Below are 142,909 nucleotides of genomic sequence, written 5' to 3' on the forward strand. Positions count from 1 at the left end.
GAATAGGAATAAGTCGGTCGACCTTCCACTGCCCTTGTGTCCAAGGCAAGCCATTGTGTGCACAAAGGCAAGAGACACAAACATGAACTTGGACTCAGGTACATTGAAACTTTGTAAGCATACGTGGACGCTAATGCTGGCTACGAAAACACAGACTCAGCACTGTACAGATGTAAAAGCACAAAGGCAGGCCCTGCTACACCCACTCGACCAACCAAAGGACCAAAATTCTGACTCGCCGAATTTGCCGCTTCCGAGACATTCACCCCCGGGGCGGGGCAGCAGGGGTGGGGCCTCACGGGTCGAGGCGGGGTCAAGGGTCAGAAGGCGGAGGCGCGCCCAAGATGGCGGCCTCCATGGGCGACGTGTTCTCCTTCTGCGTGGGCGTGGCGGGCCGGTCCCGGGTTGCCGTGGAAGTCCGTTTTGTGAGCAGCGCTAAGGTGAGGTCTGAGAGGGCCCCGCCTGGAGCCCCAACCCCTCTTGTCTTGGAGACAGCTGTGAGGACCCATGCCCACAGCCTAGAGGCTCTTACGATGCGTGGACGCTGCAACCCGGCCCTAGCTCGCGGCCCGGGGCTCTCTGTTTATTCCAGTGCCCAAGCTCGCGGATTGGTCACGCGGTGGACCCCGGCCTTCGGAGTCCCAGTGCGCGCCCTCCGCCTAGCGGGACCCGGCTCTCCAGCCCGCGGCCCTGCTGGCAGGGCCGGAGGACGGGGAGTGGGCTCTGGGACTCCTAGCTCAGGCAGGAAGCATTGCCGCTGGGCCCCGGGAGCGGAGGGCAGGGACGGGCTGGCTAGAGGCAACTGAGGAATCTAAAAGCCTGGGTCCTCCGGATCTTTCTGAGTGAGATATGAGTGGGAGAATGAGGAGAGAGGCCAGGACTCTTTACAGAGGTTCTTGGAGTACTGGGAAACTTGGACCAGAACCCAAAGGCAGGGGAATTATTTGACGGATTTAAACAAGAGTGACATGATTTCGTCGTTTTGGTTATCATGTTTTAGAAGTTTGTTGTAGAAGAAAATAGAAGACCCGTATAAAGGAAGTAAAGACAAAAATCATTCATAATCCAGTACTTGTGCAAATATGTGTATATTGAATTCACATTTTTAGAGACTGCTTTTTTGATGCAGGAGTTACTCTTTTAACATCAATAAACCTATTTCTACATATTAATTTTTTAAGAGTTGAGTGTGTTCCATGGGAAGGCCACAGTTCACTTGAACCCTAATTTATGGACCCTTTATGTTGTATCTTAATCACCCCTGGGATCAAAGGTCTTGGAGTTAATTTCTGTGCAGACATCCTTTTGTTCTCTCCAACACTATTTTCTTTCTCAGTTACCTTTGCCAGTCGATATGTACAGAATGGTATTGCTTTGTTCTCATTTACATTTCTTTGGGTAATACTGAGGTTGAATAATTAACGTGTAGTGGCTGTATGTATCCTTGGTTCTTGCCCAAGATGTTAGCCCTCTAGTCATCTGTCTCCTGCAGTCAGCATCTTCATATTGATCCAGTTTCCCAGCCCAAGCTTCCCTTGCTTTCTTTCAAAAAGTATGTGGAGCATTCTTCTTGGGAAATCAGCTCCCCTACATCCTTGGTCTTCTTAGCTACTTACATCTTCATCTCCACCTGGACCCTCTAGTGCTACTGGGTGGCCTGAAGTTTGACGGTGTCTTAACGTCTCATTGTATCATTCCTAGTTTGCAGCCATATTCACTCTTTGTGTGTGTGTGTGTGTGTGTGTGTGTGTGTACTCGGGGTTGAGCCCAGTGATGCTTTACTACTGAGCACATCCCTTTTTATTTTTTATGTTGAGACAGAGTCTCTCTAAGTTGCTGAGGCCGGCCTTGAACTTGGAATCCTCCTGACTCAGCCTCCCAAGTTGCTGGAATTATAGGCATGTGCCACCATGCCCTGCCACTGTTATCTTCATTAGCCCTTCCCCCTGTCACTCATCCTCCTTGTTTCTTCACTTCTTCCTTCTCATTTAATCTCTTCAGCCATTTTTCTTGCCCTGTTGTCCAGTCCCCTTTTCAAGACCCCCTGCTGGTTACCCTCTCTAGGCCAATACCTAATCTGCTGCTGGAGAAAATCACATACCTACTTGGATTTGGTAACAAGATGAATTGTCCTGGGCTTGTGCATCTGTAGTCATTAGTAGGATTGGTTTACGATTTTGTTCTTTGTGCCATCTTCCTCAGGTTACCACATGAAGGTTATGCTTGGTTTAGGGTAAGATGGGATTACTTGTTCTTTTGAAAGTTGAGAGAACTGTTTAATGAGACCATGTATGTAGAAGAGGGACCTCTTGTGGGGGTAATTTTCTGTCATTTTATTGCTTCTATAAATATTGGCAGGAGTGATTTTCAAGAATTTACCAACTGTTATGCCAAGGACATGACCAGTTGGGACAGAAGCCTGACCAAGTCCATGCCAACTGGAATGCCATGCTGGTATACACTAGCTAGATCTGAGCACTGCTTGTTTATCTGGGCTTTCTCTCTCTCTGTCTCTCTCTCTCTCTCTCTCTCTTTTTAATTTAGTTTGGGTCATTTGTGTTTTTATGGAAAATAATCATTAAATCAGGATTTTAAAATGTACTCTTTGGTCTTAAGAATTTTGCAGTCTTTTCGTAAAACTTCTTTTTCAAATTATAAATCTGTTTGTATCATTTGTCCCCTTCAGGTTCACTCTTCCTCATGCTTCTTGATATTATGAAGTGGAGCTGTTTTTCTTGAGATACTTTCATCTGTCCTGGGAATAAGTGGCGTTAAAAAGGAACTACTCTGATTCTTTTTCCTTTGTTTTTATTTCTAAATATCTTCTGCTTTTGGTCCTCCAGACAAAGGGAAAGGAAAAGCTTTATCTATCTAATATTGAGAGTTGAAATTGTCAGAGATAATGTAGGTCCCTGTTCTTCTTCTTCATCATCATCATCATCATTATCATTATTAGGCAGTCCTGGGGATCAGATGTAGGAACTCATACTTACTAGGTAAGTGCTCTGTCACTGAGCTACATCCCATAGCCCCTGTTCATGTTGTTTTGTCCAGTAGAGGAATCCAAGTTTTCACTTTGCTAGATTGGGTCTCAGGGGTTATAAGGTATGGGGGTGGGGCTTCCAGGAAGACAGTTAAGGGTGCATTCATGCTTTGTCCCTGGTTGTTTCACCTGTCCCAGTGTACCGTGAGAGCTTTCAGAGGTATTCCCACGGTTGAGACTTGTGGCTTATGCATTGCCCAGGGCCTGGCCTGGTCTATTCATCTTTGCTGCTCTGTCCCTGTCTTACCAGAACACCAGTGCTAAAAGGACACAGGACAAGAGGCCACAGTGACAGGACATTTTACTGCTATATCAAACATTTTTTTCCTTTCCCTTTTTGGTGGCAGCTCCGTGTTGGCAGGAGTACCACCCCTCTTCTCTAATGAACAGGGTAAGAAGATCCAGTATAGCCACTAACTGCCTGAGTTCTGAAGCCACCTCCAGGGACCTTGTGCACACTTGGGAGATAGCAGTTCAGAGGTTGCTTTCTTATCTTCTATCATGATGTACTTAGTGTTGTACACCTGATTTATACAGTGTGACAGACCGGCACTTCTCAGACTTCAACATCCTACGAATCATCTGAGCATCTTGTTAGGATACAGATTCTGATTCAACAGGTCAGGGGTGGGGCCTAGGATTCTGCATTTCTAAGAGCATCCCAGGCAATGCTCATGGTGACAATTAAGCATCTCATATTGAATAGTAAGGAGCCATAGCTCATGAGGGACATTCCCCTGTGCTGTATCATTGCATTGTGGAAACCGTCTTGTAGATATTATTACAATATTTCTCACTTGGGAAACAGATGCAAAGATGTGAAGCAATTGACTCAAAAGTTCACAGCAAATCAGTACGAGGGCTGGTGCTAGGATTAACTCCTTCCTTTCATGTAGCCCCTGAGCATTTGTCAGGTGCCTGGCACTGTGCTAGATACCCTGGGTACCCTGCTGACTAAGGTAAAGGGCAGTTCTCCCTCAAACTAAGCTTCCTTCTCCTAGGATGTAGGGTTTAGGATGTAGGGTTCTCTGTAACCCCAAGCAGCAGCACCACTGCTGGGATCTGGATGGGCACATGGGGGATGAAGAAGCCTGCCTGCCATTACTGGTTCCTAGTATAGGAGGCCTTAACCTGCTACAGCCTTGGCCTTGCTTTGGCAATTCTAAAAATTCTCTTCTGTGTAGCCTGAGATGATGCTGTCATGGCTCCCTCCCAGACCGGGCCTTCTGCTCTGAATGGGCTGAAAGAGGTGTGATTGAAAGTAGGTCAGAGCTGCCTTTCCAGAGGAGGCAGTTGTGGAGGCTGCTGACCACTCTCCCTGAGGCCTCTGCCAAGAGGGGCGTGTGAGGGTAGGGCCCGAAGCGTTCTGGGAGCCCTTGGAGCTATGTCTTTTGTCTCTTCTTACGGCCATCCTGTTTCTTCTCTGCCTTCCTAGGGAAAGGGGCTGTTTGCTACACAGCTGATCCGGAAGGGAGAGACCATCTTCATAGAAAGGCCCCTGGTGGCTGCACAGTTTCTCTGGAATGCACTTTATCGGTACCGAGGTGAGCACTCTTCACCTATTCCTCATGGCTGTTGGGCCTGTTGTGCATGGAAGAGTACTGCCTACATTCATACTGGCTAATGTCTCTGGGACTGTGGGTTGTTGGGAGAAAATACTGTCTTCCTCTGGAGAACTGGATGTGACAAGAACCACACCTCTGTCCACTCTTAGGAGTTTGGGGCTGTGTACCTGTAGTAGCAGGCTCCTCTGAAGTACCCCCTGGGAGAGGGCTGTCACTCAGGCAGAACTCAGTCTGGCCTCATAGTATAAGGGTCTGGATATCATGCTGAAGGGCTCTATGCCAAAGTGGACCCTCCATCAAGATGAGGCTGTGTGACCCTTGTTCACCAGAGGTCAGAGTAAGTAGGATGCCTTAGCTTTGCTGGCCACACACTTTTCTTAAACTGAAGACAGCCATGAAAGGAGGGCCAGTTAGCTCCAGAGTGTGGGAAAAATCCACAGACTGAGTCTGATGGAGAAGTAGGGGAAGTTGGAAATGGGGGCTGGGGGTTCTCAAGAGAGAAAAGTGGATCATCCACCTTTGGATACATATGAAATCTGTTCATTTATTTACTCCACTCATTATTCATTCATTCATTCCCCATACTTGTATGGAGTACCTACTGTATGCCAGGCACTGTTCTAGCCACAGAATACTGCTGTCCAGAGGACAGATGTGTCCCCCCTCCTCTTGGGACACTTAGATTGCTGTATCTGGCTTCACCCCAGCCTGTGACCACTGCCTTCGGGCACTGGAGAAAGCAGAGGAGAATGCCCAGAGGCTGACTGGGAAGCCAGGCCAGGTTCTGCCTCATCCAGAGCTATGCACTGTGCGCAAGGATCTCCACCAGAATTGTCCCCATTGCCAGGTAAGCAACCCTGAGGAGTGTCCCTGAAAGTATCTGAAAGGGGGAGGGAGTGGGAGACCTTAGTTAAAGTCCTCATTGGGAAGACAGAATCCCAGATAGACCTGGTCATGGCCCTTGAGAGCCACAGTGTAGGTTAAGACATTAGAAGGGCTTGGTAATTATTTCAGTTTCATGCTCTGTGTTCCAATTTCATTGCTTAGAAAATTGACTTGGTGGGAGATCGCCTTTTTCTTGGGGTCCTTGCTCTTTCCATTCTGTGGTTTTACAAGCTTATGTTAGGTGCCCTCCCTCATGCCCCCAAAGCACTCTCTATATTTTTTCATCTCGTAACACTCTCTGAGCTCCTGCCCAGGGGCTGTTTGTGGAAGGAATGCCATTGGAGGTGAGTACCCAAGGGGATGTCTGTACCTCCATTCCTCACTCCACGGTCAGATTCTAGGGTGCTGACCTCCACCCCACCTAACAGGCGACATACTGCAGTGTGGAATGTCAGCTGGCAGCTGCGGAACAATACCACCGGGTCTTGTGTCCAGGTCCCTCCCAGGATGACCCCCTGCATCCTCTCAATAAGCTGCAGGAGGCATGGAGGTAGGTTTCTTCCTTCTTTCCTTGATTCCTCTATTCTTGCTTTCCTGCTTAGGTTCAATGGATGTTCCCAGCTTTCTTTAGTTACCATTCCCCAGATTTTTTCCTCCATTCTTAGGGTTAAACAAAAGTCATATCACCCAACTCCCTGCCTTTAATCCTGGCTGTCAGTCCTGCCATCCTCACATTTACATACTCCCAGAAAGAGCCCCATTAATTCCACAGGGCTACATAGTCTGTCTAAGTCCTGCCCATGACTTTCTCTGGTAATTGATGGAATTGATAGGAAGATTTCTCTGTTGCGGTCAGATTGTGCTTCACAGAACTCAGTTACTGTAGAGTAAATTTCATTTTGCTTTCTCTTTTTTAAAATTTAATTTGAGACAGGATCTTGCTGAGTTACCTGGGCTGGCCTTGAACTGCCTCATCATTCCAAGTTGCTGGAATTTTAGGCATGTGCCACTGCACCTGACCTGAGGAGGAAATTTCTAGTCTGAACTTTTTTTTTTTTTTTCCTCAGTACTGGGGACTGAACCCAGGGGTGCTTAACCACTGAGCCACATCCATAGCCCTTATTATTTATTTATTTTTTTATTTATTTATTTATTTATTTTGGTGCTGGGGATGAACTCAGGGCCTTGTGCATGCGAGGTAAGCACTCTACCAACTGAGCTACATCCCTAGCCCCTGACTTATTTATTTTTAAATTTTGTTTTTGTTTTTATTACTGGGGATTGAACCCAGGGGCACTTAACACTGAGCCACATCCCAGCCCTATTTTTAAATTTTGAGACAGGGTCTCACTAAGTTGCTTAGGGCCTTCCTCAGTTGCTGAGGCTGACCTCAAAACTTGCAGTCCTCCTGCCTCAGTCTTCAGAGTTGCTGGGATTACAGGTGTACACCACTACACCCAGCTCTAGCATGAACGTTTTTTTTCTCTTTCTTCAGGAGTGTTCACTACCCCCCTGAGACTGCAAGCATCATGTTGATGGCCCGGATGGTGGCCACAGTGAAGCAGGTGAGCCCCTGACCCTTCCAGGGAAGCTGACTTACCCCGTTCAACTCTGGCCCCCAGCCTCCCCCTCACCTCAGTGTCCTAACTTGACTGTACAGTTACTCCTGACCTCCCAAAGGAGAGCTGCTTGCTGTGTAAAGCTGTATGAGTTTACTAAACATAAATTGGGCTTAGGAAGCTGGGGCTTGTTTTGCCTATTGTCTTTGACCTGTAAGGAGATGTCTTGTGTGGCAGCAATTCATGCATTAATTTATAAAACATCACTTTTTCAGGATTGTGTCTCCCTCATAAAGTGAGAGAAGCCACTCTAATCTCCTTCTGTCGATGTCATCATTTTTCAGCCTCATTCTCCTATTTTCCCGGTGTTTTGCACTGGCTGGCCTGGCTCCTGCTAAGGAGATAGCTGGCTGTGGGCAGTGTGGGGATGAAGTTTCAGGCACAGGCAGGGACCCTAGAAACTCATGTGTGGTGGTCATTCTCTGATGGCAAGTGTTTAGAAATGTTGGCTACCCATTTCACATGGGCAGGAAGGGGGTGGGTGTCCATGACTCTTCTATTTATATTTATAAAATGTAAATATATTTTATACTTACATAAAATACATATTCCAGGCAAATTAAGCCCAGGCAGGAGGATCTCCCATCACCACTCATTTCTTTCTTTAGGGTAGGGGCCCCATCTTCCCCAACAGATCAAGGCCCCCAGGTATATTTATCCACTACAGGCAAAGGACAAGGACCGTTGGATCAGGCTCTTCTCCCAGTTCTGTAACAAAACAGCCAATGAGGAGGAAGAAATTGTCCACAAACTCCTGGGGGACAAATTCAAGGTTGGTCTTCTTCCATGACTTGTCTTCACCCCTCACCCTCCCAATAGCCTGGGAAGGAATGGTGGTTACCTGTGGAGAACTCCAGATTTTGTCTCTTTCCAGCTAGAGGAAGGGGTTGAAACCTGGGCCCAAAAATCTGATTCAGAGGACTTACATTCCTACTGCTCTTTAACTTTGTGACCTAATGTGGACCTAAAATTGAGAAGTGGGCAACTAGGGTGGTGACAGAGGAAAGAGGGATTAGATACACTACCCTGAGAATGATCTGTGTGGAAAAGGGAAAGCGAGACCCCTGCCAGAGGTTAGCAGTGGGAAAGTCCAGTATAGCTGGGGGTCCTCAGGTCAGGGAGAACTATGAAACTACCAGTGTCCTGAGTATCCATTCTCAGAGCAGATTCCTACTGAGGACAGCAGGTGCCCACACAGAGTTGTCAGAGGGCGGAGGCAGCTGTGTGGAAGGGATGTGCCTGGGGTGGCCCTCCTGCATTGAATTCATAGGAAGGAAAGGGAGGACCAAGGTGGCCTGGAGGCCAGATTGGGGGAATCCCAAGGGAGGTGGTAAAGGTAGATGTTCTAAGCCAGGCTGCTTTAGCCTTGCTGGTACAAGTGCTCCAAAACAGTAAGTTTGGTTTCACCACCCTGGGTTGGAACAGGCCAGTGGACTGCCAGAGCTCTTTGGAGATGAAAGTGGACCCTTTTTCCTTCCCTCACCTGATCTTCTGGGCCCTACCTGGGTGCTAAGGGGAAATCCCCAGAGATGCAAGTCTCTCCCTGATTCCCCTAAACCAGGGCCAGCTGGAACTTCTGCGGAAACTCTTCACAGAGGCCCTTTATGAGGACACGCTTAGCCAGGTAAGTGTGGGGAGGATGGGTCCAGTGGCCTCCTGGTTGCTGCAGTTCTCCAAGAGCAACTGGGTCAGCATCTCCTCCTAGAACAACTGAAGCAAAGCCTACTTATTGGGTCTTCTGAAACCAGGATGGGACTGATTTCCAGAAGAAAAGCAAGTGGCTATAACCTGAGTGCTCTTCTCTTCTCTCTCCCACAGTGGTTCACTCCAGATGGATTCCGGTCTCTCTTTGCTCTTGTTGGGACCAATGGCCAAGGAATTGGGACCAGGTTAGGAGAGAATGTTCTAGAGCTATTAGATGATCTCTTGGGGCTTGGGTAGAAGACTGAGTAAGGAAGGTAGCCACAGCTCCTTTCAAGATTGGGGTAGGGTAGGGTGTGACTATGGCTAGAGCACTGAACTGGATGTGGTGGTGGGGAGCGGGGAGAAATGAAGCAGTGGAGTCTGCTCCTGGGGGCCTTGATCTGTTGGGGAAGGTGGGGCCCCTATCCTAGAGAAAGAAGTGGGTGGTGGTGGGAAATCCTTCTGCCTGGGCTTAACTTGCCTGGAGGTGGAGAGCCCTGTGACCTGGGCCTTCTCTTCAACCACGGGCTGCCTGGGACCCTCAGCTCCCTGAGCCAGTGGGTCCATGCCTGTGATGCTCTGGAGCTGAAGCCTCAGGACCGCGAGCAGCTGGACGCCTTCATTGACCAGCTGTACAAGGACATCGAGGCAGGTTGGTGAGATGGGGCTATGGCCTCTCCCAACCTTGGAGACCCCTCAGTCAGATGGCAAACACAGTTGTACCCCAGGGAGCTCTGAGCTAATGGCAAGGGGTGGTCTGTGGGGTGCTTCGGATCTGTCCACAAGACACGCAGGTGAGAAATGGCCCTGAGATCCATCCAGAGGCTCTACTGGGAGGAGGGGGAGTGCCGGACAAATAGGGTGATGTTGAAGACAGAAGAGCAAGGCTTGTGCCTCAGAGAAGCAAGTTTAGGTGAAATGGTAGGGCCTGGGTACATTAGTGTGGTGGGATGGCAGGTCAGTGGAGCCGGTGCCTGTTGTAAGCCTAGTTTTCTTCTCTCTCCTGTAAAGTGGGTAGAACACCATCTGCATATTACTATCTTACAGCAACCGGTGAGTTCCTTAACTGTGAAGGATCTGGCCTCTTTGTGCTTCAGAGCTGCTGTGAGTCATGGCATTGGAAGGGTGGGGGATGTGGATGGGCCCACCCATTTCTTTCTTCCTTCCATCCTTCCTTTTTTTTTTTTTTTTTTTTTTTGGTACCAGGGATTAAACCCAGGAGTGCTCTACCACTGAGCTACATTCCTGGCCCTTTTTATTTTGAGACAGGGCAAGTTGCTGAGGCTGGCCTCAAACTTGCAATCCTCCTGGCTCAGCCTCCCAAGTGGCTGGGATTACAGGTGTGCGCCACAGTGCCCTACAAGCCCACCCATTTCTGCCAGGTGGTCTCATAGCCACAGTTTATCTTTCTTAATTGGTCCTTTCTAGGCTGGTTGGGTTGAGTTTGGGAGTGGGGTTAAAGCTAAGCTTCTTTGGGATTCCCTTGGGCCTTTTCACTTCATTTTATTTTTTCAGTCATTCATTTAACTACTTGTGCTCTTTTTGTGTGGTAACTCAGTGCCTCAGGCATACTAATCAAGCACTTTACCACTGAGCCACATCCCCAGCCCATTGCTTGTGCTGTAATAGATGCTAATATATAAAACCCCTGTCTAAGGCAGGCACAGAGTTATGCTTCTTGCAAGGGGAAGTGTGGGCTTTGTGCCACTCTGCCCTGTGGGATAGGGGAGCTTTGGGAGAGTCCAGGAGGCCCACAGGATGCTAGGCAGAGGGAGCTCAGACTAGAAGGCAAGTCTTCTTAGCATATGTTGGGGAGGACCAGGACCAGCTCCCACAACTGTCTTTCTCTGATCTCAGCTCCCAACTTCCTGGTTTCCTTACTACATGTCCCACCTCCTAGACTTCAGGGCCACTCTGCCTTCCAAATTGGTTATTCAGAGGGCCCAAGTCAGCTGGGACCTGATATCCAATAGCAAACAGAATTGAGTTCAGTGGTCTGGTGCAGGCATCCCTTCAGAGCCCTGTCCCTCCCCTAGTCAGACAGTAGGAACACAATTGAGGTTGAAGTTGATCAGTCTTGGGAAACTGGAGCCAGAGCGATGGCGGAGTGCACTGTGCTGTGCCTGTGCACCATGGTCTTCAGGGAAGAGGAATGAAGGCAGAGGCAGGAAATTTGGGATCTAGTACCTGCATAGCCTGTCAAGGTTCAGAGAACAAGGAAAGGACCCAGTGCTCTGCAGAATTGAGACCTTTTTTTTTTTTTTTCCAATCATTAATCCTCATTACTCTCCTCTTGTGACCCAGGCAACCACAGCTGTGTCCCTAATGCAGAGACCTCCTTCCCAGAAAACAACTTCCTTTTGCATGTCACCGCCCTGGAGGATATTAAGCCAGGAGAGGTGAGAGAGACCAGATCCATGGGGGTCCAGGTGGGCAGTGGGTCTGGTAAGTTATCTCCAGGGATCTGGAATAGCAGTGACTAGAGCCCTCAAAGTTCAGGCTGTTGGACGAGGCCCAACATGCCCCAGGGCCTTACTCTTTTTGCATGTTCTAACCTCACTCCACTTCTTCAAAAAATAACTCCAGAGCAGTGTTTGAGGGATAGCTGTGTGCCCAGGTTCCTGTTCCCAGCCACCTTTTGACGAACATATCTATAGCTCCTAAGAAAGCAGGAGGTAGCTCTTTGCACCTTGAGCCATGGAGGCTAGTGTGGGTTTGGGGTCCTGGCTATGAGCTCAGTGCACAGATCCTGGTTGGAATCATCTTTCAGGTCACGTAGCCTCACACCAAAACAACTTCCAATCCCAAGCACCAATGTTGCCCACTGACTAACTTTCACCATGGTTGGAGACTAACCTCAGTCTACTCTCAACCTCAAACATGGGTTATTGAAACCTCATAGCACCTGCCCACTGAAGGAATGGTGGAATGGATTAGGGCAGCCCATCCCTTCACTGAAGGACAACTCAGTTCTGGCTCCTCAGGATGGGACAGTGGTTGGAGATAGGGCAGTTGTTGGGGAGGCTCTTATCTATCGAATGCAGAGCACAGACCCTCAGATCCCACCTCTCCTCTGCCCCACAGGAAATCTGTATCAGCTACCTAGACTGCTGTCAGCGGGAGCGTAGCCGCCACAGCCGCCACAAGATCCTCAGGTGCCAGCGGAGACATGGTCGGGCAGCTGGGCTCTGGGTTCCTCCATCCCAATGGCTACCTGACTTTTTGCCTTCACCGTTACCCCATCCCTGCAGGGAGAACTATCTGTTTGTCTGTTCCTGCCCCAAATGCCTGGCAGAGGCTGATGAACCCAATGTGACCTCAGAGGAGGAAGAAGAGGAGGAGGAGGAAGGAGAACCAGAAGATGCAGAGCTAGGGGATGAGATGACTGATGTGTGATGTTCTGTCCAGAAGGGGCCCTGCCCCAGTTCCTGCTGGGATAGGAGATCCTTCCCCCAGAGAAGAGGCTTGGAAGGAATCCCCCTACTCCCATTGCCTGCTTTCCCCCTTCCAGTGCTTGCTGCCTGAGGGTAGGACAGAGGCTTGACCCCAGGCCCTATGCCCTCCACCAGACCTCATGCCCTGAACACTGCTGCTGAGTTGGCTCAGGCCTCTTGCTGTCGCTGAGCCTTCCAGAACTGGCCTCCCCCTGAGGTTACTCCACTGTAGGTGTGAGGGGCCCAAACCAGGGTTGGGCCCTAATAGTGTCTTCTCCTTGGCCCCTTGGCCTACACTCACCCACTCACCTGAGGCTTCTTCCCTCTCAATTGGCTATTATTTTGAGGGGGTAAAAAGTGATAAATGAGCACAGACTGATGTCATTGAAATGGAAAAGGGAGGTGGTGTGGTACCCCAACTGTCCTTGCCTACACTTGCCACAGCTATAGTTGATAAGGCAGTGGCTTGCCCACTAGCCCAAAAGGGAGAGGCAAGGAGGAGGAAGGTCTGGACCTCTGGAGCATCTTCCCTGAAGCCCACTGCCAGGGAACACTGGGAATCTACCACCCTGCCCCTCACTCACACATACCCTTCCCACTGGACATCAGGGGAGGTGGAGGTTAACTCCTTTCCAGACTCCAGAATCTCTGTACCTCGTGCCTTTCCTCTCATGCCCTGGCACAGTGCTGGCCCCATGGGGTATGGAAAAAGCCTCTACCTTCCTCCGGTGGGGTTCATGGATGATCATCACCCTTTCCCATACCCTCTTCCTACTGAGGACTCTAGCAGTATGGCTGATAGGCCTATGTTTCTTAATTTAGAATGCTCTAGTCTTCCTTGGGGCCAGTTAAAATGGGTCAGTGAAGGACTCTCCTGGTCTCAATCTCCATCTTTAGGATCTCCATGGAGGAACAATGAAGTCTTCCAGAAATGTAGAGGAGCTAGGTTAGATACTCAAAGATAAGCTGACTGTCCCCTCCTTGTCCCAGATGAGCACTCTCACTTTTGGGTTGGGTGCTGGGGGAATTACAACTATCACTCCCAATTCCTTCCTGCTTACCTTCTGTGAGGTCTGTCCCATCCCCCAGCTGAGGGATCTCAGGGAGGGCAGGTTCCACCACAGGCCATTTACTGGATCATGGAGTCAGGTTGAACCTGCCTGTCTGGCCCCCTCACCTATCAGGTTCTTATTCCTTCACAGCAGCCAGCACCCTTTTCTCACCCTGCCTGCCCACTGTCCTCAATAAAGCATAAGTGGTGACAGGCCTCTGTAGGAATGTTTTGTAGAGAATGGCTGAGCAGGCTGCCCCAGGCTTGCTGCATCCATGCAGATGGGTGCAGAGGGGCTCAGGTTAAACCAGATGATGGTGGCAGATGGGGAGCTCCAGGCCCTCCAGGACTCATCTCTGGTCTCAGCAACACTGTTGTACAAATATTTCTAAAGCCAGAACATGGGTCCTCTAAGGTCCAGTTTAATCCCCAGCACTAGGCTACAAGATGAGTCTTCTTTCCAGGGGGCTGAATTTCACCTCCCTGGGGCTTCCTGAGCTCTTGAACAGAAGGCTGTGTTAGGATCCATGACTAGCAGTCTGAGCGTTGGTCCTAAGGGACCTTGGGCAAGTCCTTGTCTTTTCTGGGTCTTAATTGCATCTCTTCAAAATGACATATGGGTCAGGTGTGGTGGCATGTGCCTGTAATTCCAGCTACTCAGGAGGCTGAGGCAGGAGGATTGCAAGTTCTGGCCTCAGCAATGGTCTCAAGAAAAGAAAAAAAAAAAAAAAAGACTGGGGATGTAGCTCAATGGTAGGGTGCTCCTGAGTTCTATCCCCAATACCACAATGAAAAAAAAAAAAAAATCTGGGACCAGAGGATGAGTCTAGAGGCCCCTCCCACCCATGTGTTTTATTCTAGGACACAGGTGCAACCCTGAGAGGCTTTATTGCTAAAAAGTCAGTGATGGTTTATTGAGTCCCAAACACCAGTTCCTTAAATCACTCCAGCAATTGCTGTAAGGTCACTGTGAGGAGACCCTGGGTCGGGGAGGCTGAACCAGGTGGGATGTGACAGGTCACTGATGGCTCTCAGGCTGCCTGCCTTTATCTTCTTTTGATCCAGATTCTAGCCAGAAGCACTGGGGGCCTGGCTCTTTCCTCCTCCTGTAGCATAAGATGTCCTTGGAGTCCCTGGGGGTGGGAAAGCCAGTGGTGTGGCTTCCCTCTCTCAGCCTATCTATGGCCCAAGCCCTTTTCCTCTGCCTGGCTCCACTTGTCCCCAGATGTTATCCCCAAATTCCAAATAGTACAATTCCTGGGCATCCCCTTCCCAGCTCAGAGTTGCTTAAGGCTGGAATGTGGGACCAACTCTTCTACCAGAAGGTCCAGGGAGGTTGCAGCAGCTCAAAGGTGGGAATGCTGGTGACATTGACTGGGATGGAAATGATGGCCCATGGCAGCCCATGTTGTTCCAGGGAGCGACGGATCATGTAGCTAGGAGGGCACGAAGAGAGGTGGTGATGATCACTTTCTGCGCACACCAATATGTCCCACTTTCCCCAGCACTCTTGGGTTCCAAAGGCCAAGGACTCTTTTTGCCCTCCAACCAGGGGACCAGATCTGTGGGAAGGGGCTGGGAATTACCCTTGACCTCCCAAATCTTGATACCCAGTTGCTGCTGACAGCCAGAGACAAGGACCCCTCACCCATCTCGGCCAAGCAGGAAGAGAGCAGGGATGTCAACTGTGCGCTGGGTACTGTCCTGGATCATCTCCACATAGAAGCTGTCATTGTCAACTGCATTGTCAGAGATGATCACGGCCCGCCCACCGTGTTCCTGTACCACCCTGGTCTTGGAGAGGAAGGAGCAGCCCCTGGAAGAGGTGAGGTCAAAGGAGAAAGAAGGACCATGAAGAACTTATAAAAACTACTAAATACAAAGCCAAAAGTATAAATAACCTTAAGACATTTCTTAAAGAGCCTTTAAAAGAGTTCAAAAACAGCCAGGCACATGCCTGTAATCCCAGTGGCTTGGGAGGCTGAGACAGGAGGATCATGAGTTCAAAGCCAATCTCAGCAATGGCCAGGCACTAAGCAACTCAGTGAGACCCTGTCTCTAAATACAAAATAGAGCTGTGGATGTGGCTTAATGGTTGAGTGCCCCTGAGTTCAATCCCTGGTACCCACACACAAAAAAAGCAAAAACAGCTATTTCAAACACCACAAACAGCCATGATCTCAGAATCTGCCCTGTGCCTGCCCCCTACTTGTGCCATGCCCATCTACTCCTTACCCCCTCTCCACCAGAGCAATTTGGTCCTGGATGAAGAAGCCGTTGCTAAGTTCCCCACAAGCCTCTGGAGGTTCAGCAGGGACGAGGTGAATCTGCTCATACCTTGTGTGCTGAAAAATGTTTAGGCATTTGGACAGGTGAAAGTATAAGAAGACAAGACACATCTGCTTTAGGACTGGGCTGATTTATCCCCTCTAACTGGCCCTCATCATAAAGAATGAAGGAAATGTGGAGTGGTTTCTCTGTTGCTGGGCACTTCAGCCTTGATTCTCACAAAGGTCTATCTGGTTGTCCAACCCTAACCCACCTTTCTGTAAGACAGGCAGGTAAATTTGGTCATAGACCCAGGGAAGTAGGTACAGAGGTAGAGCTGGCAGAGAAGGTTGGTACCCTTGATTTTTCATTATTTCATGACCCCAAGAAGATGGTTTGTCCCTTCATGGTGCCCAGTCTTCCTTTCTGTACTGCTGCTCCTCCAGAGCATAGCTGAACTCCTTCCCTGACTCAGGGTCACCATAGCTCAGTGAGGCAAATGGGGCAGAGCTGAGAATCAGAGATCAGGTGCATCCTTGGACTTACAAAGATACCACCGAAGTCCTTGGCAGGTGTGGCTGTGAAGATATATCGAATATCCCCAGGACTCAGCACTTGGAAGTACAGATAATCATGGATGCGTAAGCCTAAAGGATAAAGAGTACAGGTGAAAAACCGCCCAGGAACAAGCTGGTTCAGGTTCAGATCACAGACCCCCATTTCTTCAACTAAGTTGACTAAGTCTGGGCCCATGGGCCCAGCCTCAGCTGATTGGGTCCTCTGGATGGGAGGGTGGGTCCTCACCCCTGAGGAACAGTTGATGTGGAGTTAGTAACCTCAGAAATTTATATTTTCTGCTGCTGCTTCTATAGGTGAGCCAGGAAGATTGAGCGCTCTAAGGTTAATCCAGTTTTGCTCTAAAATGGAATGGGGAATTTCACAGTGGAGATACAGTGACCTGGACACAAAAATATTCTTAAGTGAAATTTAGAAGTTGACTCCAGTTCCACTGTCATCCCCCTAGTCCAGTTAAGATACCTTTCCTGACAATTCATTCCTTTTTTAAAAAATATTTTTTAGTTACAGATGGACACAATACCTTTATTTTTATGTGGTGCTGAGGATCGAACCTAGTGCCTCACGTGTGAGGCAAGTGCTCCACCTATGAACTACAACCCCAGGCTAGTTTCAGTTTCTTAATGGTCTGCCTGCCTCCATTCTTCTTTCTTTTTTCTTTTCTGAGGTAGGATCTCACTATGTTACCCAGGCTGTTTTCAACTCCTGGGTTCAAGCCATCCTCCTGCCTCAGCATTCCATCTGCTTTCATTCTGGTTTGCCAAGGTTCATCCCCCCAAAAAACACCAGGTTTATTTTGTTGTTGTTGGGGTTTTTTTTGTTTTTTTTTGTTTTGTTTTTGTTTTGATTTGGTTTTTTGTTTGTTTGTTTGTTTGTTTGTTTTTGAGGGTAACTGGAGATTGAACCTAGTGGTGTTTGTCACAAATTACATTTCTATCCCTTTTAAAAATATTTTTTAGTGGTAGATAGACACAATACCTTTATTTTAATAATTTATTTTTATGTGGTGCTGAGGATTGAACCCAGTGCCTCACACATGCTAGGCAAGTGCTGTACTACTGAGCCACAATCCCAGCCCACCTATCCCTTTTTATTTTTTATTTTTTATTTTGAGACAGTCTCTCTAAGTTGCTGAGGCTCTTACTAAATTGTTGAGGCTGGCCTCAAACTTGCCATTCTCCTGCCTCAGGGTCCTAAATCACTGGGATTACAGGCATGCACCACCACTCCCGGTAACACCAGGGATCTTAAAATATCTTAGCAATTATATCACCACTCCCAGGGATTCAGTACCCTTCAGTGATTTCCTTTGCACTTAGTCTGCACTTCACTGTGGCCTGAAAAACCCTGCTTGATCTGACTCTTGGCCACTGTGTCAATCTCCTCTCCTTCCCACAGTCACATTACACTGGCCTCCTTTCAGTTTCTTCACTTCTTTGGGTCTTTCTGCAAGCTGTTCCCTCTACCTGGAATGCTTCCTATTCCCATACCACCCTACTTCTTTACATGACTCACTTCCAGTCATCCTTTAGGATACAGCCTAAATGTCACTTTCTCAGATAATTTTTTTGCTTTATGATTGCCCTCTCCTATTCCAAATGTACTTTTTTCCAGTTGATACATTCAACATAATTCACAGTTTATAGTTTTTGTTTGTTTGTTTGTTTGTTTTTAGTATTCATACTTATTAATGTCTGCTTTCCCCACTGGGACAAGGATTGTTAAGTTTGTCATTTCATTCAGTGATGAAACCCTGTTGCTAACATAGTGGCCAGAATATAGTGGATGCTCAGTAAAGGTTATTGAATGAATGAAAAATAACTATGTCTAGCCCCACTATCCTGAGCAGGAGAGTTGCCAGAACCACAAGAGTTTTCTGAATTTAAGAATTTCTTTTCAGCATCAAAGCCTAATGATTTACCTGGACTTGAGTCCCTGGATTCCTTAGCATGGTGAGACTGATAAATGTTGAAGGAAGGAAGCTGCAGCCATAGGTCTGTTAAACAAACCAAGCTATCACTGTACGCCAGGGTTGGGACTGAATGTGGCTCTAGCTGTCCTTGTCTACTGTCCAAATCATAGCCACCAACCAGGTAGACCTACATGAGCTTGGCACTGGATTATAATAGCCTTTTGTCCTGGGAATGGGGATTCCCCATCAGATACAATGATAGCTGGGGGAAGCCATGCTGGATTAGCATTAAACGATTCCCTCTTGCCCCCCTCCCGCACCCTCCCACACCCTCGCTTGGTATTTGCATATGCTTTTCTGTGTAAATTGTGGGTAGATTTATGTGCTCACATATGTGTATAGTATATATGTTTAAGGGCTGGGGATCTAGCTCAGTTGGTAGAGTGCTTGCCTCACAAGCACAAGGCCCTGGGTTCAATCCCCAGCACTGCCAAAAGAAAGTATCCAATATATAAAGGTGCAGCATATATGTTTATGTGCTTGTGCAGGTGCAAGCGGGTTGTGTAGGCAAGTGCTTAGGCGTGTGAACCCACATGAAGGAATGTGAGATCCTGTGTGTCTATATGTGAATGCTAACATATATCTCTGGCTTGTGCCTCCATCTGTCTCTTGTGCTGCCTCCTCGTTGCACAAGTTCCCGGGGTTGGCTTTAGTGGAGGGGTTTAGAAGAGCAGCTTCGACGTGGGGAACTGAGGATTCAGAACCAGCCTGAGGCTGTGCCCAACTCATTCCTATGGAGCAGCACCCACTCACTTTAAGCCGCCCGTCTCCAGTCCAGACCTGCCCAGCTCAAAACTCGCGGGGTCCCCAAGGTGACCCGTGGCCCCCGGCCCGAGACTCGCGCAAGCTGGACGGCCAGCCCCGCCCCGCAGCCCCGCCCGTTGCAACTTACCATGGGCCGCGACGCACGCGGGGAGCCACAGCACGAGACAATACCAGCCCGCGGCGCCGGGGACCATCTCCAGGGCCCGGCCCGGCGCCGCGTTTCCTCCTGCAGTCCAGCAGCGCGTAGCTTACCGGACTTTAGCCTGACAGCTGCTCCGGCCTCCCGCCCACAGGCCCGCTCTCCTTGCTGGTTGGCGGACAGGAACGAGGTCCAAAGATGATTGGCTCTGACACCTGCTCATGTAGCCGCACTTTCCACCTCTGCGCCCTAGGCCACTTCCTATTGGTGGAGAGAAGTGGAGCTGAAGGGTGATTGGCCTAAACTCTTTAACAGCAACCGCTGGCCCTCACCTCAGCTCCGCCCCCGCGTCTCTTGGTATAGATTCGACTCTCCAGAACCTTGCTGGCAGTGGGTGGCCGAGGAGGTTGGGGAGCTGGTGGGTTGCTCGCAGGGATTTCTTCAGTTGCTGAAAGTCCTAACCGGAGGCTCTTGTCTCGGCCGGATCCTCTCCATGGTTGCTTCGCTCGACGATTTGCCTTTTCCCAGCTATGCTTTCCTCCTCCTCCTCCCCTCTCGGGAAGGCATTTGTCCAGCGCCCCGGTAGTTCGTCCAGTTACACCATCGCTTGCTGCCTTACAGTCAGTAGGCGCAGCAGCCTAGGCTAGCTGATGCATTCCACCCGCGAGGAGGCGCTGGCCAGCGTAGAGCCAGACTCCGGACACGGAGGCCAGTTTCTTATGCCCGCTTCGCTCCCACCTGCTGTGCATTTGTGACTGTGGACACTTTTCTCGACCTCTCCTCAACTGTAAAGTGGGCACAATAATAGTATCAACGCGATACGGTTCTGAGGGTGAAACGAGATCAACTCACGTGATCTCTTCCCTAAGAGATCGGCCTTCAATAAATGTTTGCATTTATTTCATTCCTTGGTCTGGAGTCCGGGAACGGAGGGGAATGTTAGTGGATGACACGGTTCGATCAAGGAAGGATCCTTCATGCTCTAAAAGAAGCATATTCAATAAATAGCGCCTCCAACTAGAGCGACCCAGAGGCTCGATCTTTGGAACTTCTAGCCACGCCGACTCGGTGGTAGCGAACCATAGAGTGGCGGAAGTGGCCCATCCCCTTCCTCTCTCGGCTCAACGGCTTGCCTAAGCTTCTGGGGATTTCTCCGGCGCGAGGCATTGTGGGCTTGCTGGGCGGCCCCAACCGGGAGAACAGAGTGCTGGCGGGTTACTGAACAAGCTTCCAAAATGATGGTGAGTGGCGTCTCGCGCATCCATCGCCATCGGCTGCCATCTGGTCAGTGGCTGTCGCCGCCCAACTGGGGCAGCCTTGTAGGACCTTTTCCAGACTCCTGCCTCGGACCTCGTCTCGACTCCCTGCCTGTGGGCCACCTCGGCTTGCCGCGGCCTGAGTCGACTCGGGCATGGAGCAGAAGCGGTTGGCGTGCGCTCTGTGGGGCTCAGGGTTGTGGTAGGGTCGGGGACTACAGATCCCAGGGTGCTTCGGGATCACGAAGCCACTTTGGGAACCCCTTTTCGAGGCCCTGCACAATCGGGACCTGTGTGAAACGAGTTCGGGTCGAGAGTGCATACGCGGTCCGCACCCAAGCGTGAAAGCCCGGGCTGCGTCGGGAAATTGCTGGATGTGTGAAGCAGTGTGCTTTCAGAACGGACAGAGGCAGCTTTGGGAACCTTTTGTTGGGCTGTGCCCAGTGTCCCGCAGCTCTTCCGCTGCTGCATGTATGAAAACACATTACTCTTCTCGTATTTGAATTCATTCACTTCCTCGCGCATTCACTAAATTGGCATATATAAATGCCTACCGAATTTAGTGTCTACTGAATGTACCAGGCCCAGAGGGTTAGGGGGATGCAGCCTTTCAGCCGGGAATATGGGCAAGGCAGAGGTGGGGGACACAGTTGGACGACCTGCACTCGGTTTCCGGTGACATTAGATGAGATTTTCTAGTTGGCTACCAAACTCAGGGTTTCGGTTTCTTAGAAGTGGGGGTGTGTGCACCTTACCGTCCTGTGAATGTTAGAGTCTCACAAAGGTTTCCCTTTTCTCCCTCTCACTTTCAGATACCTTCCTTGTGTCTCAAGTCTTCGTGGTGTCACCTGGGTTGCTTTTGAGAAGGGATAACTTAGTTTCTGAGGAGGTGTTAGATAGAAAAACCCTGTGCTCTTCCTCGGTTTGTTCATTTTTCAATCTTCATCATTACTATTCTCTTTGTTGATTAAAAAAAAATTTTTCATTACCTGTTCTTGAAGTTGTCTTGCTCTCTGTAGAGAGCACAACCTAGTGCAACATTTGAGAATAAGAGCTCTGGAACTACACCAAAGTACTGTGTGTATAACTTAGCTGTGTTAGCTGTGTGACTTTGAGCATATTTAATTTCTGGCGTTTAATCTCTTAGAGGGAATAGCAATAAAGTATTGGTGCATAGGACTAAATGAAATAATACATGTAAAGCGCCTAGCATGTAGTAAACACTCAGCAAATGTTAACTAGGCAGTTGCTTGATTCCTTTCCTCCCTGTAATACTTCCTGCTGCCAAAGCTATGTAAGAGCTTTGGTTGACTTTTAAAGAATTGGGGATCAGAACCACAGTTCTTCTGTCCTGTGATAAAACCCTTCACCAAAGGGCCCCAGATCACCACTTTGAGTTTTACCTGAATTGATTCTTCCTGCTGTGTCAGATTGACTGTTTCCCTCTTGGATGTCTCTTCTCCTTTTGGAATGTGAAACTTCCACCACCAGGAGTCCTCTATGCTGGCATAAATTGGTCTCTGATATTCTAGATGCCTGTGATGGAAAGAGAGGTAAAAGATTCCCCTGAAACCTTGGTCCCCCCTCCCCCATTGAACCCAGGGGCTTTACCACTGAACTGTAACCTTCACCCCCTCCCCCTTTGTTATTTTGAGACAGTATCTTACTGAGTTGCCCAGGCCCACCTCCAACTTAAGGTCCTTCTGCTTTAGCCTCCTGAGTAGCTGGCATTAAGGTGTGTGCCACCAAGCTCAGCTCCTGAAACCTCAGTTCTGTGACTTTGATATAGTTTGAACAGAGGGTATGACCCTGCCTTTGGGGTGTTGAGCTCTGTGTGCCTTGGTGTATACACACATGGTCTTGTTTTTCTAGAACATCAAGCTTAATGTTTAATACACGTTTTAAAGAGGGTTAAGAGGCAGATCATTAAACTGAAATTCCTAAGCCTTTCATGATTCCCTTCTCAGACTACTGGAGGAAGAAAAATGAGTGGCATTGAAAGTAACTTAGGAACAGAAGCTAGGCTCTCCATAGCAGTGCCTGCTGCTGGGGAACTGATAGAAGAGGACCCATTCTGCTTGGCCTGGCTTGGCTCACTCCAGCTCTGCCACCCTTCACTCCTTGTAGGATCTCTCTCCTCCTCAGCCTACCATTTCTGTATGACCTAAAAAGCATAGGTACTTGGAATCTGTGGTCAGCTGCTTTCTGATCCTCCTTGCTTGTACTTACAAATTCTCAGTAAATTTTTAGTGCCAGTTTATTTCCAAAAAAAAAACGTTAAGCCAGTGCTGTCTTGTTATTTCATGACTTATATCAAGAACTTGCAAGTAACAGTTGAAATTTCAGCATGAGAAGCTGCTGAATGTTATTTCATGTGTGTCCAGATCTTGGCCCTGCAAGGTGAGGATACTTTGTTCCTTACCTTTGGGAAACTCATACTTAATTTAAGATGTATGGTGATATAGAAGTTGTGAGCAGGGGAAATGAAGAGAAAGGAGATTGACCTCTTCCTAGTGTCCCATTTACTGCTCTAGAGAAAACTCATGGAAAAATTGAGACTCTGAGAAATTAATGACCTGGTGGTAGGAAAGTGGTTCTGGTAGGAAATGGTAGGATGGCTCTTGTAGATAAGGATACAAGTTGAACATGGAGTTGAGAAAACATCTACAAAAGCACTGAATAAGGTAGCTTGTCAAAGAGAGAAAGAATCCATTGAAGGTAAAATGGATTTGACTCAAGTTGGTTTTACTTTAAAGCAGAAGAGTCCAGGGCAGAGGTGGACCAGAGAAAGTTTGAGGCCTTCCTAAGGAATGATTTAGCAGAACTGGGAGAAGTTTGTGCCTTTCAGAAGACACAGCTGCCCATTTCTGAAGGTGCCAGGGACAAGGCCTGCTGAAGAGCTAGGAGTATAGAGAAGCCATTTCTTGCTACCAGACCTAGGGTACTCCAGGAAAAGGAAGGAATTTTCCTTTATATCCTCATGCCAAATCCCAAATATAGGGGGTTTTCTGACAAGCATTTTTTTTTAAAGGGAAGACTAAGGGTATTGTTTAGTGGAAGAGCATTGCCTAGCGTGTACCAGCTCCTGAGCTGTATCCTGCATGTGCATACACACCTGTGATGTACGTGTATTTGGCAAATATTCTTTTAAAATTTTTAACGGATGATTATTAAATTACTTCCTTTCTTTTTAAATATTTGTTTAGTTTGTAGATGAACACAATACCTTTATTTTTGTTTAATGTAATGCTGAGAAACCCAGTGTCTCACAAGTGTGAGACAAGTGTTCTACCACTGAGCTACAACCCCAGCTCCAAATTACTCCCATTCTTATTCCTTAGAGACTGTTAGACATCTTTCCATCCCTTTTATGCCTTTACATATTATATCTTGCCTCTTACCTGCTTTCTCTGGTGGTTTTTGTTTTTGTGGTACTGGGGATTGAATCTGGGGCACTTAGCACTATATTACATTTGAACCCTTTTTATTATGAGATAAGAATCACTGGGATTATGGCCTGTCCCTGCTTTGTGGACACCATTCCACTTCTAAAAGCTTTTCCAGGGCTTGCCTTCTCTGTAGGAATAACATCTAAACTTCTTTCCCCAGGCTGTCTTAAGTGTGTGTGGGATCTGCTTCCTGCCTACCTCTTCAACTTTATTCCAATCTTCCTATTGTTCTTCCCTTTTGAGCCAAAGAAGTTGAGCATTTTAAGGAATTGCCTAGTTAATATGGAATGAGACTCATGAATTGCTAGACTGTTTCTGGAATGCCAATTCTTTACTCCTTATTGTAAGGCTGAGGCAGCCTGTTCCTTCCCTTGCTCAGTACCTGAGGTAACTCTAGGGGTGGACAAGGGCAATGGCTTGCAAACATTTTATTGCATATTACAGTAAAAAATAAATTTAAGACTTGGGAGGCTGAGGCAGGAGATTGCATGTTTGAATCTAATCTCAGCAACCTAATGAGATGTTATCTTAAAATAAAGAGGGCTGGCTGGGGGTGTAGGTCAGTGGTAGAGCACCCTGGGTTCAATACTCAGTACTACAGGGGAGAAAGAAAAGAAAGAAATTTAAATCATAGCCTGTTAACATGTGTAAAGAGTGTTGAAATAATGTTTCCCCTTTCTGCTTTGTTTCATCTGCAAAATTGGTCAAACACCCAGAATGCTAAATCTGATTCACAATTATCTCTAAAGGCTCGGGCTTGGATGCAAACTCTGGTTTGCCAGCCACTGTCTTCGCTACTGGTCATTGGAGAAAAGATCTAAGTAGGCCCTTTAAGAAAAAGCAGTATGATAAGATATAGCCTATGCTTGTATAATTTTATCAAAATGGATTCTACTGTCATGTATAACTAAAAAGAACTAATAAAAGTTTAAAAAGAAAGCAGTATGCCAGGCATTGTGGTGCACACCTATAATTCTAGCAATTCAAAAGACTATGGCGGAAGGATCACGAGTTTAAGGCCAGTCTCAGTAACTTGCCAGACCCTGTCTCAAAATAAAATAATAAAGAGCTGGGGGTATAGCTCAAAGGTAGAGATCCCTTAGGTTCAATCCCCAGTACTAGTGGGTCTGTTAGGGGTTGGGGGAGGACCACGCTCCCTGTTTTCCCAGAGTTTCTGAAGCAGGTCCTCAGACGAAGCCCTTAAGTGACCCTTTTATATCACTACTTGCATTGTACTTTAAGTTTTTATTTATTTTTTTATTTTATATTATATTTTATATTTTATTTTATTATTTTTGCGGTGCTGGGGATCAAACCCAGGGCCTTATGCTTGCAAGGCAAGCACTCTACCAACTGAGCTATCTCCCCAGCCCTTTAAATGACCCTTTTGACAGCCAGTATGATAGGGGCATCTGCTTGGAAATTGGTCACATGGAAACTTCATGGAGCCAGCATGAGAGATGGAAACATTACTGTGTGAATTAGATGTGTTGTCATTTTGTGAGGCAAGACAAAGGTGCTATTTTCTGTCTTCCTACATTCACTTAGCTGGTAAAGTAGTGTGCCTCTCTAGGATACACCTCAAGCTGTCTGTACCTTGCATACTGTACCAGTGCCGTATCTGTTTCTCTGTTGAGCTGTAACAGACAAGTGGATGTTTTGCTTGGGATTAAATCCTGAGCAGGGCCTGCATCTTCCTCTTCCTCTTGTTCTGTGACCTAATCCTTAGCACAGGAAAAATAAAGTGAGAAGTTGAAAAGGCCATGCTCATGCAGCTGGGCACTTTGAACAAGTGATCAGTGCTCCTCAAACCATTTTTCTGCCTTACACACCTGGCAGTGCCTCCAGAGGTTGGTGATTGGGGAATGTGGTTTAGAAAGGCCTCCAGATACTTCTGTTATGGAGGAGCTGGGAATATTTTTTCTATCCCTTTCCCTCTTAAGTCTCATAATATATGATTATTAAAAGCAGGTAATTATTTTTTTTTTTCCCTAGCCCACACCAGTTATCCTGTTGAAGGAAGGTACTGATAGCTCCCAAGGCATCCCTCAGCTTGTGAGCAATATCAGTGCCTGCCAGGTGATTGCTGAGGCTGTAAGAACCACCCTGGGTCCTCGTGGCATGGACAAACTTATTGTAGATGGCCGAGGTAAGTTTACAGGGTTATTCAAGGCCTATTTTGCAGGAGAGGGGGTGCTTAGGTGGTATTTTGGACCAGTATGGGTTGGCACCCAAATCCCACTATTTATAAGATCTCTATAAGGATTGCTCAGGTAAAAGTGGTTCCATTTCATACATTGTCCTGAATTCTAAACCCTTGTAGAAATATATGGGAGAACCTGATCTCAGAAGCCCATTGCCTTGTAGGAAGATATGACCTAGAAACCTGAAATAAAACCAGTTGGAGTTCTCTATGATCACTCCCATTATATCATGTCAAGAAAAGGAGAAAATTCTCTTTATGTTTTAGTGTAATAATTGACATGTGAAATGCTAGGATATCTGTGTGGAGTATCTTAAGTAGTTACTCTTGTCATTTAAAATATTTTTCTACATCAAATTGAACTGTACTAATTGCTGTTGAAAGAAAATCAGGAGCCAGTGGTCTATAAAAGTTTATGCACAGAGCTAATGACATAAAAAGATCAGATTGATATCTTTCCCTTTAATTACTACTGTGATCCCCTCTTCCCCATCCCAAGGAAAAATGTCCATGGACCTCAGGTCCACATAGAAGACAGAATTTAGGAAAGGGACTTTAAATTTTTGTGTTTGTTTTTCTTAAGGCAAAGCAACTATTTCTAATGATGGGGCCACTATTCTGAAACTGCTTGATGTTGTCCATCCTGCAGCAAAGACTTTAGTGGACATTGCCAAGTCTCAAGATGCTGAGGTAGGAAAATTAGTCATGTATTTAAGTGGAGGTTGAAACTCATACCTGCTTGCTACCTTACTCTTCTCTATTACAATTTTTTAAAAAATATTTTTAGTTGTCAATGGATTTTACTTAATTTATTTATTTATATGCGGTGCTAAAAATTTAACCTAGTTGCTCACATTGTGAGGCAAGTGCGCTACCATTGAGCTACAACCCCAGCCCTTCTCTCTTATAATTTTAAAATTTTATGTCTAAAATTATGTAAGTAGTACATGCTTACATAATAATTTTAAAAATAAATATATACTGTTTAATTTCTTATTGTAGTGAGATAAATATTTGTGTACCTATATTTTAAATTACATCTAATAAATATTGATAATATATATATATATATATTTTTTTTTTTTTTTTTTTTTTTTTTTTTTGGTGCTGGGGATCGAACCCAGGGCCTTAGTGCTTACAAGGCAAGCTCTCTACCAACTGAGCTATCCCCCCAGCCCCAATAATATTTTTTAAAAAAGAATTTATGCACTTCTAGCCAGGTACAGTGGTGCACACCTGTAATCCCAGCAGCTCAGGAGGCTGAGGCAGGAGGATTGAGAGTTGAAAGCCAGCCTCAGCAATTTAGGGAGGCCCTAAGCAATTCAGTAAGACTTTGTTTCTAAATAAAACATTAAAAAAAGAGCTGGAGATGTGGCTCAGTGGTTAAGCGCCTCTGTGTTCAATCCCTGGTAAACCACCCCCACCACATACACACAAAAAAAGAATTTATACTATTCTATTGCATGTAGCTTTTCATATTCATTAACACATTGTCAATGGCAATGATCTTTAGGTCTAAGTCCTAACAACTAATTCCAAGCTCTTAGGAACAAGCACATATACTGTTGTCATGTGAATTGCTAAGTAAGTAATTTGACTTTTAATCTTTTAATCACCTTATAAAATGGGACTGGAAACTCTTAAGGTTTCTGGTGTGCCTTTTTTTAATGATACTAAACTATAACAAAATTTATCCTTTTAACTATTTTAAAGTATACAATTTAATGGTAGCGTTATCCCATCTTTTCTGAAATCAGTTCTAATCCTAAAGTTTTAATGATATAAATATTGAAAGGTTTACATTTTAGAATACTGTGGAATACATATAGATAAGTCCTGAAGTTACAGTAAAAGTTTGTTAGGACCCAGTAGCTTATAAAACAGTAGAGCTTAAAGTTAAAGAGGAATATTGGATTTGATGTGTTATTGGCAATAAGGAAATTATACCTTTCTGTCCAAAAAAGAACTATCATAGTGCTTTACCTATAATAAATATGTTCTCAGTTGATTCATATATGTGATTTCATATGCTGAGAAAAAATTTTATATGATTTATTTAGTTGTAGATGGACACAATACCTTTATTTCATTTATTTTTATGTGGTGCTGAGTATCGAATCCAGTACCTCACATGTGCTAAGCAAGCACTCCACCTCTGAGCCACAGTCCCAGCCCCACTGAGAAAATTTGATTGTCTAAATCAACCCTCTTTGGAGAATGGGGCTGTCTGGGGATTAGATGGATACCTGACTATTGGCATGTTCATCTTATTGCAAAAACCTGTGTTTCCAGAAAAAAACTTGACACCCATTTAAATAATGTCCAGTTTGAATGGGTAGATTGCCTAAAAATGGAGCTTCAAGATGCTTCCTGAACATCAGAGAATGTGTTTCCTGTTTTTTTTATTCCCAGGTTGGTGATGGCACCACTTCAGTGACCCTGTTGGCTGCAGAGTTTCTGAAGCAGGTTAAACCATATGTGGAGGAAGGTTTGCACCCACAGATCATCATCCGAGCTTTCCGCACAGCCACCCAGTTGGTACGGGAGCACTGGTTCACCTGGCCTTGTACTTGGGCTTCTTCACATTCCTCTTAGGATAATAATTTAACTGGGTAACCTCAAGAACAGGGTTATTTGGGAATTTCCTGACTTCTTTTTAGTAACTTAAATTTTATTCATTAGCTTTTTGATGAAATTGATTAGACCTCAGGTTGGAATTAGCCTACTAGATTATCATATGGAGATAGGCTCTTAGTGACTTTTTTTGTCTCACTGTGATGAGTTGAGTAGTTGTACCACTGAACTACATCCCCAGCTTTATTTCTATCAAGTACTTCTAGCTCATTTTGAGACCGATTTTTCCCCCTCTAACCTTTATTTTGTGACCCAGAACAAGTCACGTAATCTTGCTAGGCTTTTCTTTCTCCCTTTGCTGATGAGAAAGTTTGGTGGTGACATTAAAATGAGATTATATATGAGGATTGCTTTGGGAAAGATAAAGTACATATACACACCTGTGTATACACATTGTATTTTGAGGAGGATACCAGAGATTGAACTCAGGGTTGCTTAACCACTGAGCCATATCCCAAGCCCTTTTTTATTTTTATTATGAGACAGGGTTTCACTAGGTTGCTTAGGGCTACCCAGGCTACAAATTATAATTTTTATGTAACTAATAAAGTGCTAGAAATCAGAGGTGTTTTTAGTAAGCCATAGGTTTTGGCCAAACTTAATGTCATGACTTGTTTTCACTCAGTTGTGGCTTTTTGTTGTCATTTTGTGGTACTGATGATTGAACCCAGGACCTTGCACATGCTAGGCAAGTGCTCTACCACTGAGCTACATCCCTAGACCTTCACTTACTTGTTTTAAATGCATTACCTGATCCAGAGCTGAGTCCTGGGAGTATGCCAACGATTCTTTATGATTCTTGAGAACTATATACTTACTCTACATTTCTAACTTTCAGAGTTTTCTAAACTATAGTTTTACATATTCATAGGCAGCTATAGGACCTAGGAATGTTGTTTCAGCTGTAGCTATAGAATAGTAATGCTTAAGATTTGAAGTAAACAAACGGCATTAACAAGAGAGATTGTCCACTTTACCAGTTTGTCTAAAACATGAGACTGTCACTCAACTTCTGTTCTTGGCAGGCAGTTAACAAGATCAAAGAGATTGCTGTGACCGTGAAGAAGCAAGATAAAGGGTGAGTTTGTAGTGCACTTTGTCAGAACCTTGGCTTCCTGTGGCCACAGTGGATCCAGAGAAGCACTTAGCAAATCCCTTTATGGGCCTGAAGCACTTTGGCTCTTGTTAGAACCTTGGCTGTGCCCCAGTCAGCACGGCACAAAAGAAGCTATAGATTGTAGTTTAAGTTTTCACATGGGAGGTGTTTGACTACAACCACCATCTGTCACTGATGATCTGTCCTAATGATACAAAAGGTGAAATGGAAGAGGGCTGAGACTAGAGACTGGATACTACGTCCACATCACAGTAGAGTCAGGTAAGAAGGATTTGGTTTTCAAGACCTGATACAGATTCTGCCTTTGTGTCTCAGGGAGCAGAGGAAGCTGCTAGAAAAGTGTGCCATGACAGCTCTGAGCTCCAAGTTGATCTCCCAGCAGAAAGCCTTCTTTGCTAAGATGGTGGTTGATGCTGTGATGATGCTGGATGATTTGCTGCAGCTTAAAATGATTGGAATCAAGAAGGTACAGGGTGGAGCCCTAGAGGTAAGCCTGCTGTTACCACTGTAGACGGCTCCTGCTTTCACATTGGCTCTTCTGACAGCTTCACGTGGGAGGAGGGTGCAATCATAACAGAGGAAGAGAGAACACTTATTGATCAGAAGTCAGACTTGGACTATACGTCCCATACTGCCACTATAGGCTATGTCTGTAGATAATACATTTTATAACCTCTGCACATTTGTTTGTCAGCAAAATAGAAAATTGGAGTAGTTGAAATCTTCAGAATCTTGGTTCTCCAGATCATTGGGGGTATGGTAGGACTAATTCAGATATTATCTGAATTAATTAATAAATCTGAGAGATACTTTACATTTTTCACTCAAATGATACGGTCAGGCTCTCCCTTTTATTCATTTATCTTGGATAGACAATATATAATTCAAACTGTATAAAGGGCCTAAGATAGTGCATGTCCTATACATCACTCCTGCCCCATATACAGCCACTATTACCAGTTTTGTGTGTTTGTGTGTGTCCATGTGTGTCCTGGATTTACATGTGTAAATTTAAGCACATTTGTAAGTACTGTTTTTTTAAACACAAATATTTGATTGCTTATAATAGTGAACTGTAAATTGCTTTTGTGTGTGTGGTAGGGTACTTGGGATTGAACCCAGGGGTACTCCACCACTGAGCTACATTCCCACCCTTTTTTATTTTTTATTTTGCAACAGAATCTTGTTGAGTTGCTGAGGCTAGCCTAGAACTTGTGATCCTCCTGCCTCAGCCTCCCAAGTTGCAGGGATTACAGGTGTGCGCCATGCCTAGCAAGATGAATTTTAAATCTAGTTTGTTTTTTTGTTGTCAGTTGATCCTTTATTTTATTTACTTATTTATATGCAGTGCTAATAATTGAAACCAGGGCCTCACACATGCCAAGCAAATGCTCTACCATAACTCCAGCCTGCTAACTTGTTTTAATTTAAATTTAAATTTGTTTTAATTTAATTTAAACTTAATTTAATTTAAATTTAAATGTGGCTGATGCCAACTCTATTAGTATGACTTTTTTTTTTTTTTTTTTTTAATACAGTTGAACCCATGGATGCTTAACCACTGAGCCACATCCACAGCTCTTTTTATTTTTTGAGACAGAGTTTTGCTAAGTTGCTTAGGCTGGCTTTGAACTTGAGATCCTCTGCCTCAGCCTCCCAAGCTGCTGGGATTACAGACAAGTACCACTGGGCCTGGCCATGTAAAACTCTTAAACATAAAACGTAACTTAGAATTCAGGTAGTGATTGTTTGTTTACTCAGGGTTAATAGAGAACCTTTGATTTACATCTTTAGTCCTCATTTCACCCCTGAGCCCCATGTTTCTATATCTATTAATTAACTCATTGTCTGGTCCTCTAAACCAGTAGTATTTTGTATATTTCTTGTCGTAGATGGTTTATTCTGTCACTCAAACTAGAAATCTAGGGGCATCCTTAAAACATTTCTGACTTCCCACTACATATCAGTCACTATTTTACTTACTAATTTACTAATTACGTCTTTTATCTGTCACTTTTATTCTCAGGACCATTGTCACCCTTCTCCAGTCTAGCATCCCCTAAATCCATTCTTCATGTTACAGAATGGAGTTCCCCTGGTTTACTACTTGTGTAAAGCCTTCTGGTCCACATTACCTGTAGCCTAAGAGCTAGGCTTTTGTGGGGCTTGTAAGGTCCTCCTGAATTGGCCCTTGCCCACCTCCCGCTTCTCGCCCTACCTCTGGCTGGAACCTGTCCTCTATTTTACATTCCAGCAGTTCAAAGGGCTTTTCATTACCTGGTTCCACAACACTGTCCCCTCTTGTGAAAACTCTTTTCTTTTTTCTGTTTGAGTAATTTCTGCTCATCCCTCATGATTCAGTTTAGGTATCACTTTCTTTAGGAGTCTGTGGATTTGAATGATGTAGGAATTGGGGACAATTGATTTTTATGATCTTTTGTCTTTGTCTTCTAGAAAGAGGAAGATCTAGACTATAGCATACATGCTGTGGTATTTGTATGTGTGTGTGTGTGTACGTACGTGCATGTGCACAGTGAGTGGGGATTTGGGGGTAGAAGGATGCAGCCTTGCTTAGCTTCTGCCCTAACATAACTCTGGCTCCTTCCTGACACTGTATGTGAATATAGTGTTATCCATTGGCAGGTGTGTTAGAGGACAGTCCAAAAACTTTGTCTCTGCAAACTGAGTGATTTCCCTCATACAAAAGGGACAACTAAAATACGTTTTGTTACTTTTTTGGAAAAATGGGTTTGTTCCAAATTTTGTGATGATTGGAAGGCAGTGAAATAAATAAGTGGTTAACTCTTTCAGATTCACCAGAATGGACAAACACTAGCCCAGCAAAGTACTAACTTGATATTTTATTTATTTATTTATTTATTTGAGAACTGGGAATTGAACCCAGGGGTGCTTAACCACAAGCCACATCCCTAACCCTTTTTATTTTTTATTTAGAAACAGGGTCTTGCTAAGTTGCTGAGACTGGGTTTGAACTTTCCATCCTCCTGTTCCAGTCTCCTGAGTCACTTGATTTTTTATTTCATGCTGGTACCAAACCATTGAACTAACTGCCTGTCTCTAACTAGGAGTCTCAGCTGGTGGCTGGTGTTGCATTCAAGAAGACTTTCTCTTATGCTGGCTTTGAAATGCAACCCAAAAAGTACCATGACCCCGCGATTGCCCTTTTAAATGTTGAGCTTGAGCTGAAAGCTGAGAAAGACAATGCTGAAATCAGAGTCCACACGGTGGAGGTAGGCCTTACCAGTTGGAGGTGGTGTAGGAATGGGCAACTTTCTGGGCCAGGGCCTCAGGTCTTTACTGTCTCAGGTCTAGCACTGCTTCTCGGGCTTTTTGAGTGCCCCTTTTCCTCCCTCACCCACCCCCAAATTCATATTTGAATATCAGACACACTGCTTTTCTCACTCTATGCTCCCTTCCTAAGCGACCTCATCCAGGCATAATTTGGATTCAGAAGAAATATGAAATATGAAATATGAAATATGCTCTGGCCCTGGGGATGGCATTGATGGAGGCTCTCTAGTTATATATCTTGCCTGATATTTTGGTTCCCCTTAATGGCGCTCTTCCCCTTGAACTCCTATCATTGCTGTTACCAAGGCTGCCTCTGGAGGTAGAAGTATCACCCAGTGCAGGGTGGCCTTTTGGTGAGGAGGAGGGGATCTTATCATTGGGAAGTTCATGGTGCAGCACCTCAGTGCAGTTTAGGACTTTCCTAGGCTGAACTATTTTTCACACTTTGGCAGTGCCAACTATGGTGTAGCTCCCTGCCCTGGGGTTATTTTCTGCTTTTGTCTTTGAAAATATTAGGTGGTTCCTGTTATCTTAAAGGGGCCTTATTTGTTTGAACTAAAGAGTAGCTATTCTGATTACCCCTGTTAATTTCCAGATATATCAGTATTCTTTATTTTAGCCTACCCTAAACGCCAAAGTATACTCATCATTTTCTGGGTCTTTTCAGGATTATCAAGCAATTGTTGATGCTGAATGGAACATTCTCTATGACAAGTTAGAGAAAATCCATCGTTCTGGAGCCAAAGTCATCTTGTCCAAACTCCCCATTGGGGATGTGGCCACCCAGTACTTCGCTGATAGGGACATGTTCTGTGCTGGCCGTGTACCTGAAGAGGATCTGAAGAGGACCATGATGGTAACCAAATGTTCACAGGTTGCTTCTTGGCCTTCGCGGCCCCGAGGGGATTTCTTCTACCCCTGTTATACTGTATTTGGTCGGCCCTGTCTTTTTAACTCTGCCAGGAAGTGCTCCATTCCCAGCGTTTATGTGCCTAGTAACTACAAAACAGGTCAGGAAGTAAATATTGTTCATGAAGGAACTAGCGGTAGCATTGTGATTAACTGGACAGGCTCTTTGGGAGTGGGCTTCCTGCCAGATTTTTTTCCTTCCTTGAGCATCTCACATGCCTTTCCAACTAGCATTCTCCCTAGTTCATTTTCTGGACTCAAAACCCTAGTCAGAAGGAGGGAATATAGCCTGAAGTGAAGGGTTCCCATCTATACGTAATTTGGCCCGCTTGCTTTTTGTGTTTTAGTTCTGTTTTGTTTTCTACTGTTAGAGACAGGTAAGGGTTGCCTGGAGGTTAGGGGAAAGGGTAGATTATCTAGCACAGGGCTCTGGGCTACCTTGGCAGAGCCTAGCATGGGAACTATCTTGGAGACTGGGTGACAGGGAGCTGACCGGCCTCATTGGGAGCCTTTGCTGCTAGATGATCTTGCCCTCCTTGCTCTTCAGGCCTGTGGAGGCTCTATCCAGACCAGTGTGAATGCTTTGTCAGCAGATGTGCTGGGCTACTGCCAGGTGTTTGAAGAGACCCAAATTGGAGGCGAGAGGTGAGTGGGTCTGGGTTTTTGGTATCTTCTGGGTGCAGCTTGTACTGTTGTTCCTTTTTTGAGATCTTAACTTTGGGGGCATGAAGAGCTCAGGTAGAGTATTAAGGGAGGCAAGAAGAGCTAGTTGGGTCTTAAATCTGATCCTATAATCTTGATTCCCCAGAGGTTAGTACAGACCTTCCCAAGAAAATCCCCTTAAGGTTGGGATTGGGTGGCCTTGATGAAAACAGAAGAGCAGCTACCAAGTGTTGAGAGGGCTTGGTGGGGAGAACAGATATGGCAAGATGACCTCAGAAAATAGTTTACATGTGTGATTTCATCTTGGGTATAGGTATAATTTCTTCACTGGCTGCCCCAAGGCCAAGACTTGCACCTTTATCCTCCGTGGAGGCGCCGAGCAGTTTATGGAGGAAACAGAGCGGTCCCTGCATGATGCCATCATGATTGTCAGGAGGGCCATCAAGGTAATGGACTGATGATGGCCTCCTGTCTGTCTACACAGCATCCTTTATCTCCGTACATGATCAGACTCTAGATTTGTGCAGTGATCCCTTTCCTTGTGGCATGGTGGGCCCTCTTTTGTCCCAGAAATCATAAACAGCCTTAGTCTCAAAAATAGATCATGCCATCCTAAAGGCTAAGACTAGTTCTTCTTAGCAGAGTATGGAATTGGTGTAGTCAGCTATCCCAGTGATTATGTCACTGCCCTCAAACTACAGTTTTCTTGATGGTTCACTAGGTTGAAATTGGACAGGAACCATGTCCGGGCTTCTGGGGTTTGGATTGGGGTAAGGAATGAAGCACCACTTTTCTGGGCCAGAGGCCCTACCAAGTGACCCAGCTTAGAGCTAAGACTGGGGCCTGCTCTCATTGAGAGATGGTCTGATTTCTACAGAATGATTCAGTGGTGGCTGGTGGTGGCGCCATTGAGATGGAGCTCTCCAAGTACCTTCGGGATTACTCGAGGACTATTCCAGGAAAACAGCAGCTGTTGATTGGGGCATATGCCAAGGCCTTGGAGATTATCCCACGTCAGCTGTGTGACAATGCTGGCTTTGATGCCACAAACATCCTCAACAAGCTGCGGGCTCGGCATGCCCAGGTGGGTTCTTCCTCTTGTCAGAGTCCAGGGATTGGGTGGATGGGGCTAGATCATGAGAGTGTTGTGCTTATTACTCAAGTGCACATACTTGACCCAAGTGATGGACTAGAACTAAACCTAGTATGACTGGGTAACTGCCTCCTCTGCAGGCAAAGGGGAAGCCACATGTGCCTGCCATGGAAACAGCAGCTTCCTGGGAGAGAGCCTAGAGCTGTGTGCAAGAAATTTGGGATCATTGCCATATTGCCTCCCTCTTTTCCTTATTCTTTCAGGGGGGCATGTGGTATGGGGTGGACATCAACAACGAGGACATTGCCGACAACTTTGAGGCCTTCGTGTGGGAGCCAGCTATGGTGCGGATCAATGCCCTGACAGCAGCCTCTGAAGCTGCATGCCTCATCGTATCTGTAGATGAGACCATCAAGAACCCCCGCTCCACTGTGGATGCTCCTCCAACAGCTGGCCGGGGCCGAGGCCGCCTCCAGTAAGAGGCACCCAGCCATCACACATTGACTGGCAGGCTGGCTGCAGGCTGGCTGCAAGTGCACTGCCTTCCCTGGCTGGGTTAACGGATGTTACAAGGAAGTGGTAGTGATTGACCCACTGTTTCCACTAGTGATTATTTAAATAAAACTTCAGACTTGGAATTAACCTTGTAAATTATTTGGGCAGTTTTACTTATATTACAACTCAGAATTTGAGCTGTGCATACACATACCCAGAGATACAAAAGGGAATTCTCTGCTGAACTTGGTTGAGCTCCATTAGACTGGCCCCATCTGGAAGTTTTACTGTGGTTGTGTTCTTGATTCCAGAAGTGGCTAGATTGTGCGGAGTCACTTCCTTTTCTTGACACCTTATTTCACCCTCCCTACCCTGGACCCTGCTCTCAGGGGTTTTCTTGTTTGAGAACATGTTGTATTACCTTGTCTGCCCTTTCCATCTCCATGTTCTCTTGGCTCAGACTTTGTTTCCTCTTATTCAAGATCTTAAAGTTGACTCTGGGAGCATCCTCTCTTAACTCTGGTGACTTAAGTCCATTGAGAAGGTAGCTGAGGTCACCCACTTGGTATTTTCTATTCAGCTACCAGTGTCCTGTTTTCTTATGACTAATGATAGTTTTTCACCTTTTTGTTTTTGTTTTTGTTTGGCGCTGCTGGAGATCAAACCCAGCCTTGCACTTTACCAACTGAGCTATCTCCCCAGTCCCCAGTGGTAGTTTGGCAAGGCTGGAAACCCAGCAGGTCTAACAGTCATCTCAGTTAAACTGATCCTCATAGCTAACCTACAGCCAGTGCTGTACTTTATAATTATTGGAGCTAGAAGTAAATGATTATAACCTTGAGTTACTGGAGCAGCTGCCTGAAACTGGTACGTGATTTTAGAAAAATCTGGGCCGAGCTTTTGTGGTTAAATGAATTCAAAAGTAGAATGGGGTAGCCAGCATCCCTGCTAACCTGGTAGTCTTTAGGTAAGTTATTTTTCTGGCTCACAGAGTTGGATTAAATGCCCATTCTAAATGCATTTGAAGCCTAAACACCTGTTCTTTTTTCTGATTTTTAAAATTCAGGCCTTAGTAATCAAATTCATGAGACAAACCCGTTTTGTAAAATGTGTAATGCAAGCGAGGCCATGGTGGCAGCTTGTTCTCCCCTAGATCAAAACCTGATTGGTCGTCCAGAGCTTCCGAAAGAGGTGGGCACACCAGTGATGGTGGGGGCCAATTCCTGCTATTCCTGCTTAGCTTGTGCTGGGTTTGCCCTTGAAGATAGCCTCTCCCGGCTGACAAGCAGAAGTGACTTGATTCAAGTCTATCTGGGTGCAGACACTGAATGCAGGGTTGAACTGTGATGGGGACAGTAACCTGGATGGCATTCCTCCAACATATTCTGCAGCCCTGGGGTGACTCTTCCTGGTCATTCACCCATTAATGCCAAATGGGTTATCTGCCTCCTCCTACCTTGTGTACTTTAGTTGTATAAGGTTGTGGTGACATACTGACGAATGTGGCCCTGGGGTAGATATACCAGTTTCACCATCTTTTATTGGATACAGAGCCATAAATTCTCTGATGCCCATGAGTCTTTTTAAATACATACACTCAGGTACATTCGGCAAAGGGCATTTATGGGTAACATGGAGCAAAGTGCTAGGATGGCAATGCCTGGATAGGACAGAGAAGTGGGGCCAGAGAAGGCCCCCTGGGGGCTGGAGGTACAGGCACCACTTGAGAAACAAAAGTAAAACCAAATGTTGCTCTCCACCCCTCTGCCTGGTGTGCTTGGGGTGGGGGAAGCTACCCTCTCACAGCTCAGGCCTTGCAGCCTGGCTGTGTGGGGAAGGCGGGGCCTAGAGGCCAGTTATGGAGGCCCCACTAGCATTGCCCTCTAGAGCCAAGCTTACTGGCACCAGCCCGGGTAAAACCTGGGTCACCTCAGGCCTCTGCCCCTAGGTACAAGACCACTGCTGGGACAGAGCTGACGCTGGTGGCCCCCAGTCCAAGCCTCCCTGGGGCTGTGCTGTGGTGGCAGAAGAGGCTTGGCCTTGTGGGGGGCCTGCCTGATTGTCAGGGCAGTTTTGGGACTGGCCAAAGTCCCAAGGAGTTGGGGAGGGAGGCCTGGTAGTCTGATCTTCACCCAACCCTAAGCCTTATCCTCAGGCAAGGGCTGCAGATGAACACACTTGTCCAGGAATCGATACATACACACGATACACAGCAATATGTACAGAAAAAGCTGCCTGGAACAAGGCTGGGTGAGACAGCATAGCCACCAGGGGTCAAGAGAAGTGCCAAGCCCCTGGGGGAGGGAAGTCAACATTCTTCAGGGATTGGCAGGCCAGGACAGATCCCATGGGTGGCAGTTAACTCCTGTGGGCACTTGGACCACTCACCTCTCTCCTGTTTCCACTCCAGATTCACCAGGAACTGGGTCTTTGGCACCAATAGTCTCTCTGGGAAGGTCTCCTTCAACTTAGCGCCTTAGAGGGATTGGGGCCTTGGCAGCTCCCCCACCTGTTTCCAAAGGATTCGAGACCAGGACCAGGGGGACAGGCAGGATCCAAAGGCAAAGGACAGAGCCACATGTTAGAGCAGCAGGCCTTGGGCAGGAGGCTTTTTTTTTTTTTTTTTCCTCTCTCTTGAAGCAATTCCTGAGAGGCTGACTCAACTTCTGCCATCAGGGCTAAGAAAACATGAGAGGTCATGATCTCTGGGTGGTCTCTTGGGCTGCCCACTTTTACCCCTGTAGGGGTGTTTTATGTATTTTTGCTTTTTGCCAGTGAGAGGGGAAGTAGTGAGAAAAAAGCATAAAGTACTCAGGCCAAATGTGCCCAAATTCCAAGGTGCTGGGGTCAGACCATATGGGTTGAAGTGCAAGGGACATCAGGCAGCACCTTGGGATCTCTGTGTTAACCGGGGGCCCTTGGAACAGGGCCTGCCTTGGTTAGCCCTCAAAATGTCATCATTCCTTTTTTGCTTCCTGTTAGGTATAAGATGAAGGACTCCCTTTAAGGGGGTGAAGATGGGATGAAACCCTTCTGGAAGCAAGGCCCTTTGGTTTCCCTCCTTGGCCCCAGCTGTATGGTTACCATGGAAGTGGATAAATGGAGCACCCCAACAAGCAAAAGTTTCCCATCTAGCAGCATGGCTCATCCCCTGAAGGAGATGAATAGCATCAAGGTGAAAGGCCGGAAGCTGCTGGTTCTCAGCAGGTGTAAAGGCCAGGGCATACAAGACTGTCAGGCCAGGGCTGGGTGTGACCTGTAATTTGCATTAACAAGGGCTTGGGCCTGTGCCATATGTACCCCCACACAGTCCTCATTCACATAACCAGAAAATACTGGGTGAGCTTGATGGGCTTCCTGGAAACAGACTTGTGGGAAGGCCAACTTCACCAGGCAGGAGAGGGGCCTATTCACCCTCCTGCCCCTAGTGCTGGTGGTAGGCGGTGCTGTTATGTGAATAACGCAGTGAAGGAGCCTGTGACGAGCATCAGACCTGTCAGCACCCTTCCACCCCCAGCTCAGTGCTTAAGCCACCAGACCTTTCCCAGGGCTGATGCCAGGTACTCCAATGGGTGCCGCCTGGAGATATTGCCCAGAGCCTCGTATTCACTGATGGGTTCCCTGGGGCAGAGAAAACCCCTAAATTGGGCAGGCTTAGACCAAGCAGGGCATCCCTTTGTGCTTTGTCTATAAGACAGGGGGATGGGGGGCACCTCTTTCTTGGAGTCATAGGGAACAGAGGCCACAAGGGTGCAGTTGGTACAAGGCAGACATACCCAGGGAAGCCAGGCCCTGAGTAGACCTTTACTTCCCTCCCAGGCCTTTGGAAGAGAGAAAGTTGTGCTACTCTTTCCTGTGACTCAGGGACAGGACTGGGAAGGTGGGAGCTGATAGAGGCAGCCGCAGGGCCTAGGGATAGCGGTGCTGTGCCACACACAGCCAAGGCTTTGTACAGGACTGGACAGGGAGATGCTGACATGACACCCTTGGTAGCACAGGTCTTCCAAGGGCAAGAACATAGCAGGTCACAGGAGGAAAAGGCAAAGCAATGATATGAAGAGCCAGGACAGAGCTAGGGCTGCTGGCTGCACTTCTGGGCCAGGCATGGGGGTGCAGTTCTAGAGCACTTGTTACAAGGTAACCCAGGGCTGGGCTTGATGTCCAAGCCAGGTAGCAAGAGTTGGGTCCCTGGAGAAGCCTGGGAAATGAGAGGATCCCAGCTCCAGCCAGGACCAGCAGCCTAATAGCGAGGCTGGGAACTGACCTTGTATAGGAGTGCAAGAAATCCTAAAATGGATTTAGGTCAGATGTTTGCAAGAACTGTCGAAATGAAGGTTGGCAAGACCCACAGTCTTTAAAATCACTATGGTAAATCGTGAGAGGAAAAACTGGGGGGCCCTATCTTTGGAGCCTTGTCAGAACCTGATCATCTGGGGACTGTGCAAGGGCCAGTGAAAACCTCCAGTGGCATTCTGTGGCTTCTAAGCCCTGAGGCAGAAGTCCCCAGCTGCAGCCTCAGCCCATGGCTGGTGGAGACTGAGGACAGGGCAAGTCTGTTGAGGACACTCTTCCTCTTCCTCGAGCCTAGAATCTGTCCTTGCCAAAGCCACATCCTCAAGCAAACTAACTAGACAAGGAAGCAAATTTAGCCACCCTCTTCCAGGACCCAGCACAGTGGGCACCCCCTCCCTGACAGCCTAGATAGCCTAGGGGACCCAAAGGCCATCAGATTCCTGCCCAAGCACCTGAATTAAAAGGAAATCCCTTCTCATTACAGGCAGGTCTCCCAGGGCTGGCACCTTGAGCCTCCCTTAGGTCCCTTGGAGAGAATGGTGTAGAAACCTGCACCTTTTAGCTCTGACTTTTGCTCTGGAGTGCGCGCTTTGGGGCAGGAGAGTCTGTCTTACAGCAATAAGTAAGTTCACTCCACCTGGCAGTCCCCTCCCCTGCCCACTTGTGCCCACCTTGGGAGGAGTGGTCTCATCCTAGGGAAAAGTTCTGGGTGATGTTTTGCCTTCCAATCCTGCCCCCAGCTTTTGACTGACTGTGTGCCCGGGTCCCTAGACCTGCCCGGGTTATCCCTGGAGAGTGTAGACCAAGGGCGGGCCTAGGCAAGCTGTCAGAGGGGTGAAACAGGTAGGGGAGAAGAGCCCTCCTTGCCAAGTCTGAGCTGCCTTGTGGGGCCCCTGTGGGCCTGGGGCCTCAGGAAGGAGAGGCCTGCCTGAGCAGCTGAGGAGCCACTGGGTAGGTATTGCAGATCCTCCAGGCGAAGACACCAGTGCTGGTGGTGACAGCTCCTCGCTGACTGTGCCAGAAGTCTGCTCCAGCTGGGGTCGGGGTGGGGGTCAGAGGGCAGCTTCTGTCCAAGCCCCTTCCCTGGGTCAGACCTGTTGCTCTGCTGTTCCAGTAGGACAGGATACTTAACCCCTCCCTGGAAGCTGGGATAACACTAGGCCTCCAAAGGTCTAGTCCAAACCAGGATCCCTCTGGAGGTACAAAGAACACCTTGGTGTGGGGCTGGCAGGTGCCCTGCCGTCCCCCGCCCCCGGGGTTAGCAGCCGCCTTCCACCTTGATGTGCAGGATCTTAGAGAAGCCAGGCCTTCGTCGTAGGGCCTGTGAACCAAGCCCTGAGTTAGTTCTCTTGCAAAGCCGGTGGGGTCCTCCCTCCACACTCACCCAGGCCACCAGCCCCAGCCTAGGGATGTTGCTTGGGGATCTTGGTTGGCCTCAGAGCCAACCTCTCACCTGGAGTTTTGTCACCATATCCTCAAATAGCTTCTGAGCCTCAGGGCTGCTGGGCTCCTTGAAATAATCAGCAATTCCAATTTGGACCACAATGGACTTGAGGTTCCGACAGATGCCTGGGGAAAGGTGGGGAATGAGACTGCCACCTCTCATTTCACTGATTAATGACATAAGATACCCTCTGAGGAACCATCACGTGGCAGTCACAGGAAACATGAAAGAGGACAGCAGGCCCATGCTGGCTGGGGATGCACAAATGGACCAGGGAGAAGGTAGATGAGGCCAAGTGGGCGACAGCCAACTGCTCAGCAGCTCTAGCAACCTCCCTGGCAGAGGGGACAGTTGTACCTTGTCTGGACACTTGGAAGTGATTACAAGGAGCAGTGGCTGAGGGGAGGCTTGAGCACAAAGGCAGAGGACATGGAGACAAACCAGGCAGGCTGCACAGGGTTTACAGGTTGGGAAGTGGCTGCTCACTAAGATCCAGGCCTGAGGAGCCGGAAGAGCATGAATTTGGAGGCTTGAGCAGTTGTCCTGATGGTGAATCTAGGGTATGGCCATGAGGCTGAAGGGGAAGGGAGAGGAGGGTCCTGGAGGTGATAAGGTAAAGGAACCTTCACTCTGGTCACAGGGTCTTCCCAAGGGCCACACGGTCCTGGATGATGGTCTCATTTGGAGGAAGCAGCCCACGCTGGGTACCCCCATCCTCAGTGAAGGCAGAGGAGTGACTGAGAGTGGAGTGGGTGGTGTGAGGTGAAGGGCTAGAGGAGGCATAATTTGGAGTCTAGGGAGAGAAGTTCTCACCTAAGTTCCTGGAGAACTTACACACATTATTGCCTACCCATTCTAAAAAAGTCAGAAAATGGGAATATAAAGCTCAGAAAGGTAGAATAATTTTCCTGAAGTCACACAGCTAATGAGCAGAAGAGCCAGAGTTGAAGCCCAGGCCAGTTTAGCTCCCAAAACTAAACTTTTAACCTATCTGCTCTCCTGCCTCAGCCCTGGTTGAAGACTTACAATAGGGACTAAGATCCTGCATGGCTTCTGGCTCCAATGAGGGCATGCTAAAGCACACAGATGTCTTTGGAACTGAACTATTAGGATGGATACTGGCAGGCTTAGAATGCCACACTGGCCTAAGAAGGCACTGGTGGCAAAGCCAAGACCAGATATTGCTGTCTGCCCCCTCCCCTCCCAACGCTGGTGCTTGCCGAGGAGAGCATCAGGTAATGCTAATGCTACCTGCTGACAGGCCATGGTGACAGGTGACAACCATACCCTGCCCTGCATTCCCCCATTGCTCACTGTTGAAATGCAGCAGGGCCTTGGGAGTGACAGGGGTGGCTGTGAGCACCAGCATCTCCAGTCCTTTCAGGCCTTCCCGGCAGACCTCTGCCGCCACCTCCTGGGTGATCTCTGACACGTGGTCCAGCTCCAGGACCTGCAGCCGCATGCAGTTTCTTGCTAGGGAGAGGAAGAGGGGAGGCCCTGCTGACAAACTCTCCAGGTTACCTCCTGCCCAGTACCCTGGGTCCCCTGCCACCACCCAGGCTACAGCCCCAAGCCCCTATGGAATTTTGCAGGGAATCATTGCACCCTCGCCAGCTTCTCTCATTCTCCCCACCGCAGCCCCAAGGAACTCACCAAGTGATGCCAGGCCCTGCACCCCACAGCCAGCGCCCCCAACCCCCAGAGCCCGGAGGTGGGGCCAACAGCGACCGATCATCTGCAGGCAGCGGTTACTGAAGCGCGTGGGCTGCTGGCTGGAGAATGGGGAAGGGGCAGTCAGGGAAGCCTTTGGATACCTGATGCCCCATGTGAGGTATTCCTCCTGGGCAACCCCTCCCTGCCTCAGGCAAGTGCCCCGCCTACAATCCAGCTGGTCCAGTCGGAAAGCTGGGATGGTCCCTGACTCTCCCCTCTCACCACTCGCCATGTTCTGCAGCTTGATTCCACAGTTTAGACCCCCACTGGATTCAGCCAGATCACTACCAGTCTCCCTGCCAAGTCCTGCCCCACAACACAGTCAGTGCCCCACTCACTCCTACAGCCACTCGCTGTGTCATTCAGCAGATGGTTATCAAGTGTCTGCTACAGCCAAGAACAACTGAGTCAGGCCCTAGGGCATCAGTGGTGACAATGCAGACGTGGTCCCCACCCTCGAAGCATGACCAGTCTATGTTACAGAACTTTGGCAGTCTGATTTTAGTTCCTTTCTTAAACCTAAAATCCTCCAATAGCCTCCCAGTACTTTCTAGATAAAATGCAAAAACCCAAACCCCTTCACAAGGCCCTGCCTGACCTTGCCCAACCTGCTTTTCCACACTCAGTACTTGACCTTGCCCTACCTGCTCACACCAGACTTGCCTGGTTCCCTGAACACATCCCTCAACATTCACCTAGGCAACAGACATCTCTTTGGTGTCTGCTATGCGCCTGGTACCAGGGATACAGAAATGGACACTCACAGACTTTGCCCTGAGAACTAGGAGACTAGTGCAGGAGATTGAAATAGAAATGATTGCAAAACAGGTAACAGCAGGTGTCCGGACAAGGTCAATGGGAGCCAAGGCAGGGGCACAATGACTGGTTCCACCAGGGTGTTAGGGAAGGTACACTGGATGGGCTGGGAGAAGCCGGCTCACTGGGAGTGATTGGAGGTTCAGGGATAGGGACAGGAAAGCCTGGTAGTTTAAGAAACTCCAAGTAGAGTGGGAATGATTTTACACCCTGAATTCTCTAATGATCAGCTCTTATCCATTACAAACTGACCCAGAACTGCTTGTTGTATGTCACACAAATCCAGCTACTTTTAGTTGTGTTTACTGAACACTTACCGTGGGGCCTGCAGGCTCTGTGGTATGATCTCATTGGGGCCAACAACAGCCCTAATAAGGTCAGTAGATTCCTAGTATCACCTTCACTTTGTAAGGTGAGAAACTAAGATGCAGTTGGGTTGCTCACGGTGGCACTGCCACTAAGCCAGGATGTGACTTCCAGGTCTGATTTTAAAGCCCTGCTCTTAATGCCTCAATGCACAGATTAATGTGTGTGAGCCTGTCTCCTCAACAGCTTATGGAATGGGCTCAGATCTGTCCAGTCCTCAGTCCCAGACCAGGTCCAACCCCTTTCCCTTCCCCACCCACCCAGCCTAAGCTCACCAGGGGTGAAGAGGCGCCACCTGGAGGGAAACAATCTCTCTGCAGCCTGCGCCTAGGGCCCAAATAACCTCGTGGCCCACTGGGTCTGTGGCACTCCTGTTGAAAAGACAAAGCTGGAGTGGCTCACCCTGGTGGCTTCTGCCCCTGTCAAGCCTTCCTTCCCTTAGGTCACAGAGCTCTTGAGTGCCTTTGCCTGAGGATCTGGGGGAAGGCCATGCAGTATCTAGGGATCCTTGGGGTCCCAGGCCAAGAGGGCATGGGCCTTGCTTCTGGTGAGAGGGACCCACCTGTAGGTCACAGCCTGCAGGGCACGACAGTAGCAGCTGGCCAGCCAGAGTGAGCGATCGGTGAGGATGTTGGGACAGTGGGAGATGCGCAGGATCAGCAGGTTCCCCCCAGCTGCCTTCAGCAGGGACTCCAGCCCTGCTTCAAGGCAGCCCCTGGGGATGACCAAGAGGTCACCTGCCTGTGGTCACCTCCTCCTCTGGGAAGCATCCCCACTTCATTCCAAGTCTGTGGCCCAGGAGCACCCGCCCACCCACCGCAGCCTCACCGGGTGCTCCGAGCGTACTCCTCCTTGCTCTCCTTCTTCCCCCGCTGTCGGGGCTTCAGGTTCTGCAGTGTCAGCGAGTGGGCTGTGTGCACCACTGAGCCAGCATTGCCAGAACTGCTGTGGAGAGGGAGGTTACACGGAGAAGAGGGGTCTGCCTTGGCTGGCTGGAGACAAGCCAGTCCCAGAGCAGAAGGCCCGGTGAGAGGATTTGGGGGAGCCAGGCTGGAGCCAGAGTGCTGTAAGGGCTGCAAGGACCAGATTCTGCCAGGGGGAAAGGTGGGTTCCCAGCAGGCAGAGGTAGGTACCTTGGAACAGACTCGTGCATTCTCTAGCAGCACCCTTGTCCAGACAGCGGGATGACGGGCCACGAAGCGCCAGTCCCGGCGACCTCTGCGGCGTGCAGCAGTGTGCGTGTGTCCAGGTAGGTGAAGATGCGAACAGGGCAGCCCGCATCTTGAGGGGATCTCTGGGCTGATGACCTCGTTGGAGCGTGAGGGGCTACCCCTCTCAGCTCGCCGGCCACGTCCACTGCCTCCCTCGGCGGGGCTGCAAACACAAGGGAGCAAGGGACAATGGAGGGTCAAAGACCAGGCAGGGAACGTGGGGTAAGGAGCTGGGGCAGGGTAAGGAGCTGCAGGAAGAATGGGCGTAAGACCCATGCTGGGGAACAGTGGTGTGGCAGGAAGGACAAAGGGCCTCTGCTTTCCCCTTGGCTATGATAGTCCCAACCCTAAGATTACAAATTAGCAAAGGTATTTCTTCCTTTTTAAGTCACCCCTGACCCTAACCCTCTAATCTCTTAATGCCCCTGTGCATGGCCTGTAAGCTGATGGGAGGGGCTCTCCTTGCTGCACCAGGGGCTTTGGAGTCTGAGAGACAACTATTCTCTTCTACATGTTGCTGAGCTCACCATGTGCACAGACCCCAGCCCCCAGATGTACCATCCTTATGCTGCCCCACCCTGTCACTCAAGTCTCTGCCCCAGGCTGAAGGGCACTTCATAGGAGGGGTAGGCAAGTCAGGAGCAGAGGAAGGGAAGTATGGGAGCTCAGAAATTTCTCCTCTCAGCCCTTTGTCCCCAGGAGCGCCAGCACCCTAGGGAAAGGCTGGTCCTTTCCTCCCAGGACTTACCTGAAAGGCGGCAGCTGCTCACTGGCCCAGCTATAGCCGGCCCAGGGCGGGGGGACGTCTGAGGGGCCCTCGGCCTCTGACTCCGTGGTTCGGGAGCCCACGTCTGAGACATCACCCTCCTCCCCCTCATGCTGTGTCGGCGAGGTCTTCGCTGCCAGTTCTGGATGGCCTGGCGCCGCAGGCCTGAGCTGCGAGGGGCCTGGGACCGCTCGAGCCACCATTGTAGCCTGAGCCCTTGTGCCCAAGCCCCCAGGGCCACTGTCTTCAGGTGCCCCCTCCTCTGGCCGGGGCAGCTCCAGGCTGTCACTGTCATAGCGCCTGAGCTCTGGGAGGCAGCTGGCACAAGACTGGAGGCCCTGGGGCAGGGTGGACCAGATGGTGAGGGGCGAGGGGCATCCAGCTGCTGGAATTCTCCATCCTCCCCTACCACAGGCAAGGGAAACCCATCCACCCTGCTTCTCCGAAGCTCCTCTGAGTATGGAAAGGTAGACAGGTGACCCCAGGAGGATGGGCACAGGAGGGAGAGAAGCCCCAGATGGTCAGCAGGTCTTTCGAGGGTGAGGGTGGGCTGTGTAGGGCAGGCCAGGCCCCAGCTTACCTGTGCTGGGAGAAGAGCCATGCCGTGACACCGCGTATGTGCTAGGCACGGCTGGGCCCGCGTGGTGTTCTCTCTGTGGGCCCCCAGAGCAGGAGGGTAAAAGTAGGGAGGCAGAGGAGGCAAGAGGATGAAGATGCAACAGCCAGAGAAAGAGGGTAGAGACAGACAGAAGAGAGGAAGAGGAGGAGAGAAAAGAAGAAAAAAATTGGGAAGGATGGACGAATGGACAGATAGATAGCCCCGACAGGGAGGCCACCAGCTCCCCGGTCACACCAACCCACACCCCAATCCAGGCTATGGCTCTTGGGCTCTCATTTGCAGGGATGGCAGAGATGGGTCCTGCGGGCTGATGGTTGCTGGATCACACCTGGAGAGCCTCAGGGGTGGTGCTCCTGCCCAAACAGAGGGGCCCCGTGTTCCCAGACCCCTACTTCAGGCCTAGGCCTGTTCTTGGGGGAAGAACCAAAGAAGAGACGCACAGCACCCTTGGGGATATGAGGCTGTGTGTGAGGGGAGGTTGTGGGGACCAGGTAAGCAGGCAGAAGTGGGAGCAGATGGGCACTCACCATTCTGCCTGGGCCCCGGCCCCTGGCCCTGCGCCACTCCCCCACCTCCACGCCCCAGGACCTGGCGCTCGGGTGTGCTGCCACAGCATGCTGCTGATGACCTGCAGCTGACGTTCAGCGCGGTCGGCCCCTCCAGGAGTTCCTCGATGAACTGCTGCAGGCGCAGCTTGGCACTGGCCTCCCGTGCTGCTGTCCTCCTTCAGGAACTGGTCAATCTGCACCACCTCCCTGGTCCCGGAGCAGTGTTTTACCCCCAGAGCCTCAGCCTGGATGCCACACCACCCTCTCTTGTGGGGAGACACAGGCACAGCTGCCCAGGGTGTCTGCTTATGGCCCCCCACACAGCCCCACACATCTAACTCCATAACCAGACACATCCTCCTCAGACAGAGACAGAGACACCCAGTTACCTAAGACCTCAACCATACAGCCTCCCCACATAGGAACAGCCCCAGGCACACACTTGGAGCCACACAGCCATTGCACATACCCACTCAGTAACATTCATGCATATGCCCTCATCTTGGGTTCATTTCCAGGCACATACTCACAGTCTGAGACATGCAAAGCATCATGGAGGCACAGTCCCACCGACACATTCAAACACCACACACACTTTCTGAAGATTGAAAAATACATCGAGTCACTTTAACACATAGGGAAATACACTCAGATGCAGAAGCTTACTTATAGTTTGCATCAGCCTCTAGGAGTTGCACAAACACATAGCACATCTTACAGATTACCTGCATCTGTACTCCCAAATGCATTCACTTACAAGTGCTAGGCACTGTTCTAGGTATTGCAGAAGCATCAGTGAACAAAAACAGAAAACCCCTTATATTACAGATAAATAACATCTATAGCCAGGCGCAGTGCCTCACACTTATAATCCCAGGATTTGGGAGATGGGAGGAACATCAGCCTCTGCAATTAGTGAGGACCCTATCTCAAAATAAAAAATAAATTAAAAGACTGGCTCATGTGGCTTAGTGGGTAAAGTGCTTCTGGGTTCCATCACCAGTACCAAGAACAAATAAATTAATTAATCCTATGAACATTTGAATCATTCATAATTCTTCATTTAAAGGTCAGAGAAGTGAGGAGAAGTCAACAAGAACAATGAGAAGGAACAGACAAAAAAAAAAAAAAAAAATAGAAAGGAAATCCAGGAGAGCCAAGTGAAGAAAGTGTTTCAAAGGATCCCACTGTGTCAAATGCTGTGGATGGACCAAGAAAGAGGGTGACTTGGTCTTAGTAATATGGTCATTGGTGACATGAGGACAATGGTGGAAGTGGAAACCTGATCAGAGTGGGTTCACGAAAGAATGTGAAGGAAAGAAATTGGAGACCTGGCGTATGACAAATACTTTCATGAGGATTTTCTGTATGGGGCAGCAGCTTACGGGGGAAATAGAGTTAGGGCAAATGGGGTACATGACATCATGTCTGCATCCTTTCAGGAAGGAAGGAAGGAAAGAAAGAAGGGAGGGAGGGAGGGAAGAAGAGAGAAAGAAAGGGAGAGAGAAAGACAGGAAGAAAGAAAGAAAGAGAAAGAGAGAAAGAAAAAGAGAGAGAAAGAAAAGAAGGAAGGAAGGAAGGAAGGAAGGAAGGAAGGAAGGAAGGAAGGAAGGAAGGAAGGAAGGAAGAAAGAATCTGATGCTAGAAAAGGGAGATGGGAGAATTGGGCCACACCTTTGAGCAGGCAAAGGGTGAAGAGGATCTGGTGCCAAAATGCCCAGGTTGGCCTTGGCTGAGTCAGAGAAGGATCAGAAATAGTCTTCATAGGCTTAGTGCATGATCAAGCTGCCCATGTGCTCGTGTCCTGCCACACACACCATCATGACACTCTGGGTACCCACACACACCAACAGTTACAAGTTCATGACCACAGACCCCCTATTACCTAGCCATGACCACATACAGACAGGCAGGTTTAGGGTGGTTATGGTGGCCACAACTACTCACACGGACACACCCATCCGCGGTCCTGAGGGCCTACTCCCTGCTGCTTGCGGCTCAGCTCCTGTTCCTTGTGCACCAGGTCCTGCTTGAGCGAGGCCAGCAGCTCCACACTCACGTCCACCTGCCGTGGAGAGCTCGATGCTCGCTCCTCCAGTTCCTCCTTCTCGCGCCCCAGTCGAGCGCTCTCCTGTCTCGCAGTCTCCAGCTCAGCAGCTTTGCGTTCCAGCTCTGCCTGCAGCCTGCCCACTTGGCCAGCAATCTCTGCCTCCACCTCCTCACTCAGCCTCTCCAGCCGCCTGTCCACCTCCAATTCTCTAGCGCGCGGATCTTGAGGCGCGCCAGGGCCTTCCTCGTAAGCCACATCGGCCGGGAGGGGGAAGCTGGCGAGGCCGAGGCCGGCCCGGGGCCAGACCCTGGCGGCGGCGTCGAGCACGCAGAGGATGCCACGGACTTGCGGGCGAACAGCTCCCCCAGCGGGATCTCAATCTCCCGCAACGCGTAGCGCGCGGCAGCGGCAGGCACGAGACCCGGCTCTCCCAGCTCCTCGCAGGGCAGGCTGGCGGGCACCAAGTCGCCGGGGAAATGGGCGAGGGGAGCGTGGTGGTGGTGGTGATGCAGCAGGTGCGGCGCTGCTGGCGACGGCCCGGCGGCCCTGCTCCTTGCCCTGGAAGGACGTGCTCTCAAAGACCTCGCGCCGGGCGCCGGGCACAGCCAGCAGCGCGGCGGGCTCAGGCGCCAGCGGAAGCCTGAGGCCGCGGCTGCAGCAGCCGCTGCAGCCGCGGCACCGTCGCAGATGCTGTTGGTTTTGGAGAGGATGTACAGAGTCTCATAGGTGTGGCTGTACTCTAGGTGCGCGCGCAGGGAGGACAGGCTCCGGAAGCGCTTGTGCTCCCCGCAGCGGGGGCAGCGGTAAGGCAGATCCAGCGAGGCCATGGCCCCGCCGCCCCCCGCGGCGTGCCGGCTCCACCGCGGCCGCCCAACGGGTCAGCCGGGGCGCGCTCATGGGGGCCGCGCGCAAGCCCCCCTGCAGAATCAGTAAGGCTCAGGGTGCCCGCGACCAGGGTCGAGGAGGCTACAAGAGAGGGAATAAGTCTTAGGCGGATGGTTCTCCTCTCCCAGCGACACCTCCCAGGCCCTGGGCCAAAATCCCCAACTCAAGTTGGAAATTGACTTCCCCAAGAAATAGGTGCTGGTGCCTGAATGTAGAGGCCAGGGGAGAAACAATGGCAGAACACTCTGAGTGGAGTATCCTGCTCTGGTATCTGTGCAAGAGCCTGTACATGAGTGGATGAGAGAGAGAGACAGAGAGACAGAGAGACAGAGAGAATTCTTAAAATAATAATAATATAATTTTTTAAAGGAAACAGTTAAATTTTAGTGGCTCCATTCTGGAAACAACCCAAGTGCTCATAAACAACAGAATGGATAAATTGTGGTATATTCATAATGGAATACTGTCCAGTAATAAAAGGAACTACAGATATGCTCAGCAATATGGAGGAATACATGAGTATTATGTTGTAGAAAAGAAGCCAGACCAGAGTGCATACGACAAGATTCTATAGAGATGGAGTTCAAGAACAGACAAAAATTGATGATGACAGAAATCAGAACAGAGGTTACCCCTAGGGGCTACAAGGACTGGGAAGGGGCAGGAGGGAATCTTAGGAGATGCTGAAAATAGTCTATATTTTGATCTCAGCAGTGTGTTCAGGTGTAGATAATCATCAAGCTGTACACATAAGATTATATGTATGTTACATCTAAAAATATTCTTAGTAGAAGATTCTTAACCAATTGTGTGGTGCATGCCTGTAATCCAGAGATTTGGGAGACTGAGGTGGTAGGACCAAAAGTTTGAGGGCAGTCTCTGCATGTTAGCCTTACCCTGTCTCCAAAAAAAGTGGGGCTGGGACAGGCTGGGCTGGGGAAGTGGCTCAGTGGTAGAGCACCCTTGGGTTCAGTCCCCAGTACTGAAAAAAAAAAAAAAAAGCTTATTTCCATCTCATGCAAACCCCATCTATCAACAAACCTGGATTATTGGTACCATGTTGCAGTGAGAAAGATGTCACTCCACTTGGGTATCATTAATGATCCCTGTATGTGTCACTGTTCCCATCCCTGCTACTCCAGGCACCTAGGTCCTTTTCTCAGACCTAGAAAAAGCTAGATAGGCCTCCAATAAGTGTTCTTGCCCTGCTTTCCCTCCAAGGGTCCTATTTTATCTGTCTTCCTCACATCCTTTCTGGCACAAGTCCCTCCTTACCCTCAGCTCCTGCTGTCCCCCACCCCATCTTTGCCTCCCCTGACTTGTGGAGTTTCCATATCCTCACTGCTGGCTTTTCCCTAACTGTCTGCATTTGGGCTCCAACACTTTCCACCGTCACCGTGCTCCTCAGAGTCGCAGACTACCCACTAATGCAATAATCCAGTTGTCCTCAAGGTCTTCACCCACTTGGTCCCTTGGTGGATACTCTTGGTCCCTGCATCTTCACAGGCTGCCATGATGATGCCCTGTTTGGAGTTTCCTCCTGATTCAGTGACTTCCTGCTCTTGCTTCTTCCCTACATGTCCTATCTCTTCATGGGGTGCCCCTTCAGCCTCTATCCTACCCGTGGGCAATCTGGTTTCACTCACAGATTCACTCACACCTGAAGCCGCTGACTCTCAGCTCTGCCTCTTCATCCTGACCAGTTCCTGAGTTCTGTTTGTCTTCTCCCATTTCCACGTGGCTGTATGAGTAGGTGTCTGTTCACTTTGCCACCCAGCACCCAGTCCTCCTCTTGGCATCAGCGCCCTTCTTTAACCCTGGGGAGCCAAACTTCTTTAGCCGCATTCTCATCCATCCAGATGGCCTGAGGGATGTAACATGAGCCTGGCCAGTCAGAGTCCTGGGATGGGCAGGGCCCCCAATCTAAGCCAGTGAACCTCCAGACTTTCTGGAACTACTGGAGAGAAGGAGTAGTTTCAGTAAAACCCCAACCCTTTTGGGCTTGGGTGTTTAAGTTGATGGAGAGGGCCAGAGCTACTAAGGCCATTTTTGTTTCTTTTGGGGAGGAGCCACCTAGGAATGAAGCCAATCCAGAACTGAGATGGGGAGAGAAATTCTTCACAGACACTGTAAGATCCTGACCTGTTCAATTACATGAACCAATCAATTCCCTTTTTTTGCTTTAGTTACAGTTGGGTCTATGTTCTTTGCATTAGGGAAAAATCCTGATCAAGAAATTGGGCTGGGCACCACCCAGTGGTTTGGGAGGCTGAGGCAGGAGGATTGTGAGTTCAAAGCCAGCCTCAGCAAAAGCAAGGTGCTAAGCAACTCAGTGAGACCCTGTTTCCAAATAAAATACAACATAGGGCTGGGGATGTGGCACAGTAGTCAAGTGACCCTGAGTTCAATCCCTGGCACCAAAAACAGAAAAAGAAAAAAAGAAAGAAATTGGAATCATCCAGGTGTGATGGCACACACATGTAATCCCAGTGACTAGGGAGGCTGAGGCAGGAGAATCTCAAGTTGAAAGTCACCCTCAGCAACTTAGGAAGGCCCTAAGCAACTTAGTGAGACCCTGTCTCAAAAGAAAAAATAAAATGGGCTGGGGATGTGGCTTAGTAGTGAAGCACCCCTGGGTTCGATCACTGGTACCAAAAAAAGAAAAAAGAAAAGAAAAGAAATTAGAATTGGAGATAGAAAAAAAAAATTTTTTTTTTTCAGTAAGGAATTAGCTTAATTGAGGGGAGAAGCCTAAGTTAGTACTGCTTCCTGCACTCCCCACTTAGAAGTTGTTGAGCCCTGTCACCCAGTACCAAAGCAGCTGATTAAATGATCCCCCACCTCCCCTGAACTTCAGGGAACTTGTAGAAAAATGTCATGATATTGGCAGTGAGGTCTTTGCAGGTCCAATAAGAAAGAGACAATCTGGCTGAAAGGGGCCCATCTAAAAGCAGGACTTGCCCAAAGAGGCCCTTTCTGCCTAGGGCCAGTAATCCAATATGGCTGAGAGTAAGATAATTAAGAGCCAGTCCTCTGCTTCCATCTAAAGTCAGCTCAAGCAAGGAGAGGGAGGCTAGAAACTCAGAGGGAGATCAGCCTGGGGCCTGAAAGGCTCTAGACTCCTCAAGTCCTGCTGTGCCCTCCCAGCCCCACAGAAGCTTCCATTATAAGCAGGCTTTTGTTGGAAAGCAGCTGGAGTAGGAAGGGGAAAGGAGCCCTGCATGCCACCAGGGGTTTGCACTGTCCTGTGGCAGAGACCCAGCTAGAGGCCCCCAAACCCTGGGCTACTGGGATGTTGCTAAGAGACAGTGCTTCTCCTCCCTCCTCACTACCACCAGGGCTCCATTCAAGAATTATAACTTTCAATGAGGTCTCTAGCTTTGGTTAATAGCGCTGGGGATGATCGAAGGCAAATTGACTGAAAAGCCTTCTAATGATTAAGGGAATTGCACTGCCAGAAAAATCTAGCAAACCTAGAAAACAAAGGCCAGGATTACTTAGCCATAAGAGCCCCCACCCCCCACCTCCGCTACCCATCCTCCCCACAACCCTGCAGCCCTCAGTGCCCCTTTCACATGTGGCCACAGAGCACCAAGGTTGAAGTCAGCAGAATCAGAGCAGCAGACTGGTGGGACAGGAACCTCTTCCATACCATTTGTGGGCCATGGAGCAGGTGTTTTTCCTTCCCTCCAGGTTTCCCTCCATCATGGTAGCGTGGCCACAGTTGAAAGAGCCTGTGGGCCTAGCTCAGTACTAATCAGACAAGCCACTGCTAGGTCTTGAATTGGGGCTGGACTTAAGTAATGGAAAGAGAACATTGAATTGCTCCTTCTAGAGATGGGACACCAGGTTGAAAGTTTTGTGAGTGACAGATGCATTATGATAAACAAGGAAATATTTTTAAAATTATTTAGGAGAGGAGTCAGGGTCTTAAATAGCCGAGAAGTAGAATTCAGTGTTTTATAAAACATTTGTTTTTGCGGCTCAGCTTTACCTTTCTTTGTGGACTGACTCTCCATTTTCCCTTAGAGAATCATTTCCTCCACTTTGAATGGTTTGGGTAGAGTTGACCCCTGTCCCTGACCCAAGGGAGCACATGTGACCTTAGTCTGTCCTATGGGATCACAAGTGACCTCAGTCTGTTTCATTAGAGCAGCAGAGATTAGATCAGTAATGCTCACATTTCTCAATCTGGATCAATGCAGGTACCCCAAGACTGTGCTCTGCAGGCAGAACATGAACCTGGAATTGCATGTGACCATTTCTGTGATATCACTTGAACAGGTGTGCCTGAAGCTTTCACCCAGGACTTGTCAATTACATGGGGCAGCAAAGGTTTTTGTAACTTGAATAATTTAAGTAGACTGCTAGTCTCTAGTAAGGAGATTCCAGAGGCACACAATGACCCATAGTGTCAAAAACACAACCTGGAGGCTGAACTTGTGGCTCAGTGGTAGAGCACTTGCCTAGCATGTGTGAAGCACTCAGTTTAATTCTCAGCATCACGTATAAATAAATGAATAAAATAAAGGTCCACCAATAACTAAAAATATATATGAAAAAGAAATTTAAAAAAATACACAACCTGGGCTTTCCCTCACTCACTCCCCAGCATCAGTTTCCTTCAACAGTGCTGCTGCCCTCCCAGCCATGCCATGGGCCATCTTGATTTCCCCTTCCCTGCTAACGATCAAGTCCTGCTGGTTTTTCCTTCTGGATCCTTTTTAACCCAACCATACTTTTCCTGTCGCTTGCTTTATGCTGTTATGGGCCACAGCCTCCTCATACCTGCACTGCTGGCCTGGTCTGTCTCACAGTTCTCTTCCATCCTTTCTGCAGATGGCTTCCACTTAGACACCTTCAATGGCTCCCCAACGTCTACCAACTGGAGCCACACTTCTTAGCTCCATGGTTTGGCCTCACTGTTCTCTTGCCAATTTGAAAGTCAAAAATGGCCTGTCTCACTTGCATTTCTTTGAATACCATGGTTGGACATTTCCCCACACATTTCTCAGTCTTTTGTAGCTCTCTGGTGACTCATCTTTGTACTTACTTTGCTCATTTTATACTGTACATTCATATTTTCTTATTGATTTACAAAAGCTTTTATAATATTGACCCTAATATACTGCAAATATTTTTCTCAAGTATGTTGATTGGCTTTTACTTTTGTTTATAGCTTTTATTGACAGTTTTAAAGTATGCTTCAGCAAAATCTTTGATTTCTGGTTTTTGTTGACTTAGGAAGACTGTCTCTACCCCAAAATGATAAAAACTGTTACAAGTTTTCTTTTAGTACTTTCAGTTTTTAAAAATTCCAGGACCTTTATTTAAATTAGGATTTTAAAACAAATCACCAAGATACCACAAACTGACAATGACTTGGTAACACATAAACACTTCAGGCTGTAGGAGTTCCTTTTTTGTACTAGGATTTTTAACCCATCTAGAAATGTGCACAGCGAGATAGGGATCTAATAAAACAACTTTTCATTATGACCATGATGACCATAATGAAAATTTGTGAATATTTTCACAGGTATTCAGAAATAGAATATTATGTTGAACTCCTAGGTACCCATCACGTGGTTCAATAATTACCAACTCAAGGCCAGCTCTGATTCATCTACACTTTACTCTCTGCTTCCCACTTGCCCAACAAAAGAAAAAGTCTTTTGGCAAATCTATTCAAAGAGAGACAGAAAGAATACACGTATATCATGCTAAGTGAAATAAGCCAATCCCAAAACACCAAAGGCCAAATGTTTTCCCTGATAATTGGAGAAAGATATATAATTGGGGGTGGGGGTGGGAGGAGTGAAGAATGGGGAAACTTTAGATTACGTAGAAAGAAATGAGAGGGAGAAAGGGTATGAGAAATGGTGGAATGAGACAGACATCATTACCCTATGTACATGTATGATTACACAAATGGTATGAATCTACATCATGTACAACCATAGAAACGAAATGATGTACCCCATTTGTGTACAATGAATCAAAATGCAGTCTATAAAAAATTTAAAAATTAATTAAAAAAATAAATTGATATCTTTGGAAAAAAATGAATGAGATGGGGGATATAACCACTGGCACAGAGAAGATATTTTTAATATTAAAATGCTACCAGGTACTCTTGGCCCCCATACTTGAAAATCCGGAGGAATTAAATGCTTTTCTAGGATAATATAAATTATCAAAGTTGACTCAAGAAGAAGTAGAAAACCTAAATAGACTATTATAAACAAAACTGATGAAGTTGGCAGAGTGACCAGGATAGTACAGAGTTCAGTTTGCACACACACAGCTGTTTAAGAACAAGGCTATTCTATAATGTATGGTCAGCATGGTGTTAGAGCATCTGTGTGTCGGCACCTTTCAGGGCCTAGCAGTAGCCAACCTTCTCCCTCCCTGCACCCTTTGTACCTGCACCATGCCTCTGCTAGCCAGGCTCCCAAAGAACAGGGGGAGGGAAAAAAGTCTGGGCATGCAGGCTTGTGGATAGATGTAGAGAGGAGAGGCTTCTGGGGTACAGGTGGTTCTTCTCCCCAGTCCAGCACACCCCACAGTTTCCCTCCATCTGCTGGTGCTGAGGAATGACTATGAATCACGGAAATATTTTTGTCTGAATTTACACACTTCTTAGCATAAGCATAAAGCGTGCTTGAATTCAAGCAAGAAGGTGATAGGGGAAGAAGGTGGGAGGGAAAGGAAGAAAAAGAAAAACAGAAGTGTTGTCTATTGAAATTTTGTCACAGTCCTGTACTGTGAGCACTGTGGCAGAATAGTTGGAGATCTTCCTCTGCATTCTAGTTTTCCCTAATCTGCAGCCTTTTCAGCCCCAAGACCAGCCTCCTTTTTCTGCCCAGCCCTGCCTCCTTGCCATCCCCAGTCCTGTTATGTCCCTCCTCCTATCTGAAATACCTACCTCAAGTCTACTTTCTTTCAGCTCAGAGTTTTCTTTGGATAGTGTCATACAGGCTGAAGTAATCAGAGGTACTCTCTTTATTTTTTAATTTTAAGGTTTTCAGATGTGTGCATCTCACCTCTTCAAACAAGATCAACCATCTCTAGATGTGTGTCAACCTTCTAGTTCCTGTCTATTGTCACATTCTCACGTGTTGATGCTGCCAGAAACATACCTTCCATTTCTATGGTTTACACTACCCTGTGATCATGGATAATTCCTACAGTAGACATCATTGTTTTTATCTGCTCTACAGGTCTTCTTTGCTTTCTAGTAATAGCAAAGCAATAATCTCATCCTTTCTTTGGTGAGCTACCTCTCCCTACTCCAGGTGCTTCAGGCAGGGTCACTACTCCTAAAGGGTGGATACATGACCCATACCTGGCCAAGCCTAGTTCTACCACCTCCTTGGCCACAATTGACCCAGGGTTGGTCAAAGTGAGGAAGAAGGTCGTTGGAACATTAGAAATGGAAATAATAACAATAATAATAATTTTTATTATTTTGGTACTTGGAATTGAACCCAAAGTCTCATTCATGCTGAGCATGCACTCTATCAGTAAGCTGCTCTCTCAGATTTAAGTACAGAGATTATTAACCAAGGTAGTAGGAACCAACTCAAGCAGAACCAACAGAGCCCCTCCTTGGGAATTAATATGAAAGATCAAGGGTCCTCTTTTCCTTCTAGAATCACATGTTGGGATGATGAGGTTGTCTATGGCCTTATGCAACCTAAAGTCCCCACATGGAGAAAGCCCATGGATGGTGGGGAAGGAAATATACAAACACTCAGAATGAAGCTAAGCCGACAGAGTTCTCACCACATTGTTGAGAACCTGGGTACAGTTATGCCTGAGCCTCAACCATCTTTCTTCTTCCCAGTTATATGAATTGGTAAAGATTCCTTTTTATTTCGAATACTGTGTGTTGAATTTCTGTCACCTACAATCAAGAGTCCTACCTAGGGCTGGGAAGATAGTTCACCTTGCAAGCACAAGGCCCTGGGTTCAATCTCCAGCATCGCAAAAAAAAAAAAAAAAAAAAAAAAAAAAAAAAGAGTCCTACCTAAGATCTATATTTCTAGCATAGACTTCTCACCTAAGCCCTACTCAAACATGAGTTTACCAAGTACCTACTCTGCATGAACTGCACCAGGTCTTGTGCTGGGTCAGTTAAGGACACACAGACAGACAAGATTCAGTCCTTGCCTTCAAGCAGCTTGTGATCTCTTAGATGATATGGTAATAAGATAAATATTATGCAAGAGGCTGGCACAGGATCCTCAATTTAACCTAGCATGAAAAATTGAGGTGGTTAGTGGATGGTGGTTGACTCTTGCAGAGCAAAGTAAAACTGCAATAAGAGGGAAGGAAAAGAGAGGCATTCTGAGACAAAGAAATAGCATCTACAGAGACAAGGAAATGAAAGAGTATGCCTCCTTCAAGAAACTAAAATGTAAGCTCCATGACAGTAGAGACATCATATGTCCCAATCACTGCCATCTCCCCAACACATATACCAGAACCTGGCATGGTGCTCAGTAAATGTGGAATGAATGGTTGGTGAGACCCGGTTCATATTTACAGTTTAGAGGATGGAATACAGAGCCAAAGTCAGAAAGAAGGCCATTGGAACATTAGAAATGGAAATAATAACAATAATAATAATTATTATTATTTTGATACTTGGAATTGAACCGAAAGTCTCATACATGCTGAGCATGTACTTTCTCAGTAAGTGCACTCCCTGACCTAGGTATGGAAATTATTAACCAGGGTAGCAGGAGTGCAACTGGGGAGAAGGATACATGTGGGAGCAATGAAAGAGTTGAGAAAGTCTGGTGACAGATGACTGTGGCAGTCAAGAAAGGGAAGAGTAAAGTAGGAATCTCAGGTTTTCTTTCTCTTTCAGGTTTGGATTTTGAGTAACTGGGTAGAGGAGGTTATATCTTAGTAAGGAGAAAACATGGAAGAAGGCTGGTTTGGGGAGAGATGATGTGTTTGGTTGTGGATTCCTTGAGTTTGAGGCTTCAGTGAGCCTTGGACATAAAGCTATTTGGTACATGCTTTGCAATATGGAGCCAAAAATACAATTTTGGCAACTTAAGCATAAAAATGCAAGTAGATGAACAGTCCCAGGGAGAGGGTTCAATGAAGTGAGAGCAGAGTGTAAAGATGAATCCTCAGAGAGGCAGAGGAGAGACAAGAACCAAGAAATTCCTAAGAACCAACAGCAGGGATATGCATTCCAGCAACTAGAGATGAGAGGATGTGAAGGAGGAAAGAAGTGGGCAACTGTGGCCAACTTCTGTAAGGGCATAGGTGGGAAGGGCCCGGAGGGACTTACAGGAGGGCTGCTTTGATGAGTGTGGCTGATGTGGGCTGAGCAGTAGGGAGGGAAGACAGTGGGTGAACATGAGAAGCTCAACTCTGAAGGGGCAGAAGCAACATGGGAGGATCCAGAAGCATCTTTTTAAGATGGAGAGGCCTGAACATATTAAATGCTTTTTAGAGATAGCCCAGTTCTACTGTACACCATCATTTCCACTGAGCTGAGGCACAGATAACTCTATGCTTTAGACCTAAAACTGATAGCAATTTTTTAAGTGCTTTTAGAAACAGCCAGTAGAGAGGGAGAGAATTAAAGGGGTACTTTTTCAACGTAGGTAGCTCAAAGTTTAATATGCCTAATGCTGAACTCACAATACCTCAGTACACATCCTCAACCCTGCTTCCTGTTTCCCCATCTCAACTAGCAACCATATTATCTACTCAGCACCCTGGATAGCGACCCCCTAAGCATTCTCTGAATCCTCTGAATGCCTCTCAGATCTCATCAATCGCTCATTGTTGATCTTCTAAATATTTGTCGCTACTTCTTTCTTTTCTCATAGTCGCTGTCCCAGTTCAGACCTATATCCTCTCCTACCTGGGCAATGGAATCTATCTCTGCCTCAAGTATCTGACACCTGCAGTACTAAATTGCTTCCAAAATTCTCTGCACATATTGATCCAGTCATGTCACTTTAATTCTAAAACAATCTCTGAAGGCTGGCCATCTTCTGAGAGGTAAAGTCCACTGCCATGCCTGCCTTCAAGTATGGCTCCAATCTGACCATCACTTATTTTGCCAGCTCTACCTTTCATCTCGCTTCCCTTCCATATGCACCCTCAGGGTGCCCTGTGGGACTTTGCTCCACTGGAAAGCACTAGGTGATTTCACATACCCAAAGGTCACACTAGTCCCTCTTCCTGAACTCCCTTCTCCTACTGGTGAATTCTGCAGACCCAGCTCAAAGAATACCTTTCCATGAGCCTTCCCTGACCCCCTGCTACAGCTCAAATCTCATCACTGCACAAGTCTCTCCTTTCATAGCTCTTCAAGGATAACAGGTATCACATGCTGGTGGTCATGGGCCTGTCTGTTCCCTCCTTACATATACTCTGGAGGCAGGGACAATACAAATGACTCCTCCTCACCCCTTCCTCACACATAGTAGCTATCATTATGTTGTTAGAGGAATCTCACTGAATAATGGATAAACTGATTTGTTTCATGTAATGCAAGCAATTTCCACCACATATCATCATGGAACTGGATGAACTGGAAAACCAACTTGAATGACAGGTGCTTTACCTGTTCTGCTAGTCACTTATTGTAAAATCAGAACTTGTGTCTTTTCAAAATTGTTGCTGCTTCATTTTATTGTATTCACCCAGCAAAAGATATCAAGTATAAGATCCAGGTCAGGCACTGGGTGCATAAAAATGAATGACAATTGTGCCCTTAGGATGCTTGCAGTCTAATAATCAGTACAGTGAACATTTGTCTACTTATTTTCTGGTCAGACACCATGCTACTTATTTAGTCCTTATGACAATACTGCCAAGCAATGGGGCTGTCTCCATCCTAGGATGAAGAACGGAGGCTCAAAGTAGCCAAGCCATTTGCCCAAGGACAGTAAGAACTGAAATACAGATTATTCCTTTGGAGTCCCCAGTGAGCTGTGTCTCAGTATTCTATGTGTTCCCCTTCCACACTGACTCAGGGCTTGACCATGTCTTTCTTTGGCCAGAGGGACATTAGCAAGCCCAATACAAACAGGAGTTTAATAAGCAGTTGTACCTTAGGACTTGTCCTCTTGGAATACTCCCTCTTGGGATCCAGTTGCCAAGAGAAACCTGGGCTAGATGCTGAGTGATTAGAGGCTATTTGTAGAAAAATGCTGGAGGAGGAGGTCATCTTTTTCCCCCCTGATACTAGGGATTAAACCCTGGGGCCCTTTTTCACGGAACTACATTCCCAGACCTTTTTAAATTTTTTATTTTGAGACAGGGTCTTGCTCTTGCTAAGTTGCTAAGCCTGGCCTTGAAACTGTGATCCTCCTGCCTTAACTTCCCTAATAGTTGGGATTACAGGTGTGCACCACTGCGTTCAGCTTGAGAGGCCATCTTGATGTTCCTGCCCTATCAGTCCCTCAGCTGACTACAGCTGTGTGAAAAATTTCAAGTGAGACCAACAGAGACCACAGTCACAGTCATGACTGACTCATGGACCATGAGAAATAATAAATAATTATTGTTCAAAGTCTCTAAATTTTGAGGTGGTTTGCTATACACCAGTAAATAACTGAAACCATGACAAACTGGGATTTGAACCCAGCACTACCTGACCAACTCATGCTCTTAGTCTCAGTACTAACTTCTGGTTGGGAGTGGAATGTCACACCAACCCCAAAATGGTTGCAGGAGTGCCCATAGTAACACTCAAAGAATATAAGTTGAATGAACAAAAAAATTTTTTTTCAGAGAATCATGAAGTTCTAGGGAACTCAAAGGCAGGATGGAAATTACCTTTCAACAATTATTACCCCCTTGCTATTACAAGCATTCCTCAAACAAAAACAAACTAGGCATTCCTAAATCTAGGAACAATTGTGTGGGTATCATGATTCTCCCTTCCACCTCCCCCTTCCTCCCTCCATTAAATTCAAATCAGGCAAAATCAAAAAGTTAACAGAGTTGTTGTGGTTTTTTTTTTCTTTTTCTTTTTTTTTTTTTCTCTTTTGTATGGACTCAGTCCCAACTCCCCACCATAACCATGGCATCTTCTCTCTCACGTGACCTTCAGGGCCCAACAGCTCCTTCCCCCTCTTTCCATATGGAAGTCACATGCAGGAAAACATCAGAGAAGGTGGAAATTACAGAAATGGGGGAAGAAGGTTTGGATGTTATTAGATAATTTAGAAGTTAAAGAAATGGAGCTCTAAACTTAGGTGCTTTCAGGAGGCATCTGCCCGCAGGTGGAGGCATTCTAAGAACCGGGAGGCGGAGGTGTCTGCTTTATACCCCCGTTATATTCCTGAGGCGGGAGAATAAAGGAATGCTCCCTGTCTCTCTAAACGCCTCTGAACTTCCCAGGAAGGCTGGGCTCTATCCTGAGGCTGTGGCCCCAACATGTGTACCAGCAGAATAGTTATTCCAACCTGGAGAAGACCCATAGGGGTCAATGCAGTCAGTCCTCTGCTTGCTGGCAGTCCTGACACTGCCTATTCTGTTCTAAACTCCCTCTCTCCTGCTCCTGCAAACGTGTACACACCTCCCAAGGTCACACACACAGATTCCAGCACCTGGATTCCACACCCAGAAAACCATCTGGGCCCCTGGCTGCAGACTCAACCTAAGGAAGAGAGCAGGCCCCATTCAGTACTCAAAGGCAGACTGTGAGCAGTGTACACAGGCACCGTGTCATACACTCACATGCAAAGCAATGCGGTGGGGCCCACACATCCCGATGCACGGGGATTTGGGCACAGGGATGTTAAGGAGAGACAAACATGCATGGACACACATGCACATCTCCAGACTACCACACGTGCACACCAGCACGCAGGGACATTGGCACAGGTGTCCAGGCAGGCCTCGGCACCCAGTCCCTTCTCCACCCTCTCAGGAGCAGGTGGGGAAGGTAGGGTTTGAAGGCGCTCCCCCTCCCCCCTCCCTCTGGCCCCAGCCCTCCAAGGTCCTGAGTCCCAGTGGGGTTCTGGAACCCGCCCCCGACCCCCACCCCCAACCAGACTCGGGGAACGACAGGCGGGAGCGGGAGCGGGGGAGGGGAAGCCTGGTGTCAAACCGTTCTGATTTTAATTCCTTACATTAACTCCTTCCTGCCTTTGGACTGGCTTCCCCTGAATCCCTCCCAGTTGGGCGGCCTCACAGGCCTCCGGAGGGCAGTGGGGAAGAAGGAAGGGGAGGAGGAGGCAGAGGCTTGGGTCCTCCCTACCTTGCATCTCCGGGAGCAGACCCGCAGCATGCCGCGACTCGCCCTTACCTCCTCCACCCCGCCGCTAGGCCAGGCCCCGCGGCCCTGGGCTGGGGGTGCAGAGGCAGCCCCCGCGTGCCTCGTCCAGACGCAGGGCCGCCTCGGGGCCTCGGATCTCGTTCCCTCCGCAGCCTGGGGTGGCCTCCGCCGCTAGCGCCCCCGCCTCCCTCTCGGGGCGGGGGCGGCCGAGCCTCCCAGCCAGTCGCAGCGGGAGGGGCGCACAAACCGGGTGGGGGAAGGATGGAGGAGGAGGGGAGGGAGGAGGGAGGAGGGGGCGCGCGGCCCGAGGAAAGCAAGGGAAGGGGGAGGGAGGCGGCGAGGAGGTGGGGCGGAGCCGGCCCCTCCTCCGGGGCGGGCTCTCCTGCGAGCAGGGGAGCGGCAGATGCGGCCAGAAGCGGCTGCGCCGGGACCCCACGTTTTCCGCTGAAGGTGGCTTCGGTGGGGGAGGGGTCCGCGGCGCCGCCCTTGGGGTGCAGGGACTGCTAGCTTCCAGTCTTCACAGCTCCCGGCACCACCCAGTGCATTCCTTTGCCCCGGGCTCCAGCGGTGGCCTCCGCTGCCCACCTTTAATCAGGGTCTGTCCGTCTAACCACCTTGGCGTGGGCCTACTCCCACCTTGGGGCAAATCCTGGGGTGGGTGGTTCTATGGACCTGAGAAGGGACGAGGGCGGGCGCGGGCCCTACTCCTGGGTTATGCGCCAAGCTCCTTAAGCGGCCTTTAGGGCTGGGAGAGCCTGGGTCGTGCACCCGGCGATCTCGGGTCAGACGTATAGTCTTCCTGAAGACTTCCTGGGACTATCCCCTCTGGGCTGGGAGTGGCTGCGGCCAGGCCTGGTCTGTTCCCGGGCTCAATCCTGCACTTAGGGTGTAGCCTAGGAGCATGTGTCCCAAATCCCCTCCCAGACCTAAAAGGAGGAAAGAGGCAGGGAATAGAACCCTGGTTCCTTCCCAGCCGAATCCATCACTTGGCTAGGACAGCAGCCAGGAGCCCCAGGACTGGAGCACCTAGAACTCCTGTCCCGGTTCTGTTTCAGGCCTATCTAGCTGGTGAGGCAGGCACAATCTGGCTGTTCTAGGTAGTCTCCAGGGCCGCAGAGGGGTCTGAGGAAAAAGGACAGGGTTTTGAAGGTACCAAGAGGAGGGCTGAGCTGATCCTTGGGTGAGGAAAAGGAGGGATGATATTTCTGCCTGAGGGTAGTGTTCGGGTAAAACTGCACAGGAGGCCTCTTGGGGCAGTAGATCTGCAGCAGAGTGGAAATCCAACTTAGCCTTAGGACTCTCCAGTAGATTTGAGGCTGTTGGGGACTTCCACTGACCCCATCCCACTCCTATGAAGGCGTAAGCATTTGTGGCATTCAGTACCTTCAGGAAGGACAATTTGTAGGCTTGTTGTCAGGTGGCTTTTGGGGAATGGGAAATTTAATAAGGACTGGAGGCTGTAGGGGTCAAGCTCCCCCTCTCTCCGTCTTCTCTTCGTTTCTTCTTTCCTCCTCCAGGAAGTCTTCTTAGATTGAGCAAATGAGAAATCACTTCTAAGACCTAAATGACAACAGCTCCTATTAACTAAGCGCCAAGCATCATGCTAGTCATTTTTATGCATATCATTTAATCTTCCTAGTACATTTATCAAGTAGACATTATTATTATCCTGCTTGCAGGTAGAGATGCTGAAGTTCAGAGATCAACAAATCACATGGCTAGGATTTGAAAGCAAGTTATTCATCTTCAGTCTATGCTCAACCACAGGGCCCTCTGCCTTCCCTTTGCTATAATAAAGTCAACTGAGCCTTCCGTAGTCAAAACACAGGTTCCTTAAATCCACCTGCTTTTGCCAGATAGTCAAAAATACCTATGTATTGTTGTGTTTCCTCCTTTGTTGTTGTGACATTTATCCTTACTCTGCATTTCCTGTGAATATTTGGAAACAATTTAGGGCATGCTATGTATGTATGTGTGTGATTTTGTCAATGTGTGTATGTGTATGATGTATATGCATGTATGTGCATGTGTACACCTGTGAATATGTATGTGTGTGTGGGTGTCTGTTTTTACAAGTGCATATATACATGCCTGTGAGTGCTTATAGATGTAAGGGCATATGAGTACGTACATGTGTGTGTGTTTGTGTAAGTACAAGCACACGTATTTGCTTGTGTGCATGTGTTAAGGCATATGCATGTGTGCATGCATGTGTGCATGTGCGCATGTGTGACCATGCTGCATTTCACAGACAACAGTTCCTGCTTGGTTGTTATGGGAACCACAGTTCTAAAAATGTTAAACTGAATCCCACTCTATGTGGGCCAGAGAAACCATAAGAGAGAGAGAGCTCTGTGACAGATACTTCTGGGGTCCCAAAGCTGAGGCACAGAATCACGGGCTTGGCAAGAATTGGACAGGCCTGGACTAGCCAGAGGTATGGTCCCACTCATGGGACCCCACAGTTGGATGAAGGCCTCTGTTCTGCTTCTTCCCATCTCTCCTTCCTGACCCTTCCTCCTCCCTCCTCATTTCCAGCTTTGTACTATCCAAGTTGCCTTTCTTCCTTCTTCCCTTTTTTCCCCCTTTCTTTCTTCTCCTGTTTGTTTTGTTGTTGTTGTTTTGTTTTCACAGGTGGGAGTATTTGGATAACAGGCGGAGAGAGGTGAGAAGGCCAAGAGCAAAGGGAAAGATGACGATGGAGGTTGGAAGATGAATTTGAGTCAGATATGGAGATTTGATTGCAAGGGTGTATGTATCTTGGTAGGAAGGTGGAAGCCTTGATCTACCGTGCCATGAATGGTGCTTTAAGGAGTTTTATTATGGTGCCATGCTGTGTGGGATGCAAGGAGAGAAAATGAGGCAGAGGGACAACGGAACGTTTGGAATAGTCCAAACTGGCTATATGTGGCTTGTCTCAAATAAGGCACGGGGGTTGGAGTGGAGGGGGAGGAAACAGCAGACATTCTGTTTGCTCTTTCAAACTCTTTCCCATACCCCAGTCATAAAGATTCTTATTACTCTTCCCCATCTCTACAGTGCAAGAATCCACACTTGAGTGAGCCCATTACTCAGGTGTGTGTGTGTGTGTGTGTGTGTGTGTGTGCATGTATTTTGAATTCCTCAGGTGAACTGGAAGGCACAATAGTTGGGAGCTAATGACCCATCATATTGCAGGCACTCATTATCTTAAGTCTCCAGAGTCTACCACTATTGGAGAATGTCAGACATAAGGATGTGCACTGGTCTTGCAATGGGAAGACCCACTTTAGTATCTCACTATCTGTGTGTCCTTTAGAAAAACCCCAAACCTCTTGGGCCTCAATTTCCTCTTCTATACAGTGAGGGTTTGGACAGCATGTACTCATAAGCTCCTTCCAAGTACAGTGTTACTATGTGAGTTTATGTGATTTTATTGTGATAGGAGCACAGAGGATAAATGTGGGAAATACTTTAGTAGAAGAATCAACATTTTCTGGCTTCAGTTTTCAATAATATTGTCACACAGATAACCCGAAGATACTTCTGCTACAGAATATGTGGAGTGCTTCACAGAAAGTAAGAGACAACTCCTAAAGTGTTTAGCTGAGCTTGCAAGAAAGGAAAGAAAATCTACATGGATCAAAGCAAGGGAATTGAGACCAAGAAATGTAAATTTGAGGTATATTAAGAAAAATCCCAGGAGGTCTGGGGAGGGAGTTTATTTCTTGTTTGTTCCAACCTGACTCCTGACTGGAATAGGGGGATCTGCCTCTGAAAAATTATAACTACTTGAGCTAGAGTTTGAATTCACAACAACTGCATGGTACAGGAGCCCTAAGCCAAGAAATTAACAAAAGATCTATGGCCATCAGTTGATATTCTTGGAGTGCCTGACAGAAGCAAATATAAAACTGCTCAGGAAAACACTAGTTAAACTATATTGTCATATTGTGGGCATGCACAAATATGTTAAAACAAGTCCCACCATTATGTACAAGAATAGTGCATCAATAAAAATATAGAGAAAATTAGAAACCCTGAAAATAAATAAATAAAAACCTAAAAACAAAACTGCTTGGCAGAAATGTATCTTTCACCTAGACCACAATATATTGCTGACCAGGTAAATCCCACCAAAGATGAGCTCAAAGTTAAAAATCATAAAACACGACAGAAAACTATGTACCATGAATGAGAGTAGATAAGACCCTGAAAAATGTCCATAAGTTCCACCAGGTCTAAATGACAGCCTGGATGTGTGGAGGAAGGAGGAAACAAAGGTAACTTACAGAACTGTAGTTACTTAGGCAGAACTGTAGTTACTTAGTTACTAGGGAACTAAAGAAATTGTTAATAGAAATAGGGTATATGGAAGATTAATTTGATTTTAGATTTTATTTAAAATAGTGGTGGAACATTCACACTGAGATGGCCCTTAGGACCTTGGAGCTGGCTTAGAAGTCATCTATGAATGTGCTCTCCAAGAACAGGGCTGAAATAGGAAAGAAGAAGCTAAGAACTAAGTCTGGGAAAATGCCCACATTTTGAGGACCAGATGAAAAAGTGGAATAAGTAAGGAAAATGAGCTCTCTGACAGTACTTAATTCTGTTTAGATCCTGGGTTTGGGTTGATTTTCTGATTGTTTGATTTTAATTCTCTCCCTTCTGGCCTTTCTCTTCTCTTGAAATCCCTAGCGGAAGCTCCAGTAAATGAGGACATAAGAGGGACTTCTCATCTATGGGTTCTAAAACCAGGCTTGGCTCTGGTACCAGAACTACTAAGTCGCTTGTTTGTAGTTCCATTTTTCTCATAAGTAATATTAGGCCTAATATTAGAATATGAGAACAAGATGAAGCACACTTGGGTCAGCACTTGATGGAATAAAGCTGGAGGGAGCAAGGGTGGTGGTCAGAGGTCAGCCACCCATAGTTGCACTTCCTCCTTTGTTCAGGTTGTGTGTTTTGGAGCCAGATGCTTTAAAAAATGGGCCTTTATGCTTTTCTTTACCCTACTCTGTATGTAAAGGTGAATTCAGGTGGTCCATGCCTATGAATGAAAGTTGTGGTCGTTTAAATAGTAAGATAATGAGAGTCACCATTATCCTAAATCTCCAGAATCTACCACTTACCTAGCAGTACCTAGCAACCCATCATTTGAACCTCTCCATAGGGTTAAATATTGCCCTCTGCAGGTTACTATTCTAGAATGTCAATTCCCCTAGAAAAGGTAAAATCAAATTCTTTAACACAAATTAGTTTCTAGATACAAGATATTCGGCCTTTAAGTGAAAACACTTAATACCTGAGGGAGAGAAAAGGATGGAATTCTCTGAATCATTTGAATTCTCTGGTCAACTGGACTGCAGGGGTGGAGGGGTGAAGTCAGAGGATCAGGAGTTGGGTTGATTTGGCATCAGAGAACTGTGGGCTGTCCTAATTCAAAGCAGCTCAGAAGGGAAAAGAATGAAGTCTGCAGATACAGGCCCTCTCCCTGTCTTAGCAGAGAGGAGTCACCTGTGGGGGGAGATGGGGTGCATGACAGACTTTTTATACTCCAAGTTCTGCTCAAGGTGGCCAAAAAGGAGAGTAAACTCTTGGGTGGGGAGTTCAAAGAATAAAGAAGTGAGGCCTTCTTTCCCCATTACAGAGTCACACTTTCCTCCCCACCCTCCTGCCTGCCACTCAAAACCATGAAGGGTTCGCTTAGAGAGAAAGTTTGGCTGTGTCCAGTGCATGGTTGGACAAGTAGCCTGCTGCTTCCTGGAAAAGGTTCTTTATGGGAAGAATAACTAAGGTGACCACAATCCTTGGATAAGCAAGACCTGCTCCTTGCTAGATTCAGGTGTGGTCCAACTGAATGCTGAGACCCTTTGGCCCTGACACTATGTGACTCTTGAACAGATGCATAGGCTCAGGCTGGAGCCTCTGTGACGTCGAACACTGGGTAGTCCACAAACAGTACTGAAATACTGCAGCCTTTTGCAGCTTTGGCTACTGCCTAGCGCTCCCTCTAGTGGCGAATTCTGTTTCTGTTTCTCACTTTCCAGTAGGAAAGCTTTCCTAACTGTTCGGGTATCTCCAATCCCCGACTGGGAAATGAGAAATGGCTTTGGAGCCAACTGTTTTGACTCTGCTTCTATCTGGGTTACTTAGCAAGTTACCTACATTGCTTGCTCATCCTGAGTGGGGTTTAGGCCTGCTTCACTTTAGAATGAGGATTAAGGAGGATAACATGCACAGTGTTTAACATCTACACCTTTCAACCACTTCCTAGTTCCAGAAACACTTCTCTTAGGTCAGCTGTGATTAAATTCATTCGTTAATTCAATACATATTTATTGAATGCCTACTATGTGTCACACTGGCAGGTGTGCTTGGCAGTAGGTGTGTAATGTATTCAGGGCCTGCACTCCATGAGCGTGGGGATCGCCTTTGTCTTCTGGCACATGCTGTCTTGGGAAGCTGTTGGGGGAAAGGGTCAGGAGCTTACATGGCAGATTCAGTAAGCTTTTAGCACAATAATTTTAATTGCAAAAATAAACAGTTTTGTCAACTGCTTGAGAGTAGCGTCTGCTTTACAAAAATTAACAACAACAAAAAGGAAATAACCCCAAAGCAAAACGTTACATCCAATGGCTGCTGGAAATGACATTGCTGTACAAAGTCCCGCGCGAGACCGGCTCGGCGAAGCCCCAGCCTGTCTGTGGGGTAGGGGCCAAGAGGACGGCGTGGGGTGTGAGCCAGTTACAAAAGACTGTCTTGAGTCCCAGGGAAGTGCCTCCTCAGTGGGTAACCTGAGAGGACTTTCCCCAGAGCACGGTTCACGACGAATACAGCGCCTGAACAGCGGGAGCTATCCACGGAGCTGGTGCTGAATGGGGCGTGTGCAGCGGGCGCCTCAAGGGAACTGGAAGCAGGACCAGTGGCCAGCCCCGGGGCGTGCGAATAAAAGGTGGGAAAAAGAGCGGGGAGGGGAAACAGGCCAGATCTTGTGCGCGCCGAGTGGCGGCGCCCCAACCTACAAACCCAGCTCCTGCTCACAGCGCGGCGAAGGAGAGGCCCAAAGAGTAAAAGCCGAGGCCCTTAAGCCTCTCCTCTGCTCGCGCCTTCTGCTTAAGGTGCACCTTGCTGTGCCGTTTCTTCTCATCGCTGCGCGCGAAGCGGCGCCCGCATACGTCGCAGGCAAAGGGCTTCTCGCCTGTGTGGGTGCGCACGTGCGTGGTAAGGTGGTCGCTGCGGCTGAAGTTGCGGAGGCAGATGCGGCACTGGAAGGGTTTGTGGCCAGTGTGGATACGCAGGTGGCGGTTAAGCTCGTCGGAGCGCGCGAAGCTCCGTACACAGCTTTCCACTGGACAAGCAAAGGCCTTGGCGTGCGGCCGAGGGCAGAAGCAGCGAGCGCTGCACTTGCCTCCCCGGCGCCCCTTGCGCCGCGCCTTGGCCGGGGGAAAAGGGGCCGGTGGCTGCACGGATGGCGCAGTCACGCCACTGCTCCCGGGAATGTCGGCCACCAGAGGTTTGGGGAAGTCCGCGGTGGCGGAGCTGCGAAGGCCCAGCGGGGAAAGCTGAGGCTGTGTACCCGCCAGAAACTCACCGCCGTCGCCGCTACTCCCTCCCTCCCCACTAGGAGGGGTCAAGAGCCCCGGGAGGCCCTCGGCCCCATCCCCTAAGTCGCCTGGGGCCAGTGGGAAAGCGTCGTAGGCCCCGGTGGAGTAAAGTCTGTTGGTTGGAACGGCCGGCAGCTCCGCAGGACAACTGATGGACAGCAGGTCCTCAATCTTGGTCCCTAATGAGGGGAAACGAGCTTCGGGGGCGGCCTGGTAGCCTCCCTGTGACCCACAATTTCCTGGGGTCCCAACAGAAAGCAGCTCCCAAGGTGCGTAGGGACCTTTGAAGGCTGAGGCAGCGTCCAGCGCTGGAGAGGCTGGAGGCGCCCGAAGGCCCGGCTTGACGTCGGGCGGAGAGAGCTGAGGCTCGTACAGGCACTGAGAGGGGGCGCCCGAGGAAGGCGAAGCCTCCCAAAACGCCTCTGAGAGGGCGGCCGCGCTCAGATCCGGGGAGTACAGGTCCGGCGGACCCGGCAGCAAGGCGTCGGGGCCCGCGGGAAAGGGGGTATCCAGTGGGGACCGGGATGCTGCCGCCTCAGGGCCAGGGAAGGGCGCCAGGCCTAAGATGCCCGACATGAGGTTGAAGAGTGCCTCCGGGTCGTGCGGATGTTCTGGTACTGCCTGAATGAAGAAGCTACCGCTGTAGCTGAGGCCAGGAGGGGGCGTGGGCGCAGGACCCTCCAAGAAGCAGGAGTCGGCTAAGTCCCCCCCGGCACCGCAGCTGCTCAAAGCCCAGCTCAAGAAGTCGCCTGGTGAGGAGGGAGCAGGAATCAGCTCTGCGCACATCAAAGGGCGTGCCTCTGAACCCGCAGCCCCTACCCACGAAGCCCTTGGTGCACACGGACACACGCAAAGTACCTTTTGCACATTGTGATTCAGCAGGGGCCAGCAAACGTCCCAGGACGCACATACAAACATGCACACGCAAAACACACGTGCATAGGCAAAAGGACACCCGGGTGTATACACACACACACACACACACACGTTCCGGCGGAGGCGCTGGCGGCCTAGTGGGGGTGGGAACGAGAGTGCGCGCCCCATGACCCCCTGCGCCTCCCATCCCCCATCCCTATATTTCCAGCGTCCCATCCCCTGCTCGCCCCTGCGCTCCGCCGCCGTCTGAGCACCCCTGGCCGCGCTCCTTACCTCCAGGATAGCCGGCGGCCGCGGGAGCGTCCCTGGCGGGCAGCCGAGGCAATTCAGTGCTGGGTTCGGCGCAACAGCCTTCGGAGGACTTGAGGATCGTGTCGGGGCCAGAAAACTCACTAAGGTGGAGCATGGCGCGGCAGCGTTTGCGGGGCACCCGGGGCCTCGCCCGCTGGGCTTGGGGGCACGTAGGTTGCGGGGAGGCCGGCGGTCGCGGCTCCCCGCGGTGCACAGACCCCGGCACCGAGCTTTTGGCTCCGGGTGCTCACCTCTGGGAAAAAGGGTCGGGGGGCCCTGGAACCCTCGCTCGCCCGCACCAGCCGCGGGCGGCGGCTCCTTGCTTCTTCAAAGCGCAGCCGGGCTCCCCCAACCCACAGCCCCCCCACTTATATAGCTGCGGCGGCGCTGGCTCCGGGCTTCCGACTCCCCGGGCCACTGCCATTTCGGGAGGCCCCGGCCCTGCCGCCGTGACGTAAATGCCCAAACATGGACACAGGATGTTTGCCGGGGACTCCCGAAAAGGAAAGCTCGGGCTGTGACGTAGCTGCCGCCGCCGGCGAACCCGCTCCGCTGCGTGCGGGCGCGCTCCCCGAGCTTGGAGCCCCGTGCGCGCCGGGGCCGCGGGTGAGCCGGAATGGGCTGTGCGCCCCGTGGGCCCGAACTTCCAGTACCTGCGTTTCCCGCCTGGAGGTAAAGGCCCTGGGGCGGTGAGGCAGGACACGAAGACAGTGAGAATACAATTTTGGAGTTCGAATCCGCTCTTTGTCCCTCCCAACCTGTGAATTTGCTATAGACGGAAACAGAACTTGAAGGTCCAGGCACTTTCAGTAAACCACAGAGATTATCACCATTATTTACTTATGGTTTTTGGTCATTGCCTATTTTTCCATTTTCTTAAGGTTTCGTTTTGATTGTGCGTGTGTGTGTGTGTGTGTGTGTGTGTTTAAATTTCCGCTAGGACAAATAAAATTCAAGTTAAAAAGGACGATACCATTACTTGGTAGAGGTGTGTATGCGTGGGGGGAGTCAGTACAAAATAATACATTATGCATTGAAAAGTTTGGGGCCCTCTTTGCCCCATCCACCTTCATTTCTACCTTCTAAGGTGGTCACATTTAAGTTTCTTGGGTGTGGTTTTTTTTTTTTTTTTTTCAGAAAAATTTTATACATATGCAGGCATATACCCTGTGCTGCGATGTAATTTTTTTCACTTAAAATAAGAGAAAGATTGCACCACGTCCAGAGGCAAAAAGCCTGTTGCTCTTTTGTAAGAGCAACTGTATGCTCCATTGAAAGGAGGGACCATGAGGTCTATAAGTCTCCTATCCTTGAGCATGTAGGTAATTTCCATCTTTTTGCTTTTACCAGTGTTGTTGAAGTCATCATCCTTGACTTTATAATGTGAAAACTTGTGTGGGAGAAATTCCCATGAGTGTAAATCTGGGCCAAAGGATTTTTAAATTTTTGATAGACACTTTGGCAAATTGTTCTCCAAAGAAGTAGGGCCAATTCCTGCTCTCTTCTCCCTCATCCATAGGAGAGAGGAGGCTTCTGTAGACTGTTTTTCTGCCTTCATATGAATGAAGGAAGATTGTTCCCAGCAACCCAGAGAAAATCTACAAGAATTATTTCCCTGAAATCAGCATCTGGAATAATCTGGCTCCTCTGAGGAAAAAAAAAAAAAAAAAAATCCCTAATTGTAAGGAGGCTGTGACTCTTGGCTGCAGAAACATCACAGTCAACTCCAGCAAAGAAATCTGCCTGCCTGCTCTCCTGGGTCTCTCTTCTGTTGTGGTTTCCCCTCTACCTCATTTTTCTCATTCTCTTTTTAAAATGTTCATTTTATCTTAGCTTACCTAACTCCTTTCTGGAAAGAACCAAATGAAGGCATTAAAAAATACATGGAATAGTTTTTGTTTGTTTGTTTGTTTTTTCAATGAAGAGTTTCCATTCCTGAGACTCTGGGTGCTGGAAGGTGAGGAGAGCAGGTCTGGGGATCCATTCTCTTCTTCTTGGAAAGGAAATAAATCCTTTTGTAGGTGTTGTGCTACAGTGTGACTGGTGGTATATCTCCCATCTTCCCCAACCCTACTGTCCTTTTCAAGAAAGAGTGCCCAAGAATGCTCAAACCCCATCAAGTTCTTCGTCCTTTCATCCTTTCACCCTTCATCCATTATGCAAACGTCTATTCATTCAATTTCTCAACGTTCATTCATTCAACATTCATTCCTTAAGTGTCTCTTATGGGCCAGATGGTAGATTTTAATTTTTCTCCTATCAGAGAAGCCCATCTCTATTACTAGCTACTCTCTTCCCTACCCCATAATGACCCTATAAGTGCATTCACAGATTATGTCCCATCACACAGTCACCTGAAAACATACTGCTGACACACTTATGGTGCATCTTTTCCTTGAGTCTGCAAATCATGCACTGGTTTTTGTAATCATACACTTGTAGCATGTCTCAATAAATGGTCTCAGATGTGGTATATGTGGATGTAGGAGATGTAAAAACTCAGCACTTGTCTGTAAGGATTAGACATGCAGAGCGCTATTTTCTTTATACTCAGTTTCAGACTCAGGGTTTTATTGTAATCCAAATGCATTGCCAAGGCCAGGTGAGCCCACACCAGACACGCAGGGCACACATGTTTCAAATCCACTCTGGCATCTTGTTGCCTGGGAGGGAGGGGGAGGGGAGGTGTTTGGCTGGGATGGTGTCCAGGGCTCCCCAGGTTGCCCCGTCGGGCCAGATTGGCCAGCCCCAGGTTGCCCATCCCTTCTGCTGTTCTTCCCTCTGCCACAGCATTCCTCCTACTTCTTAGTCATGGATAATTCCCCTAGTTCTTTAGTGAGGTGCCAGGCCATTGCTGCTCTCTGCCAGGGGCTGTTGGGCCAGGTCCAAGTCACTCTTACTTGCTCTTGTTAGAGGCCAGGCCTTGGGGGAGGGCTAGGGAGTAGGTAGGAGTGATGAAGAGAAGAGACAGTTTGTGCTCTGGGTGTGGGATGACCCACATCCCCATCTCCGTGCCCACCTTTAGTGGACACACATGCACATATAAGTAGGCAGACAGAATGCTGCCTCTGGAGGGGAATTTGCACCTGTACTTGGTTCCTTAACAAGGGGGAGGGAATGTAACGGGGAGGGGGCTTCCGAGTATTTTGCTCCTCTTGCCCCCAACTTTTAACAGCTTAGAAAGAGCTTCTTAAAAAGGTCTTTGGGATGAACTGAAAGAAAGGAGCTTAGATCTACAAGCTCCACTTCAATCACACTTTAAATATAAAAGCACACACTTACCAAGGAGATAAAGGGGAATCACATGTTGACTATTTACAAACATATCATTAAATCATAAGAAGAATCTTTGAAATAAGGAATTATAGAACTGTTTCACAGATGAGGAAACAAGACTGAATAAGGTTAAATGACATGCTTTTTTAAAGCCACACTTCTATTCTGTGGTGGAGCTGAGAGTTGAGGCCAGGCTAGTCTACTGTCTAAGATAATTTAGGGAAAGATAATTGATTTTCTAAAAGGAATCACTCTGAGATGGCTTTAGATGGAGGATCTTTCTGTAGCTTTTCAGATTCGATATGCAAACTAAATCTGACCAGCATTCATCTCTGCAAGAATTCCCTGGAGTGAATGCCATCCATGGCTGGGAGAGCACAGTGGGTTACATCAGATGCCCACTGAGTAGAAGAAGGTCCTTTGGGGCTATTGTGGAAATTGATGATGATGATAAGGTGTGTGTGTGTGTGTGTGTGTGTGTGTGTGTGTGCGTGCGCATGCGTGCACATATGTGCATGGCCATGGGGAGATTGAAAGGGAATTTCATCTTTCCATGAGGACAGGTGAGGAAAGGAGAGTTTACTTTTTAGACAAGTACTGAACAAACACTTGCTGAATGAATTAATGAATGAATTCATTCACCAAATGTTCATTGAGCACAACCCATGACAGATGCTGGCGGGCCCTTCGGATGCAGATGCTGCAGTGCCTGAGACTGGGAGATCTGCATTCAGGGGGCGAGGCGAGAAGGGAGGGACAGGGAGGATGAGGAAAGGCCGCCTCCCGCCTCTCTCTTCTGGGAAGGGCCCAGCTGCTGTCATAGCACTTGGTAATGCTACTGTTCCCTCCCCCACACCCCACCTTGATCTTTCTGCTCTAAATATCATTGTGTTCAAATAATAGTGTACATATTTTAAAAGACTCCAAGAAGACAGCTGCCTGGGAGTATTAATCATGAAGAGACCAGTGCTCTGTCTCCATGGCGACTCCTGGCAGAGAGCTGAAGAGCAGTTCTGTGTCCCACTTCCTGGGGCCATGGAGATTCAGGGACACTGTATTCCTCACTCCTCTTTCCTCTCTACTGTTCCCCTCTTCCTCTCTTTTCTTCATCTCTCCTACCCTCCCCATCTGGCTCCTTCTTTTTTCTTCTTCCTAAAGGGTTTATTTAAAAGCCAGTACAGGGGCACCGTGTGGGGCCATCAGATTGACAAGGAACAAGGCCAATGAAGCAGCCACAGAGATGAAGTTAGACTCTAGCAGTGGTCTCTGCAGTACCCAGCTTCCCTCCCAAGACCCCTGAAGTGCCCCAGGCTTTGATGACCCCTAGGCCAGGAGTATGATCAACTGTCTATGAAGCAAGGAACCCACTGCCAGGGTTCTTCTCTGTCTTCTCTCTTCTCTTCCCATGGCCAGTCATTGTTTTTTGCTTTGAGTTGTTATTATGATTTTGATTTTTAATGTCCACACAGGTAACATGCCTACTGTAAAAAGACAAATGTTAAAAATTATAGGATTTTTAGAATAAAAAAAACATTAGAATATTTCACAACCCTGACCCAAATATATACATTTAAGTAGTTTTAGATTTTCATGTATAGTTATTCAAAATTGATTTATTCAACAGTTGCATTATCATCATGATTTATACTAATTGTATCATACTAACTCAACATTATAACTACCTTAACATTGTATCTTTTATAGTTTTAATTTTTTCCATCATGATATGAACTGATCTTTTATGTTGTTAATAACTACTCTAGAATATTCCATCATATTTTTAACCCATAGTTTCCTGATTGGCACTATTTTAAAGAATCTGGCTATATATAGCCTTTTATGTGTACTTGGTGCACTGGCGGGGTAATAATATTTCAGTATGCTAATTGACATTGTATGCAATTGTATGACATTGTATGGGCACTATTTGTCAGATATTGAGGGCTTCACATACACTCATCATTTAATCTTCATAACGACCTGATAATCTTTATAGCCTGATTTTAGAGATGGGGACATTAAAGCATGGGGTTGTTAATAAGTTTGTCCAAACTTACAAGATTAGTAAATGATGGTACCAACTTTCAAACCATAGGCTAGATTCCCAGAAAGTGGAATTTCTGGGTCAAAGATACAAACGTTTCAAATTTTATGTATTGACAAACCTTCCTCTGTAAAGATTGTGTGAATTTCTGGGCCATCCAGAAGCATAAAGGAGCCAACAGATAAGCAGGAAGAGGTATCCCAGTGATATTTTAATTTGCCCTGTAAAAATTATCAGTAAGGACTGGAATCTTTCCTCTGGACCTTGAATTTCCTTTTTCACCATCCAAGGGCCAAATTCCTCACCCAGGTATTCGAGTGCTAAGTTCCTTGTGCTCCCATAGTAGGCTCTGAAGGGAAGCTCTCTGGCATGAACTGGGAGAAAGACTGTGTGGGGATAGGGAGTGGGGGCACTTCTGCACCCTCCTCACTTTTGTTTTTTTCTGTATTGGATAATGGTGGAGGTGGAGAAGAGGAGAACAAGGTGACTACAAGTTGTTAGGGCAAAACTTCTTGGGTTCTTCCTAGGTAGCTCCTAAGCTGCTCCCCCACAGGAGAGATAGAGGTTATTCCTTCTCCTGTCTTCCATTTTGCATCCGTTCTTGGACAAATCAACATCAAACAGAGCTTAGAGGTGGATGACTATAGGAAAGATGTGACTAGGATGGATCCTAGGAGGCAGGGGATGAACACATGACTTCTTCTCCATGCCACTGGTATTCAGAGTCAGCCTCCTTTGTCTCTAAGCTTGGTCCTCCCTTTGTGGGTAATAATGGACTTGGATCTTGATAAATGTTATACTTTCATTAGACAACAGTGTTCAGAGCATTGGTTTTCTTTCTTTTTTTTTTTTGGGGGGGGTGCTGGGGATCGAACCCAGGGCCTTGTGCTTGCAAGGCAAGCACTATACCAACTGAGCTATCTCCCCAGCCCCAGAGCATTGGTTTTCAATTCATGTATTGAACAGGTGAAAAGGAGGCTGATCCAGCAGACCAATAGGACTATAGCTCTAAAGCAGTGATGGGATCAGAACCAAGCCTGCTGCACCTACCCGATGAATTTCTCCCTGCCTGGCTTTCTTTGTCTGAGCCGATCTTGCTGTCTTTTCACCTCCACTTATTCCCTGTCTTTCCATAGTTTTCTTTAAACTTCTTTGGAGTGCATTGGTCATTATACTGGGATCTGACAGCCTGACTCCAAATTATTCAGATAATTTATCCACAGCTGGGTCCATTGAGTCAGAGCCTGTGTCCTCTGAATCTTGTTCACCACCAGCAAGCAGGGCTTTTGGTTACAAGTGGCAGAAATGCAGTCTGAATTAGCTTAGAAAAAATGGAATTTGTCAGCCTAAGGGACTGTCAGTCAACCTGCAAGGGGATAAGGGCCACAGCTAGGAGTCAGGAGCTGGAAGACCAGAGGCTAAGAGTTTTCAGAATGCCCTCAGCTCTTCCTATTCTCTCACAGACTAAAATCTTAGCCATTAGTAGCCATTAGTTCTACACATCTGCTGCTGAGATAAATAAATTCCCATCCTAAGTTCCAGATAGGGAATTCCAAGAGAGACCTCTGCTCTGCTCATGGATAGGGTAATGCCCAGCTAGGAGCTTGTACTTGCGTTTTGAGGGCCATTTCTCGAGAAGGAGAAATTACTGTGAACCAGAAAGCTTCCAAAAGAGGCTTCAGCCTCAGGCCTTGAGGGCAAGAGCTGGGCAGGAATGAGTTCTGGCACCTTCTCATAACCAGGGGCAAAAATGATTGTTCCCTCTGCTTAACAATGCCCTTGGAGCAAGTCGCCTACTCCATCTGTCTGCCAGCTCTAAGGAACACTGCCCAAAATAAAAATCCCTAATTAGAAATTCCTGCAATCCAGAGCAAAACAACTTATTTGTTTCCTAGAATAATCTGGAGCCACATTTGGCTTGGCAACCAGTGGGTCCCACACGTTCATGTGGTGTGCTATGTGAAGATTCCAGCAAGGACCTTTATTCAGTCACAGGACAAGGGGAGGGCCCCAGTGGTCACCTCCCCAGGCAGCAGCAAGCAGGGGACCAGAACAGAACTGTTTTTATCAATGATGTGCAGCGGGTTTCTGGAACAGGGTAGGTAGGGCATGGAAAGAACTTCTATAGGACTTCTAAACACCAGTTTCCACAAAGGCCAAAGCAGTGACCCCTACCTTTCGGGGAGACACATGGTCTTCAGGGAACATAGAGAATTCAATGATGGAGTAAAGACCTTGAACCTGGGAGTTAGGGGAACTGACTCCAACCTAGCTCTCTGTCGTTTTCTTGTTCTGTCTTTGAACAAATTGCTAACTTTTCTGTGCTCATGTTTTCTCATCTATGAAATGAGAGTATATTATCTGCTCTACCTATAGCCTCAGGATTAAGAGTTAGAATTAACAAATTAAGTAGTTAAAGCACAAGTATTTGCTACAACAAGGAAAGGTGGCATGAGAAACAATAAAAAAAAAAATAAGAAACAGTGGACAACTCTTTCTACCCTGATATTTGTCCAGTGTTTCCTTAGTACCTCCTCTTCTGGGGACAAGATTGTTCACCATGACCTGAATTTCATGTGAGTCTTTGCTCTCATTTGTCCATTTATCTGAATATTTAATGAGAACCTAATATTTCAGTCAGTTCATCGACTTATTATAGAAAAGTGTGATGCATGCGACGGGATGGTTTGAATTCTTAGGATGAGACAGGTGTTGCTTATCTAGTCTGAATGTCCAGGGAAGGCTTCCCCAAGAAACTGAGATTGACTTCAACTGAGATTGAAGTATTGAGTGAAAGTTGACCCAGAGTAGGGAGAAAGTTGAGTGGAAGAATGTTGTAGGAAAAGGGAACAGCAGGTACAGAGGCCAGAAGTGAGAGAAAAAGGACAAAGGAGGAGAAAAGAACTCAGGGCACTGAAGGAAATCCATGATGACTGGAGCATAAGGAGGAAAGAGGCTAGAAAGGAGAAGTGGGGTTCTTCAGGAGAGATGAGCGAGCTCAGGATCATGGAGAAACGTTTTAGTGTGTTAAGGCATTTGATTTTGATCATTAGGGCAAGAAGGTGCTGTTGAAGAGGCTTCAACTATGTAGGAGATGCAGTTTTTATCTTGGCAAGACTAATCTGACTATAGTAAGGAAGGTGTACTGGAAGGAGGTCAGCGAGGAGCGTGGGCAGCAATTCATGTGGGAGGGCCCTGGCCTGAACCCTGTGGTGGCCACAGGAAAGGGGAAGCTTCAGGAGCACACCCATTTAGGAGGTATTCTTTTTTTTTTTTTTTTTTTTTTCTTTCCAGTCCCAGGTCTGCGGGATTGAACTCAGGGCCTCACAGATGTTAGGCAAGTGCTTCACCACTGAGCCACACTCTCAGCCCTGGAGCTATTCTACGATAGACAGAGTAGGAGATATGTTACAAGTGGGGCAGAAGCAGGAGGAAGACATCATGACTGACTCTTGGGTTCTGGTTTTGAAAGCAGAGTAGGCACTTACTTGGATGGAGAAGCAGCAGAAGGAGCAGAGTCTCCACCCACACATACTGTCTTTTATTTACAGAGCTGTGATTTATATACATTTTTTTAATAGCGTGGATTGAACCCAGGGATACTTTACCACTGAGCCACATTCTGAGCCCTTTTAATATTTTTTTTTATTTTGAGGCAGGGTCTTGCTAAGTTGCTTGGGGCTTCACTATTTATCTGAGACTGACCTTGAACTTGAGATCTTCCTGCCTCCTTCCGAATTGCTAGCATTACAGGTGTGTACCACCACACCAAACTGCAAATCTTGACTGTATGATTTGATGATATTTTACCCAAATCAAGATAAAAAACACTTACAAGCCCAGAAAGTTCTCTTGTGCTCCTTTCTAGTCAGTAGACACCACATCTTTTTTTTTTTTTTTGTAGTTGGAGATGGACAGTATGCCTTTATTTTATTTGTTTATCTTTATGCAGTGCTAAGGATTGAACCCAGTGCCTCACACATGCAAGGCAAGCGCTCTGCCACCGAGCTACCGCCCCAGGTCCAACACCACATCTCTGAGGTAACTACTTAGTTTTATCTCTATAGATTAGTTTTGCCTACTCTTGAACCATTCATAAATGGAAGAATTTAGAATGTACTGTTTTGTATCAGGGTTCTTATGTTCAACATGATGTTGTAAGATTTATTCACTCCGTGGTTTTCATGTATCAGTGATTATTCTTTTTTTTTTTTTAAATCACTGACTAGTATCACATTGTTTAAATATACCACTGTTTGTTTTTCTGTTCTCCTGCTGATGGAAAGTTTGTGTTGTGGTTAGTTTTCGCTATTATGTTTGTTAGTTTTTAGGAGACCAAAGGAAGATGGTTTAGAAATAAATGACAGTGAGAAGATAAAAACTCTTATGACCTACTACATAGTTTTAAAATATGCAAATTAAAACATACAAATAAAAGATATTTTACTTCAACAAGAGACTTTAGAATTTTTTGCTAATAAACTTAAGAGTATGCCAGATGAACATGAAGCGAAGTATAAACTTTTTCTGAAGGAAAAATATGGAATCAATAGATGTTTTCTTGAATGGGAAAATTTAGTATTATAAATTCGTCAGTATGTAAGTGTCAGTGGATTCTCTGTGATGTAGACATTGAGATCGAGTGAGTAACACACATGAGAGAAAAAAGCAAGATCGTTCAGAAGAATTTTGGATTGCAGTGTGTCTCTGACAAAGTCTCCGCCAAACCAGGGCAAAAATTGCCCATTAGGAGAATCCTGCACTGGGAAGAAATCCCCAGTACCCAGTTCTTAGTCAGTGGCAGAAGACTCATTGGAAAGAGGTGAACCCAAAAGTTGCTCACAACTGTCTGTTCAACTGTGGCTGCCAGGTTTGCAGCTGATTGGCTAGTTCTTTCTTAAAGGGAGACTCAAGCTGCCCCATCTCCATAGTTGCCACAGACAGTTCTCCCTAAATCAGTCTGCAAGTTTCATGCTATTACACTAAAAATACCAATAACGTGTTTGTTTTTTTTTTTTTAAAGGATTTGGGGTACAAGTTGAAAAATTCATTCTGAAGTATGTTTGGAAGACTATAAAATAATTATCAAAAGAATTTTGGAAATGATGACTCATGCTCTATAAAATACCAATACCTATTAAAATAAGGCTGTGTTAGAGTACCAACTGGACCAGTGGAAAAGAGTTGAGAAATTAGTGCACATATGTATATACATATACACACACATATATATACACATATGTATATGTGTGTGTATGTGTATACACATATATATGGAATTTAGAATATGATAAAATTAAACCGGGCTGGGTGGTGCATATCTGTATGTAATATCAGTTACCTGGGAGGCCGAGGTAGGAAGATCCCAAATTTGAGGCCGGTTTGGGCAAAATAAAATAAGGAAGGGCTGGCGATAGAGCTCAGTGGTGGAGTGCTTGCCTAGAGGCCTTGGGTTCAATTCCTAGTACCCTCCTCAAAAAAGAATATGATAAAATGAACTTTTCACATTAATGGCAATCATTTGATTATTAAATAAGTGGTATTGAGAGAACTGGCTAGAAGTATGGGGAAGAAGTAGAATACATATTCACAGGACACTCGAAAGTAAATTCTGGAAGTGAGGACTGGGGATATAGCTCAGTTGGTAGAGTGCTTGTCTCGCAAGCACAAGGCGCTGGGTTCAAATCCCCAGCACCAAAAAAAAAAAAAAAAAAAAAATTACAGAAGTGAAAAAAGATAATAACCTGAAACTATAAAATAACCAATAAATGTACAAGAGAATATCTTTATAATCTTGGGATAAGGAAAGTCTTTGCAAATATGAACTAAAATCCAGAAGCCATATTGGAAAAGAATGACAGCTTGGTCTATGTGAAAAATTAAAATGCTTGACAAAAAATCATAAAAATTAAAAACGAAGAACCATCTTGGGGAAAAATTCTCTCTTGGCTTAATATTAAAAAGTAACTACAAATAAATTTAAAAAGACAAATACTCAGCAGAAAAAGTGAAGGAGCAATACAAATGATAAATAAATAGGTAAAAAGATGCTCAACCTTACTGATAATAAGATAAGGGCAAATTAAGCAACAATGAGGTCTGAGATTGAGGTTTTTATCTTTCAGATAGGCAAAGTTTAAAAGATCAATAATAATTGGCATTGAAGAATGAGACATATCTAATCATAGGAAGCTATTTATTACAATGCTTAAATTTTATTTTATTAAGGTTGAAAGGAAATCAGAACATCTATAATATGATTCCATTTTTTAAAAAGAAACAAATATTATATTTATGTGTGTGTTTGTGGGTGTGGGTGTTTGTGTGCGTCTGCTTGTACACGTGTAGAAGAAGGTCTGTAAGAAAATATATTGAACTGTTGAAAGTATTTAACTCTGGGGAAGTAGGTGTAGAGGGAATTCTGCATTTTAGTTTATATAGTTACTTCTTGTTTGAAATTTTTAGCAAAAAGAAGGCATTTTTTTCCAATTTAAAAATAAAGAAAAACAGTTGGACATGGTGGTGCACACCTGTAATCCCAGGGACTCAGGAGGCTGAGGCAAGAGAATCACAAGTTTAAGGTCAACCTCAGCAACTTAGCAAGGCAACTTAGTGAGATCCTGTCTCAAAATAAAAAATAAAAAGGTCTGGGGATGTTGCTCAGTGGTTAAATGCCCCTGGGATCAATCCCCAGTACCAAAAATTAATTAATTAAAAAAATAAAAAGCCACTATGTACAACTTAAAAAATATATACCAAATAAGCAAATAAATAAAATTTCCTATAATGTAGATGTGCATGAAAGCTCCTTACAGCAATGATTATAGTGAAAAAAACAATGGAAACAAACTACATGTCCATCAATAATAGACAGGTTATGTGAATATGCAATCAGTGTAACTCCACATCATGTACAACCACAAGAATGGGAAGTTATACTCTATGTATGTATAATATGTCAAAATACATTCTACTGTCGTGTATAACTAAAAAAACAAGTAAAAAGTTTAAAAAAGAATGGATAGGTTAAATAATTATGGCAATTCTGCAGTTGAAAAACTCGTATCTTTTAAATGAGATAGATCAATATATACTATCAGAAAAGAGTTTTGATGCATTATAATATCAAAAAGCTAATTGCTAGGGGCTGGGATTGTGGCTCAGTGGTAGAGTGCTTACCTAACACTCTGTCCAGGAAGCACTGGGTTTGATCCTCAGCACTTCGTAAAAATAAATAAACAAAATAAAGCTATTGTGTCTATCTACAACTAAAAATTATTTTTAAAAACATTTTAAAAACTAATTGCAAAACATATATTTTGAGTCCAATAAATTTTTATGAGTACTTCATAAAATTATTAGTGTGGGTGGTAAGGAAAGATAGGGAAATGTTGGTCAATGGCATTAAGTTATAGGTAAAGAGGAGAAATAAATCCTGGTGTTTTATTGTATGGTAGGGTGATTATAGATAATAATGTACTGTATATTTCAAAAAAGCTAGAAGAAGGATTTGAATGATTTCATCACAAACGAATGATAAATGTGTGAGGCAACAGATATATTTACCCAGATTTGAAGATCACCCATGATATATACACACATCTAAATATCACCTGGTGCCCCATAAATATGTACAATTTTTATGTGTCCATTAAAATATATTTAAAATATTAAGGTGAAGAAAAGTGACTGAATGGATGAACGTCAGACTACCAGCAGTGGTAACCTTTGTAGAGTGAACGGAAGGGAGGGAGTAAGACAGGCCCAGAGGGGAAGGCAACCCCAAGGGCTGGCTATCTTTCAGGGAGGCCAGCTGGGTGCTGCAGGCACATCTGGGGGTAGAAGATTTTAAACTCTGCAACTTGTAGTGTGCAGTCTCCTCAGTGCTATCATTATTGTATCCATTAATTCTGCAAATCACTATAAAAACAAATCATGGAAAACCAGGTAGTAAAGATGGAGAAGAGAAGTAAAGGAAATGAACGTGAAATAAAAAAATGGAGCTTGGAAAGACAGAAATTGGTGCAATTCGTTGGGCAGAATACTTGGTACTTTTGGTTGACTTGCTTCATCTCAGTTTCACCTTGCTTCTAAGGTTCTTGCTGCATTACAAAATCTGGAAAGCTGAAAACTATGGCTCCAGACTCCTTTGCAACTAGAATTCTGAATGAAAATTAGGTAATAGCAAGGAGATGCATTGGAAGGTGATGTGGGCAGCAGTCATCTTTCTGCTTGCTTTCACTGTTTGTTTGTTGTTTTGTTTTTCCATCAGCCATGTCAAGGGGCATGAGCTTTTCTTATAGCACCATTCCTGTGTCTACTCCCTGCCTTTCTAAGTGATAGGTGGTTGTGTTGGCCAGCAGGAACTTCCAAATCCCTGAATTACATCTACTATAGTGTATTTTTGAATCAAATAATTCCACATTTTTTGGAGGGCAGGTACCGGAGATTGAACTCAGGGTACTCAATCACTGAGCCACATACCCAACCCTATTTTGTATTTTATTTAGAGACAGGGTTTCACTGAGTTGCTTAGGGCCTCGCTTTTGCTGAGGCTGGATTTGAACTTGCCATCCTCCTGCCTCAGCCTCCCGAGCCTCTGGGTTTATAGGCGTGTGCCTCAATAATTCCACATTTTGAGATTTATTCTGGCTCTTCCAAAGATTTTGCATCAGATATCCTCTAATAAACCTCTTCCTCTTTAGAATGTATAGCTTCTGTTTTCTTGTTTTAGTCATTTTATTGCTGCATCACAAATCACCCAGAACTTCAGCAACAATCATTTATTTTGCTTACAAATCTGCAGTTTGGGCAGGGCTTGGCAGGCGAGACTTATCTTTGCCCTACGTGTAAACTGGAGGGCTCTACTGAAGGCTGAGAGGACCCATTTCCAGGCGGGTTACTCCTTCAGTGTGCTGGTTGTCTGGAGTTCCTTGGTTCCTGTCCAGGTGGGCCTCTCCATGAGGCCTGGGCTTCTTCACAGCACAGGGCTGGGTTCCCAGGGTGGACTTTCTGAGAGGGAAAGAAAGAGAATCACCTTTATTACTTAGCTTCAGAAGTCCTATAGCCTCACTGCTGCCATATTCTCACAGTTGAGGCATTTATAAAGCCTCAACTTCAAGGTGAGGGGATGTGGACTCTACCTCTCAATGAAGTTTTGGAAGATTTTTTTTTCTGGAACCACTTTTAGGAAGTATAATTGTCACATTCCTGCTGTGAACTATAGCAAATACAGTTAATAAGAAGGGTTAGAATAAAAAAAAAAAAAAGAACACAATGTTGAAAACAAAATACAAGAGAAGGTATAGAATCTGGGCTGGGGGTATAGATCAGTGGTGGAGAACTTTCCCTAGTATACATTAGGCATTGGGTCTGATCTCCAGGGGAAAAAAGTATGAAATCTAGAAATATCTAAACAAATAACATTTTATTTTTTTTAGCAAATAACACTTTGAAGGAAGGAATATTATACAAGAAAATAAAAGTGAAGGCCGATTTTTAAAAGGTTAATTTTTTAAAATATGAAGATGAAAATATAGAAGCAAATAATTTTGAAAAGAATGAAGTTTAAAATGTAGGGTAGGAAGGTGAGAGAAAATAATAGAAAGAAGGTAGAAAAGGTAGCTTGCAAATTAGAATGGGGAGCAGAAAAGTAAGGATAAGGATAGATTAAGAAGAATGGGGGGTGCTGGGGTTGGGCTCAGTGATAGAGTGCTTGTCTAGCACGTGTGAGACACTGGACTCCATCCTCAGCACCACATAAAAATAAATAAATAAAATTAAGGTATTATGTTCATCTACAACTAAACAATAATAATAAAAGAATGCTTAACAGCCCACATCGAGACAATAGAATATGTTCAAATAGCATCGAGACAGAAGTCTATTAACTCAAACCAAAATAAGAGAGGTGAGGGCTCTGTGAGAGACCAGTTCTGGTCCTAGACAGGAAGAGTCCCTCTTCAAAGACTTTGTACTATCCTGATTCCCTTTTAGGACTGCAGCAAGTAACCCTTCCACTTCATCCTGGCTTCAGAGATCCCACCTCTGGCTAATGTACTTGTCAATCTCTCTCTCCTTAATCATTTCTTTGGCATGTTAGTTTCAGACTTCTTTTTAAAAATATTATTGTTGTAGATGGACCTAATAACTTTATTTTGTTTATTTATATGGTGCTGAGGATCGAACCCAGTACCTCACATGTACTCAGCCACAACCCCAGCCCTAGTTTCAGACTTCTGCCTAAGCAAATCTCCTTGGACCTTGCTGCCTGTGCCCACAGTGGTTTTTGGTCTTTGTGGTCACCACAACTGGGTCATCATCTCAGTCTTGGTGAGGAGAAAACAGAGCCCTAATGAGCTACATTAGTGGAGGCCATTTACCATCCTGCAGATTAAGGTAGGAATATTATATAAGAAAATAAAAGGCAGATTTTAAAAAAATATTTTTAGTTGTAGATGAACACAATATCTTTATTTGTTTATTTTTATGTGGTGCTGAGTATCAAACCCAGTGCCTTGCACACTTGAGGCTAGCGCTCTACCACTGATTTACAGACCCAGACAGATATTTTAAAAGGCAGATTTTTAAAAAAGATTATTTTTTTAAATAAAAAAAGTGAAGGGTAGTCTTAGAATTGGCAAACCCATTTTTTTTTCCCTTTCTTTCTTTCTTTTTTTCAGTACTGGGGATTGAACCCAGAGTCTTATGCATGCTAGGCAAATATGTGCTCAACCACGGAGCTGCATCGCCAGCTTGATCTTGGAATTGATGTAGGCAACTTATCACAAGGACCCAGGAGCCTGCTGTATCTTCAAATGCATCCTGTTGGGTCAGTTTCCTTGATTTCTCTCATCTAATCTGCCACTGCCTTTGTAGTGGTTTTGTTTTCTGACAGTGATTTAGAGGAGAATCAGTCATCATCCCAGGCACACACTCACTGTGTGTCCGAATGGGAGAGTCTGGCTAGATTCACTTTCTTGGATAGTGCTTATGTGTTGTGTCCTTTGATCTTTTTGTCCCCTCTTTTTATTGGGTTGCAGTTATTTGCACCACAAGAACCCCTTGAGGTCAGAACCTTCACAATGCATCAAGGAAGCCTCAGATTTCCTTCTGGACTGTTTGGAAAACTCCTCTGAGTAGAATTCATCCAACTGTGCAGCACAGCAGCAAATCCTCCAAAGCAACCTTGCAGAGCAGGAGCTGGGCAGGACCCAGGGGTGAGAGGTGAGTGTGGCAGGCCTCAATTTCCTTGCTAAGTTCTGAGTTACTCCTTCCCTGAATGGCTGTGCTATTTCACCTGGGAAAGAGCCACTTTCCTGGCTGTGTCCACATGCTGCCATCACTTTGCCTTTGAGCTCCTGGGCTGCCTGGCAATTCTGCTGCCTTCAAGAACTTCATGTCCCTTGGTCATCAGAGCATCAGGAGTAGCAAGACTCATCTTTACAGTGTTAGCTTTGTTGGGAGGGGTTTAAGCACATGGGAAGTGGGGGTGGAAAGAAGAGGGACAGAAACCTTTGATTGAAAATTGTTAGTTTCTCTTCTTATTTTAAAAGTTAAAGAATTGATGGGAGTGGTAGGGCCCAAATTGATTGTTCAATGTGGTACTGGGGGTCTTGGCCCTACTTTCCTGAAGGCCCTAAGGCCACTGCTTTTCGGTGACTGCTCCCCAAGACTGGGAGTCGTACTGGAGGTATGTTCCATCTTCGATGCAGAATCAAGAAGCATTAACAGATCCATAGAGAAACCCAACCCCAATCCACTGGCCTCAGTAGTTCATGTTTTGACCAAATGAGTAAATTGGTTCACTAAAATGGAATGGGTTTTTGAAAAACATCAGTGGGGACCGTAAGATAGGGAAGGCACTCAGTTCAAATGCCTAGAAAATAGCTCCAGGGATCAGTGATAAGTGCTAACTCTATATGCTAGTTGTATTTGTCAACTCTTTTCTTGCTTACTGCAACTCTATGAGGTAGGTGATTTTATTGACCACATTGGACAGATGAGGAATCTGAGAAGCAGAGAATTCAAGTCTTGATCCAGGATTAAGAAGCTAGAAAGCTAGAAAGTGGGAGATCTGGGACATATACTAGAAGTTGAATTCCATACCTTTGTCCCTAACCACTTCACTCTACTGCCCATACTTTCTCATGTCCAATACATCAATTTCTACCAGTCTCCTGACCTAGATCTTGATTCGGCTGTCAAGACCCAGGCCTTCTACCCTGTAGTAGAGCTGGCAGATATAAGCTCCCCAGTGGTAGGTCCAGAACTGATTCAACCTTCTGTGGTTCCCTCAGGAGCACTCTGCCTGTCAAATGTGCCCAGCACTCCTCTCTCTTCAGCCACATTAGCCTCATTTTTAGGGTCTTTTGGACTTTCTAGAAAGCCCAAGTATGTGATCCAGATTTAGATACCCTTTGTCCTCACCACACTCTAAGCCTTCAAGTCTCTTCTCCAAGGCCCTCTGCATTAGTCAGCTTTCTATTAATGTGACAAATACCTGACATAGTCATTTCAAAAAGAGGAAAAGTTTATTTTAATGCAGTGTTTCATAGTTTTCAATCTATGATCACATTGGACCTGTGGTGGCATAGTATGTCATGGTAGGAGTGCATGGAAGAGGAGTCCTGCTTATCTCATGGTGGCCAAGAAGCAGAGAAAGAGAGGGAGGAGGGCCCAGAAGCCTACTATTTCCTTCAAGGCTATGTACCCAATGACCTACCACCTCCCAGTAGCACCATAGGACAGGGACAAAATCGTCAACACATGGGCCTTTGGAGGATATTCAAGTCAAACTATAGCACCTTTCATTGGGGGATCTTCCTGGGTTTTCCTTTAGGCCCAACTCCAGATCTCCAGATGACTCTAATTTCCTTCCTTCCTTTTGTGCTTCCATCCTTCTGTCCTTCCATTCTTCCTTTCTTTCTGCAACAGAGGAGATTAAACTCAGGGCCTCATGCATGATAGGTGAGCATTCTACCACTGAGCTGTATCCTAACCCTTTAAATTTAAAAAAAAATTTTTAACCTAGGCTATCCCTCAACTCACAATCCTCCTGCATCAGTCTTCTAGTCTTCTGAGTAACTGGAATACTATGTGTACATTCTGCTCCTGGGCTAAGGCAACTCAAATTCTTTTTTTTTTTTAATATTTTTTTAGATGTTGATAGACCTTTATTTTACTCATTTATTTATATGTGGTGCTGAGAATTGAACCCAGTGCCTCACACATGCTAAGCATGTGCTCTATCACTGAGCCACAACCCCAGCCCTCAAATTCTTCTAATCCTTCTCCTTCTCACTATGCTCTTATTGCCTTTTGTTTTGTTACACTTGGTCAAATTTTGCATTTTTATATAAATAGCTGTTTGCGTAGACACCTGCCTCTCTACCAGACTCTAAACTCCTTGAGGGCAGGCACTGACTCTTATTTATCTTTGCACTTCTTTCAGCATCCAGCCAGAGGTTTGCACACATTAGACCCAAGGCATATTTGTCCTGGTGTCTTGCCAGATGGGTACAGATTTATTCCTGTCTCCACACCATCCATTAAATGCCCTTTACTTTTTTTTTTTTGCTTGAATTAAATGAAAGCAACCTTTTTCTTTTCTTTTCATTCTTTATCTTTGTGTATATTCTATACACATATAATATATACACACATATATATACGCACATACATATATGTATGTACGTATAGTATATTTCACAACAGAAATTTTAACTAAAATTTTATAATTCTGCAAAGTGAATACTTGGACATTTTGATTATTTACAAACATGCTTCTCAAAACCTCACAAATTGAAAATCAATTCATAATAAAAATGACATTAGCACTAGAAAACTTTGTTAATTTGCTAGTATTTGCCTAATAATCTTTGAATTTTTAGATATATAAATTTTTTAAAAATAGTAAAATTTATTCTATCACTGTGCTATTATGTAATAATGGGATATTACATAATAATTAAAACTTCATTTAAAAAAGTTTATATATGCTTTGTTGTATACATAATATATTAGCAATATAGCACTGATATCTAATTTGAACATAAAAATGCTAAATTGGAGCAATATACTAAAACTTTCTTTTTTTCATCTTTATTGATATATAATTGACAAAAGTTGTGTAAATTTAAGATATACAATTAGATGTTTTCATATACACATAATTTTAATGAAATGATCATCACAATCCAGCTAAGAAACATATCCAGCACCTCACATAGTTAGCATTTTCTTTTTTCTTTTTGTGTAGTGAGAACACTTAGATTTACCCTCAATAAATTTTAAGCACATAGTGCACTATTTTTTAATTGACGAAAATTGAATATATTTGATATATGTATACATTGTAAAATTGTCAGGGTCTTAAGCCCCCTTGCCCTTCTCACCAGCGGCAAGGGAAGGGGACACTCCCCAACAAGGTCAGATCAGGATAGGTAAGGCCGACTGACCGCCCGCTCCCCAGCCCTCCCGGCGGAGGACAATCAGACGCATCAGGGAGACCCGTCACAGCAGGAACTCGTTTATTGAGGAAGTCACACAGCTTTTATGTAGGGTCGGGGCTAGGCGGGAACCAATCAGCTTAAAGGTCAGCAAGGCAGGGGGGTTCACACAGGCGAGAGTCCCATTGGACTATATGGCAAACACGAGCTGATCACATTCGCGGAACTGTTGTTAACCAATCCCTGACGGTGGTCCAGTTTATCGTCATGAACCTTTGAAACCGCCTTTGAGCCTTGATTTTGCTCACTCGCCAGGGAGTAAGGAGTCAGCCTGAGTTAGTTAAAGTGTCATTAGTCCCAACATAAAATGGCTAAATCAAGCTAGTTAACATATGCATTACCTTACATACTTATCTTTTTGTTTTATGGTGGGAACCCTTAAAATTAATTGGCCAGACTGGTGATAAAAAGTTCTTCCACTATGTTATCTTCTAGTAATTTAATGGTTTCAGGTGTTAATGTAAGACTTTCATTTTGAGTTGGGTTTAAAGGGGGTGGTGGTACTAGGGATTGAACACAGGGATGCTTTACCACGGAGTCACATTCCCAGCCTTTTTTATTTTTTTAATTTTGAGAAAGGGGGGTTTTGCTAAGTTGCTTGGGGCCTCACTAAGTTGTTGAGGCTGGTTTTTTGAACTTGTGATTCTCCTGCCTCAACCTCCTGAGTCACTGGGGTGACAGGCATGAGCCACCACCCAACTTAAGTTGATTTTTTTGTGTGTATGTGTTTTGTATATGGTGTTTTGTATAAGGGTCTAATTTCATTGTTTTCTGTGTAGATATCCAGTTTTCCTAACAATATTTTCTGAAGAGACTATCCACTCCCCATTGTGCATTTCTTTTGGCATCCTTGTTGAAAATCAGCTGACCACAGATGTGTAGGTTTATTTGTGGAGTCTCTATTCTGTTTCATTGGCTTATGTGTTTGTTTTTATGCCAATAGCACACTGGTTCGTTTGTTGGCATACAGTGCTGGGAATTGAACCTGGGGTCTGAAGCATGATCAGCAAGTGCTCTGTCCTGAGTTAATGCCCAGCCTGCATACTATTTTTGATTACTGTAGCTTTGTAATATATTTTGAAATCAGTAAGTGTGGTAACTCCAGTTTTGTTCTTCTTCTCAAGGTTGCTTTTGCTATTCAGGGTAAAAGTGGCATTCTATTTATTTATTTATTTATTTATTTATTTATTTATGGTATCGGGGATTGAATTCAGGGACACTCAACCACGGAGGCACACCCCCAGCCCTGTTTTGTATTTTATTTAGAAGACAGGGTCTCACTGAGTTGCTTAGCACCTTGCTAAGTTGCTGAGGCTGACTTTGAACTCTTGAAACTCCTATCTCAGCATCCAGAGCTACTGGGATTACAGGCATGGGCCACTGCGCCTGGCACTCTATTTATATAATAACTCAAGTTCTTAGTTTTTCCTGATCTTTCCTAAATCATCAGATTTTAGAATCTGGATCTGTTTACCTGACACTAATTGTCACTTAGCCACATATCGTGGCAGCCACATATGTACAAATGCTTTTAAAAAATTTTTTTGGTTCTTTTTAGATATACATAACTATAGGGCATATTTTGACATACACACATTGTGCAGATGCTTTTGATGACAATTAAGGGGATATTTTTAGCAAAGGGACTGGGGTGGGAGTAAAGGAAGTCAAACAACTCCCTCTTATATTGCCATTTTATAAGTTGGGAAGTACTGACCCCAAACTTATTAGGTCACTTCTGGGATTTGGAGGGGTAGTGGGATGCACTTTCTAATTTCCTCATCCAAAACATGGTAAGATTATAGAGATGATTTTTTTTTTTGTGAATCTAATATTTTCTAAATGTTTTCCCAAAAAATCCCACTTAAGGGAACAATGGAGTTGCTATGGGCTTACTAATTTTTCCCATCCTATTTTCCATCCTCATTTATAATGACTTTGACTTAGTTAACTTTAATGATGTAATAAGCACTCACAAGTTCATTACTCGAAACAAAACTAGGTTTTTGGCAGTAACCCCCATTCCATCCCCAAGGCTTCTCTCACCCAGGGTGGCTTTCCATGCTACATTCAAATCAGGAGTGGAGTCAGGGCCTATCCTCTTAATGTCATCTTCTCATCTTTCCTCATTGTCACCAATAGGGCAAATCTGCTTTGTCAGGCTTAACATTTAGAAAATCCTTAAATGGCCTCACTTGGCAGAGAATCGAGCTGAGATTAAAGCTATTTCTTGTAGCACAATTTTCTATGTTTAAGTGAAGCTCAAATATAGCTGAGATATTATTCATCTTGAAGCCATCACCCACAAATTTGGATGTAACTTCCTTGTCACATTCCAGAAATTCTTCTAGGATAGGACCAGGGCTGCTGACTAAGAGATTCCCCACCCCACACTCCCTGCCCACCTCCTCTCCAATACTGATTAGTGTTTTTCCCTCAGCTTCTGCCATAGGGTGTAATGGCTCCTGAGTGACATTTTCTTTCTAGTCTCATAATTTAGTGACTGCTGGGTGGAGTGACACATGCTGGTATTAGTCACTCCTCCCAGTACTGAGTTTGTGTCTAAGCAGTGACTAGGAGTCAGAGGATGCATATCCAGACTCAAAGAGGGGATTGAAAAATTGATCAGTGTCATGGAACCCCTTTTGTTCATCTTTACACTTGATGGGGAAAGGGTTTCATTGATTAAACAAATTTCTTGGAGTTTATTTAAATTGTTTGTCTTACAGATGTTTTTAGTCTGGAGAATCTGCGAGACCTAAAGTTACCTAGTTGGGTATAGTGGTGCATGCCTGTAATCCCAGCATTTGGGGAGGCTGAGGCAGGAGGATCACAAGTTTGAGGACAACCTCAGCAACTTACTGAGGACCCAAGCAAATTAGTGGAACTGTATCTCAAAATAAAAAGCGAAAAGAGCTAGGGAGATGGTTCAGAGGTAAACTACCCCTGGGTTCAATCCCCAGTACCAAACAAATAAGCTTCTGGTGGAGCTAGGATATGTAGCATGGGGCATGGAGCTTTGTACTCTAATTGTGGTGGTTTGTTAAGAGGAAGGAACTTTGGTTTTTTTTTTTTTTTTTCGGTGCTGGGGATCAAACTCAGGGCATTGTGCTTGGGAGGTAAGCACTCTACCAACTGAGCTATATCCCCAGCCCAAGAGGAAGGAATTTTTGCAGTTGATTTTTAATTCTGAGACCAGGCGACAGGCTTTTAGCTGCCTACATGGTATTTAGCTCTTAATGAGACTAGCTTATGGAGGTTTTGTCCATATGCAAATAACTATTACTATGAAGCATCAGTTTTCAAACTTGGATGTGAACAATCACGTAAAGAACTTAAAATAGATTTCTAGGTTCTCGCCACTTTCTTCTTTTCCCCAAGGGCCATCTGAGGCAGGGTGGTTCTACATGGCCTACCTGGAAGATAACTTGCAGGGTCAAATAACCAGAAATGTGTCTTTGTGGTGCCATGGCCAGTTTGGTTATGTACCAACTTCAATTTGATTCTCCCCCTACCCTGCCTCACTTCCCATTTTCTCTCATTCTTGCTTCCTGGACTTGTTCCTCTCAAAAAAGTACTAGCACATAAGTTTTGCTTCCATTCTTTCTGCTAGGGAACCTGGACTAAGGGATGAAAAGGGAAGTCGAATTTAAAGGGTTATATGTAGGTGGATTCTTCCCACAGAAATGGTAAGAGCACAGTCCCCGAAATAATCTTTTGCTGGCAGACTTCTCCAAAGGTTTATGGACTTAAATGGTTTATGAACAACTTCATAATATGGCATCCCAATGAGACCAGAATGAAAGAAATTTTGTCTGTTTTTCTTAGTTACTTCCAAATGACTGCTGGGGTCTTTGAAACATTTAGTACTGGGTTTAGGGAATTAAGGTAACTGTTCTGTAGGAGAATTAGATGGGCTTATTCTCTTAAATTAGTTGTGGGGCCAATGCTGTGATAATTTTATATATCCTTTTAAATTTTTAGACCCTTTAAAAAGCATGCTGTACTGTTGATGAAAATGTAAAGTAGCTCAGCCATGATGGAAGAGTATGGACATACTTCAAAAAATTAAAAATAGGGGAGTAAAAGAATTAGATGATGAGAGTTGTAACCTAATCAGTGGATTAATACATGGTTATGGATTAAATAGGTGATAACTGAAGGCAGGTAGGGTGTGGTTGGAGGAGAGAGGTCACTGAGGGTGTGCCTTTGGGGTTTATATTTTGTCCCTGGTAAGTGGTGCTCTCTCTGTGCATCATAGTTGCCATGTCCTGAGCTCCTTCCCTCTGCAACATCCTTCTGCCGTGATGTTCTGCATTATCTCAGGCCTAGAGCTACCTATGGAGTAAATCTCCGGACTAAATCTCTGAAAACATGAGCCAAAATAAACTTTTCCTTCTCTACATTGTTCTTATCAGGTATTTTGGTCACAGGGGCAAAAAGACAGACTAAAATATCAACTTTACTTACAAGATTATATACTTTGTCTTCAAGGTCTGAAAATCTGTCTTCAAAGTGGTTTGATCTATTACTGATTAGCTTTCCATTGAATTCTTAATTTGATTTATTTATTCCTTAATTTATAGGATTTCTGTTTGTTTCTTTTTCAGAATCTCTATCATTTTATTGAAATGACCTTTCACTTCATGTGTTTTCTAAGTTCATTTCTTACATCTTCTTTTAGCTTGTTGAATATTTTAACTATGAACTTTTAAAATTCTGTCTCTGACATTTCCTTCATCTGATGTCAATGGACTCAGTTGTTGAAGTGTTATAGGTTGTTTGGGGTGTTTTGTTCCCTTACTTTTTATACTGCTTGTATGCCTACCCATCTATTGGGATGATTAGCACTTCTTTTTTTTTTTTTTATGCAAGGGACTATTTAGTGAGCTTCTTTCTCTTAAGGGCAGCAGGCTGGGTGAATATCCAGGTATTGATACTTTCCCTCAATGTGTGTCTTCTGCTGTTCCCACTATCAGCACCACTTTGAGAGAAGACACTGAAACCTATTTACTACAGTCACTTCAGAGCAAAGTCACATACTAATCAGCCTTAGGAGAAACAAAAATTTGTTTATGTTTTCCACAGTTCCTCTAATCCAAGTAAGAACTTGTAGTAAGATTCTGGAGTAGGTAAAAAATTAGTTATTAAATATAGTAAAATTGCTGTAGTATCACACAGGGGTTAAAATGAGGAGGGGAGGAAAAAATGGGCAAAAAAAGAGAAAAAAGAAAAAGAAAGATAGAAAATAATAATATACTACATGTGGAATCTTTGAAAGTCAAAATATAGAAGGAGAGAATAGAATATTAGTTACCAGGGACTGAGAGGTGGAGTTGGGAAATGTTAGTTTAAGGATACAAAATTTCAGTTAGATAAGAAGAATACAAAATCTAAAAGATCTATTATACTACATGGTGACTATAGTTAATAACAACATATTTTGTGTATGTGTGTGTGTGTTCGCATATGCTCTACCATTGAGCTATGTCCCCAGCCCAGTACTCTTGAAAATTGCTAAGAGAATAGATTTTAAGTCTTCTCAACACAAATGGCAAGTATGTGTGGTAAGGCATATGTTAATTACCTCTATTTTGCCACTTGCCCACGCTTTCCAAATCATGCTATACTGAAAAATACAATTTTCACTTATCAGTTAAAAATAAATAATCAATAAAATACGTGTGGTGTACCAAGGACTCAATTTTGAAATAATTCATTTCCGAGGTCCTGGAGGAGTAGCATTCACTCCAGGGGAGGCAGCCCAAGCTGCACCCACCGTGGCCAACTTTGACCAGATGGCAGATGCTGTGGGGCTGAGACTGAGGCCAAGGCTGAGGCTGAATGAGAAACCGGGACCATGTGCTGTGAACTTCAATTCCTTTGAACTTTGAACACACAAGGACAAGAGAATTTGATTTTGGACTTCAAATTTCTTTACACTTTAACCTACAAGGAAAAGATGTTATTTCCTTGGGAATTTGATGGTAGAACTTTGTTTGTTTGTTTGTTTTTTACAACTGGGAAAACCACCAGTCAGCCTTTATTGCTGCAGGATACCAATATTCTTATGTAGTTTAATAGCAGAAGCTTTGATAGACTGTGTTAGACATAGTTAGCAATTACTTGGGATGGGAAATAAAAGAATGAACTCTCAGACTGGGGAGATAGCTCAGCTGGTAGAGTGCTTGCCTTGCAAGCACAAGGCTCTGAGTTTGATCCCTAGTACAGCAAAAAAAAAAAAAAAAGAATGAACTCTCAGCCTTGAGGCAGTGGCCTGGTTGTGGATTTAATTAACATTTTGTCTGATTCACTTCAGGGATTTTTAGTGGCAGAATCTTCATGGCAACCATCATGGACCATCATGGTCCTGCAGGATTCTCAAAGAACTGTGGCTGGTGTATGTGTCTATAGGGGAAACATGAAGGTGGGAACAGGGGACAGGCTTTTTTTTTTTTAGTGTAATCAGTAGGCTTCTATGTTAAACTCTGTGCTATACGCTAGCTTTGTTAATATTGTCAAAAGCAATATTTTGGTTCTCTGTTTACTGACCCTGTTGTTTTCTCAGTTGATTCAGAATCTGAATAAGGAATTAGGTACTATTTGCTGGGTCTCCTCAGAAACCCAAATTATTATGTTGGCTCTGACCCTGACCCCACCCCTTACATGTTATTAAAAAATGGCTACAACAATTCTAGACATTACATCCTTGGTCAAGGAGGAAGAAAGGGGAAGAGGGTGAAAACAGGATATTCTTCTTTCATACTTAACCACCTTTATCAGGCAAGAAGCAATTTTCTAATTGCCCCACATAGCATTTCCTCCAATCTCTTTGGTCTCAGTTAGGTTATTTAGTTCCTTTGGCTACAAGGGAAGTAGAGAAAGTAGGTTTCACTTCCCACCTTGATAGTGCAGAAGGCAAAAGAATAACAGACTGTGATTGGTTGCTAGGTTAAACAGCCAACATCTGCCACATGAACTTGATATGAATAATATGATTGTTCTCCCTGCTTTAAGTGAATGTCTCCATAGTGTTTCTCAGGAAGGTCAGTCAGTATCCACATAGCTCAAAATATTTTTCTATTTCATGTATATGTGTCTTTAGATTTTAGCCACTTGGTTAGTCTTCTGTTGCAGTAGGCAAAACTCTCAGTGTTGTCATTGCTCCACAGCCACATGCTCTTCAAGCCAAACCCTGTCCCAGGTATCCCAGATGTAAGGTGGAGCACCCAGCTCTGATGTCCCATGCTGGAGAGCCACTCCTCATGCAGACAGAGGGGAGAGAGATGACAAATGGGAGTCACACTACCTGGGTTCCAAGTATGGCTCTGCTCTTTGATTTGGAATGAATCTCTGGAAAGTCACCATCTCTCCATTCCTTACACTTGGCTCTCTGTGAGGGGTGATGATGATCTCTCTGGGAGCACTTCCTCTGGGAGCAGGTTAGATGATTCAGAGGAGCTAGATTGCTTCTGTTAATTTTTCTACTTTGGAGACATAACCTTCAATTCCCTGCCTCGTCCATATCCTGTAGCTTCCTATGACATGCTAACCTTCAGTGCTTCCCTTCCTTAACTTCCATGGAATGTATGGTCTGGATTTACTGTTTTGACCCACAACTTCACATTGTCTTGGATTTTTAGTTCATCCTTTCACAGTCTGAGTCTCACTTCCCCAACCCATCTCTCTGATGTGCGGCCTGAGGGCAGTTCTATAGATTCCTTTTTTCCTGTGCCTCCAACTTTGATATAATATCAGTATTCAGTAGACAATTGTTGAATTGAATCTTTGAGATCACAAAGATAAGAAAGAAAAACATGCATCACTTCTATGGTTGTGCCAGGCTAAATGACCATTGGCACCCAGAAGTTCTCTTCTAGGTCTGTTGGTTTTTGGTTTTTTTTTTTTTTTTTTTTGGTACCAGCGATTGACCTCAGGAGCACTTGACCACTGAGCCACATCCCCAGCCTTATTTTATATTTTATTTAGAGACAGGTCTCACTGAGTTGCTTAGCACCTTGCTTTTGCTGAGGCTGGCTTTGAACTCATGATCCTCCTTTCTAAGCCTCCTGAGCTGCTGGGATAACAAGCGTGAGCCACCGCACCCAGCTTCTATTGCCTTTTAATTCATTAGGATGCTGGAATTTTAGGGTCTAGGACCAGATATACAGAAGTCCATCCTGCTCTGTTCGTGCAGCCTCAAACTTGCTATTAATGTTCCCAAATGAATCTGAAGCCTGGACTCCATGGCTCCCTTAGTACTTTCCTGAGCCCGATCTCTCACTCAGAAGTCATGGCTTTAAGCAGTCCCATTGTGGATCAGAAGCACCACCTTTGAATCAGGTAGAAGATCATGATTCTTCTCTGGCTCTACAGCCACTAAGATCTCCGACCATGGGAAATTCACTCAGTTTTTCTTAGTCACAATTTTATTAAGTCACAGAATTTGAGAATTGAAGGCTCATTTCACAAAGAGGTATGTGTAGCTTCAAGAGTGCTGGACTGAGAATGAGGAGGAGTTGATAGACCTTCTGACCTTGAATTTCTGCATCTAGATAATGAGAAGGCAGGGCTGGGGATACAGCTCAGTCAGTAGAGTGCTTGCAAGTACAAGGCCCTGGGTTCAATCCCCAGCACTGCAAAAAAAAAAAAAAAAAGAGAGAGAGAGAATGAGAAGGCAGGAATAAATAAACTTCATGACTTCATCTCACTCTAAATTGTAGCATTCTAGATTTTTGTGGTGTAGGATTAGAGTATGAAGTGGTTGGTTGCTGTGGTAGTCAGCTTTCCATCACTGTGACAATATACCTGAGAAAAGCAACTTAAGACTTATTTTGGACTGCAGTTTCAAAGGTTTTAGTCACTTGGCCCCATCACTGTGGGCTTGTGGTGAGGCAGAATATTATAACGGGAACGATGTGATGGAGCGAAGCTGCTCACTTACCAGCAACCAGGAAGCAGTGCGGAGGGGGCTGGGGCAAAATAAACCCTTTAGTAGCACATTTCAGTGACCTATTTCCTCCAACAAGGCCCCATCTCCTAAAGTTTTCACCACCTCCCAATAACTCCGTCAGCTGGGAACCAAGCCTGGACAACACAGGAACTTTTGGGGGTCATTCTAAATTCAAACTCTAACAGTTACTAAATCTACTTTACCCAGTTTCCTGGTGTGGGATTCTTGTCCTCTTGCTGGAGACTTGACTGTATATTTTGTCTTTGACTCTACCTTTTTCTCCTCTTGACTCTTGGGGCTAGGCTATGGGACCACAGGTGTTTCTAGACTTTCTCAAACCTTTGGGGACAATGTTTACAGTGTACTTTGGAAAGAGTATTTGCATCTGTTATCTGGCCAGAAGTTGACAGTCTCTCTCCATTTTTCAGGTGTGAAATAGACTTTTGGAGAAGTTTAAGGACCCAAGGTCTCAAGGCTACTGAGTAGAGGCCGAGCTGAACAAGAATTCAGGTTGTCTGAATTCCAGCCAAAGGTTATTTACTTATAACACTAATGGGGTTTGGGGGAGAAGATATCATGGCTCAGTTCAGGGGAAGCAGAATGTGGAACCAAGGAGACTTGGAGTAGGGTTCAAAGGAGCAGGAAGGAGGAGGCTGTTGCCCACCCCTGGATCCTTGTCACTGCTGCCAAGTCAGGCTTATTGTCTCCATTTTCTTTCAATCACCTCTTTTTTTATTGTAGAAGTCATCTATGTTCACTATGAATGGTTTAATGGGAACAGAATGGGAGAGAGTAACAAGAAAACCTCCTCTACTCTGGCCACCTTAGGCACCCACTCAGAATGTATTGCAAGTGTCATTGTCCTTTTGGGTTCCTCATTAGGTCTCAGGTACTCTTGAAATGCTTGTAAGAATATTGAGGTATAGCCCACCAATTCTCTATTTGGATTTGGGGTAGAATATTGGCATCTGGATCATCTACTTGCCCCTTCTCCATTTCAGGATTCCCTCCATCAGTCGTCCTGGAAGTGGGAAACACAGCTTCACTTTATTAATAGTGCACAAATAGATTCCACCTGCCAGACAAGGCTTCTCTGAGGTCAGGCACAAGGCTTAGTTCCGAAAAACTGGTGGTAGGGGGCTTCCAATACTCTCTTCTGAAATGGGACTAGTTAAGCCCACTGAGCAACCTCATTCCCCTCCCTTCTCAGGAGAGAGGGTAGAACATGGGAGGTAGACCAGAAAGATGACCAAGCCTGCTCTGCTCACTGCTTGCAGGCAGGGAATGAGAATGGAATGCCAACTCTCACCTGTTATGAAACATCATCCCTCTGCCTGCCACGAAAACATGGCTCAAGAGTGTCCTTGGCTTTGAGCACTCCTCCTCTCTTACAGAGGACTAATTACATGGTGTTCCTTTCCTTAAAGGCAAAGAGAAATATATGAGGAAAGTACGTGCCTTGCACATGACTAACTTTTCCCTGTTAAAGCTATTTCTTTTATTTAGGGCACAGTTCTACCCAAAGCCCCATTGAAAGATAGAAATACTCCTGAAGTAAGATGTATTCTTAGCTGCTATGTTAGAAGTTGGGGACCAGAGACAGCATGTAGCCTCTGCTGTCCAGGAGATTTCACTCCAGAGTGGTAGTCAGACAGCCACCTAAGAGTTGAAACATGATTATAAAGCTATGATAACAATGACAATGACGACAGCTGAATACTCATGGAACACTTACTATGTGCAGATATTATGCTGAGCATATCACATGCACTATCTCGGTTCATTCTCATAACTCTAGTAAGGTAACTAGTCATCTCAGTTTTCAGATGGGGGAACTGAGACCAAGAGAGGTTAAGTAGTATGTTCAAAGTCACACAGCTTGTGAGAGGCAGAGCCAGGAGTTGCACCAAGCATTCTGACCATAGTATCTTGTGTGAAACCACCACTTTGCATTTCTGTGACAGAGGACAATGTGGGTACTCCTGTGACGGAGGACAGTGTGGGTACTCCAGGAGCCCAGATTGCAGAGTCAGGGAGTTCAGACAGACACATATCACTCCATGTATGCTTGGGCACCTCTTAGGGAGCAGCCAGATATGTGGGGGAAGAAAGAGGGAGCATTAGTAGGTCATCTCTGCACAGGAGACCTCAGCAGGAGCAGGAGGGGAGGAGGATGCTGAACGGGGCACGTAGAGTACATAAAAGGCTGATGTGAAGGCAGAAGTTCACAGGTATCTCTGAGTAAGTTCCTTCATCTCAAGGTTAATCCAGAAGCATTCTATCATGACCCCTCTTGAAGCTAGTTAACATAACAATATTTATCTCTGAGAAGAACACAAATGAAAATATCTCAGAGAGGAGGGAGGGGAGACATCAGGGCATCAGGAGCCGGAATCTCAACCATCTGGAATCCTACTGAGATTTGGCGCCCGTTCCAGAGTCTCAGGTATCTTGCCAAAATCTTTTTTTAAAAGAGAAAAAAAAAAAAAAAAAAAAACCCACAATAATGTAGACTGCTATAATAACCCACCAGATACTCCTCACATCAGCATTTATAGACTTCCTGCCAGTGGCCCAGAGAGCATCTAATGGATGGATAGCAAAGGCAGCAAGGGGGAAAAAAAGCAAGTGAGTGATTGAGCGGTGCCTCCTTGGGTTTTTATTATCATTGCTGCCTTTAGCCATATGCTCCTCAAAGGCACTGACAAGCCTGGACCAATTTCAAAGGAATTCCAAAACCCAGATTTCATTATCGTCATTACATCTCCGGATAGTCAGTATTCTGCACAGGAAACACAGATTTATGGAAGTTCTTAAATGTTTCTCTGTAAATGTTGATCAGCCTTTCCTGTCATTACAGGAGATGCCTGGGATGTTGAAATGGATGCTAATAAATAGCCAATTCAGCTTATTGCCAAGTAATGAAATGCAGTTCTCTTACTTGAAATAGGATGTCTTGCTACTTGAGTGGGTTCCAGAAGCCGCATAAGAAAGGGAATGAAATGGTTTCTTTTTTAGTCTGTTTGGTTGTTCCTTCCCATCCCAACCCCCACTGCCACGTTTTAAAACAGAATGAAAACAGACCAATCTGCTGAGGGCGCCAGTGTTTGAGTACAGCAGGGACGGACCCTGTTGGTGCAGCCGCTGTGTTTGTCATTCTATGTCACCACAGGAGATCCCATTTGGTTATGACTCTACATGCCTTCTGGGTCTTTCCCCATCCTTTTCCTTGTCCTCCTTCCACATACCAACCTTGCTCAATTTCACAAACAGAAAAATGACACCAGAGCTCTAGAGTCAGATGGCTAATGGGTCAGGAATAGAGCCTGGAAGATCCCACAGGCAATGAGACTCTGGAACTCTGCAGCATCCCTGATCCCATCTCCATCCTGAAGGAGAGTATGCTTCTTTGCAAGAATGGTGACATCTAACCAAAGGTTCTGGTGTTTACCAAAGTTTCGGGTATTTTGTTAAGACTTGTGTAAAGGGAACAAAGCAAAGGGATAAATCTTAGGAAAACACAGGATTCTTCCAGTAATGGATGGGGTGTGCAGAGATCTAGAGTGTGTTGGATATTTCATACAAAGAAGGCAAGTTGTTTCACTTTGTGCCTCATTATTGGTCAAGTATAACCAAAGAGAAACAATAAGTTATATATATACACGTATATAAAACTATGTATATATGTGTATATATATAAAAGACTAATGCTTCAAGGACACCTTGAATAGTGGAGGCAGAGTAATAATGTGTTCAAATGTATGATTCAAACACTGTGTTCATCAGATAACATGAACATCTCCCTGGAAGCCAGTACAAAAACTCGTTCAACACCTTGAGATGAAAGCGTAGGACTATTGGATGTGTGCCAGGAATTTTCAAAGTCCTCTACATGCATTATTTTATTCAGTCCTTGCAAGGACACACAGGTAACATGAAGAGCCAGGATTTGAAGCCAAGCCATGTAATCTATGATGCCATTGTTCTCAATCCCTGTGCTTTACTGTGTCATTTTCAGAACCATTAGTTGATCTTGCAATTTCCAGGTGATGCTTATTCCTCATCCAGTCTATCATAATTCCAGCATTCTTCAACCTATGGAATGAACAATAAATTTAACTACCACCTACACACCCACTTACAATAGTGAAAGGTGGGAACAGGTTAAGAGAAAAAAATTTACCATAACTAGTATTTTAAAAGAAGGTAAAAGGGAAAAGTGATTATTCAATCTTCAAATACTCTTGAAGCAATACAGAAATATGCAACTGATATTGAATATGGTCATCCACACATGAATTTTGTCCTTTTTTCCTTCATCACTACCTCAATTGTGAAAGTGTATAACCTACAAATTTTGTGGGTTATTCCAACAACCAATCATTTTTCAAAACATCTTTTTAGATGTTGTTAGACCTTTATTTTTTATTCATTTATTTATATGTAGTGCTGAGAATCAAACCCAGTGCCTCACACATGCTAGGGCAAGCACTCTACCACTAAGCCACAACCCCAGCCCACCAATCATTTTTAAGATCATATTTATTCCATGTTTTACTTCAGAATTAAAACAATCCTTGTTCATAATCACATGACCTTGAGTCCTCTCTGGTCATGGTATGATTCTTCCTTAGGCTATACTTCCCTCCTACCCATGTAAGGAAACACCTTGCTCCCAACCTGAGATTACCTCTTCAACCTCTGCTTTCACTGTTGAGTAAATAAAGGATTCCTAAAATCAAATATTCAAGGCTTATTCTGTGGAATAAGTCAAATGTGATAGAACAAAATGTTGCTATTATTTTTTAACCCCCTCCCCCACTTCCCTCTAAGGATGGTGGGGTCTTTTGTTTGCTAAGTTTAAATAGTCATCAGCTTTAGTATACTAAATCTTGTACATTCTGGAGGATATAATTTAATGCTGGGGTGGGGAGGGAATACACAATTTTAGATGTAGAAGCTAGAAGAAAGCAAAATTACTGTGTTTAAGGAATACGGAACTATAAAATAGGGGTAATAATAGTTTCAAGACAGGGTTGTTTTGAGGGCTAAATGAGATAATTTGAAGTGTCTGGGCACAGTTCTCAGCACATAGCAAGAGCGGAACCAAAGTGAAAACATTTTGTACTGTTACCATTATTGTTGTTGTTGCTGTTCTTATCTAAGCCTTTCTTGAAAAAAATATACTAATGATAGAAATAGATTGAAGAAGAGAATCAAAGTAAGAGCTAGAAATGATGTTCAGAAGTGTTACTTGCCAAATCAATTTAAACAGAGAAATAAATACTAAAGAAACTAACGTTATAGAATGAAATGTACATATTATAAACCTTGACAATGAAAAATAACATACTGAAAGGAGGTGGGAAGAAGTTTAATAGTGCTAATTTGTTTTAGGTGTATCTCTAGGATGTAGCAAATAGTTGGGTTCTTCCTTGTGAGCCAATTGGAAGATCTTTTAGTCTGAATACCTAATTTTTACTCATTTACATCAATTAAAATGACTTGTTTGGTATTGTTCCTGTTACATATTGTTTTATACTGTCTCTTTTTTAAAAAATATTTTTCATTGTAGATGGACACAATATCTTTATTTTATGTGGTGCTGAGAATTGAACCCAGTGCCACACACATGCTAGGCAAGCGTTCTACCTCTGAGTCACAACTCCAGCTCCTATACTGTCTCTTTTTTAACTTTAAAAACCTATTGCTTTGTCAATGACTCCTAAATCTCAGGAAATAATGCCAAGAGTTAATAAATGGAATGACCTCAAATTAAACAACTTCTGCACAGCAAAGGGAACAATTAAGAATGTGAAGAGAGAACCTACAGAATGGGAGAACATCTTTGCTAGCTACTCTTCTGACAGAGGATTAAAATCTTGAATATCTAAAGAACTCAAAAAACACCACAAAACTGAATAACCTAATTAATAAATGGGCAAATGAATTAAATGGATACTCTCAAAAGAATATAAATGACCTACAAATATATAAAAAAATGTTCAACATCATTAGCAACTAAGGAAAAGCAAATCAAAACTACATTGAGATTTCATCTCTCACCAGTCAGAATGGTAGTTGTCAAGAATATGAACAATAATAAATGCTTGAGAGGATGTGGGGGGAAAAGGAATACTTTTATACTGTTGTTAGGACAACCACTATGAAATCAGTATAGAGATTCCTGAAAAGACCAGGCATGGAACCATTGTATGATCCAGTCATACCACTCCTCAATATTTATCCTAAAGAATCAAAGTCAGCATACTATAAAAATACATGCATACTCATGTTTATAGCAGCCCAATTTACAATAGCCAAACTATGGAACCAGCCTAGGTGTCCATCAATGGATCAATGGATTAAGAAAATGTAGTATATCTATATCTATATCTATATCTATATCTATCTATCTATATACATATATATATACAATGGAGTTTTTATTCAGCCATTAAAGAATGAAATGATGTCACTTGTAGAAAAATAGATGGGACTTGAAAATATTATGTTAAGTGAAATAAGCCAAACTCAGACAGTCAAGGGTCATATGTTTTCCTTCCAATGTGGAAGCTAGAGAGGAAAAAGGAAAAGAACGGTGTGTGTGTGTGTGTGTGTGTGTGTGTGTGTGAATCTCATGAAAATCAAAGGAAGATCAATAGAATAGCAGAAAGGGACCAGGGGTAAGAGGAGGGAAGGGAGGAGGAGATGTTAGGGAGTGATCTTGGACAAATTCTGTTGTTATATCATGTGCATGTATGAATATGTAACAACAAATCCCACCATTATTTACATCTATAACACACCAATAAAAATATGGAAAAATTAATTAATAGAAAAAATGCTTTTGCTTTGTATTTGCTTTCTTTTTCATTAAAAATTTTATTGAGATAATTGTAGATTCACATGCACTTGTAAGAAATAATACAGAGATCCTGTGTACCCTTTAACCAGTTTCCACCCAATGGTAATGTTTTGCAAAACTGTAGTACAAGATCATAACCAGGATATAGTTCTTTAGTATGATCGCCAATCTTATTCAGATTTTCCCAGTTGTTAGTTTTGAGTGTGGGTTTCTTCTAGTAATTTGGAAGATTTCTGTTATTTTCTAGTTTTCAACTTTGTAATTTTGTGTATCTTAATCCTTTGTTTTTTTGTTTTACTTATTTATCTTTTTGATACTAGGGATTGAACCCAGGGTGCTTAGCAACAGCCACCTCCCCAGCTCTTTTAATTTTTTATTTTGAAACAGGATTGCTTAGGGCTTGCTAAATTGCTGAGACACATTGAATGTGTGACCCTACTGCCTCAGCCTCAGGAGCTGCTGGGATTACAGGTGTGTACCACCACACCCAGCTTTATCCTCTATTTCTTTATCCAGAATAGTCTATTAATTCATTATCCATTGATGGACACCTAGGCTGGTTCATCCATTGATGGACACCTAGGCTGGTTCCATAGTTTGGCTATTGTAAATTATGCTGCTATGAACATCTTATGGTGAAATTTAAGAACATCAAAGATAAAGAGAAAATTCTAAAATCTTCAGAAAATATCAAAGACAAAGAGCCTTCAGAGAAGATCAGATGTAAAGGAATAAGAACACATTGATATTGGTTGTCACATATAAAAAGGAGGGTCCGAGAAGTCAACAAAGTAATGATTTTGAAGTTTTAAAGAAAAACATCCAAGTTATAATCTATATGTAGGACTATTATAAAAGTATTTCCAGCACAAGTCTTATAAGATTACCACAAACCTTGTAAGATTACCACTTTAGAAAAACTTTAGAAAAAGGGTTCAAATAAGTAGAGAAACCAAGAGAATGTTGCAAAATATTTGGTAAATGTAAGGACGATTAACTTAGTAAACGTTACCATTGTTTTAAAACTCAGTGACCAAAGGGAAAAAAGTGAAAAAGAATATAAAAATCTGGACTTGATCTTCTAGACAATATCAATGCAATCTTGATCATGATGGACATGAAAATATGCAAATGTTATTGTTTTGCTTGATGGGCAATTATTGATAAATTAATAATAATAAATATACACATGAGCTTAAGGTAATCATATAACAAAAGAAAAAAAGTTCAATTGTACCTATGTAGTGGAAAGTAATAAAGGAAAAAACAAAGAAAGAAAATGAAGTACACATAAAAAATGCAAAATATCCCAGAAATGTCAAAAATATAGATGGGTAAAATTTGTAACTTAAAATCTAGAAACTCTCAAGATTGGAAACACACACACAAAATATAATAATATTCTGTATACATGAGATATACTGAAAGCAAAGAAGATAGGTTAAAAATAAAAGAATAGAAAAAGATATGAATTAAAAAAATAATTGAATAGCAATCTGATGAGATAGAGTCTTAAACAAAACTAATGAGACAAAGAGAATTATTAGATTCTAGGAAAAGGAACCACAGAATATATGGGAAGTATATATTACATGAACATATAGGCAGTAAAAATATAGCCTCGAAATATATAAAATAACAAACTGATGGAACCCTAAGATGGTAGATTATCAATATATTCATAGATTTTTAACAAGTTGAAGATCAGCAAACAAAAAATAAGCAGATTATAAATACAATCTAAATAATACCATTAATTGTCCAGTTGCTAAATATATATTGAATTCTATAATAGGCAGATAATACAGTCTTTTTTTTTTTTTTGCCCACATATAATAGTTACAAAAATTTACCACATACCATACTAGGCAACAAAGAAAGCCCTAGTTAATTCCACAGAATCAATACTATAGAGACTATTTTGTAAAAGTCCAAATAGTAAATAATTTTTGGCTTTGTGGACCTGATGATGTCTGTCTTAACTACTATATACTCTGTAATTGTATCACAAAAGAAACCATGGTTAATACATGAATGAATAGGTGCCACTGCGTTCTAGTAACTTTATTTTCAAAAAACGGGTGACGGGACAGACCTGAATCATGGACTATAATCTACTGAAACCCTAGTATAGACTAACACAGACATTCTAGGCAGCAATCTGGCAGGATTAAAGCAAAACTCATATACTATCACTTGTGGTTTATAATCTCTCTCTCCATATATATATATATTTAACAAAGAAATTCTCAAGCAGATCCATAAGGGAACATATTCAGAGATTTCAATGCTCTTTGCAGGAATTTGGGGACAATCTGTTAATCACTGGGGAATTGGATAAATAATATGCAGTGGCTAAATTCCATGGGAGACAACTTGAGATTAGATGTGCCCAGGCAACAGGTATATTAATATCAGAGTGCCGATTTAAAAACATAAGAAACAGAATGAGACCTAAAGCATAGTGACGATAATTTTTAAAATATATACCAAAGAATACGTTTTGTGAGACCTATAAGTTAAGAAATACACTTTATTTTGCAGTGCTACACCACTGAGCTACATTCCTAGCCAAGAATTCACTTTAAATTCATTAGACTTATTGAAGGGTGCAGTGGTAAAATCATAGCAACTCAGAAGGCTGAGGTAGGAGGAGCACAAGTTCAAGATCAGTCTTGGCAACTTAGCAAGACCCTGTTCAAAATTAAAAAAAAAAAAAAAAAAAAAAAACCAAAGAGCTGGGAATGTAGCTCAGTGATACAGTTCAATCCCCAGTACCTCCTATGTTCAATCCCCAGTACCACCAAATAAAAAAATTCCTTAGAATTATTGCCAGTGTGTATGAGTAGGGTGGCAATGTGGATGCAGAGATGGACTTTGGGGAACTGGGACAAAGCAAACAAGCAAACTTGAGAAATCCCTTGCCCAAAACAGGCATGATAATGGCCACAAACTGATGGGAATGATTAATTCTGAGATCCAGGATGTTACAGATCAATTATAGAGTATGTTCAACAACCCATTTCTCTCTGAGTGCATTGATATTTAATCATCTGCCCATTTAGCGATTAACTTTGTTTAAACAATATTATAATATGGCAATTCATCTTTTAGTAATTTTTTTGGTATAGCTATTTTTTGCAAAAGCATTTCATGTCCATGATTTGCATCTGGTTAGAACTACCTAATCGATTGATCTAATTGATTTGGCTCCTGATGTTACATAGTAATCAAGAGCATATTGCTCAAATTTCACAACACTATGAACAGTAAGAAACAAAAATGGTTGAATTTTAAAACTTGATAAAAACATGTCATCATTCTTAAATTGTAAAAAAAGTATTGTCTTTATTTCCTTTTGTTGTATTCAGTGACTAAGATAAGCCCCTATTAAAGGGGCTTGAAATAAACTTTATTCATCCATAGCAAATGAAATTGTTCCTGTGAATTCTTTTAAAAGCATGTTTGACTTGAGTGTTAAAATGTATTTGTTATCCCAGGCTAGGGAAAGGGATCTCACATGTATAGAAGAACTACCTTAAGTCAAGTACTAGACATGTATCATTCCAATTAATCCTCATAACAAGTTTTTAGAGTAGTCAGTATAATCTCCTTTTATAGATGGTGAAACTAAGGTTCAGATAAATCAAGTAATTCGTGCAAGGTCTCATAGCTAGGAACTAGTGCATTAGAATATACATGAATAAATATAGTGTTAGAATATAAATCAGTGCTTAAATATTATGGCAGGTTATGTTTTAGCATGGTGGTTTAAGACCCATCCAGTTCATCTCTCCAGTTGATTAAAATCATTAGACAAAATGCAAAACGTCTCTGCAAAGAGAAGAAGGAAAAAAGGCAGGCAGATCATGGAGGAAAGTAAAAAATTAAAGAGGCAACCAACATGGAGTTGAACTTTACTTTGTAGTTTCTTTTCTCTTCTGATCTTGCCCCAAAGCTGGGTCCTAGTTGTGGAGCAATGCATAAGCAAATGTGGCTAAAACTTAAATAGAAGTCCAGTGTTTGTGGCCCGAAAAAACAGGAAAATGGGCTCTCCAGGTCTGAGAATGGAGTGAGAATCCTGTAGGGGAGCATGCCAGAGCAGGAGATCCATTAATTTAGTTAATGAACCCATATAAGTCTCAGTGTAAGCCTAGAACTGTGATGTATGGGCAAATGCAAATACTTGAACCACGTGACCAAATATCAGAATGATTACCTGCACAACTTTCAGAATAACCTCTAAAGATGTATGAATAAGATAAATCCACAGCTGTATAATGAGACTTAGAGAACCAAACTGAGATTTGAATGACTACAGAAGGCAAGACAGAAATTACATTCTGAGCCTAATAAGGTTGATTGTTTGCTACAACAAAAACACAAACATTCTCCAGAGTATTATAAGAAGATTCAAAGTTTATCCAACACAACATTCATAAAGTACAAGATACAATCCAAAGGCTAGGGTTGTAGCTCAGTGGTGCTTGCAGAGCAGGCATGAGGCCCTGGGTTCCATGTCTGGTATTGGGGTCGGGGGAGATATGATACAAAATTACTTAACATACAAATGAACTAGATGCCAATAATTCTTGAGAGAAAACATAAGCAACAAATGCTAACCCTAAGATAACTCAGATGGAAGAATTACCAGACAGAAATTTTAAAGCAACTTTTATAAGTTTTCTCCATGAGGTAAAGAAAACACATATGAAATGAGCAGAAAAGGGCTATTTTCAGCAAAGAACTGCAACTATAAAAAAGAACTGGATGAAAATTTCAGAGCTGAAAAGGTACAATCTCTGAAATGAAAAACTTACTGTATAGGCTCAATAACAGAGAAGACACAGAAAAGAATAAGCAATACAACTGAAGATGAATCAATAGAAATTATCCAATTAGAAAAACCAAGTAGGAATCTGGCGCCGGGTAGTGGGTTCCTGCCGGGCCGGGCGAGCTGAACTAGAGGCAGGACCGAGGAGGCCTTGCCACGGTCTGGGTCCGGGATGTCGAAGAACGCGGTGTCGTCGGCCCGCTTCCGGAAGGTGGACATGGATGAGTACGACGAGAACAAGTTCGTGGACGAGAAGGAGGAGGCGACTGACAGGCCGGGCCAAACGAGGGCGAAGTGGACTCCTGCCTGCGGCCAGGCAACATGGCGGCTGCTCTCCAGGCAGCTCTGAAAAATCCCGGTCAACACCAAGAGTCAGGCGGTGACGGATCCGGCAGGCAGCACTGTCTTGAAGATGCTCATTTCTTTTAAAGCTAATAATATTGAAAAGGCCGTTCAATCTCTGGACAAGAATGGTGTGGATCTCCTAATGAAGTATATTTATAAGGGCTTTGAGAGCCCATCTGACAATAGCAGTGCTGTTACCCCAATGGCATGAAAAAGCACTTGCTGCGGGAGGAGGAGGATCCATGTTCGTGTCTTGACTGCAAGGAAAACGGTGTAGTCCAGCAGGAACTGGTTCCACTGCGGGAGTGGGAATTGCTGGTACAAAGACCAAAACAATCAAATGCCACCGCTGCCCTGTGGGTAGCATCTGCTTCTCGCAGCTCTTGCCTTCTTGCTTCCTTTTTCACATCTATAAAGAAGAGAATTACATACCAGATTTCCTTTCATGAAAATTGGGATAATGTGGAAGAAATTTGGCTTCAACAGGATTGTTTCATCCTCTCATAATCATTTCAATGATGTGTATACCAGTCTGTGTATAGTATCATGTACATTCAGGTTTAATTGTGCAATCTTAAACCCCTATCAGCTGATTTCTGTGCTCTTTTATATTATTTTTGACTAATACTGAGGGATCTGATCAGAATTTGAGGCCAGTTTCCTAACTCATTGATAGTCAGGAAGTAATCTTTATTTTTTAATAATATATTTACATATATGTATATATTTATTTATTTGAGAAACTGGCAGCTATTAATTGCAAAACTGGACCATACTTCTCTTATTTAAGCAATAGTGGTGAGTGAAAACCACTACTAACTTCCACTTATATATTTCTTCTTGCCTCTGGATTATGCTGTGAGTTTTACATGCTACTTACTTTCAACATTCCATTATCATGGCCTCTTGATTTCTTTGTGGTCACCCAGGGTCCAGAACAAGGAATCTTGTTCTATACAGGTGTATCTGTAAAATATCAGAGCCTATTTGGCATGATATTAAAATTTCATTTCAATAATATGGCTCCCTTTGGGGAAACTACTCCAAATCAGAAAGGAAGTAGAAACTATGATATAGTTCAAACTCTGAGCAGCCTCTGAATGAAATACTATTTATTTAGAAGAATAGTAACTGCCTTAGACATTATGATGATGTATATGAATATTTAATATGTCATTTAGTATGCCCTATAAATGTCCTCAGTGTTCTTCAGGGTAATTGGGATCTCAAAAGATTTGGTTCAGATCCAAACAAATAACATATTCTGTGTACAGCTCAGTGTTTTTTAAAAAAAGAAAATGCCACACAGCAAAAAATTGTTTACTTTGTTGGACACACCAAATTGGTTCTCAAAAAGTGACTGGTGCTTATAAAAAGCTATTATTACAGAGTAGCTCCAAAAAAAAAAAAACCCACCCAAAAGCATATGACCAAGAGGGAAATCAGCCTGTGTTTAGTATTTACGTTGGCTACCAGTTTCATAATCACTGACTTATGTGAAAACTGGTGCAGAAATTCCATAAACTCTACTGTTTTTGATACCTTCTCTTTGTTTTGTTTTGTAAAAATGATAAACTTTAGAAAATAAGTGTTGAATAATTTAAAAAAAGAAAAAAAAGATAAACCAAGTAAATCATGGTCTGGGAAAAATAAACAGAGTCTTAGGGATATATGAAAAAAAAAAATCAAAAGATGCAATATATGTGTCCAAAAAAAGAGAAGAAATATGTATTGGTGCAGTAAAAGATATTTGAAGAAATAATGCTAAAGCTCTTCCAAATGTGGTGAAAGACACAAATTAACAAATTTAAGGATTTTCAAATCCTAAGCAAGACAAACTTATAGAAAACCACATTTAGAGACTTTGTAATGGAAGTATTTAAAGTCAAAAATTAAGGAAACTCTTTGAAATCAGACAGAGAAAACACTTTATACCCATGGGAGCAATGATTTGAATGTCTGCGAGTTTTTCATTGGAGGCATGAACACCATGCAACCATCGACCCATAATGTTATACTCAGCAAAAATATTCTTCATGAATGAAAAAGAAAGACAGTTTTATTTCAGACCAAGGGAAACTGCCTGCTATAAAAATAAATACTAAAGGAAGTTCTTCAGGTTGGAAGAAATGTTACCAGAGGGAAATTTGACTCTTCAGAAATGGATAGCTACAGAAATGGTAACTAGCTATGTAAAAACACCAGATTACTCTTTTCCTTTCAAAATTTATACAATATCCATATTTATTTAAAGTTATAAGATTACCTACTGGGATTTCAATAGATGTTTTATACATGTGCTAACTATGTCATAAAGATCAATGATGAACTGATACTCAATGAATTTATATAACTGTAAAGTTTCCATACTTTATGTGAAATAGTAAAAGTTAACTCTAGTTTATGAAAGCTTAAGTAAGTATATTGTAATTTGTACAGCAATCACTACAACAAACTTATTTGTAAAAACAACAAAGTTCCAACTACATAAAGATAGTCAAAAAGCCAATTGATGACTAGGCATAGTGGTGCATACCTGTAATCCTAGTGACTCAGGAGGCTGAGGCAGGAGGATCCCAAGTTCAAAGCCAACCTCAGCAACTAAGCAAGGTCCTAAGCAACTCAGTGAAAGCCTATTTCAAAAGAAAATAAAAAAGGTTGGGGCTGTAGCTCTATGGTTAAGTACCAAAAAAAAAAAAAAAAAAAAAAAAAGATAATTGATGAATTAAAATGGAATATTACAGAATACTTAAATAGTCCAAAAGGAGGCTTGCCCCCACAAAAAAAAGGGGAAATGGAAGAACAGGAGATAGAAGGGACCTAAGATGGTAGACCTAAATTATTGATAGCTATATCAATAAATACATTAAATGTTGGACAATTAACACGTATAGGTCAGTGGAATAGAATTGCAAGTTTAGAAATAAACCCTTATGTTTATGGTCAATTGCTTTTCAACAAGATAATTTAATGAGTTAAAGAATTATCTTTATAACAAATGGCTTTGAGTCAAGTGGGTATTCACATGCAAAGAATAGAGTGGGGAATAAAGAAGAAAGAATGAGATCGGACCCCTACTTCCATGCTATATATAAAAATTAACCCAAAATGGGTGATGGATTATAGAGCTAAATATAAGAACTACATTAAATTTTCACATAAATTTAAGTCACTGAATTAATTCCTACAAAGAAGCCAACTCAAAAGTTGAGATTTGGGAGCTGGGGTTGTGGCTTCCAAACTTGTTTATTAGTTTTAGTGATCTTTTTAGTGGTAGAGCACTTGCCTGGCATGTGTGAGGCACTGGGTTTGATTCTCAGTACCACATATAAATAAATAAAATAAAGGCCCATTGACTACTAAGAAAAATATTTTTTAAAAAGTTGGGAGTTTTGACAGAGATTGTATTTAATCTATAGAAAAATTTGGAGATTAAATATTTCTTAAGCATACTATATCTCCCAACCTGTGAACATCATGTCTTTCTACTTATATAGATCTTTATTTTTTTAAACAATGTTTTATAATTTTCAGACTATAAGTTTTGTACTTTTCTTTTTGTACTGGGCATTGAACACAAAGGTGTTTTACCACTGATCCACATCTCCAGCCCCTCCCCTTTTTTCAAAATAGGGTCTTGCTAAATTGCTTAGGGCCTTGCTAAATTGACACAATCCTCCTACTTTAGTCTCCCAAGCTGCACCTGGCTTGTACTTCTTTTGTTAAATTTATTCCTAAGAATTTTATTCTTTTGATGCTATTGTACATGAAATTGTTTACTCAATTTCACTTTTTATTATTCTTTGAAATGTACATAAATGCAATTGATTTTTGTATATTGATCCTATATCCTGAAACCTTGTTGAACTTGTTTATTAGTTTTAGTGATCTTTTTAGTGGATTCCTTAGGATTTTCCACATACAAAATTATGTTATATATGAATAGTCATACTTATTCCTATCCAATTTGGATGCTTTTTATTTCATTGCATTGCTTAAATATCCTGGCAGATCCTCTAGTATAATATTGAATAGCAGTGATGAAGTGGACATCATTGTCTTATTTCTATCTATTTAGCTGGGGATTTTTTCATAGATATTCTTTACAAGGATATCTTAAATGACCTTGAACTGTGCATTTAAAGAAGTTTCCTTCCAGTCATGGTTTGTTGAGTGTTTTTATCATCAAAGTCTATTGAATTTTGTCAAATGCTTTCCCTGCATCTATTGAGAATGAACCATGTGAGTTCATTCTTTTTTCCTAATGATATGATTTCTGAATGTTAGACCAAACTTGCATACCTTGGATTAATCTTTTTGGTCATTGTCTCAGTCAGATTTCTATCACTATAAGAAAATAGACGAGATAATCAACTTACAAAGAGAAGAGGTTTATTTTGGCTCATAGTTTTAGAGGTTCTAATCTATGATCAGTTGACCCTGTTGCATTGGGCCTGCAGCAGAGCAGCACATCATGGCAGGAGGGCATGGCAGAGCAACACTGTTCACCTCAACAGCCAGGGAGCAAAGAGAAAAAGGGGCCAGGATACAAATCTCTTTAAGGGCATGCTCACCAAAGACCTAAGGACCTCCTACAAGGCCCCACCCCACAAAGTTTCCTCAACCTACCAAAACGGGAGCCCTGACCAAACCATTTACACATGGCTTTTGGAGACAATCAAAATCCGAACTATAACAGTCCAAATATATAATCTTTTTAAGGAAATGGTTTATTATATATGACACCAAAAGTATAAGTATCAATTAAATATTGATAAATTGAACTTCATATCTATTAAAAGAACTAAAATAAAAAAGACAATAAAAAGCATTGGTAGAGATGGAAAAAGTGAAACCCTCAAACATTGCTGATGGGATTGTAAAATGTTGGAATCACTTTGGGAAATAGTTTGGAAGTTTCTTAAAAAGCTAAACATTGGACTGGGGTTGTAGCTCAGTGGTAGAGCACTTGCCTGGCATGTGTGAGGCACTGGATTCAATTCTCAGCACCACATATAAATAAATAAAATAAAGGTCCATTGACAACTGAAATAAATTTTTTAAAATGTTAAACGTAATCAAGTTCATGGTGGATGGCAGGGATTGGGGGAGGATAGGAATGGAGAGGGATTGTTTAATGAGTGAAGAGTCTCAGTTTTGCTTGATGAAAAATTCCAGAGATGGATGGTGGTGATGATGGTTGCACCCTAGCGTGTATATGACTTAATGACACTGAACCACACACTTAAAATGGGTTAAAGTGGCTAATTTTAAGTCATGTATATTTTACACAATTTAAAAAAGTTAAATATAGCATTACCAAATGACCAGGAAATTCCCATTCCATTTGCCAGATATCTACCCAAGGAAAATAAAAATGTATATCCACATAAAAGCCTGTACACACATGTTCATAGGAACACTGTTCTATGATAACCACAAGGTGGAAACAGTCTGAATGTCTATCAGCTGATGATGGGACAGAGAGATGCAGAGGATGACTTCTAATGGTTATAGGATGGTTTTTTGGGTTTTTTTTTGGGGGGGAGGTGGATGAAAATGTTCTAAAATTAGCAACAATGATAGCACAGTTCTGCGAAAACACTAAAAATGACTGAATTGTACACTCTCAATAGGCAAACTGTATGCCCTGCAAATTATGTCTCAGTAAAACTTGTTAAAATTTTGCACATATGTATAGAAATATATCTAGAATGACATTCACTAAATGTATGCATTTTGGGGTGATTCGTCACTTTTATATATCTCTTGGATTTTAAAATAAGAAATATGAATTTATTTTTGTAAAAATAAGTCATCCGTTTCAAAGAAATAGCAGGGTATATCGATCCAAACTGTAGAGGTCTCAGAATTTGCAAGAAGGGAAGTGGTTGTTTGGTAGAAGAGGAGTGAATTGTAGAGAGAAAAATCTTGTTTCCAGTGACTGTTATCTACTGCGTCTACGCTTTGCTGAAGAAATGCAAACTTCATTAGCATGATTACAATTAGTAACATAACTTCATTTTATGTTCTCCTAGGCTGAGTAATTTTTAAATAAAAAAAAACTCTTCATGATGCAATTTCACTGAACTCAAAGAGGATCTGTTGGGACAGATAATTTAGTGACAGAAAAGCCAATTTCAAAGAGGCAAGAACAGAAATATCTCCTTTCCATGGTGTGCCTCCGATTTAATCATGGAAAAGTATGCCTGCAAACATTAACTCAGCAGGCCCACCCATAATTAGAGCTCTAATTTTCCTCTAGGCACTTTCTCCTGAATTGTTCAAGGGATTCAATGAGAGGTGCCTATAACACCATGATAATGGTCCTAACCCTTTTCAGTGCCAATATACTACAGAGGGGATGAGTGGGAGGCGGGAAGGTGCATGATGCTCTAGGAGAAAGCCACTGCATGACCACAAGGCTTGTATCCAAATTCCTCCCCCTGGCAAGATTTGCTGGGAAGACCCACAGAACCCCCATTAACACTTTATCTGCAGATACTTTCCTTTAAAGTACCCGGAGGAAGTTTGCCTTGGTCATCAGAGTATCCAGAAAAAAAGATGAAGATAATCAACAAAATCAAAATATGTACTGAGCAGGTATTAGGCAACTTCCTCTACAGCAAGATTTATAAGTTAAACCAATGACAGGTCAAAGACAGGTGTCTAAATGTGTCACCATTGATTTCTATCCATCTCCAGTATCTTGCTTTCAAGCATTCTCTTGGATTACCACCTCCTATCCTATCAAGCTTTCTCTAGTAATATACTCCAGCTGTTCTTCAACCACCCTGAGCGCTCCATCCATTGATTTTCACTGTTGATCAACTGCTTCATGATCTCACTTCAGTTCTTATTGAGCCTAAACAGCTAAGATTGAGGAAGGTTACGAATGTTTATTTATTTTTAGTTGGTTCCTTTCAGCTCACCTACTTACAAAACCAGTTTGAGATGGATTGAAATAGCAAAACACTCATGAAAGAGCAGAGTACGGAATTAGAAAAGGAAATCAAGATTATTTAAAATGTGAATCAAGAGGGAATTGGTTATGTAATCAAAAGAGGAAACACCCTTTCTCATCCTCTCTCTCACTATCAGAGAGTGGAAGGAGGCTAGGCCTTGGCCAGTAGTTTCATTAGTTTAAGGGTGAAGAGATAGGGCAGTTCCAAAGACAGATCCTTATGTAACTAAACAGTGGTTATCAAGAGGTAGGTAATTTAGTAAGGCGTTGTGACATGGGGCCCGGAACTTTACTGGTTTGAAGGGCATGAAGAGACAAGGAAGCAAGATCAGCAAGAAAAACTCACACTTTTCTGCATAATGTCAGGTTCTCTTACCCTTGAGACTAGGGGCACCAGTAAAGGTATGTGGTGCTAAGGAAAACCTTTTTCTTGGCAATACAAATTTAGACTGTACTATTTTCAAGAAATTAGTACTTGCCCTTTGAAAATATGTGACTGTATGTGTGTGGGTGTGTGTGTTCAATCAATAGTTACCTGCTGGACGCCAGGAAGACAAAAAAGACTAGGCACCACTCACCATGGTTGGAGAGATTCTAAGGTGACCCCCGTATTTTCTGCATTCTGGTACCTACACTTTTTGTAAACCCCCCCCCCCCTTGAGTGTAGGTGGGACCTGTGACTTGTCTCCAACCAATAGAATATGACAAAGATGAAGGAAAGGCACACTTGTGATGACATTTATATTACATAAAATTTCTTCTTGCTAGCCAACCCACACCAGAGAGTCTCCTCTTCCCTGGCTTTGAGGAGGCAAGCTGCTATGAAATAAGTGGTGTCTGGCAAAGAATTCTGGGCAGCCTCTTGGAGATGAGGAGAGCCTTCATCAAGAAACCGAAGCCCTTCGTCCTGCAACTGCAAGGAAATTAATTCTTCCAACAACAGATGAAAGCCTGGCAGTGGATCCTTCCCAGTCAACCTCTAATGAGACTGTGACCTCAGCTGACACCTGGATCGAAGCCCTGAGGTAGAGAACCCAGCTAGGTCATGCCCAGATTTCTGAGCTACAGAATCTGTGTAGTAATAAATGTGTGCTGTTTTAAGTCTCTAAATTTGTGGTAGTTTGTTATGAAGCAATAGAAATCTGCCACACTCTGGATGGTGTTAGCATTTTTGGAAGCAGAAAACATGGGAGAAACAGGTTAGAGACACTGTATAGAATAACAATTCTGTCTTAGTCGTGTTAAACTTCAGCTTCCTGTTAGATATCTAAGTGAAATGTCAAGCAAACAATTAGATAGGTAACTCTGGAGCTTAAGGAAGAGACAAAACTAGAATACAATTTAGGGAGTCATTGGAGGATGGCGTTTAAAGTCATGAAACTGGATGACTTCTCTACAGAGAAAGTGGAGAAAGAAAAGGGAGAGGGCCCAGATTGAGCACTGGGCCCAACTAACATTTAGCATTTGGTCAGAGAAGAAGCAGCAATTAAAGGGGAGAGGAGAAGAGGTTGAAGGGCAACCCAGAAAAGAAAGGGTCATTTGTGTTGAAAGTTGCTAAGAGGTTGAACAAGACAAGGCTAGAGAAGTGGTCACTGGATTTGGCAACATAGAGGTCACTGATGACCATAGTTGAATCAGTTTCATTGGAATGGAGGAAATGAAATAAGTGTCAGATGTGAAAGAGAAGCGAGGGAAATGGAATATGAGGGACTGGTAAGAGTGAGTGTAAGCAATTTGTTTGAGAAGTTTTGTTTTGAAGAAACAGCTGGAGGAAGATGTAGGGAGATTTTTCAAAGATGGGAGATCCTCAGACATGTTTGTAGACTGATGGTGATAGATTAGTAGAGGGGGAGAAATTACTGACACAAGAGAACAAAGGAATAATTGCAGAAACAAGATCTTAAGACCAAAAGGGAGGAGATTCAAAGCTCAGTGGAAGAGCTGAACTTAGATAGGGTTAGGGGTCCATCCACTGTGAGAGGAAGGAAGTCAATGTATGGATATGGATAAGAGGTGGCAGATCTGGTAGTGGAAAGGTGAGGATGTTCCTGTCTGTCACAGTGATTAGTAACATATGTCATGTGGCCTTCAGCTGAGAAAAGGAGGGTGGAAAGGGTGTTGGAGGTTTCAGGAGATAGGAGAACTCTTTTTTTTTTTTTTTTTTTTTTTGCGGTGCTGGGGATCAAACCCAGGGCTTTGTGCTTGCAAGACAAGCACTCCACCAACTGAGCTATCTCCCCGGCCCAGGAGAACTCTTTAAAGAGACTTCTCCAGAAATATCCCATCTCAGTAAAGAGATGCAGAATTGTCATGCGGTATGGATTTCCATCCCACTGTAGATTTGCACTAGTGAATTTAAAGTGAAACCAGTCCAAATAGTAAGACAGAAACATTGGAGAGGAACAGGTTAAATAGTATTTTTCAACGCCTCAGGTGTATAGATAGTTGAGCTTGATCTGGCAAGTGCAGTGAAAGAAGAGAAGGTCAAGAAATTAAAGTTGTGCCAGGTATGGTGGTGCATGCCTGCTATTCCAGCAGCTCAGGAGGCTTAGCAAGAGAATAGCAAGTTCAAATCCAGCCTCAGCAACTTAGTGAGACCCTAAGCAACTTAGCATGACCCTGTTTAAAAAAAAAGTAAAAGGACTGGTGATATAGTTCAGTGGTTAAGGACACACACACACACACACACACACACACACACAAATAAAGTTGCTTGTAAATAAATTTGTGTAATGACCATTGTAAGGAGTCTGAGTCCAGAGGTTAATAAGACAAGGGAAGTGAGAATTAGAGAGGGGAAGAATCACTGGATTGGACATCTCAATAGGTCAAAAAAATGCCTAGAGTGTGGTACTAGAATTGGCAAACCAGAAGGATGGGAGGTAGTCAGAGGGAGATTTTTGGAAGTGGCATTATTAACTGATAACAGCTACTTGGATTCTTGCCCTTTTGCCTTATCAACCTTCTGAACCTTTGAAATCTTAAACTCTCATGATTCACACAGACCACAGCCTCCAATTATTTAAGCACACTCATTTTCCTATTCCTAAAATAGTGAAATCACATCATTCATGTTTTTAAGTAATTTAAATTTGGTTCTACAGTCTGGGGAAAAAATGAGAATGGGAAAGAAAGAACAGTTTAAATAGCACAGTTGCCTCACTGCCTTTCCCTTGGAGGGTACGTGCCTGGAAGGGAGGCTGAGGTAGGAGCCATGGATCTGCTGTTTCCTGGGTTGACCTAAGTTCCCTTGCACTTCTTATTGTGGAAGTATCTTGTGGCCCCTACTGTGATGCTAAGGTTTAAACAGCAGTCTGTTTCTGGTCAATACAGCCTCCAAATACATGCCAACAACTTTCTGGGCTCCAAGACAGAGTTCTAGGCTCATGTTGGCCATGTAATTCTTACTGAAAAACTGTATGTTGGAGTGTCAGTGCAAATTGTGTTTTAAGATTGATTTAAGTTGGGGTGGGGTCGTGGCTCATGCGGTAGAGTGCTTGCCTGGCACACGTGAGGCACTGGGTTCAATCCTTAGCACCAAATAAAAATAAATAAAATAAAAAGGTATTGTGTTCATCTACAACTAAAAAAGAAGTGACTTAAGGAATTTCCAAAGGCAAATTTGACCTCATGAATTTATGCTCCAAGTGTTAGCTCTAGAATCTAATCCTTCCTGTGATGTACTTTCATTATATTTCCCTGTCCACTCCATTATCTAGCAAAGGAAAATAGTATCCTCATGCCATCATTTATTTCCTGTTGGATCTGGAACCCAGAATCCTCCTCTTTAACCTTTCCATTTCCCTAAAGTCTCTTGCCCCTTGTTCTGCCAATGTACTTGACTTAAAGAATCCTGAACCTTAGTCAATCCAAGAATTCTGTTGCTCAGCTGAGTGCTACTAAAGAGATCCATGCCAGAATGATTCCCAGTCAGATTTTCCAACTTCTTTTGGGTCCTCTGTCCTGCACATGAATCCTAAATGTCAGAAATCATGCAATTTTCCATCTCTGGGGAAGTTATTCTAACCTCTTCATTTTCTCCTCAAATTCTCTCCCTTACTATCTCTCTTTCAGTAAAGAACTTGCCTGTTCTATTGGGAATGTTAAAGCCATCAGATGAAACCCCTCTTAACTTCTTTCCCATCCACATACAGACTATATCTTTCTCTTGACCCATCCTTTTTTTTCCCCTCCTGCTTAGAGAAGGAATCTCTCTGTCTGCCAGGCTTGGAATCCTCACTTTCTTAGGAACTAATGCATGACCAGCAATTTTCAACTCTGTGTTTTCAATTCCTTTTTCCTCATGGCATTTTTCCTTCAGCACTTGCTCAAGTCAAGTCCTCTTCAGTTACTATCCTGTAACTCTCCACGTTTTTCATAACTAGCCTATTTGAAGGTTCATCTGCAAGAACTGTCACCAGTTGCTTCACTCAAAAGCCTCTGTACCCATGTTTCCATCTCCACCATTCCAGTGAAACTCTTCTCCCTAATATTACCAATAACCTCCTGGATGCCAAATCTAGAGGACCATTATCTTTCCTTCTCTAATCTGACTTCTTAGTTTATTCCTCCTTGAAACTCTTGTTTTTGGTTTCTTTGATACCACACCGTCTTGGTTTTCTTCCTCCCCTATCTGAACAAACATAGCATCCCTAAAATGTTCTTCCTCCTGCTGGCCAGGGTGGAACAGGATGCCATTACATTCTAAAAAATTCCATACAGTTGTGGTTAATTGGACCAATTTCTTAGGCCATTGGTTCTCAACGTGTGGTCCTGAACCAGCTGCCTCAGCATTGAAAGGCCCCGCTCCCGTCCTTGACGGATCAGGCAACCGCACATTCCTCGGACAAATATCTCTTAACAACCTTGGTAAGCACAGGGGCCCAGCAGTCCTGTTTTGTCTTTGAGACAGTTAGCAGCACAGATACCACCCTGCTCTCAACAGCACGCCCTGCCCGGAGGCCGTTACACTGATAAGCAGGAACCATGAAGATGTCAAGCAAAAATTTGAAGAACAACCTTACCCTTTAGGTGACCTATGTGCTGGATTCAAAATAGCCAATAAGAAACCTGTTGCTTATCGCGAGCGAAACCTGCCCCTTCACCCTATAAAAACCCTGTGCCCCAAAGCCCGGTGTGTCAGTTCACCGAAGCTCCGGCTGAGGTTTTGCTGAGCACCTGCAGGCGCCTGTGTATCAATAAACAGCCTCTTGCTATTGCAGCCAGTGTCTTCGCGTGATCTTCCTTGGACAGGGGGATGGAGGGTCTTTCAGCATCATCTGGGAACTTGGTCAAGTGGAAATTATTGTATTTCACTCTAGATCTATTGAATCAGAAACTCTAGAGATGGGACCCAGAAAAATGTGTTTAAACAAGTCCTCCAGATGCTTCTGAGCAAGCTCAAATTTGAACTTTAGGGACTTTATCTCCTCACTCTCTTACCCCAATTAAAACATCTTCATTTATGTGGTTATATCTTGGGGACAATTCCAACTAGTACCTGAAAATCAGTGATTGGAAGGTTATCTTCTAAAAGTCTTTCCCATTTTGTCTTTGACATGATGTTATTTGGTTTAAGCCTTGAACATTTTGTGGTGGCATCTTGAATGTCCATAGTTCACCTGGATAATAGCTTGATACATTCACCAAAATAGACTTCTCAGTTGCTGGGTATCCCAAGCTGTCCTCAACACCTGCTAAAGTGCTTCCTCTGGACTTTCTGGGGAAATGGGAGTTGGGTAGTTCAAAGTAGAGTTTCCAGGGTCTCATTCTACCCAGCCAACAAGTGAGCACACTTACCAAAAAAAATAAAAAATAAAAAAAATATTGGTTTGAAATGGGACCTCCAGCTCCATAAACAACCAGTTGTTTCTAAAGATTGCCAAATTCTCCCTATAGTTCATTCCTGACATTTTCACCTTCATTATCCCAATATCAGACTTCTATAAGTAGGGAAGTGACAAAGATTTGTGTATGAAAGGTGCTTATTACAGGAATCTCTCTTGCTGACGATTTTGCTGGTATTCCCCTGTCAGTGGAGGGCTCTTCCTTGCTCTTGAATCTTGACTTTGTAACTTACTAACCAGATGACCTTGGTCAAGTTGCTTAATCAATCTGAATACTAGATTTTCTTTCTTTCTTTCTTTCTTTTTGGTACTGGGGATTGAACCTGGGGCACTAACCTCGGAGCCACATCCCCAGCCCTTTTTTACATTTTATTTAGAGACAGGGTCTCACTGAGTTGCTTAGGGCCTCACTAAGTCCTTGAGGCTGGATTTGAACTCAAGATTCTCCTGCCTCAGCCTCCCAAGCTGCTGGAATTACAGGTGTGTGCACCAAGCCCAGCTTGAACATCAGATTCTGTATGTGTAAAATAGCTATAAAGATACCTACTTTTTAAGGTTGTGAGGATTCAGGAATGTAATCTTTTAGCCCTGAATCTAACAAATAGTAGGTACTTTGCACTTGGAGTCTAGTATGATCATTATTATTATTTTTTTAAATGTAAGTCACCTATTCTGATTCATGTCTGGAGATTTTGTGACTTTGTATCTTATAGATAGAAAAAAACAAATCTAAATGCTGGGGGAAATACAGAGAAGCAGTGATTTTAAACCCAAATTTCAGCAAGCCACTGGGAAGAGAATATTAGGTACAGAGAGATAGATGTGAGAAACAAGATCACACAACAGGAAATCTGGGAATGGAAGCCATTTCAGAATTCAGTTTCATGCTCTACACAGTGGATTTTGTCATTCTGTCTGATTATTCAGATACCATGGGGAGAATAAAAGATTACTTTGATAGAATTAGAGAATATATAAAAAGTATTTAATGGAGTGCCAACACAGCTTTGAATAGATTTTCTTTTTTTAAACATTTCTTTTGCATAAGTAGAACATGTTTATTGTAGGAAAATCAAAGAGCTCAGAAGAGGAAAAAAAAAAAACCCAACAACCCTGTAATCACACTACTCAAGAGACAAATATTTTTAATATTTTGGAAAGAATCATTCCAAGTTTATTTGTTTGAACACAAACACACACGTACACACACACTCCAAAAACATATACCACGTACATCTTTTTCAACAAATAGATTTGTACTAAATATGCTATTTTGTAACTTGCTTTTTCCATTTATCAAAGTGTTGTGAAAGTCTGCTAAACAAATTATTTTATATGACAACCAAGTAGTTCACTTTGTGAATATGCCCTATTTTTTAAAACTAATACCATTACTGATGAACCCAATGACACCATGTAAAATGAAATAGCGAATATTTTTGTATGTACAAATTTTTATAAATAAAATTTTAATTGAGATATGCACACGAAAGTATAGAATTCCTAAGTGCATAGCTTGATAAACCATCAAAAAATAAATATACTCAGGCAATAGTTTCCTGATCAAGAAATAAGACAATACCAGCATTCCAGAAGCCTGGCTTGTACTCCACACAATCACTACCCCTTCCTTCTTCCTCAATCTTAAATATTATTCTGATTTCTAGTACCATAGATTATTTGCTGTTTTTGTACTTTATATACATAAAATTCTACAACATATATTAATTTATATATGACTTCTTTCACTCAACATTGTAAGTGTGGGATTGATTCATGATGTTGTAGCATTGATTTGTTTGTCTTCATTGTCGTATACTACTCTATGACATGAGTATACCATAATGAATGTGTCCATTTTATTGTTAATGGGTTGTTTCCAGTTCTTATCTATAATAAAAGATGTTCATGAGTATTCTTCTATTCTCTTTTGGGACACATATGTGCACATCTCTGGAGTATAGAGAGAAATGATGAATCATAATATATTTTCAACTTTTTATTTTCACTTTCAAAGGGGTATATCAATTTAAATTCCCATCAACAACATGTGAGAATTTCCAAAACTTCATATTCTTTCCAACTGTACATTGTCAGTCATTTAAATTTTAGCCATGTGGGTGGTATGGGGTAATATCTCAGTTACTTATTTTGCACGAGGTTGATTATTTTAAAAATATGTTTATTGACTATGGGCATTTGTTTTTGTGAAATGCCCATTCAAGTCTCTTAATTATTGTTCCATCAGATTGCTATCTTTTTCATTCTAAGACTTTTTCTGTAATTTGAATAAGAGATTATGTTGCAATCATACATTTTGCCAGTGTATGATTTATACTATTATAGTCCTTAGGTTTTTTAGAATAGAATAACCTAAGGTTATATCACTTGCAGGAAACAGGACAGAGGAACACACTGAACTTCATTGTGAGTACTGAAGTAACAATTCAGACTAAGGGAAAGTCTACCAGTCACAAGCCTTATAAGCAAAGAAAGAAAGGAGGAAGAACATACAGATTAAAAGATGCACAAAAGAATGTTGACAGTTCATCTGGATAATAGCCTGATACATTCACCAAAACAGACTTCTCAGTTTCTAATCTTAGTTGAATTCAGTTTATTGATGTTTTCCCTCCTAATTAAATGCTTTTTGTGTGCTACTTCAAACATTTTTGCCTACTTAAAGGTCATGAAGATACTTTATTGTAATTCATTTTTTAAAAATCTTTTGCATTTAGACCTGTAGTCCACCTGGAATTCATTGTTGGGTCTGGTGCGAGATGGGGTCAAGCCTCATTTGGGGGGTGGGCTCAGTTGGCTCAATACCACTTACTGAGGAGACTGCGGCCCTGCCTTTGTCATTAATTGAGTGTCTGTATGTATCTGGGACTATTTCTGGACTCTATTCTTCTCTATTGATTGATTAATTGATTTTTTTCCCAGATCACACTGTCTCAATTTCTCTAGTTTAATAATGAACGTTGGTATTTGATTGTTTTTCTTCACTAGCAAGTGTTGATAAAAGAGGAAGAGGAATTCTTACATACTGTTTGTGAGAGTGTGAACTGGTACACACACTTTGAAAAACAGTTTGGCTATACATATTGAAGTTTCATATATGCTTTAACCCAGAAATTCTAGTCTTATGTATATGTTCAACAGATATGTGTGCATGTTTACACCAATAGACTTGCACAAGAATATTGGTAGCAACATAATTTTTAAGAATGAAAGTTCGAAAACAAGTCAAATGTTCATCAACAATTGAATAGATTAGTGGATTGTGGTATATCCGTCTGCATAGCCATATACATAAATGGGTCCAAGTGTGAGAGGATGCATCCCTCTATAACTACAGCTCCTATTGGGTGGCTCCTTCAGAACTTTGGCTCTTCCTGGGCTCCAGTAACACATTTTTCCCTCTCAATTTATAGGTTTAGGGTGGTAACAGCTTTTCACTCTGAAGTCTCTAAGTACAGAATTCTGCCCACACCTCTGTATATAGCTCCTTCATTGAATCTCTCCATTGAACTATATATGGCAAATTCTCTTTTGTGCCAGGACCCTGGATGACATACGTGCACACACAAACTTTTCATATGGATGCATGCATAAGAACGTAGCACGTACATAATTGTTAAAAAGTTTCATACAATTAAATAATCCTAATATAATTTTATTTCTTTTCACTTAGATGATCAGGTTTTGAAACATAGAGTAACTTCAAAACTCAACCTGTCTGATCTCCACTTTGGGTAGATAAACTGTTTTGCCATGTAACAGATGGGCTGCTATGGTTCAGAGAACTTAAAATTTCTGTTCTAAGCCACACAGCTGGATTGGTGGTTGCTGTGGTTTAGATGCTGAATGGCCCTCAAAGGTCCATGTTTAAAGGCTTAATCCTACTATTGGGAGGTGGTAGGACCTCTAGGAGGTGGGGTTAGTGGGAGATCCTTAGGTCACTGAGGGTGTGCCCTCCAAGGGTATTGTGGGACAAAGAGTGTCTTCTTTGTTTTTGCTTCTGGGTTCATGAAATGAGCCATTTTCTCCACCACATTCTTCCTGCATTGACACTCAGGACTCCCTACTGCAGGCCTAACGCAATGGGTTTGCTTGATCTTGAACTAGAATCTTCAAAACCAGGTGGCAAAATTAGCCTTTTTTTGGCAAGTTAATTATCTCAGCATTTCATTATAGTCACGTGAAGATGTCAACTCTAGAATGCAGGCCCCTGACACTAACCACAATGAAGCACCATTCCTCCTACATGTTGGTTTTCAAACTTGGCTGCACTTCAGAATCACCAGGTGACTTTAAAGAATACAGGTGCCTGAACTTCACCTCTAAAACTTGATTTAGTTAGGGTACAACTTAGAAATTTAAAAAATTATTATAAATGAAACACCATAGCACAGCACCACACAAATCAAATGCATGGTTTGATGAGTTATTTTAAAGTTAACTCCATCTAGACACTCTGGAAGCCCCTTCCTTGTAACTCATTCCAATCACAATTTCCCTCCTTCACAGAAATGATACCATCCTCACTTTTACAGTGAGCACTTCCTCACATTTTTCTTATTATGGTTATATCATCCAAATGTGCACCCATAGATTCTATAGGATGAATATCCCTCAGTCTGGATTTTGTTACTTGAATACTCGTGATAAAGTTCAGTATGTTCCTGTGTCTTATTTCCCGCAAGTGATATCTGATACAGAGACTGGATCAGACAGAGGTTCAGTACCTCTGGTAAAACTATGGGTCTTGTATGGCAAGACTATATGGAAGCCCACATTGTCCAGTTATCATTTTTTATTATGTTAACAGATACATAGTGCCTATATCTATTATTCATCATGAGATTGCCAAATGTTGATTTTCTGATACTATAATTTGTTTCATTTACTAGTTCAAATTTTTTTTATAAAAACATGTTTTTACCTCATCTATTGTTTTGTTAAAATTCATATAGAGGGGGAAAAAAAAGAAAGAGGAAAACTCACATAGACAGGGAGATGCTATGGGCTGAATGTTTGTTGTGCTGAAATCTTAAGCCCCAAGTGACCATGTTAGGAGGTGCAGTCTTTGGGAAGGGATCAGGGCCATTACAAAGAGACTCCAAGAGCACTAGCTTGTCTCTTTTGCCACAAGAAGACCTAGAAAGGGGCATTCTATGAATCAGGAAGATAGCCCTCACCAGAGCCTGATCATGTTGGCACACTGATCTTGGACTTACAGCCTCCAGAAGTGTGAGAAACAAATTTCTGTTATTTATTAACCTCCCAGTTTAAGGCATTTTGTTTTAGCAGGTCAAATAGATTAAGAGTAGGGTAAATTGATATTTATTCCTTTTATTTATCAATTCTTAAGATAATAAATTGGTTCCATATCACCCTCTAAAGGGTGACCAATTCCATTTCTAAAAATATGATTATGAACACCCAGATATAGGCATATTTAATGAGTTTAAAACTTGTAATTATTATCATTATAGAAGCTCAAATAGGTCTGTGGTCAGTGCGTGCCTCCTCAGGTTGACTTTTTGTCCCTGGGCTTCCTTGCAATCTAGCATTGCAAGATGTTCCGGGTTCATCTTGTACATTTCCTGCCCTGGACTTGGGATCAGCCATTTCTTTATAAGTCCTAGTTTCTTTTACTGAGAAATGATATTTCAAGGACACAGTCTGGGTGCTAAGGGATGTTCATTACCTCATGGCTGGTCATTGTCTTTAGGCTTTTTCAGTGGACAGAGCCACATAATTTGTGAGTTCATATCCAATATTTGTCATTTCTATTCAAGACTATAGAGACTTTGCTTTGTCTTTTATAGCCTTATTCATGATGATGTCTTTCTTTTTAATCAAGAGTTTTGGTTCTCGAGGATACAGGGAATGATACAATTAGACTGCATTGCAATTACTCATTTGTTTTATCTCATATTACCTACACAAGGGTTTCAGAACCATTTTAATACTACCACTAACATAATTGCAGAAAACATTTTCTCTGTTCTCCCTCCTTACTTAAAAATAGTTGTGGGTGGGAATGTAGCTCAGTTGTTAGAGTGTTTGCTTTGCAAGCACAGGTCTCTCGGTTCAATCCCCAGCACAGCAAAAAAAAAAAAAAAAAAAAAAAAAAAAAAGTTCTATCAGGACAACTGGGTACTTAAAAGCAAATGAATGAAGTTGGGTCCCTATCTCACACCATAGACAAAAGTTAATGTGGATCAAAGACAAAAACAAGAAAAGAGCTGGGCTGGGATTGTGACTTAGTGGTAATGTTCTCCTCTAGCATGCCTGAGGCCCTGGGTTCAATCCTTGGCACCACGTAAAAATAAAATAAAGATGTTGTGTCCACCTACAACTAAAAAAAATATATATTAAAAAAAGAAAAGAGCTAAAACAATACAACTCTCAAATTTCTGCAAATTTCTGTGCTCATGGATGAGGTAACAGTTTCTTTGATATGATATCAAGAGCACAATAAAATAAAAAATAGATAAGCTAGACATCATAAAAGTTAAAAAAAAATTTTGTCCTTCAAAGGATACTGTCAACAAAGTGAAAAGACAATCCATTGAATAGGAGAAAATATTTGCCAGATGTATATCTGATAAGGGACATGTATCTAAAATATATAAATTATTACTCCATAATAAAGACACAAATAATCCAATTTAAAAATAGGCAAAGGATCTGAATAGAAGTTTCTCTAAGGAAGTGTATAAAGGGACAATAAACACATGCAAAAATGTTCAACATCTTTAACCATCAAAGAAATGTAAGTGAAAACCACAATGAGATACCATTTCATGCCTCTTAGGATGGCTATAAAAAGAAAGGATGTGGAGAAACTGGAACCACAACAAGTACTAATGGGAACATAAAGTGGTATAGTGGCTTTGAAAAATAGTCTCACCGTTCCTCAAAAAGTTAAACATAGAGTTAGCATATAACCCAGCAATTCTACTCATAGATACCTACCCAAGAGAAATGAAAACATGTCCACACAAAATTTGTTTATAAACATTAATAGCAACATTACTTGTAAGAGCCAAAAGTTAGGAAAAAATGTCCATCACTTGATGAAAATATACATAAAACATGACAAAACATGAAATATGGATACATGCCACAACATGGGTAAACCTTGAAAACATGCTAAGTGAAAGTAACCAGTCACAAAGAACTGCATAATCTATACTTTTATTTATGGAAAGTATCTAGAATAGATAAAACTATAGAATAGAACAGTGATTGCCTAGGACTGATACGTGAGGATGAGGGGTTTTGGAGGTGACAGCTATGGGCTGTGGAATTTCTTTGGGGGGTATTGAACATGTTCTAAAATTGTGGTGATAAAATGCAGAACTCTGAAAATGCACTAAAAGACACTGAATTGTACACTTTATATGGGTGAACCATATGCACGTGAATTATATCTCAATAAAGCTGTTTTTAAAAAGCAGAAATTTTAAAAGTTGTACCATATGTATGTTGTCAGAGCACATGGCCGTTATATATAATACACTTGGTCTTTTAGCCCTCATCTGTTTGTGGTTCTGCAGGTAATTATATATTGACTCCCTACCACCTGTCCTTTTATCCATGTCCCTCTAGTTATTTTGAGGTCTGAAGCTCTTTCTCTGATAGATTTCTCAGAGAAGGCTTGTGAGAATAATATTCACCAGTTTTTCCATGTTGGTAACAGATTGTGTCCTCATACTTGAAAGTAATATTTGTTGGATATGAAATCCTTGTTTCACACCGTCTTTCCTTGAGTATCTTAAATGTTACTCCTTTTCTTTTTTCCTGGCATGAAGCACTATTCTGATCACAATCTAACTTTGTCTTGCTTAAAAGTCACATGATCTTTTCTTCTAGAAGTCCAGAGAATTTTTATTTTCCCTTAAAGTCAAAGAACTTTGTTAGTGTATGTGGGAAGCCATCCTTATCTAGCAGAATCAGACTAGGTGGAGCCTTAGGACACAGAGGTCAGACTGCCCAGAACTAGCAGATAAGCAGGTCTGTCCCAGATTGCCAGGGGGTGTGTGGTGCTGTGGGAGTGGTTCCCTGTCTGTCTGCGATAGTGTCCCTAAGAAAATGGCTCCCCATTTTCTCCACCCCATCTTGTTTATCACAGAAGAAGCCCCTCCTGTTCTGGGGCCCTTTACCTGTGACTATAAATAAAGGAAAGTTGGGCTACTCCATGTTGTTAGATGCCAGATCTGGTATGGCCAGACCCGTCTCGCTTTCTCTCTTTTATAAAGAGTATTGGCTCTTGTGTGTTTATTGATTAGATAAATTTATGGGTAATTGATTGATTTATAGCCAACATCGTCCTCTGGCAGTTAACCCTTTTCTCATCCACATGGCATGTGACTGAGAAACCCCCACAAGAGTATGTTGTGGTGTTTGCTATTCTGGGTCAGTAATTTTGGCAGGTGGTATGATCTTTCAATATGAAGTTTCAAATTTTTTTATTTTCAGGAAAGAGTTTTCTTTTAATTCATAGGGTTTAACATTTGTTTCATGCCCTTGGTTTTCTTCTTTAGAGTCCTATTACCTCTGTGTTTGATCTCCTTTCTCCTTTTCTCTTCCTTTTTATCTCTATTAATTTCTTTTTGATCTAAATTTTTTTTCTCTTTCTAGAAATTTCTCTTCAGGAATTATTTGGTGCTTTTACCTGCTCTTGTAGTTTGGTCTTCATTAATGAAATGATTTATTTTTCCTTTTGATCATTATCTTTTCTTGAGTTCTGTCACCTCATTTTTGAGCTTTTCTAATTCTGGTTTATATTATTTTTTCTTAATGTTCTTTAGTTTGTCTTGAAATAGTAGGTTACTATTTTTAACATGGGCATATCTTTTCACATGCTTTTGTTGCTTTGGAGGATGTTATTCTGCTCCATATTCTCTCTCTTTTTTTAATAAAAATTTTATGTGGGACCAGGCATGGTGGCACATGCCTATAATCCCAGCAGCTCAGGAGACTGAGGCAGGAGGATCACCAGTTCAAAGCCAACTTCAGCAAAAGCAAGGTGCTAAGCAACTCAGTGAGATCCTGTCTCTATATAAAATACAAAATAGGACTGGGGATGTGACTCAGTGGTCAAGTGCCCCTCAGTTCTATCCCCGGTTACCCCAAGGGCACAGGATGCTGTGTGTGTATGTGTGTGTATGTGTGTGTGTGTGTGTGTGTGTGTGTGTGTGTGTGTGTGTGTGATATGATCTTGGTACTATACTGTTTCTTATTTTTGTGTGAAATTAGTTTTCATGTGACAGTGTGGATGGACCTGGATAACGTGATGTTAAGCAAAATAAGCCAGGCTTAGAAAGATAAGCACCGAATGATCTCACTCACATGCAGAATTTTTTAAAATGTTGATCTCATAGAAGTTGAGATTAGAATAGGGGTCACCAGAAGTTGGGGAGGGTAGTGGGAAAGAGGGATGGAGGAAGATTGGTCTTTGGTTATGAAGGGTGCAACATTACAGTTAGATAGGAGATACAAGTTCTGCATGGTAGACTGATCATAGTTAACAATTGCGTATTGTATATTTCAAAATAACTAAAGAAGATTGGATTTTTGAATGTTCTCACTGTGAAGAAATGATAAATGTTTAAGGTGATGGGTATGCTAAGTACTCTGTTATACAATGTATATACGAATTGAAATATCACATTTTACCCCATAAATATGTACAACTAATTATGTGATAATCAAGAATTTAAAAAAGGAAAATGTAGCACATTAAAAAAAAAAAAAAAAAGCAAAACCAACAAGGAGTTCAGGAAAGCTTTTCTGATTTCACAGAGCTCCCTCTTCTGTTGTTTTTGTGTAGTGCCAAAATACATTCTACTCTCTTCTGTATCTGAGAAGAACAAATAAAATTTAAAAAATTAAAAAATATGGTCGTTGACTTTCTGGGATTTTTATGTCTAGTCTATTTCCTTGTAATATTTGGGATATAATTTTATTTAAAATAATTCATTATTTGTGAAATTCAAATTTAACTGGGCATCCTGCACTTTTATTTGCTAAATCTAGCAATCCTACTTGTGAATATTTTTCATGTGTCTTTGTTTTGCTATCTAGTTGTTGTGCTGTTTTTATCTGGCGATTTTTAGAGATTAAAACACTGTGCTGCCACCACCTTTCCCCCTTCCCAGAAGCCATCATGTAATTTTCACATTTACTTGTGTTCTTCCCTTTCTCCCTCCCCTCCCCATAGGCTTCTCCTTTACCTCCCAATATATAGCATTCTGCATCTCCTCAGATGACCCACGTTCTTAAATCTAGTGTGTGTGTGTTTTTGTCTTATTATACTTATATAATTATACAAAATATAAGCATTATGTATGGTTTTCTGTTAATTTTTAAAACATCACATGCATTTTTCTTCATGTTGCTTTTCCTAGTCAACGATAACTGAGGAAATCCCTCCAAGTCACCTTATGGACATTTTTTTCTTTCTTTGTAATATTAACACTAAAGAGATATCTCTGAACTGTAATTAATTCAACCACATTCTTAGTGTTGGCCTTCACTTTGTTTATAGATTTTGCTGTTATGAAAACATCTGCAATAAATACACTTACATAGATTTTGACATATGAGGGCTTTTGATTCTTCAAGAGAGACTCCCAGGAGTACATTTACTGGGCAAAAGTGTTTCTGATTGTTGCACAAATGAAGATACATCCTTGTATCTCTCCTCTAGCATGCTTTCCCCTAGAAGATAGAGTAGAAAGTTTATAAAAACCATGTTAGGAAGAGCTATACATATCATATGGCAGAGCCATTTTGGCTCTGGGTGTGGGAATGTGATCATGTTTTTTCCTACTGCTTTGTCCTTAGTCAAATACCTTTGTCTATAAAAGGTAGTGGTAGAAATGGGGTTTCCACTGAGACTCTCCATGGTGGGTGAAGTGAAAATCCTCCTCCTCTTCCTCCTCCTTCTCCTCTTCCTCCTTCTTTGTACTGTGGATTGAACCCAGGACCTTGAACATGCTAGGCAAGAGCTCTATCATGACCTACAGGGTCAGAAATTCTTAAGATAGTATTATAAAGTAAATATATTTTTCATCACAACATTCTAGCATATAGATTATTTTGGTTAAAACAAATAACTTTGACCAATACCAGCTGTAATTGCATGCAGTAGTACCTCAGGAAAGTGGGAATGCTTATCTGTTCTGGTTGTAGTCGAAAGCTGTGACAATGTATTCAATATCAGAGGATGGGTTTCTGGCAGTGCATCATACACAGGGTGAATGATTGTTTTACCTCTTTGTTGAGAGCAGTGACAGAGGATAGGAGAGCAGTTACTTGGATCAGGGGTCTCTAATGCCCTCATGATTGTGGCATGCCCAACTCCTGGGAATGTTTCTGTGCAAGGGAACAGGATGCCTAGCTACTGTAGCAATGCCCTGCATGAGGAGACTCTGTGCAAGAGCCCTATCAGTTCTAACCTTGACCTCAGGCATTTAGCTCCTGGGAGGGAAGGAATTCTTATGCTAGACAACCGCAATGTTTCACCAGCTCCACCTCTCCAGTTCCTGCCCACCTTACGGTAACTTTAAACAATGGACTTTCTTGAGAGCTACACAAAGCTCCTACCATTGCACTTTGCAACTGTGGATTGCATCTGTGGAAAAGCTACAAAGATATCCTAGTTTCTGTAACTTTCCTGAATACAAAGAATAATGGTTGCATAGTCTTTAACCTGATAATGAGACATACATAAATAAAGATTGCTGGCTTAACTCTTTAGACCTGCATCTCCATCAGAGAGCAGGCTCCACCAGATCCCAGATTAATCTTCAAGATCGTGTCTGTGAATCTTTATTTTCCAATCTCCCTTCACCCCTCACTGGACCCCAGAGTTTGCCGGTTTGTTGAGGTACCTATCGTCTGTGCTTACCTGGAGAGAAGTAAATATTAAAGATTGCTTGCTGTGATATTCCATGTGAAGGGAAGAAGGAATACAAAGGTTGCAACTTGGGCTGGCTATTTCTAATTGTGCTCAAAGAAAATGAAAGTTTAGAATTTTAAATTCTTCCTTAGGGTTTGATTAGAGAACCAGAAGGTCTCTATGACTGACCTAAGAGAGTCTCTTTATGTAATCCTACATGGCTGAAGTTAACTGGGTTGCTGGATTAACATAGATTGAATCCATAATGTTGTCTGATATTTTAGATAAAAGTTAAGGCACTGATTGGGAAAGGTGGTAGGTACCATGGGAATCGGAATGGGGAAATTTGGGAGGATACGGCTAATATCAAGTACCTCAGACCACACTGAGCCTCTCTTGATAGTAGAAGCTCTTACCACTTCACCCCATATGAGGTGCCTGTTCTTCTCCCGCTTAAAGCCCTTTCTATAACCTCACCTGAGATGGTTTTATTGAAAATGGATACTAATTCTTATACACTTCTTATTTCTTCTTACTATATAAAATATGTGAGTTATGTTACCCCATTTCCTAGGGATGATTCATAAGATCAAACCTTACTTAACAAAGAAATTGCAGGATTTTTCCTATTTCCACAAGGTGTGAACATGTGTGGACACAGAGTCCAAGAGATGAGGAACACACTTATATTTATTTATTTAATTTTGAGGGTCTAATTGTTTGGTAGTTGATTGAAATTTGATGTGGCCTATGTAACAGGAAATTGAGAAACCAGAAATTCATACCAGAAACATACAAAAGTTTGACATACTTTAGAAATCTAAAGGCAAGTATTTTGGAATTTTGGAGTGGATTAACCAAGTATGGATTTATTTATTTATTTATTTATTTATTTATTTATATTAGAGCTTTATAGTTATACATAGTAGTTGGGTTCATCCTGACAATCTCACACATGCATGAAATTTGATTTCAGTTCATAATTCCCCCTTTCCCTCACCATTTTCCCTCTCATCTTCCCTCCCCTCTCCCATTCTCCTTCCTCTACTGTATTAGACTTCCTTTTGCTCATTTGTTTATTTACATTTGATTGGTTCTTTCTATGTATGCATAAACATGAAGTTCCCTATAATATATCTATATATGTACATATGATTTTTTAAAGAACTCATCATGCATTATATCCCTCTATTCTGCCTCTTGATCTCCTTCTTCTACTGATCTTCCCTTTATTTTACACTATCCTTCCCTCCCCCTTTCCTTTATTTTACTTTAGTGTCTGCATATGAAAGAAAACATTCAACCTGAGTTTGGCTTATTTCACATAGCATGATATTCTCCATTTCCATCCATTTACCAGCAAATGCCATAATTTCACTCTTATTTATGGCTGAGTAGAACTCCATTGTGTATGTGTGTGTGTTATATCATAATTTATTGATCCATTCATCTAGTTACAGGTACCTGGGTTGATTCCATAATTTAGGAATTTGAATTGAGCTGCTATAAACATCAAGGTAGCTATATTGCTGTAGTATGCTAATTTTAGATCTTTCAGGAAAATACCAAGGAGTGGGATAGCTGGGTCATATGGTGGTTCCATCCCTAGTGTTTTGAAGAATCTCCATACTGCTTTCCCAAGTGGTTGCAGTCTCACCAACAATGTGTACATAAAATATGTAAGTAGAGTCATATCCCGTTTCCTAGAGATGATTTGTAAAGCCAAACCTTACTTATCAAAGGAATTGCAAGATTTTTCCAAGTTTTTACCACAAGGTATGAATAACATATGTAGACACAGAGTTCAAGAGATGAGGAACACACTCTTCCCCCACAACCTTGCCCGCATTTATTATTGTTTGTATTCTTGATCATTGCTATTCTGACTGGAGTGAGATAAAATCTTAAGTGTAGTTTTGATTTGTATTTCCCTGATTGCTAGAGATTTCAACATTTTTTCATATGTTTATTGGCTATTTGTGTTTCTTTTGAGAAGTTTCTGTTTAGTTATTTTACCCATTTAGTGATTGGATTATTTGTGGAGTTTTTTTTTGTGTTAAGTTTTTTTAGTTCTTTGTATATGCTTCATATTAATCCCTTATTGGAGTAATAGCCGGTCAAGACTTTCTCCCATTCTGTAGGTTCTCTCTTCATGCTTTAAATCATTTCCTTTGCTGTGCAGAAGCTTTTTTGATAGCATCCAACTTACTGATTCTTCGTTTTATTTCTTGTGCTTTGGGAGTTTTGTTAAGAAAGAAAGTCAGTGCCAGTGCCTATATGATAGCATGTTAACTCTATGTTTTATTCTAGCAGTTGTAAGGTTTATGGACTAATTCTTAAGTCTTTGATTCATTTCAATATGAATCAATATAGATACAGGGGCCTAGTTTCATTTTTCTACATATAGTTATCCAGCTTTCCCAGCACTATTTGTTAAAAAGACTATCTTTCTCCAAAATATATTTTTGGCATCTTTGTTCAATACCAGATGGCTGCAGATATGTGGATTTGTCTCTGGGTCTTCTATTCTGTTCCATTGATCTTCATGTCTATCTTGATGCCAATTACCATGCTGTTTTTGCTACTACAGTTCTGTAGTATAATTTCAGATCAGGTATTATGATATCTCCTGTTTCACTTTTCTTGCTTAGTATTGCTTTGGCTATTCTGGGTCTCTTATTCCCCCAAATGAATTTAGGAATTGTTTTTTCTAATTCCATGAAGATGTCATTTCATGGGGATTGCATTGAATCTGTATATTACTTTTGGTAGTATGGCCATTTTGACAATATTAATTCTTCCTATCCAAGAATATGGAATGTCTTTCCATCTTCTAAGATCTTCTTCAATTTCTTTCCTCAGTGTTCTATAGTTTTCATTGTAGTATTCTTTTACATCCTTGGTTATATTAATTCCCAAGTTATTTATTTATTTATTTAATTAAACTGAGGATTGAACTCAGGGGTGCTTAACCACTGAGCCACATCTCTAACCCTTTTTAATATTTTATTTAGAGACAGGGTCTTGCTGAGTTGCTCAGTGCCTCACTAAGTTGCTGAGGCTGGCTTTGGACTCTCAATCTTCTTGCCTCGGCCTCCCCTATTTATTAATTTTTGAGGTTACTGTGAATTGGATGGTTTCCTGATTTCTTCCTTGGTTGAATAACTATTGGAGTATAGAAAGCTATTGATTTATGGGTGTTGATTTCTATCTGGCTACTTGACTGAACTCATTTATAAACTCTAGAAGTCTTCTGGTGGAGTTTTTTTTTTTTTTGATCTTCTAGATACAGGATCATGTCATTGTCTAATAGAGATAGTTTGACTTTTTCTTTTCCTGTTTTATCCCTTTGATTTCCTTCTCTTGTTTGATTGCTATGACCAATGTTTTGAGGACTAGAAGCAGTGAGAGTGGACAGATGTGTTTTGTTCCTGATTTTAGAGGAATGTTCTTAGCTTTTCTCCATTCAGTATGATGTTGGCATTGTGTTTCTCATAAATAAACTTTACAATGTTGAGGTAAGTTCCTTCAATCTTTAGCTTCTCCAGAGTTTTTAATAAGGATGGGTGCTAGATTTTATCAAAGGCCTTTTCTACATCTATTGAGATGATCATGTGATCTTGTCTTTGATTCTGTTGTCTTTTTTTTTTTTTTTTTTTTTTTGGTACCAAAGATTTAACCCAGGAGTGCTTAACCAGTGAGCCACATTTTTATTTTGAGACAAGCTCTAAGTTGCTTAGAGCCTCACTAAGTTGCTGAGGCTGGTCTCAAACTTGTGATGCTCTTGTTTCAGCCTCCCAAGTCACGGGGTTTACAGGAATGTGCCACCACACCTGGCTCCTTATTCTGCTTAAGTGGCAAATTACATTTATTGATTTGTGAATGTTGAACCAATCTTTCATCCCTAGAATGAAATCCATTTGATCATGGTGTATTATCTTTTTGATATGTTTTTGAATCCAGTTTGCTAATATTTTATTAATGATTTTTTGCATCTATGTTTATCAAGAATATTGCCTGTAGTTTTCTTTCCTTGATGCATCTTTGTCTGGTTTTGGTATCAGAGTTATACTGGCTTCATAGAATGTTTTTGGGAGTATTCCTCCTTTTAAATGTAATGGAATAATTAGAGAAAATGGGTGTTAGTTCTTCTGTAAAGGTCTTGTAGAACTCAGTTGAGAATCCATCTGGTCCTGGGCTTTTCTTTTTTGGAAGGTTTTTAATTGATATTTCAATTTCATTACTTGATATTGGTCTGTTTTAGGTTTTCTATATCTTCCTGATTCAATTTGGGCAAGTCATATGTGTCAGAAACGTCTTCCAGACTTTCCAATTTATTGGAATATAAATTTTCAAAATAGGTTCTAATACTTCTCTGGATTTCAGAAGGGTCTGTGGCAATATTTCCTTTTTCCATCTCTGATTTTGTTCTTCTTCCTCTTCACTTTGAGTTAGTTTGGGTTTGTCAATCTTATTTATCTTTTCAA

General features: G+C 43.5%; 5 protein-coding genes and 1 pseudogene across 7 annotated transcripts; 3 read left to right on the top strand and 3 right to left on the bottom strand.

The window, feature by feature from the left end:
* Window positions 1–326: 326 nt before the first annotated feature.
* On the top strand, window positions 327–13,496 carry Smyd5 (SMYD family member 5). 2 transcript variants are annotated; one of them, XM_047523589.1, is made up of 13 exons: window positions 327–440; window positions 4,479–4,587; window positions 5,316–5,455; window positions 5,922–6,043; window positions 6,989–7,058; window positions 7,780–7,884; window positions 8,674–8,736; window positions 8,931–9,001; window positions 9,341–9,447; window positions 9,807–9,899; window positions 11,100–11,194; window positions 11,880–11,950; window positions 12,047–13,496. In XM_047523589.1, the coding sequence occupies exons 1-13, from the start codon at window positions 345–347 to the stop codon at window positions 12,189–12,191; spliced, it is 1,287 nt and encodes a 428-aa protein (XP_047379545.1). In that variant the 5' UTR covers window positions 327–344; the 3' UTR covers window positions 12,192–13,496. The 2 variants fall into 2 exon arrangements, with proteins under 2 accessions (XP_047379545.1, XP_047379546.1); XM_047523590.1 differs by having other exon boundaries at window positions 9,843–9,899.
* Window positions 13,497–14,149: 653 nt separating this feature from the next.
* Pradc1 (protease associated domain containing 1) lies at window positions 14,150–19,686 on the bottom strand. 2 transcript variants are annotated; one of them, XM_047522895.1, is made up of 6 exons: window positions 19,381–19,686; window positions 18,989–19,261; window positions 16,095–16,195; window positions 15,516–15,625; window positions 14,929–15,096; window positions 14,150–14,716 (listed from the first exon to the last, which is right to left on the bottom strand). In XM_047522895.1, exons 2-6 carry the CDS (start codon window positions 19,053–19,055, stop codon window positions 14,596–14,598), a joined length of 567 nt encoding a protein of 188 aa, XP_047378851.1. In that variant the 5' UTR covers window positions 19,056–19,261; window positions 19,381–19,686; the 3' UTR covers window positions 14,150–14,595. The 2 variants fall into 2 exon arrangements, with proteins under 2 accessions (XP_047378851.1, XP_047378849.1); XM_047522893.1 differs by having other exon boundaries at window positions 18,989–19,686.
* Window positions 19,687–20,082: 396 nt separating this feature from the next.
* Window positions 20,083–36,278, top strand: Cct7 (chaperonin containing TCP1 subunit 7). The gene is made up of 12 exons (XM_047522892.1): window positions 20,083–20,241; window positions 25,701–25,854; window positions 26,492–26,598; window positions 28,321–28,446; window positions 29,568–29,620; window positions 29,975–30,146; window positions 32,746–32,910; window positions 33,639–33,827; window positions 34,428–34,525; window positions 34,857–34,989; window positions 35,421–35,627; window positions 35,900–36,278. Exons 1-12 carry the CDS (start codon window positions 20,236–20,238, stop codon window positions 36,113–36,115), a joined length of 1,626 nt encoding a protein of 541 aa, XP_047378848.1. The 5' UTR covers window positions 20,083–20,235; the 3' UTR covers window positions 36,116–36,278.
* Window positions 36,279–37,315: 1,037 nt separating this feature from the next.
* On the bottom strand, window positions 37,316–64,513 carry Fbxo41 (F-box protein 41). The gene is given in 30 exon segments (XM_053743295.1): window positions 37,316–41,745; window positions 41,878–41,993; window positions 43,183–43,341; window positions 43,522–43,640; window positions 45,039–45,134; window positions 45,326–45,478; window positions 45,592–45,673; window positions 45,676–45,705; window positions 45,881–45,976; window positions 45,979–46,026; window positions 46,029–46,050; window positions 46,053–46,137; window positions 46,719–46,774; window positions 46,776–46,852; window positions 46,855–46,934; window positions 46,936–47,038; window positions 47,041–47,078; window positions 47,317–47,393; window positions 47,887–47,905; window positions 47,907–47,974; window positions 47,976–48,016; window positions 48,019–48,079; window positions 48,081–48,110; window positions 49,889–50,163; window positions 50,166–50,502; window positions 50,504–50,595; window positions 50,598–50,923; window positions 51,884–52,017; window positions 52,501–52,706; window positions 64,140–64,513. Coding segments are annotated over 27 exon segments (2,610 nt in total). The 5' UTR covers window positions 50,785–50,923; window positions 51,884–52,017; window positions 52,501–52,706; window positions 64,140–64,513; the 3' UTR covers window positions 37,316–41,682.
* Window positions 64,514–70,555: 6,042 nt separating this feature from the next.
* Window positions 70,556–73,264, bottom strand: Egr4 (early growth response 4). The gene is made up of 2 exons (XM_047523170.1): window positions 72,845–73,264; window positions 70,556–72,444 (listed from the first exon to the last, which is right to left on the bottom strand). The coding sequence occupies exons 1-2, from the start codon at window positions 72,975–72,977 to the stop codon at window positions 71,129–71,131; spliced, it is 1,449 nt and encodes a 482-aa protein (XP_047379126.1). The 5' UTR covers window positions 72,978–73,264; the 3' UTR covers window positions 70,556–71,128.
* A 40,255-nt stretch (window positions 73,265–113,519) lies between these two features.
* On the top strand, window positions 113,520–113,969 carry LOC124963738 (actin-related protein 2/3 complex subunit 5-like; annotated as a pseudogene).
* Window positions 113,970–142,909: the final 28,940 nt, after the last annotated feature.

This window comes from Sciurus carolinensis, chromosome 13, assembly GCF_902686445.1.
Source record: "Sciurus carolinensis chromosome 13, mSciCar1.2, whole genome shotgun sequence".
Classification (NCBI taxonomy): Eukaryota; Metazoa; Chordata; class Mammalia; order Rodentia; family Sciuridae; genus Sciurus; species Sciurus carolinensis.

Excerpts from the sequence above, each read along its gene's own strand:
- Smyd5 (XM_047523589.1), top strand. The coding sequence starts at position 345 with ATGGCGGCCTCCATGGGCGACGTGTTCTCCTTCTGCGTGGGCGTGGCG. Across the intron at positions 7,059-7,779 it reads TGGTGGCCACAGTGAAGCAG|GCAAAGGACAAGGACCGTTG; the intron begins GTGAGCCCCTGA and ends TATCCACTACAG. Across the intron at positions 11,195-11,879 it reads AGGATATTAAGCCAGGAGAG|GAAATCTGTATCAGCTACCT; the intron begins GTGAGAGAGACC and ends TCTGCCCCACAG.
- Pradc1 (XM_047522895.1), bottom strand. The coding sequence starts at position 19,055 with ATGGTCCCCGGCGCCGCGGGCTGGTATTGTCTCGTGCTGTGGCTCCCC. Across the intron at positions 15,626-16,094 it reads AGGACTTCGGTGGTATCTTT|CACACAAGGTATGAGCAGAT; the intron begins GTAAGTCCAAGG and ends AACATTTTTCAG. Across the intron at positions 14,717-14,928 it reads TTCCTGCTTGGCCGAGATGG|CTACATGATCCGTCGCTCCC; the intron begins GTGAGGGGTCCT and ends GTGCCCTCCTAG.
- Cct7 (XM_047522892.1), top strand. Across the intron at positions 26,599-28,320 it reads CCAAGTCTCAAGATGCTGAG|GTTGGTGATGGCACCACTTC; the intron begins GTAGGAAAATTA and ends TTTTATTCCCAG. Across the intron at positions 33,828-34,427 it reads ATCTGAAGAGGACCATGATG|GCCTGTGGAGGCTCTATCCA; the intron begins GTAACCAAATGT and ends CTTGCTCTTCAG.
- Egr4 (XM_047523170.1), bottom strand. The coding sequence starts at position 72,977 with ATGCTCCACCTTAGTGAGTTTTCTGGCCCCGACACGATCCTCAAGTCC. Across the intron at positions 72,445-72,844 it reads GGCCGCCGGCTATCCTGGAG|GCGACTTCTTGAGCTGGGCT; the intron begins GTAAGGAGCGCG and ends CCTCCTCACCAG.